General features: G+C 36.3%; 3 protein-coding genes and 1 long non-coding RNA gene across 10 annotated transcripts; 2 read left to right on the top strand and 2 right to left on the bottom strand.

Moving 5' to 3' along the window:
- Nucleotides 1-46,237: 46,237 nt before the first annotated feature.
- On the top strand, nt 46,238-53,223 carry LOC134848786 (ubiquinone biosynthesis O-methyltransferase-like). The gene is made up of 2 exons (XM_063866297.1): nt 46,238-46,593; nt 52,533-53,223. Exons 1-2 carry the CDS (start codon nt 46,307-46,309, stop codon nt 53,221-53,223), a joined length of 978 nt encoding a protein of 325 aa, XP_063722367.1. The 5' UTR covers nt 46,238-46,306.
- A 4,270-nt stretch (nt 53,224-57,493) lies between these two features.
- Nucleotides 57,494-66,652, bottom strand: LOC134848307 (type-1 angiotensin II receptor A-like). The gene is made up of 7 exons (XM_063865702.1): nt 66,330-66,652; nt 65,649-65,858; nt 64,091-64,199; nt 62,005-62,177; nt 60,978-61,121; nt 58,434-58,628; nt 57,494-57,775 (listed from the first exon to the last, which is right to left on the bottom strand). Exons 1-7 carry the CDS (start codon nt 66,348-66,350, stop codon nt 57,635-57,637), a joined length of 993 nt encoding a protein of 330 aa, XP_063721772.1. The 5' UTR covers nt 66,351-66,652; the 3' UTR covers nt 57,494-57,634.
- Nucleotides 66,653-72,473: 5,821 nt separating this feature from the next.
- On the top strand, nt 72,474-101,765 carry LOC134848212 (uncharacterized). 6 transcript variants are annotated; one of them, XM_063865588.1, is made up of 2 exons: nt 72,474-72,711; nt 100,303-101,765. In XM_063865588.1, the coding sequence occupies exon 2, from the start codon at nt 100,342-100,344 to the stop codon at nt 101,680-101,682; it is 1,341 nt and encodes a 446-aa protein (XP_063721658.1). In that variant the 5' UTR covers nt 72,474-72,711; nt 100,303-100,341; the 3' UTR covers nt 101,683-101,765. The 6 variants fall into 6 exon arrangements, with proteins under 6 accessions (XP_063721658.1, XP_063721659.1, XP_063721662.1 ...); XM_063865589.1 differs by having other exon boundaries at nt 100,300-101,765; XM_063865592.1 differs by lacking the exon at nt 72,474-72,711 and adding an exon at nt 81,278-81,295 and having other exon boundaries at nt 100,300-101,765.
- An 8,416-nt stretch (nt 101,766-110,181) lies between these two features.
- On the bottom strand, nt 110,182-128,264 carry LOC134848199 (uncharacterized). 2 transcript variants are annotated; one of them, XR_010162906.1, is made up of 3 exons: nt 128,210-128,264; nt 111,551-111,938; nt 110,182-111,334 (listed from the first exon to the last, which is right to left on the bottom strand). It is a non-coding gene; the product is annotated as an uncharacterized LOC134848199 (long non-coding RNA). The 2 variants fall into 2 exon arrangements; XR_010162905.1 differs by lacking the exon at nt 128,210-128,264 and adding an exon at nt 115,503-115,822.
- Nucleotides 128,265-144,179: the final 15,915 nt, after the last annotated feature.

Below are 144,179 nucleotides of genomic sequence, written 5' to 3'. Positions count from 1 at the left end.
CTCCGTTCGAATTCGTACATGTCAATTCCAATCGCTTTCTAATGTTTGTCCAGTTTCCACTTGAATTTGTCGTCATCACTGTTCATCAGCAGTATCCCTTTGCTTGAATATACAAGGGGAGAGATCCCTTGCCTGGTGGGGCTAAATTTAGGTTACATACATACACCCACTTTTCAGCACAGCATATCGCTATTTTCTCGGAAGCTTTCTTCACATCGATGGATACCCGTTTCAGTCCGCTTCTTTTTGTTTGTAAGTAAGTAATATTTGATGCCAATTGTTCAAATGCTTCTCTAAATTAACTTTTTTTCATCTGATGGCAAAACATGCAACTCCTTGCCGGTTAAATTAAGAAAATTTGACATGACTACTTCGACGTTCAAGAAAAGCTTGAAAAAGTTCTACCCAAGTGAAATGCAATCTAAACATGTGTACGCAAATTAATACTGGTCGTGAATTCTGGGTGCCGGACATCAAGCCGACGTGACTTCAAACCGGATCGTAAAGTTACGGTCTTCAAGCCGAACATTTTCTCAAGAGTCATAAAACACGATTAAATTGAAGACTTATTTGAAGAATTTCATTTCATGATCCATTTTTTGGCTTTATTATAAAATTTAATTCGCTAATTGATGTTTAGTAAAGTTAACAACTAAAAAATTGTTGAAGGCGTGAAGGCGTTCTCATGCTTATAAATTATTCATTTCAAAATCCGGGTGACGTAAATAACGGATGCCATTCCTAAGGGGTGCATTGTCATAAATAACTCTCCGACTAATGGGAAAAAAGTGTATTGAGGTGTCTGTCAAGTTTAAATTTTGGCCTGAATTCCCTTCGGCTTAGATCACGTCGGCTTGTTGTTTTGGGCTCCAGTGCTAAATGAAAAAATATCTGAGCTGGAAAAAATTTCGGAGGTTATTGATAAGCTGGAGGCACATTATGGGTTTTGCCTCCTGAAAGACTGCTTTAGCATGCCGAAACTCCCTTTTTAGCGTAGTCTTTGTTTTAAGCAAAATGATTTGAGTGAAAAAATACGATCAAATTTTGAGACATTCTTTATGCAAGGTAACAAATGTAAAAGTGAATGATAGCCAAATTTTGCAAGCAGTTCTGCCGGCCGCCCAAGGCTTTACCAGCTTTTTTAGCTTCAGCGGTAGGAGCGTAAGCTGCTTTTTGTGAAATTTTGGTTTGGAGCACGAGGATGGAACATATAATGATGCATAAGAATTTTGGTTAGATTCAGCAAAAATAGAGGTAACTCCGAAAAATGAAATCCAAATAAAAACTGGACGGAACCCATTTTTGATCAAAAAAATTTCTCAAAGGATTTTGAAACTAGAACCTACTGAAGTAAAAAGGTTCAAGGTTTGTCAGTATAAGTTTTGATGACAATGGTTACATACCGTGTAAAAATCTAAGGTTGAAATTGTCGAATCAGCAGCTCAGAATTGCAATTGGACTCCTCTTAGGTTCAAAAACAAGAAACGGAAGGTGGATGGCATGGCCTATCTTGTCTGAAAACTCAGGAAGATTCTCCAGGCTTTTCAATTTGAAAGCCCTTTTAAAGCAAAGTCTCACCTCCAATCATGTTCCTATTATTTAAGAGCCACGACACCTCCACAGGACAGATCAGAAGCGACCAGACGATTTGACGGAGATAATGAGTGGGCAAATGAACGTGGTAAAGACGTATTTGAACACCAGGTACAGGCTGTCGGATCTCCTAAGGGCTCAACGAAATGAGAGAATGACGAGCAGTCTGAAAAGATGGATCGAGAATGGAGCACCTGACAAGGGAGACTTGGAAGAAGACAGCTACAAGATCTTGAAGCAATTCTACCTGAAGCGAAAAAACTTGTTGTACCTGAATAAGGACGGGATCGTAGCCTGTAAACGGAAAGAGGAGGAAAAGGTCCTTTATAAATTTAATTCAATAGTGTTACCACAGTTGTAGCAGACCGAACTGCTCTTTCGTTCACATGATCAGATGGGCTATCAAGGAGTGGACAAAGTGTATAACAGGATACAGAAACGATTCGAATGGCCGGGATTGAAGAAGGCTTGTGAGAAGTGGATCGCCGCATGCCTGTCATGTCAGCAGGCGAAGGATCCCAGGAAACTAAGGTTCCCCCTACAGTCAATAGTGTCGTCAGGTTTCAACGAAGTGGTGCAAATTGATCATCAGAAAATCTGCATGACAGCAACGGGCTATAATCAGGTGCTGGTAATGATCGGACAATGGCAAAGCATTCGTGGGTGATCTCACGAAGGAGTTAATGAAAAGGTCGCAGGTAGCGCAGGCCCACTCGATCACTTATCACCTAGTCCAGATGCAAAATCGCACACTGGTATCCATGCTGAGAGTCTATTGCTCGCGTTACATGGATGACTGGGACAAGCACTTGCCGCAAGTGATGGGTGCTTACAACAGCACGGAGTATTCCACCACGGGAATAAATCCGCACATGATGCTAACGGGTCACGAAAAAGCGCTCCCGTTGACGTTTTTCTACCCTGAATATGAGGGGAAGAGGGCAGCCCCTCAAACGTACGTGCGGGATGTTATTAGAAGACAGGAGGACCTCAATGACTTATGCAGGAGGAACACGCAACAGGCGCAAATCAGACAAAAAAGGAGGTTTGACAAAAGGACAGCCGATGCGAAAAACTACTCAGTTGGCGACTACGTCTGGGTGTTCCAGGAAGTGGTTCCACCAAAAGGAACCAAAAAATTATTAAAGAAATGGCGTGGTCCATTTCAGATAACAGACGTGCACCAAGGGGGTCGTTTTTATTGACTGAGCACTGGAAGAGCAGCTCATTACGAAAATATTAAACCACACAACGCCTCGTCAGAGGACTGGTGTATCCCAGTAGACATGCAAGAGGGAGACTATTTGATAGTGGATCCTGCTTGTGAAGTGAATGAAAGGTGGTGGACGATTGCGACCTACCACTGGATCTGGAGTTGACCGAGCGAGTAGAGGTGGACGAAAAAACTCTACCTTATGCCGAGGAAGACTGGGACTGCCCGGAACAAATTGAAATTGACAAAGGAATACAGCCTGACTTTCCTCTCACCATGGAAACACGCCAGAGCAAGAGAGCAAAAAACAAGAAGAAATACAATCCGTAAGTGATATGATGGACTCGCTGGTAGGACTGGACGAAGTGGCGGTGCTAGAAGAAATCGACTTGGTGAAAGACATGGATCAGGATTGGATCGACGATCGATCAGAACCAGAAGTGGAGTTCGAACCCGAAGCGGAACAGACTCATGAGCAAGAACTAACGAACTTGCACGTGCTCGAATGGCTCCATGATCTGCCGACAGATCCAAAAGAGACGATCCTGACGATTCAGGAAGTCGATAAAGACGGCATCAAATACATCAGTCGTGACAATACCGAGTCCAACTGGGTCGCCCCAGATGTTCCTCTACGTGTTCCACAATCCAACCTCGATCTCCTAGACTTTGGGCGATCGACGGGGACGTCGATGAATATTTTTGTCCGGGGAGTGGGGGTAGGACTCACCCACACCAAAAATCTGATAATAAAAAAATTGAAATCGGCAAGAGAAACTGGAGAACTAGAGACAGAGGGCGAGAATGCTAAAAAACCACCTTTTGGACGAATTTTTGAATCGTATTTTGACCTACCGAACCATTATTCAAACAATATTGTCATAACGGAAAGCGATTTCATACTTACAGAACGCACGTGCGCCATAGCGATAACCGCGGACGTAAGCTTCAAAACAGCACTAGCGGCTGATTTCAAAAGAGAGAGTAAGAACATCGAGTTTTTATGGAAACAGAGGCCTGGTGTGGAAGGGATGATAGCGCTGCCCCCTGTTGCATCACAGATACCAGGGAAATATTTGTGTTTCCTGGTTACCAAGGCCACTGCTAGGCAACACGTAGATCCAAAGAGCTTGGTATTGGCCTTGACTCGACTTAGGGATTTTTTGGTTGAGAGAGGAGTGACATCTCTCTCGTTACCAGTATATGATTCTAATAGGGGAAAGCTACATCCGAAAGAGTTGTACGCACTTGTGCATGTGATATTTTCAGAAACTGACATAGAGGTTTACTTACATAAAAAATACTATCTGAGCATATGCTAGGAATTGCGTTTGGCGATAAGTGGTTTTTATTAGGTTACTTGATAAGAATTAGTGTCAAGTTTTAGATTAGGTTAGGTTTTAGGTACAATGTTAGGGATTAGGTTTTTATGTGATAATATAGATGTATGATGTTTATGTGTTTATGTGTTATGTTTTTGTTATGATATGTTTTATGTTTCGTGTCATAAAAGACCTAGAGTACTCCAGGTCCTCAAGGTGACAGCGCTCATTGTGCTACCCTGACGCAGATACAGGTGGACGATCCACCTTGGTGCTAAATTTTTAAATCAGAATTGAGAAGAGAATTTCAATGAAGAGTTTTAAAGAAGTTGAATGATGTTTAATCCAAAAATGATGGTTCTAAGTCGCGACTTGTTTTTTAGATCTTGATTGATCAGAAATTGTTTATGGAATCCATTGAATCGAACGAACCAGGAAGAAATTACTCGACAGCAAGAATCAACACGATAAGAAATGGGTGACACGAACGAACTTATGGACTTCCTCTCAGCGAGTCTAGGAGCGACTCTAGACGAGATCTATCAGCGGCTGATCGATTGTGATTTTACACGAGAAGACCCGGGGCTGGCGATGTTTGTGGTCGCGCTCCTCAATGCATTAGGACGAGAGGGTCGAGGGAATCGCCCTACAGAAGTCGTGTTGATGTTGGCCTTCGGTGAGTCCGGGACCGCCGAGAGAGGTCGAAATCGACTGATGAGATGGCGGCGTGGAGAAATGTCTGGCCACGACCTGGCTCGTGAGCCATGACTAGGTGAACAGAGGGACCACCGGCTAGGTGAGATGCCCTTACCCTTCCAACCTGCGCAGCCACTCATCGGAGCGAAGAGACAACGTGATGGGCCAGGCCCGTCACATGCGGTCGACTCTCCAACAGCTGCTCCTCCTCCGAAGACGGTGAGGGTGAGTGAAATAGAGATCCGGACGTCGGAGACGATTGAGACACTGGAGAAGAAGGAGAGAGATCAGAGCTAGCTGTGTGCCAAACTCCAGGAGTATAGGACGATAGCTCGAGAAAGAGACGAATGGAAGAAGAAATATGAGGATCTGCAGGTGGCCTACAAGGAGGATGAAATAAAGCACCTGAAGGAGCTGTGTATGGCAAAGGTGAGCCAAGTGTCACAGGAAGTTCTGGCGACAATGAAATCCTCGGAGGGATCCAGCGACACCTGCCCCAGGACAAGACTACAGGAGCTGTGTGCATCGAAAGGGCCCGAGGCTTTGGATTTACGTGCATCGAGAGGGCCCGAGGCTCCTCAGCAGACACAACCGTCTGCTTCCAGTCAGAGGAACACGATACCGGACCCTTCTGACACCTACCTCGCTCCTCAGTTCCAAGAATCGTTCAACCAAGTGGCCAGAGCAACAATGGATGAGATCAACCGAACCACTGGGCGGACATTGGGTAGGATCGTTCCTTCCCAACGTCGTGATCATTCATCCAATAGCTCGGAGCGAGCACCCCACACGGTAGTGACCTCGGGGACTCCGCATGGCAGAACCTATCAAAAGTCCCGCGTGGTAGACATTAGGAAGAATCTGATGACACGTCACCAGTTCACGCAAGTAGCTGCGGAGCATCCTCGAGCCTGCCTGAATGACATGAGCTGGAACCCCGCTACGGGCGACCAGGTAATTCCCCCAGGGAGTCGCCACTTGATCATAGGAGACAGTTTGGTGAGGGATCTGAATGAGATCTTCGTCTTTGGTCAGACTACCACTCTGTCCTTTGGAGGAGCCTCGGTGGCTCAGGTCATCAAGATGATGGAATTCCAGAGCGAGGATCACCTGGATACGCTGGTGATAATGCTGGGAACCAACGACGTCTCGAGAGCCCCAGTGACTCCCGAGAGCAAGTGGGAGCCTCTGTTGGTATGCCTCCTGAATGAACTGAAGGAGAAGTACAGGTCCAGGTTCGTGGTGCTGTGCACGATACCACAAAACCCGCTGGTGGGCACCACAGTGGCAGATTTCATGAATGGCAACGTGACACGGTGGAACGAAATGATCCGTAATCTGGTGAGAAACAACCCTGGCGAGTTGCGATTTCTGGATCTCGAAAACATGCTGCGCATGATTGATCACATCGCGCTTACCAGAGATGGAATACATTTCAACACCCAACGAGGGAGACACTGGGTGAATGATGTATTTCAGACGCAGTTGAGGGAAGTGGAGCAGGAGTCGAGGGCGACCAGTTCTCTGGCTCGGACCAGCTCGACCGGAGGAAGTAGAATAAGGGCAAGCGTGCCCGAATCCCTCGTCAACCGCCTAGGGCCCTTGGCAATGGAGACGGCTGCAGCCACACCCATCGCTCCGAGCTCAAACGTAAGAGAGAGGCTAGGGACTGCTCCTCCTCCCAGAACACAACGGCATGAAAGCCGACTCGGGAGATCAGTGGTTCAGAACAGGAATAACTCCCAGACCGTGTATAGGAGGAACGATCCGCCCGCCACGGCAAACCCTGCTTCAGCAGCAGGACCGTCTACGAGCGCCGTGCCAGCGGAGGGAGTTGAACCAGGCAGCGTGCTGCTTTGGAACCGATCAGACCCTAGTCATTGGGGACAGTACAAGACGGACATGTCCACGAAGTTGAACATGAATACCCTGACGTGTCGGGAGGACGCAATGAAAATGATTGGCGGAGAAAGTCCCACAGTGTCGCGACTATATCGGATACCGGGCGTGGATTGGCTGCTAGCAGAGCAGAAGCAGTTCAGCTCTACGACTACGCTCCGGCGCGCAGACTTGAATGGGTTGCCTCAGGACAATACCTTTGGACCTTTGAATACCCGGTCTCTTACGGACGTCCAACAGAGAGCCCGGGAACTGACGCCACCTGCTCGCAAGGGCAAGTTTCAGGCAGAGAACAAGCCCAATAACAAGCATCACAAGATGTACAGGCAATTTGCTAAACCACCCGGTCAGATGCCTGGAGAGTACTCGAGGGACTACCCCCGAACGACCACGGTGGATGGAGATGACAAGAGATATGGGAAACTGAAGGCCCCAATAGGCGACGGCCTGTTTGCAGCTTATGATCCCTTAGATATGAAAGCTGCCAAGTATCTGATTGTGGCCAGTTCCGATTATCTCTATACGCCCCCTTCTCTCTTTTGGCCCGACGTGATTTTCTTGACGGCGCCTAAATTGGACTGGGGACAGGCAATAGGCATGATGATAAGTGTACGAAGGGCGGTCAGCCTGGAGCCGCAGGTGATAGTGGTTGCAGGCTCAAATGATCATCTACAAAGCAGGGGCTTGTTGACACGTCTGACGGATGGGTCGATCCCAAGCAACGACGTCATAGGGGAGGCGATAATGACATTGCTCTCGGCGATGGCTGAGGTAGAAGCAGCAGCAAAACAACGTTTCACCCAAAATGTGGTGAAGGTGGTCTTTGTGTTGTCACCAGGGTACGCTGCATTGCCAGAACCCCTTCAGTTTGTGTACACAATGGTCACAACGATAGCAGAGGGGAGGTTCAACGTGATAATTCCTGCCCCGAACAGAGTAGTAGACCCAGACAATTACTACCCGTCCCGATCTGAGCTTCCCGCCGTTTGGGCTGACATTTCCAATACCATACAGGGGCTCAAAGATTGTAGCACAACTCGGTTGGTGCTAGATGAGGTTATGGGGTTGGAGCTGTCCAACTTTGCCAGATTGCTGAAGTTAAGACCAGGGGTGGATGACGATCATCTGTTAGTACAACAGATGGCTGATGATCTCTGGTTCAGACAGATGGATCATGCCGAGAATGAGCAGGGCAGGACAGTCAGGAATAACATGACATCAGCGGAAGAAGATCTCATGGCAATGGCTTTGCGCACGAAGCCGCACAATAACGTATGGTTGTACTTGTCACCAAGGCTCATACATAACAATAGAGGATCTGGCACCACCTGGCGAGGAGTCCGTAGAAATCCTGGTGAACGATGAATTGTTTTATCACGCAGGAGACATGACCGTACCGGCTCGGCCGGACTCGGGAATAGACTCACGACAAGGCCCTTCAGGACCCAAGCCAAAACCTGATGCAGGTGATGATGAATTGATGGATCAGGATGATAACGATAATGACATCGAGGGAAAGACGGGAAAACCGGGTGAGACGGATCTAGGAGCGTTGGAGAGAGACTTGCTAGAATACCGGTTGAGTGAAGACGACGATGGGGAAGTCGATGGGAGTCTATTGCTAATGACGCCATCGTCTTTCATGTCCCCTACAAAAGAGGCGTTGGCCGACTTATCCCCGATGGACCCAATAAGCCAGGCGAGAGAATGCCGAAGCAGGGATCCGCAAAGATTGCTCCATGAGTCACCGAGGAGGAGAAAAATCGAAGAATCAATGAGGGTATCCTTCCTGAGTACGCTGCAGGAAGAGGAATGGGAGAGATATCAAAGTGAGTTAGAAGGCAAGACAGGGGCAACCTTGAACCGAGTGAATTTCATGGAAAGATCATGGGACGTGATACGACGATATGGGACGCAGTCCATAATGAAGGTGGGATTGAACCAACCCATCATGCGTGAGGTCCTGGAGAAAATAGTGAACTCCATGGAGTCGGATGTTCTGACCGAGTCAGTAACAGAAGACAGTGCCGATGATCAGCAAGTCGCAAAGAAACTACCTGTCAGACGAGCCAGGAAGGGACTGAAGCGACTAAAAGGGAAGACAGGAAGTCGAGCCGTGAACCCGAGAGTGGTGAAGTCGAGAGCCAGCGCAGTGGTGGCCTCTTTAACGAGTGGAGGTCGTTCAGGCGAGAGCGGGCAAGGAGATGGTGCAACACTGACAGGGGGAGAAAAAGAGAATCTGATACCCCCTATGCTCTTGGCAGGTCTGACCACGACAGCCGTGAGATCAAAGAAAACAGCACGAACCCTGGCAGACACTAAATTAGAGATGGAGATCATCAGTCAATGTGGATCTGGAGGACTTGAAGATTACAGGCCCTCACGGACCAACATGGCAAAGTTGAAACTGGAAGGACAACTAGACGTGGTCGAGTACATTCGAGTCACTGTGCCGGAATCGGTCCACATGGGAGATCCATCAGGGGGTTATGTGGAGATGTTGAAAGCGAGAAACTCCGCGAGAGGGCACCTGATGGCTTGGAGCGAGAAGCGAGCCATGCAGGAATATCTGAAAGAGCTTACGGAGAATTCAAACTTCAATCGGAAAGAATACGGCACGGTAATGTCCTCTGAAGCGAACGAAATCGGATTGGAAAAACTACTAGAAATTTCTTGGAGGGCGGCCCTCCAGAGATACTTCGACGAGACGATGCATGCACCTGCGACGGTGGCAGCGTACCTGGCTCATCCTTGCATGAGAACTGATCTGCAAGTACGGTTGGCTTGGTGCTTGATGGGCATCAAGAAGGCGGAATATGAAGCCCGTAATGATTCGAAATCACGGGAACAGGAGCTGGAGTTGATGGAAGCTCTGCGAGCGTTGATGTTGAAAGACGATTCTGCGATAGCATGGGCTAAGCGTAAGGATGCCCTTTGCTTTGTCCGGTTCGTGGTGGATCGTATCCCCACTCCTGTTTTGGGAGAATGTATAAAGATCATTCGGCAAAAGGGAGTTGATTGCGAAAGGAACTTCCTTAGGGCACTCCTGGAACTATATCAGGATATGCCGTTGACTGTACCAAATAAGGAGTCGAATGACATGGAGAGCTATCGCAAGTTGGAAGAAGTGAGAAGATATTCCAACAAAGAATTGAAAGTGAGCCGGGAGTTGATTGAAGCAGTCAAGGGACAAAAAGACTTTGCAACACTAGGGAAACTGAAGTCGTTCCAATATGTGTCGGGCATACCGGGGATGGCGTATAATCCCTTCGTGAATGAAGAAGCCAGTGAAGCGTACTTCGACTATGAGCAAGTCATAGTACTCAATTTCTGGGTTGAACGGATTAAAGAAACTGCAATGCTGATGGTGGAACAACCCAAGCTGGGAATTATCTTGGAAGAACGAGTGGTCGAACCCTCGGTTCCCGAGCTAAAGGGGCAAGTGAGTTTTGATTGCGGTTCTTGGGACGGTCCCTTGAAAACCAGTCTAGTAACGATGTGGGAACTCATGAAGCCTTCTTGGTGTCCTCATCCTAACGCCGGTTTAATCTGGGACATGACGGCGGATATCACGTTAGACCGGGATGATGACGCGAGTTTACATGATCTGGCCATGATACACCATCTGCTGGCCATGAGGTTGATGAAGCGGAAGAGCAACCCATCCACGGAGCTTACCGAGGAAGGTCCATCGAGCAATTGGTTGAAGCAAGGCACATGCTTGGCTCAACATAGTGGGATGGAAGGACATGTTTATAACTTGGGGCACTGCCTGATTACGCTGAGCGAGCAGCATCGACAACTGGCACGATTGTACGGAAGATTTAGCATGTCGGATAAGAGTGGCATGGAGTTGGTCGCGGACTGTCATGGGGTGACGGATGTAAACTTGATCACAGCCTTGGGATTTTGTAGCATGACGAGTTCGATAGAATCGCTTGAGCGCCTGGAGCGTGCCCTTTAGCTAGTGACGTCCCTCAGCGTGGGAGTGTTCCCTGGTGTATTGCAGACAGAGCAGAAGATCGGAGGCTGGCGAGAAGCTCTGGAGAACGAAATGAATCTGAAAGATAGTGAGGCCTATCATAAACCTACTGGTTCAAAATATCTGGTGGGTTCAAGCTCTGCACCATACTGCAGTAGTAGGTATCCTACACACATGGTGGTGATGGATGCGAGGACACAGCAGGTGTTGATTGACCAACTTTTCTCTGTGCCAAAGTGCGTGAGGTTGGCCAGAATGTCGGAGAGGTCATATGATTTGTTGGCGAAGATCTTTCGGGCAGTCCCGAAGAGATCTGAAGGCGAGCTGCAAGACGTAGTGGGTGAAGAGTTCCTGAGATTGAACGAAGGTAATATGAGTGAATTCCAGAAGCAGAAAGCGAGTGGAGCGTTACCCACTGAATTCCTCACCATAGAAGAGAAAGACGACTTACACAGAACTCTGATGGAGGTGGAACCGTTGCTGGGAGCCTCAGGGTATCGGACCCGAAGGAACATAGTGAGAACCCATGGGGAATATCCTTGCCACTGCTTGGCGCAGATGTTGTGGTACCCCAAACGCGGGAATCTGATGCTAGTATGGGACGTGGAGGAGTTGTACTCTACGGGGTTGCCCGATCAGAATCAACAGGTGTCAATCGTGGTGGTTAGTGCCATGCTGGCAGTGAGATGGTTGGAGGCTAACGCGGACACAAGTGAACAGGAGACGGCCGTGCCGACTCCTGAGCAGGTGAGCAACGTGAAGATGAGTCGTTAATTGGATCTTTTCAGAACCACCTGCAAGGTTCTGAGAATACCCAAAGCCATTGAAAGAATATGGTCAAGGCAAACATTGATGCCTTGGTTCCGTGCAGTGATGACATCGTGGGTGTATGAACGCGCGAAGCGTCATATGTCGAGGAACACGGAAGTCTATCAATCTTTCCAGCTAGATATAGGACCAGGAGCCTATAAGAGAGCATTCCTGACGCACAGAAACGCGGTCACCACGGCGGTGAAGCGAGTAGCTGGAGCGCCTTGTGTAACTGAAGATGAGAAGAAAGAGGTCTTAAGAGCTGACCTAGAACGAAATGTGAGCCTGTGTCTTCACAACAGCTTTTGCAGGAACCGGGAGCAAAAGGTGAATGTGGACTTGCTACCTTGTTGCAAACCGAGGCTGTTGGAACAGGAGAGTTGGGGCACGGCCCGCAACTCCATGGACATGCTGGAGAAATTCCTGGAAGACAGCGAAGCTGAAGATCAGGATGGAGAAGCGATGGAGTGAAGATGATGAACGAAGAGAACAAGTGAAGACGTGAGCAAGAAGAGAAGAGAAGGAGAAAAAACTTGATTGTCTTTGTGTGTTAAAACTTGAACCAATCAACCAAGTTTTGATTATTGAACTTGTTAAACTTTTTGTTTTGATTTAGTTTGGTCAAACCAAACTTTGAAAATTGTTACAATTGTTGAAATTGTTGAAAGAGAATTTTAGTTGTACTATTTATGTATATATATATAGAACATAGGTGAGTATATTTACCTATTTAAACAAGACTGAAGTTTTTAACCTGTGTAAGACACAATTTCACTGTGTGGTGACATATTAAGATTGAGTAAACTCGCTCGAGAAGGGTGATTAATTCAATAACTTTCCTAGCCACAGAATTTCTTAGTTTTATTATTGATTATACTTGATGAGTGATGTTAAGTTAATTTTAACGGGTGCGTGGCCGTGCCACGTCCCACTTTGTAATCACAAAGAGCGAAAAAAAGTTTTATGGCAAGATGACGTAAGTAGTCAGAAAAGAAATTTTATCTAGGACACTCCTCATGGTGCAATTTTTTGTGAAAATGTTGAAAGGCAGTGAGATGTAGTACGATGCCATTTGTGAACACGTAGTGAGTTGAGGTGGAGTAGATAAATTTCATTTTCTTATGCGATTTGTAAGATTGATTACAGAGAACTGGAACACTACTTGACGATAACCCGGTGTTATGCGATCAATAGGGACATTGATGGGGACTTGTCCGGGCAGTATGTGCCACTCTGCCAGATGGCGCAGCGCAACCTTCCGGCGATACGAAGAAAAACGAATAAAGGCCTTATTAACGAAAAAGTATTGTGAAGGAGGGTAGGAATATTCTAGAATTTTTATTTTTAAAATTTCGATTGGAGAGTGGATATTTCTCAGAAATACTAAAAAGACGGCCATTTTGACGAAAAACGACGAAAAAACAGAACAACGACAAATATTGTGGAAAAAGGTCGCACAAGAGACGAAAAACACGAAGCCTCTTATCCTGGCAATAACACACGATAAGACTCTTAGCAGAGGATATTAGTGGAGAAGGAAGCTTCAGTAGGGAAAGAATATTCCACGGAACCCTCCCGTGCCACAAATTGGAAGGGATAAGAGCGTTATCTCAGGAAGATTACGGGAGCGGAGGCTTGGTCCCCCAGAGATTGTTTTATGTGAAGGGACTATATATAACTGACTTTGTAGCTACTTGGATGTCGTAAAACTCTGAATTAACACCGGTATAATTTGATATTTTAGAATATGAGTAGCTAGAAAGAGGAAAGGGTCAATCCATCTCCAATGGATTTAATATAGAACTGTCACACAAAAACATGTTAAAATAGGTTGTTCGAGCCGTGTTTTTAATGGCAATCACGTAGTCTGAGGATCCGAGACTCAGCTATGTGGTTGTGTTTGCATGTAAACGAAAGCTGATCAAAAGTCGTTTGACTGATGGCCTAAACAGACAAGAAAATCAACTGGCAAGGTTGAGACGGTGAAAAACGAGTAGGATTAAGGTAACTGACGCCTGCCAGTCGTTAATAGGTACTTTTTCTACGCTCCGTCGCTCATCGTACAAAGACTTCCAACTCTTCTTGGCCTTCGAACCCGGTTGTTCTTCACTCGGGCTTATACTCGACATCATCGCGTTGTTGCTCTGCTTGGCCAGAGATGAGTGGGTATTAGCCGAGTGTGAATATTCTCTCCTCCACCTATGACTCTTGGTCTCCGATTTGGACATCCCCTTGAATAACACTTCCTCTCGCGGCTCGACCTCGGAACGCTCCGAGGTCTCCTCCGTCCTCTCAACTTCCTCCCGCTCGAGGTCCTCACTCGGCTCAAAGTCGGGTCGAATGAGCGTCCGTTCTCCTTCGTCAAAGGGGTCCACAAGCGTGTCGACCGCGGGTCCAGCCTCGGCGCTCCGCCCTTGATCGCCATCGAGGTTTTTCTCGCTCCTTAGTTTCATTTTGCTCACTGAAAGATCAGGTTGACCTTCAGTCGATTCGGTTTCGGCAAACACGTCGGAGGCGCTGCTAAACGAGGACTGGCTACGCCTAGTTTTAAATTTTCGCGTGCTGCCCATGCTCAGCCTGGGAATCTTAGTAGTCGATCCTAACGAGTCCCTGCGCTGCATGCTCTGTGACAAAAAACAATATTCGTATGATTTAATGGCGATGCACACGTACCGCGATTAAGTTCAAGTTAAATTACTTAACGCTGCCTCTTCGATCTCGTAAGTATCAAGAATGTCTCTTAGGTTTCTCAATGACAATCTTAGTGACTGAGCTCGAGTTACACACGCAGGGCCTGCTCAGTATTGATATAATGCTAACTCAACCCTGTTGTATAGTATAACAGTAACACAAAATTTTCACAAGATATAATCAACACACAAAACACAATGGATAATCAGATAAGAATATCCTACAGGTGACAACGACCTTTTGTCAGTATCAATTTATCGCCACACAATTTATCAAGTCACTGCTTTATTAAAATTAAACAATCTTTGATAAAAAGCAGTGATGATTCAGGGACAGATCAATAAAACTTACTCTTAAAGAAAAAGACTTCCCTCAATCGGAACGATCCGAAAGAACAAAGCCCAGGACACAGTCTTCTCAAGTGGGTGTGTATTTGCCTAATACACCCACCGAGGTCTTCTTTTAGGTGCCCTGCGATTGCCCGAGCTGTCCTATTAAGTAGCTCAAGGCAAACTCTGATCGAAAATTTCTATAGTCTGAGAAAAAGCTCTCCCACACCCGGACTGCTCCAAGTGCACGAGAGTAGGGAACAACTTTTCTTCTCAAGTGAGTGTGTATTTGCCTAATACACCCACCAAGGTCTTCCTTTATTTGTTCCCGGATTGCCCGAACTTTCCTATAAAGTAGCTCAAGGCAACCACACAACCAAAATCACAATCAAACAAAAAAAAAATTTTCTTCGGGTACTTGTGATACACCCGATCTAGAATCCAAAGTTGATCACGAATTTCCGGGTCAAAATGGGCTCTTATGATCCTAATAAGCACGTCTAATATCCTAATATGATCTTAATTAAATGGATATTTTCCGTTTCCCAAATTGCCACAGAAGGTTTCCTCAAGTTTCTAACAAGGAAGGTTGTTTAGAAGGTTTAAGACACTCCGGAGGGTTACTTCGGAGGGTTGTTAAGACCCTTAGTCTATTTCGGAGGATTACTTCGGAAGGTACCTTAATCACCCAAGTTACTTCGGAGGGTCCCCTTAAATTTACTAAGGAGGGTCAATAAGATGCTTAATATGCTCCGGAGGGTTACTTCGGAGGGTACCTCCAAAATTTTCAAATTTCTGAGCCCCACTTACAAGGGCCTTCAATTAACTTCAGGAAGCGTCAAAACAAGCTAAATTCTCTATGGGGGGCTGTTTTAACTTCTTTGGATGATCTCGTGGAAGTTTTCCACTAAGGAGGGTTGCTAAGGGCTTTAGCTGACTCCGGAGGGTTACCTCGGAGGGTTCCCCAAAAATCAAGAAAAAAAAGTTATGTTACCGCAATAAAGTCTCCAAAAGCGGTCCACCTGACTTAAAACTAGGTTGGCTGACACGGTCAACCTTCCCAGTTGGATAAAAGGTGTTTTGATAAAATTTCCTGCCGCTCGGAGGGTTACCTGTAATTTCGAGCCTCCGAACCAACAAATTCTAAAAAAAATTTTCTTTTCCGTAATTATCAACCCAAAAACGGTTGCGGTCCGGTAAGGTGGTCCAAAACTTCGACTTATGGTACCAAAATTATCGCGATCGGTTGTCTAGTTTTTGAGAAATTGCCAAAAACGTGTTTGTCCAAATGGCCTTTTTTCACCACCTATATAGGTTCTGAGAAACTTTTTCCGCAATTCCTATTGAAAGTGCCTAAAAATAATTGAAACGAGCGTAGTAGCCCTGTACAGCACTGGAATTATGCAAAAAACCGGACCAAAATTGGTTTGGAGACAAAAATTTGGCCAATAACTAGCAAATTTGGGCCCTCCGATTCCTTCCTTTTCCAATCCTTAAGTCGTTAGCTCTATCCACGGAGCTAATCAGAGGGTTGCTCAAGAAATTTTCTGGCAGCCGAGCACGTTATGCTAGCACGCTCCTAACACAAAAAATTTTATTACTCTTACTCTAAAAACTCAAAAACTCGATCCCCAAAACAGATTGACAAATTTCAGAAAATTATCAAAAATTTGATCGAAAAATTTTGGTTTTTTCCAACTTTTACTGTCTTTGCTCACGCGGTTTCTCTAGTTAGGGGGATCGAACTACGTAGCTACTCCCTATATAAAAGCTTTTTGCTGTTCGGAAAAGCTCGGATATCCAAAAATTTGGGGGTCTATAGTTTGGTCGAAAATCGATAATTATGGACAAAATTTGGGTGTTTCTCGGGTCTAATTAGGAGATAAGTAATATGTGTTAAGGATAATAACCTATTAGTAGTCGTTAATAAATAGTGCTATACCCTCCCTTGCTCCAAAATACCCGAATTAAGACCCTTAACTTGGAAATTTGTAATCGATGGAGGGTACATTCGGACCGCGCCAATCGTGCCCCCCACAACTTAAGTTTTGATGAAATAGTACCCGAAAGATACCAAAATTGTTTCAACGATACCCAACAGTCGTTTCTGATGTTGTCCCCGATGTCCTTGTTGAGTGTGGAACACGTCGGTCAGCTTGCCACTCTACCCTCCGGCCACCGGCAAAATCACTATTAAAGTGCTTAAATACTCAAGTTACACTCAAGGGAGGGTATCCAACCCTTCACCAAAACACACAATCTTTCTATCAGAAACGATATAAATCAATCTGAAACAACAACAAATAGGAAGGTCAGATCACATCTCGTCCGGAAATAACATATAAACTGTCACTTTACATTTTTTACTGTTTTTGGTCTTTTTTGGATTTTTTACTGTTTTTGGTATTTTTTTTTTCAAATAAATTATTTTTTGGCTTTTTCTTGGTTATACACTATTTTTGTTTGGTTTTACGCTTTGTCTTTAATTGTTTTTGGTCCCGGGACCTTGGGACAAGCGGGCTCATGACTTCCCACCTAACCCTCCGGCCCCCGGAATTTTCGGTGATAACTAAGTTAAAAAGCTAAATAGTACTGGACGGAGGGTACGCACCTTCCCCCTAGTACAATAACGGTCATTAAGGCCTCTAACTCGGGCATACGCCCGGAGCGGAGGGTTCGTCGCTGAAACGCTTGCTGATTATGATGGTCTTATGCCTTTGACAGGCCCACCCAGGAGCGCCATAAAAACGTCTATGTAACATTTGCCATAAAACTACACAGCGACGGAGCGTAGAAAAAGTACCTATTAACGACTGGCAGGCGTCAGTTACCTTAATCCTACTCGTTTTTCACCGTCTCAACCTTGCCAGTTGATTTTCTTGTCTGTTTAGGCCATCAGTCAAACGACTTTTGATCAGCTTTCGTTTACATGCGAACACAACCACATAGCTGAGTCTCGGATCCTCAGACTACGTGATTGCCATTAAAAACACGGCTCGAACAACCTATTTTAACATGTTTTTGTGTGACAGTTCTATATTAAATCCATTGGAGATGGATTGACCCTTTCCTCTTTCTAGCTACTCATATTCTAAAATATCAAATTATACCGGTGTTAATTCAGAGTTTTACGACATCCAAGTAGCTACAAAGTCAGTTATATATAGTCCCTTCACATAAAACAATCTCTGGGGGACCAAGCCTCCGCTCCCGTAATCTTCCTGAGATAACGCTCTTATCCCTTCCAATTTGTGGCACGGGAGGGTTCCGTGGAATATTCTTTCCCTAGTGAAGCTTCCTTCTCCACTAATATCCTCTGCTAAGAGTCTTATCGTGTGTTGTTGCCAGGATAAGAGGCTTCGTGTTTTTCGTCTCTTGTGCGACCTTTTTCCACAATATTTGTCGTTGTTCTGTTTTTTCGTCGTTTTTCGTCAAAATGGCCGTCTTTTTTGTATTTCTGAGAAATATCCAATCTCCAATCGAAATTTTAAAAATAAAAATTCTAGAGTATTCCTACTCTCCTTCACATTACTTTTTCGTTAATAAGGCCTTTGTTCGTTTTTCTTTGTGTCGCCGGAAGGTTGCGCTGTGCCATCTGGCAGAGTGGCACATACTCCCCGGACAAGTCCCCATCAATGTCCCTATTGATCGCATAACACCGGGTTATCGTCAATTAGTGTTCCAGTTCTCTGTAATCAATCTTACAAAACGCATAAGAAAATGAAATTTATCTACTCCACCTCAACTCACTACGTGTTCACAAATGGCATCGTACTACATCTCACTGCCTTTCAACATTTTCACAAAAAATTGCACCATGAGGAGTGTCCTAGATAAAATTTCTTTTCTGACTACTTACGTCATCTTGCCATAAAACTTCTTTTCGCTCTTTGTGATTACAAAGTGGGACGTGGTACGGCCACGCACCCGTTAAAATTAACTTAACATCACTCACCAAGTATAATCAATAATAAAACTAAGATATTCTGTGGCTAGGAAAGTTATTGAGTTACTCACCCTTCTCGAGCGAGTTTACTCAATCTTACCATGTCACCACACAGTGTACATGTTTTTTTTCACTCTTAAATTCATAATTTTACAAACAAACGAAGCAGAGCTTCGCATCACTCTTGATCAAAGCAACATGACGCTTAGTAAGTAGCAAACAAGACTTCGCGCGAAGAAAAAATGGGAAAAGGATCTAACAATAAGATAAAGGAAAGTTTTCATGGTTAAATTTCTTTAGTTTAAAGAGATGCTTGAGAAATTGATCTTGAGCATTCTCAAATAAAGAGCCAGAGATAAATTGATCTTTATATATTTTTAAAAAACTAAATTACAAAAGAGGCCCTTCCGTTTAGTTACGGTAAGTGCACAAGCTGGATAGGGCCATACCAGCGTTATGAAATGCGTATATATCAGCAAACTGTATCAATTTATCAATGAAGCCATAAATCAGCATTAAATGCATCGTCGTAACGTTAATATATCTTAGTTGTCCTTCCTCTACAATAGCGCTAATGGAGTTGTCAATAAATTGAACTTTGCGCAGCGATCTGCACCCCCTTACACATAGTATAGAGCTCCTCAGGAGCGCAAAGCTTATTTTAGTGCTTAAGTAATTTGTCTTATGTTCTTATATAATTGAACGTTCGTTACTCTCAGAACACATACGGTTAAAAAAACCACAAAAAAAACAACCGACAGCCAATAAGCTGACAATCAACAGAACTAAACTATTTATATTGTGCTTTAAAAGATTGCCTCAAACAAGTGCTCTACATGAGTGATTTTCCAGTAATGAATGCCAGACAAAACTCGTGAACTAAACCAACAGAGTTGCAGTCGACAATAATTCAACAGAAAATTTGACTAGCACACTAAAATATTAAACAGCCGCTAAGTTAAATATTATTTTTTCTGTGTTGAGAAAATGTGATAGTGTCGAAAAAGAACTTAACGTACCACTATTTTTGTAATGTTGTTTCAATTTGACTGAAACAGATTTTTTTTTGCAAAAGCCTGTCACAGGAGACAACTGAACGTTAAATTTGCATCGGATTAATTTCTAACTGGTGATAACAACACATCAAATCTAATTGCAAGGAACAGTGTGAATTTAAAGCTAATTGTAAGGACATCAACACTTGACATCTTCTGTTATCATTATCACTTCCATATCTAGAAAATTCCAAGGATTTTGTCGGAATACGTGATGAACGGACTCCTGACTGTTACCTCGATTACTATGATAGTTTTGACCTTCTGATTACGTTTAAAAAAAAATGCAAGAAAAAATAAATTTTATGCGCAATAATTCTTGCTTTTCGACTGATGAAGCGAAAAAAGTTGAAAAATTTCAAAATAAATTTGTACTAACTTAAAATTATAGTCTACGTATAACATGGCTAAAATTAAAAAACTGACATGTCAGAATCAAAAACGTTCCCAAATTGAAATTTTATAGCGAACAAAAAACTAAAAATTCTCAGAAATTTACAGGAAAAAGTTATTCATGATTACGTAATTATATTATGTAATTACAGTTGTTCAAGTTTGATTGGTTAAAAAGTTTTAGAGCCTTTTTAGACCCGTTTCTCATTTTTCAGACCTTTGATCGTTTTGTAAATATTGTAAAAAAATTTTAATCCTGATGATGCACAGAATGTGCGAAAACGTTTGAATTAACACTTTAAATTTCTTATAGCCATTTTTGTTATATTCTAACCCTTTTTAGCGATAAACTATAAGCAAACTGTTGTATTGTTTTAAGGAAAACAGTCATTAGTTCAAAAAATATATATTTTTTCTCTATTTGTACAGAATTTTATTACCACTTTTTTGTTCATAATGTCAGTAGTGTTTGAGTTAAAATGGCGATGATTGTAGCTGCCAGCTCCCTTAATCACAGCCTGAAAAAAATTGAGCAGGAGGAACGGAGAGAGACGATGCGGAAGCTCTACGCAGTCCCCGGCCTTTCTTTGAACCCCAATACCCTGAACAGGGGGAAGGATTTACGAGTGTTTTTGGAACTGCAACCTCTGGCCATTAAGCAGATTATTATCTGGCACGACGTGCTGAACAACAGCATATCCTCACATCGCACGAACAACTATATGCCCTGCCCACTTGACGAACTACTAGCGTATTTACAATCAAAGCGAAGACAAATTAGTGGCATTGTCTACTGCAGGAGAAGGGGCACTCCCGATATTTTTGAGGATCTGCGGAAGACAGAGATAATCGTCATAAAAACAACTGGTAGCCTTATCACTAGAAGGAAGAGACAGAATCCTGCGGTCCTCAGAGAGTATCTTCAACTGCACCAGTCAAGTGAATTGGAATTGAAGTCACTACGTGTGGTGCTGTCCCATCGAGACCACCTGCCAGGCATTTTCTCAAGGATACGGGACCAGACCAAGAAACCATCGCAGGGACGCCGCAGGGCAAAGTCGCGGAGAGCGGAGGTGGTGGCTGGCGACCTCCAGCCGGAACCGAACGACCAATAAGGGGTAAGATTTTGTTGTGGCTGTTTTTTCTATGCTGAGTGCCACATGAGTTTAAGTGCTCGTGACCTGCAAAGAACAGATGACCGCAATTTTGCTGCCACCACCACTCCTTAGAATGATCCTGAAAACAAAACTCACTTGGAAACTTGTATTAGATTATTTAAAACATTTTAATAACTTTAATAGCAGTTTCCAGAGAATTAAATTTCTGAGAAAATGTCTCGATAACGACATTATACCAGACTTTTGCGTGCCTGATAACGGTGTTCTTTTTCGGATCAAGCGGTGTACAGCTTCCAACTGAGACTCTTGGGATCTGAGCTAAGCCAAACAAATGCGGATAGGGCCAAGGCATCGGGTAATCTAGTAAAAGCAAGAGAGGTAGTGAGAAGGTGTATAGATGAGAAGTTGTGGCCTTCGGTAATATTACATCTGAACCGGCAAGCAAGGTGTAGTGTCAAAAGCCTGACAAGCCGACACAAGAGAAAGCTTGAAAAATTTCCGGAAAGACAGGATAGACCATTATAAAACTTGGATGAAAGGGCAGTTAGAATTTTAGATGCAGTGATTTTGCCGCTTTGGGTGCGGGAAGTCTTAAGTTTTGGACCAAAACATCCGGTAAGAGACAAATTCATTGAAATTCACTTCCTTGCTGACATTGATTGTTTTTTGTCTGAACTGAAGTTAAATAGAATACCCGGAGAAAAAATATGTGAGATTGAAGCAGCTGCAAAGAGATATGCTAAGAATGTGAAACAGACCCCCTCTGACAAAGGTATTGAAAAAGCCAGCAAGTATTTGAAGGAGAACAGTCTTCTGGCAGTGCCATTTAATAAGGGGGTGGTTTTTGTGTAATGAAAAAGGAGACATATGAGAAAAAACTGAAAGACTTATTACAGGCAGAACAATTTAGTGAGAGGAAGAATCTGACAGACAGTGTGATTATGAAAATTGAAAAAGACATAAACAAAGATTTACTGGCCATGAAAAAGAAGGACGAGATTAGCGAAGGGATGTATAATAGGTTGAGATCAACGGGAGCGCAGCCGGCTAGACTGTATGGATTAGCAAAAGTACACAAACAAGGCACACCACTTCGTCCCGTCCTTTTCTTACCTGGTAGCTCATATTACAATCTAAATAAAACATTGGCAAAGTACTTCGATGAAATATAGGAGGCAAACATAGAAACGAACACTCAAATGGCCAGGGAGATCTTGGAGAAAACCGAGTTGGACTCTGAAGATACTATAATCTCCCTTGATGTAAAGAGTTTGTACACTAATGTCTCGCTCAAGTAAGCAGTTGAAATAGCCCCGAGGAGATTATATGAGCAGGTCAGCCCTCCGGAAAAATCTCGCAAGACTATGAAAAAACTACTGAATTTGGCAGTGAGTAAGGTACACTTCAAATGCAATGGTTTGTGGTATGTCCAAAAAGACAGTTTAGCAATGGGCGCCTCCCTTGCAGTAAAAATGGCTAATTTGTGGCTCAAAGAATACGAACCTGCATTAAAGAAAGAAGTACCAAAATTGACTGTGCTAAGTGAGGGTAACAAGGAAGTGTGCCCTAGATGTCAAAAAAAGGTGACATATCGGACAAAATGAGTAGAATGCGAAGCTTGTTTGAATTGGTACCACTTAGAGTTGGGTAACATTTTGTAATCCGAATTTGCAGACATGAAACAGTATGGTATTGCATGACTTGCAAAAAACAACAGCAAGCAGATCGGACTGTGAATGGTGTTAAAGTTTTTCTAAGATATGTGGACGACATAGTTAGAACGACCAAGGGCGATCCTGGGGTAGTTCTCGAGGCTGCCAATAAGTAGCATCCAAACTTGCAGTTCAACATAGAAGAACTCGATAGTAACGGTAATTTGGCCTTTTTGGACTTAAATGTCAACGTGGATTCAGTAAAAAAGGTCACATGTGGTTGGTACCAAAAACCCACTGATACCGGCACCATTCTAAATTTGAGAGGCTGCGCACCTTTGCAGTACAAAAGAAACGTTATTGAAGGGACGGTTCATAGGGTTTTCAGAAGTACCTCATCATGGGAGTATTTTGACCAGGCATTGGAAAAAAAATCGGAAACAATGGATTGAAAATCAATTTCCAAAAAATTGGTCTGACAGGGTAGTGTTTGAAAGTTTTATTAAGATCATTGAGGGAAAGAAAAATTTAGAGGTGAAAGCATCAGAACCGAGAAATGATAATTGGTTGAAAGACTCACCACCCCTTCTTACAATGCAATATCGAGGCAATCCATCTCAACTGTTAGCTGCAAAGGTTCGGCTAATATCCGGGGCACAAATAATTTTTACAACAAGAAAATTGAAAACATGCTTGCCATCCCTCAAAACTTCCTTTGCTCGTGAACTGAGATCCAAAGTGGTGTACAAGCTTACGTGTAGTGGATGTAACTCCACCTATGTCGGTCAGACAGTCCGACATTTAGCCACGAGGATCAATGAACACCGCAAAGGGGACTCCCCACTAGGACAACACTTGTTAGAATGTAATAAGGAGGTAGGCGGTACTGCTGAGCTGAAGTCAGAGATTATTGACCAAACAGCCAACACTCATAAGCTACTGACACTAGAGGCTTTGCATATTTGGAGGGAGAGGCCGAAGATCAACACACGCGATGAATTCAGGAGCCGGTAATTAACACTAAAATTATAGTCGATGTATAACATGGCTAAAAGTTAAAAAACTGACAAACAGAATCAAAAATGTTCCCAAATCGACGTTTTATAACCAGAAAGAACAAAAAATATAAAATCTCAGAAATTTACAGGAAAAGGTTATTCATGATTACGTAATTATATTATGTAATTACAGTTGTTAAAATTTGATTGGTTAAAAAGTTTTAGAGCCTTTTTAGACACGTTTCTCATTTTTCAGATCCTTGATCATTTTGTAAATATTGTAAAAAAAGTTTTAATCCTGATGATGCACAGAATGTGCGAAAACGTTTGAATTAACATTTTAAATTTTTTTTTAATTTTGTACTATTTTTTAAATAATTTTTTGATAAAAATGCTTTAAATGACTCGAAAAAAAAATAAAACTCAATTAATTTCACAGATGACTTTCAGAAAAATAGAAAAAAGCTGAATAATCAAACTCAAAAAAAAGTTCTTGCTACGGAAACTCAGCCGAAAACAAACCGTTGAAATGGCGGACGAATTCACGAAAAGGCAGACAAGTTCCAATTTGAAACAAAACCTGACTTGATTTGAACCCATAGCTTTTGTCGTTCCACGCTTATGTGCTACCTCTTATGTGTTAGCTCGAGTTGTTGATTGAATTTGAATTTGTTTTCATAGACGAAATAAAAAGCTTAAAAAATATTTTAAAAAATTTGAAAAAATTCAAATCTGGATCAGTTTTTCAGATTTTTTAACTGTACAACGGTGGCTTTAAAAAAGGGAACTATAGGTTTTTGAAACATCTCTGGTTAGAGATCAATCGTTTAGCAACCAACAAATTTTACAGACTGAAAATTTAAGGAAGTTAAGCCGACAGAAAAAAGCCGAACGGTTTCTACCATATCTTTTCTTACAAAATAAAAAACTCCTAACTTAACACCAGGCAAAAACAATAAGCAGGCTCATTATTTTGCAATGGGAATGACGTACTTTTGTTATCTTTTGACCATTCTATGAACAAGTTTTTTCTTCTAAAAGTGACTTCTAAAATTTCAATTTAAGTTTATTTACTCTTAAGCTTTAAAAAAAAAGATTCTCAAATTTTTTGTCTGGAAACTTCTGTGTCAAAATTTCGATTTATATATGTACGTTTTAACTAAAACACCAAAAATATTTTGGGACTAAATGTTCAGTGTTAACGCCCTGCTCCTAAATTCGTTGCGCGTGTTCAAGCCCAAATTCTTTTTCCTGATGCCTATTGCCTCTAGTGTTAACAGTTTTGTTTGGTTGTTCAACCTATCTATAATTTTTCAACTAGCACCTGTGCCATTTCCTGTAAGACTGCATTGCTGAACAGGATTTACCAGTTCCCGCCGTTTTTTTTTGTTTTAGAGTAAGCTCGTATTCTTTCAGCCATAGTTGGCAAGAAAAACAGCGAGGGAAGATCCCATTGCTAGACCATCAACTTGCACATACCATGAATCATTACACTTGAAATATACTTTGCTGACCGCCATATTCAACAACTTTTTCATGGTTGCTCTTTGATTTTCAGGAGGAGACAACTGGCTGTACAGCTTCTGTAAGGCAATTTCAATTACTTCCTTCAGGAGAACATTAATGTATAAACTTTTCACATCAAGAGATATTACGGTTTCATCCTGATCTAGAGCAATGTTTTCAATCATTTCTCTGGCATATTTAGTATTTGTTTCTATATTGGCTCCATCGATATTGTTTAAAAAATTTGCAAACGTTTTGTTAACACTCTCATACAAGCTACCCGGAAGTGATAGCACTGGTCGTAGGGGTGTCTCAGCCTTGTGTACCTTTGCTAAGCCGTACGAATGGGCAGATTTCCCCCCTGTTGACCTCATCTTTGAAAAAATTTGATCAGTTATCTCGTCTCTTTTGTTCATGGCAAGTAATTCTTTGTGCAGTTTCTTCTCAATTTTCAGTATCAGCTCATCACTGGTTGCCCTTTTTTTCAAAAAATGAGCAGATTGCGACAAAAACTTCAGTTTTATTTCATACGTTTGTTTCCTTATTATGCAAAAAACCAACCCCCTCTCAAAAGGCACTGCCAGCATCCCATTATTTTTGAGTTGTTTCCTCGTTTTTTCAACGGCTTTGTCTTCTTTGGTTTCCATTACAATTTTTGCTTGTGCCTTTACCGCGGCTTCTATTTTACAAGAAGTTTCATCAAATGTTTTTTTTTGGTTTTTCAATTGTGAGGGCAAAAATTGCTGATATCAGCCAAAATTTGCGCTTCGGTAAATTTCTCTCTAATTGAATGCTTCGTAATCATTGACAGCAATTCATATACCCATCCAATTCAACGTTATCATGCACTTTAACTGATTCCTCATTTCTCACCCCAGGAGGTTTATCTTGTCTCTCAGACAGTTTCTTTAATTTTTTTCTCTGGTTTTTTGTTGTTGTCTTTAAGCGTGCCTCAACTTGACGCCTCACAAAACGGAAAACTGATGCCCACCACTGTTCGTCAGTTTTTTTTGCACCAGCGATCGTTGTTTCACTATAATCTCCTCATACTTTTTCCTGTCCTCATTTGTCTTTTATTTTTCAGTCTTTAGTGGTTTTTATTGAAAACTATGCACAGCTTCGTCCAAAAAAACCATTCTCGGCTACCCTAAACTTCAAAAAATCCAATATTGGGTTCATTGCGTCGCCAATCCGTGTTATTTCAATAGTCAGATTTGACTATTAGTGTACATGGATTCCGAATTCAAATGATATTACATGCACATGCCATGGATTCCGCGTTCAAATACCCGCATGGCGGCACAAACAGGCATATACGCAAAATCCCGGAATCCGGGACAATCAATTAAACCACCGAAAATTGGCAAAATCCCGGAATCCATGGTATAGCGAACAATTACTTGAATTCGGAATCCAAGGACATGGTCCCGGAATCCGAGCCATTTTTACTCAACCACTAAACAAATAGTTGCTAAACAAATAGTTGATAAATTCAATACACTATAACCATGGAATCCAAGACGTTGGAATCCAGTGAGAAAAATGGCATGGAATCCAAGACTTTTATATTTTTGAATTAATCTGGCAGAAGTTTACAGTTTTTAAGCAATTTTATTCCATCTTTTTTGTTTAGTTTGTCCTACAAGTTATTATAACTGCAACTATAATATACGTGCTAAAATACTGTATTCCGATGAAAAAAGTTGTGGGTACAATCGTTTGATCAAACTTAGTTATAACTACTAACTAATTAGTTACTAAGTAATTAGTAATTTCGAGCGTGCCGAAATACTGTACATGTACTTCGATGAAAAAAGTTGTGGGTGCAAATGTTTGAACTACTACTAGTAGTAACTACACGTATGTAACATACAGGATGTTGAACATAAAATATATGGAACTTCCATTGAATGGGTGTAACACAACTTGAAAAGTTTCTAAGGTAAAAAAGCTTCAACATTTAAAGTTTACTCTATATTATGTAACAGAGTTATATGGCATTTTTCAATGGAATTCAAAAAACTGTATTGGTTGAAAACTTTATGACTTTTTAAAACTTTAAACTATAACGTTTGAATCAAAAAAGAAATTTTTTTGAAAAGGAAATTTTTGAAAGTTTTGGAAACTTGTCGTCAACGTTTTCAAGAAACGCAAGATTACCTCTTCCGAAGGTAGGGAAAACAACATCACAAATGCCAACCCATTCTTGCGTATCACATCTGTGGGCCAGAAGCGTTTGTGCTTCCAATGAAAGAAAGTTTCCAGTGCCTTTATAACTAATGCCACTGGAATCAGAAAGCGGCTTTTGTTGTCGCTTGCTTTTCTCTTTCTGCAGCATGGCGATTTGGGACATGACTTTCTTTAGGTCGTGATGAGTTTCCCATTTGTTTCGCTGGAAAAAATCCGACACACGCGTCTCCGATACAACAAAGTTTGGATACTGTTTCACAAAAGCTTGTGCTCTAATTGTCTGTCTAATGTATCTTTGTTGATCTTGTCTACATCGCACAGCTTTTTCAACATCTTTGTAGGTGTGATTGACAATCTGGAAAAACGTGAGCGTATTGTTTCATACATCCAATTGATAAATTGTGATACTGTATAAAAAAACTGTGAAGTACAAATCAGCTGAAACAGTCGAAAATTTCCGAAAGTTTCCGAGTCGAAACATTTTTTAAATTAAAAAAATTCTTGGAAAATCAAAGTAGTACCTTGTGAATTTCCTGCGTTTTGTGTTTCACCAGTTGAAAGGCAGGATCTTTTGACAAAGGCATGAATTTTGCCACTTGACGATCGAGCAATGTCTTGGGTCGCTTAGCTGGCTGCATTTGAGCAGAAATCTAAACAGATCCTTCTAGAACGAATTCCCCGTTGTGTTCAAATCATATTAGGAAGTTCAACTTCCACAGACTTATAAGTTAAAAGTTTAAACGTACCATGTCAGAAACTGTGGCGGCAATTCTATTCACACGAAACTTGGTGTTTCCACTGGAGTTCACAAAAAAGTTCTGTTTTGACTTGGATTGGTTGCTCAGGGAAAGATCGGGTGAAAGAAATCTTTTCTTCCGGGACACTCTGAGGTAAGAAATGTGGTCGAACTTCAGTGTGATAAAGTTTCAAACCCTGTACGAGCCATCGCGGCAAAATGTGATTCGAACGTTCAGTAGACACTAAACAAACAGTTTCACAATTTTGAAAAAAAGTTATACGGAAGAAATTCAAGATGACTCACTTTCACTTGGTTCAATTGAAACCGTTATACAAGTATCGTCCTCATCTGACAATACCACAAACGCTTGTGCAACTGCATGAACAGACATGCAGCTTATGGTTTTTTCTAGCATTGATGGCACGACATAACAGTATAAGAAGGCTGTCACAAGTTGAAATAACGAAACACGTTGTTTATGGGTTAAAAAACCCGATTCTTGGAAAGCATCCAAGTGCTCTTTAACAAGTGTTTTGATTTCTTGCCTCTCGCAATGTTCATTTTGGTCGTCTTTGGACAAAGCAGCTTCAAGTTGTTCTTGAACGCGTGCAAGTTTTGCAGCTATCTAAACTCAAAACAAAAACTTTTAGTTGAACTACAAAAGTGAACAAAAACATTAGCTGAAAGTTTCCAACTCTTCACGGTTTGAGCAGCAAAAGGAATCTTACCTCGGTTTGCGAGTCATTGTTCGTTGGAATAACTAGTTTTGCCATATTCTCAGATGAAGAATCAGTCGGAGGCTCTGTACTTGAACTGCCAGCCTGAGTGGCAGTCGCCGACTGCGGCGTGAACAGAGGTATTTCCCATGACAAAGTTGTTGATGAATGCTGGTTTGAAGGAGTTGATTCTGAAGATTGAGAAAAAAAACGACTGAGTTCTGTTCCATTGGCAGTGTAATCATCATGATGATCAGTGGGCTGGCTGGCAATTTGATTTCTATGAAAAAACGCGGGATCAAAGTGTGGGTACACCACTGGCATTGGGCTAATGAAGTTTGAATACCCTTCACTTCGAGAAGACACTTGCTGCGGAGTCTCCAATGTGTGGTAAGTATTGTCATTATGATTAACATCTGTAATAATTGTACAAGGTTCAGCATAGGGCATAGGTCGGATGGGGGTTCCTAAAGGAACTTCCACAGATGGGTGCTGTGCAAAATTTTGGTCGAAACTCCGAGATGTACTACATCTGTTAGTAACAGACTGTTGACTAGATGGAGGTTCATTATGATCTCTATGGAAAACGAAACTTGGAATGAAATATGAAGTGACTAGAAAGGATTGCAGAATCGAAGGTTGTCACTAACAACTTACTAATAATAGTATTTTTCAATAATTGAAGTTCAATTGATGTTCAGTTGGTACTCAAATTGGTTGTGATAATATGCCATATTATACTATATTATATTATACAGTGTATAATTGACTCTTAATTGCTGAATTACTGCAATAATATAAGATAGTATAATATGGCATATTATCACAACCAATTTGAGTACCAATTGAACACCAATTGAACTTCAATTATCGTTTCAATAGTCGTTTTATGCGGTTAAACATAAAGGTTTAAATTGGTTGTTAAAAAATATACTCATCATGACAATTACTCATCATGAGTACAATGATTGTACTAAATATTATTCATTTAGATAAAATCGCTCATACAAGATGCTTCCATCATTGTTCAAGGAAAAAGAAGAAGTGCAAGTTCTTGATGAAGTGACGTACATTTGGGAAGCCGCTAGAATACTGGGTTTCATTAGTAACTGGGGTGTGAGTGTCAAATGGACTGAATGGAAGGGTCCACCCGTACAGATAACAATTCCAGAAGACCTTCGCGACAATCGGAGGATGAAACATTGGAAAATAAGAAAGACAATCAAAGCTGTTGAAGAGCCAGATAGGGCTAAAAGAAGAAACAAAAAAGATCCACTTCTGTTCAACCCAAGACGCTTAACTCGCAATACAGATGTTTTTTTCTGTGCTGCTTGTGAAACAGATTGCGTTGACAAATGCATTCTGATGACAGGGGTTGTACTGTACAACGATCCTTTCAAACGGGAATGTACATTGAGAATTTTGGACTCGGAGCACGATGAAAACCCCCGAGAAGAACCAGAGGCTAACATATTGGTTGTAAAATACAATCAATTTCGAAATCAAGGGCTCTGTGAAGATACGCTTACATCTGAGGTACTTATTCGCTTTGAAAAACATCTTTCAAAACATCACTCGGAAAGAAGTTCAACTTCAAAAGAAGTTTTTTTGAATAGCTGAAATTGAAAAACATATTTTAACTTCATTCATAATCTGTTTGAAATCGTGAATTGTTTCAGACATCTTTTTGTGGCACGGCTACTTTAGTTTTGGAGCCATGTGAGGTTCAGGATCATCAACGTAATCCTACAAAAAGAGCTAAAAAAGACGAAAAAGAAATTGACATGCTGACACTTCTCGAAGCCACAGAAGACATAGTGCCTTTGACCTTTGTCCCTTGTTCCAAAGGTGTCCTCAAGGTTTGTTAACAAAATAATTACAAGCATTGGAAGTGTGTGCCGCAATTTTTTCAGATGTCATAAAGTTAGGAATATATGTCTCAGCGCCCGATCAAAATATTTTGTATAAAAATTCAATTCTTTGTTTCTCAGGTTGGATCAACTGCTTTCTATGGAGGGGAAAATTGCAGAGTAGACAGCTTGGAGTTTGAAGGAAGGACAAAAAAGGCCTTTGCACAGTTGACATGCTTAAATAACGAGGACATTTCTATAAGGATGCCTGCACTCTTGGTTCAGCTAGCTTGTGAAGACTACCTCAAGGTAAAGTTTTTTTAATGAAACATTCCGAATTTTTATTGTCCCCGATTCCATGAAATTTAACAATGCTTACGACTGAGAAATAAAACTAGGAATTCATGTTCAAACCTTTAGCCATAAGGCCCGGAATCCAGTGTCAAATGACAAAACATTGCCAATTTTTATCACCGGCTAAGGCCTACAATTTTCATTTGAAACATTCCGAATTTGTCACGTCCCGAATTCCATGGAATTTAACAATGCTTACGACTGAGAAACGAACTAGGAATTCATGTTCAAACCCTTAGCCATAAGGCCCGGAATCCAGTGTCAAATGACAAAAAAGTGCCAAATTTTATCACAGGCTAATGCCTACAATTTTTTTTATCGTTTTCAAAAACTGAAGTACTTTGTTCAAAATTACAGGATTTTGGCACGTGAAAACAGGCTAATGCCTAAAATTTTTATCGTTTTCAAAAACTCAAATACTTTTATTCAAAAGTACAGGATTTTGGCACGTGACTAATTTTGTAACATTTCAGCATGAAACGTGTGACTTCAATGCAATTGAACATCCAATCAATTTATCGTATGCGGTGTTTTCCGCCTTGAAACGTGCTGTTGGACTGGCTAGGGACAAAAACTCCATCACTTTCAATCTTGGACCCGTGACCAAACTAACAAGACAAATAATGGGTTTTTCGACAGAATCCCAAAAGGAAGTGGTCAAATTTAGTGCAGCAATATCCGAAGGAATTCGAGGCTGCCACAAATCTTGGGATTCTGTGTTGGGTAGCAGGTGGGATGTATTGCCCGCACAAAAAGACAATGGTCATGATACACTTATAAAGTATTTGAGGATTACAGAACACCGTGAATTCACAAGTTTCAACTTACGATGCAACGTTCAAACGTGCACAGGCCAGTACGCAAGTGAAGAAGACTACCGGACTCTTTTTTCACACAACTTAGAACAGTCAAAACCCCATTATTTTTATTAGTTCAACTAGTTCAAAGTTTCAGTGTTTTCGCGTGAATGTGATCAATTAAAGTTTCATAATCTTCAAACCTTGACAATGTAACTTTTTTCAAATCCGAAAATTGGCAATCAATTTTTTCTCTCTATTAAATGAAAAGAAAACAAATTGTTTGCAAACACTTCAATTGGAAATGTTTCTCATGAGGCTCATAGTAAGAGCTTTAAGCTATGTTTTTTTGACAGTGTCAGTACAAGCAGTACTGAAAAAAAATTACAGTATAATCATAATCATCATCATAACGTCATTCAATGACGTAAGTTATAAATTATCATCATAAAGTCACTTTGATGGTCACTCAAAGTGATAACTGCGCGCCGCGAAGGAGTTGAAAAGGCGTATTTACACAGAATTTGGAAGAAAGTGGACTCCACATCGAATGTTATTGTTTCATGTTCGAATAATCGAGAGAAAAATAACACGTTAAATGCGGTCGCTAGGGAGCAGAAGATTTTTTTGAGCAATATTCAGTGGTTGGCATAAACGGCTGTCAGGTTGAAGGATTTGCCTTTAACTTTTTGTTTGGACTTGGGGCTGGACTGACTAGGACACAATCATGTTGCCTCATCATCATCATGAGTTCGATTCGCTTTTCCAAAAGTTCAACTTTAGAGAAGTTGTTACCCAGGTTCGAAGAGTTTCCAGTTGCAAGTAATTTATCCTGGAAAACAATACTGGATGACATCAAAAAATATATTCAACTTTATACTATAAATTGTGTGAAAAATATTCAATATTTCAACTTGAGCATAATTTGTACGTACGTTGCCTTTTACTAGGGAAACATGTTGTGCAAACGATGAGTCGTGTTTTTTCAGAATTTGAAACACGTCAAAAATTGCCGCGAGATCATCGACATTTGCGTCGGATCCATCTCTGTAAACAAATTCAAAAATTTCAAAAAAAATAGATTTTGTCATATTATTCCAATTATTGATTTTGAGGTTACATTATTATAAACTTCAACCACAGATTTTCACAGTTGACTCTTTAACATGATGTTAAACTTTCAAAGATGTTAAACGACTCACTGTACTCGAGACACAATATGAGTAAGCGCAAGGAACGAGAAAGAAGGGTAGCATTCAGTGAACTTTGTTTTCTGAACGCGTTCTGTCTTGAAGGTATCAGCGGCCAGACGAAGATGATTCTTGAAAATGAAGTTAACTCCATAGGCGACAGAAACGCCTGTCGTCTCCACCATATGAATCATATTCGCTGGCATGATTAAACCTTGTCGCGCTTTCAGCGTGATAGCTTGGCACCCTCCCATATTCAAGCCTTCGTGGGAACCGAAGAAAAATTTCCTTCGGGGCTGCTGCAGGAACTGGTTGAAGAGATCCTGGTTGATGCTCGTCGGGGCTATCAAGAACAACGTCTTACATCCTTTCAGTAGAATATAGAGGACTGATGTGCTGGAAAAATCTTGGTGGAACATTGTCACAGCGCCATCTTGAGAAATGAGAAGAAAGTTGGACTCTTTATTGGGCCGATATGCTGCGGGCAAACTTTTTGAATGAATGTGTCCCAGCGAGGTACTCGATAGGCATGACGGTTGTGTAAATTTTGTGATTTTTTGATGTGCGGCATCAGCGTCAGTAATGTTGTAAAACATGGGAGGTGTTTTTCTGAACAACTGATCCACCTCTTTTCCATCAATTGTCCTTGTTTGTTCCTGGAATGGTTCAATACTATAACTTAGTAAGAAATTAGAAATTGAATTGAAAAAATTTCGGAAAATCATCCAGAGACATTTCAGCCTCAACTTTCAGTGAATGAATGAATGACGGTCATGATAAAAATTTTATACTGGCAACCTTTGTTGGCAAATTTTTTGAAAAGAAAGCGTACTAAAGCGTTAGTAGTACTAACCCTGAAATTCGAGTCGTACGAGCGAAGGGTTAATGGTTTTTTGTAACCTTATAATAGAAGCTTCACGACGTTTGGGTTGTCGGGGAGTGATTGTGACACTTTTGACGTGAAGCCGTTGAATCGAAAGGCGTCAGGAACAAAAACAGCATATTCTGAGTTCAAAAACTCTGCTTCCTGAAGGGCACTTTCGATATGTCGCGCTTCAACTGTCCTTACCAACGATTTCGCGATTTTTACCTGTGAACATAATTTTTTTCTGTGTGAAACACTTTTCATTTTTTACGAAAATGAAGAAAACTCACGCAGGATAACACTCCTCGTAAATCTTGGATAGTCGTGAAGCTCTCCAGTTGCCTCAAATGCAATATGCGTGAGTCTCTCGGCAAGACTATCTTTACAGAAGGCCAGATAGAAGCGGCCTTAGAATCCACTCTAGTCTGTTTTGCTTGCTGAAAAAAGGAAGTAAGTGGGTAGTTTGTCCGGGTGAGTCAAACCCATTTGAAAAAACCCAAAGAACCAGCGTTGTGACTTCATTTAAAAAAATTAACTCCATTCTTCATTCAAGAAATATCATATTTCTATTTCTATCATAAATAATGATTATTTTCACTAAACGTGCCAAAATCCTGTACTTTTGAACAAATTTTTTCGAGCTTTTGAGAACGATAAAAAAGTTGTAGGTTGTGACTTCATTTAAAAAAATTAACTCCATTCTTCATTCAAGAAATATCATATTTCTATTTCTATCATAAATAATGATTATTTTCACTAAACGTGCCAAAATCCTGTACTTTTGAACAAATTTTTTCGAGCTTTTGAGAACGATAAAAAAGTTGTAGGCATTGGCCTGTGATAAAAATTGGCAATGTTTTGTCATTTGACACTGGATTCCGGGCCTTATGGCTAAGGGTTTGAACATGAATTCCGAGATCAATTTTTTGCATAGTTGACAGCATTCGAAAGTGCCATGGATTCCGGGCCTAATGAATATCTCTCCGGAATCCATGGCACTTTCGAATGCTGTCAACTAGGCAAGGAATTGATCTCGGAATTCATGTTCAAACCTTTAGCCATGAGCCCCGGAATCCAGTGTCAAATGACAAAACATTGCCAATTTTTATAACAGGCCAATGCCTACAACTTTTTTATCGTTCTCAAAAGCTCGAAAAAATTTGTTCAAAATTACTGGATTTTGGCACGTTTAGTGAGAATAATTTTTCTTGAATGAAGAATGGAGTTCATTTTTTCACAGTTCACAGGCCTACAATTTTTTTATCGTTCTCAAAAGCTCGAAAAATTTTGTGAATTTTTCGAGATTAATGATTAACAATGTTACCTTGTTTGCAGTTGAACTTTTCTGTTCTTCTGTATCAAGAAGATTCAAGTTGAACTTAAAGACATCCCCAACTTCAGAGTCAACTTCAGCTGTTTCAAACAGTTCTTCCTCTTCAAGAGGAAGCTTTTCCTGTGCAGTTCCCGGACTTTTCGTAGAACTCGTTGAAGGTTCTTCTTCCTCTTCCAGTGGAAGTTCAGCATTTTCTTGGTTCACTGAACAAGATGTTGTTGGCAACATTTGTGCTGTTCCTGCCTGTGGAGAACTCGTTGAAGGTTCTTCTTCCTCTTCCAGTGGAAGTTCAGCATTTTCTTGGTTCACTGAACAGGATGTTGTTGGCAACATTTGTGCTGTTCCTGCCAGTGGAGAACTCGTTGATTTTTTTTGGCTTGTTGAAGTTGACTGGGCAAATAAAACACCTGGGAGTCAACTGCGTCCATGTCTAAACACAACTTGCCTATATTGACTATGACTTCCGAAGTTTGTCCAAAATCTTACATAACAAAAAAAATTGGTTGAAAATCATGTTCAACCTTCAAGTTGCAATTGATTATTTTATTATTTTATTTTATTTCAGTCACTAAAATAGCGGTTATTTTTTATTGCAAAATTATTTTTTTCAGTTGGCCAAAAGCAACCCAGGGCCTGAGGGCTAACAAAACCTTACCAAACCGAAACTCTTCGTCTTCAAACTGCTTACTTCGACGTCTATCGGCCAGGGAAAACGCTTTTTTGCAGCTTTTCCATGTTCTCACGACTGCATCAAAGTTTGTTCGTGTTGGCGCCAGAAAATTTGCTTCGACTCCTCGTACACGATTGCTCCTGATTTTGTTCCAGCAGTAGGAACTCAATGCATGTTCAGCAACTGCATAGATGTCCGCGAACCAAGAAGATTCGGGCACACCGCAAAACATGCATCGGAGCATGCTCTCCCGTTTGACCTGCTTAGCTCGGCAAACGTTTAGTCTTCTGTGGCGGTTGAGCGTGCCGGTAGAGTGAAAGACTTTACGACATTCTAAAAAAGTTATAGTTTATCACTGATATATCATGGGATGATGGAAGCAAAATTCTAATATGTGAATGATTATTGATTAATAACATGATGTAATTTAATGACAGTACTGGCTTCTGGAAAAACCAATAAAAGTTTTGTTGATTACCAGGTTACATGCATGCCATTTTCCTGTAAATATCGGTTGTTCTAATATGGTTGATTTCAGTGATTCGTCACGAATTCGTGAATTACGAATTCATTCACGACAATGATTCGTGACGGTCACGAAACGGTTTCAGTAATTTAGTATAACTCGGTCATACGGGCCGTATCATGACAATGATTGTCACACTTGACGGTCAATATTTCAGTATTTAAATAATTTATTTTTCTTTATAATGCAATCTAGAGGTTTTTGTCAATCAAAAAATCAATCAAATGAACTTTAAATTCACTCAAAAACACAAAGTGTATTTTGTTTAAGACCAATCATAACTGTAGTTCAACTGAATGATGGTTTAACCATTCTAATTTACACTTAATTATTATAATTACTTACCATTGCAGGTTTTGTCAGTTTCTCTTCTCTGACGATTTGGCATTTCTTACTGAAAATAAGAAATTTAACTTGTAACAATCGTTGAATTTAAATTCAACTTTGAAAGTTTGAAGGTGGATTATAATCTTCGCTGCGATAAACGAATAAATGAAAAATAATTGAAACAATGTTATCAATAACTTTTCGCCGACAAGAAAGTTACGAGAAAAGACACGAGAAAGTTATATACTATTCCTGCCGTTTCAAAGCTCATGTGACTAACTAAACGTGTGTGTGAATAACAATGCACTGCCACGTGTTTCAGAGAAACTTTCTCAGAGAAACGGATTTATTGCTATGGTAACAGAGAAAGCATTGGACAAGTGTGCTAAATTACTGTAAACTACTGATTTTGATATAGGCCGTTTTTTTGCAATAATTTATTTTGTGTAATCTCAAAAAAGTTAGGTGCCGAAATCCGAGGACTGAATTCTTTTTTGGCCCGGAATCCGGGACAAAGCCTTTTTAACAGTTACCAACTAGTAGCACTGTACTACTAGTACATCATGTAGCAATTACATAAACTTATATATATATATATATATATATATATATATATATATATATATATAATTTATATATATATATATCATACTTGAAGTAACTTACATGGACTTGAAGTCCACTGTAGACTGGACTGAGTATATAATATATTATATGATTAATATGAATACTATTATACTAGAATATTATACTAATATTACTAATATATACTAATATTGATACTATAACTATTATACTATCATAGTATGATATATATTAATATGTATATGATGTAATTAATCTTTATTGATGGACAAAACTAGGAAGGACAAAACTAAATTGCACGTCACTGGCAACTTTTGAAAACGGTTTTAGTGGAAATTAAGATAATAACAAAATTGAAAGACAAATGAAAATTTTATAAAGCGGATTCTTCGCATTTGGATTTTCTTGGATTTTCTAGTGAACTAATGGCCGAAACATTTTCTTCAGTTTTTTTGCCTCCACATTGATCCATTAACAATGGGCGGACATCATTGACGTTTATCTTTCTGAAACTTGATCCTGGCTGTAAAATATAGTTTTCAGGATCAAGAACACAATCAGATTTGATTGTATCAAAAATAAATTGAGCTTTGAGGAACTGAAAATCGCCTCCAGCAAAAAGCTCACAAATTAAAGCTGCCTGTGATTTTTTTCGTATTCCTTTCGAGTTTCTTCGCTCTCCATTTTCACTGTTACAATCAGAAGTTCCACTTTCACTTTGAATCTTTTTCTTTTTTGTTTGGCCCTTTCTAAGCGTCGTGTAGAATTCATCAACTTCTTCCGTTGTCATAGTTCCAATTGAAAGATCGGTTTCGTCCCTCAAAACTATGTAACAATGCGGGGTTTTGGAGTGTGAATATAAGAGAGTCTCTGCTGTGTCTTTTCGGTAAACAGAACCCCCATGTTCCTTGATCCACTTTTCCATCATAAGTTGGGCTGTTAGACGAGGCACGTGTCTGTTTCCTCCATCAACTGCAGGGGTTCCAGCAAACGAGCCCAGTACGTAAAATCTCATCCCAGTTAACATCTTATTCTTCGCACGCACTTCTCCGACAGCAATACGAGGATTCGGTACTGCGTCGATGCATATTTCCAGATAAGTTTGTCCTAATGACACGTTGAAAACACTCGTAAGATTCGCTAAAACGCCAGGCACTTCTTTTTCTGCTTTAGTACGTTGAAGGAGCTTGCAAAAAGAGAAAAAACTTTCAAGAAAAAGTGGATCATGATTACACATTTTTCCGCCTCCACGCATTGTTCTTGTATGAAAATCTTTGCTGGCGTGATGGTTAGATTTTTCTAGACCTTCGCAAATGTGGTTCCACGGGGACACCACGAAGTTTCCTTCAACAATTTGCGGAATAGTCACCAGCTTGAGTTTGTATGGCGTCAGTCCGTGTTCTGCGAATAATAGTAAAGAAGTTTGATAGTAGGTTTCCGCCCAAAAATTGAAATCAATTACGTTAAAACTCTCCTTAGAACTTCTCAAGATAGTAATACAACGGTTCAAGCTTTTTCTCAAAAGTTCGCTTGCATCCAGAGTCGTTATAGAAAGTTTTCCTTTCGCTTTAGGGTCCTCTTTCGTGAACAAAATTGGATGCAATACTTTGAGGACATCAATGGAATTTGCGACGGTTTTATCTGAGGTACCGCTAACTATTTCATCGCACCACACTCCATCATATAGGTCGGTTATTGTTCCAAACTTGGCATCCTAAATTGTAACATTGTAAATTGTAACATTGTAAAATTGAAATTATAAGGATACATTAAAATGGTAATTTAGCATACCTTCAACTCCTCTTTGTCCGCGATAACAGTTAAGGCACCACTTCCAGATAACGATACCGCTCCAACAGTTCCAAATTGTTGCGCATTTTTCGCAGTTCTTGTAAATTGGAAGACGGGTCTCTTGGCATCACGACTTGACAAATTCTGTTCAAAGCGGTGAAGAAACTCCATTTCGAACGGACTTTTGTCGTTGATAATTTTTTGAGCCATTTTTCTCAGGTCACTTTCAACGCATCGAGTGAGCATGTGCGTGGCATCTGGGCAAATGCATCTCACGTCATTAAGGAAAACTTTCAGGAATATTCGTGCGAAATGGAATCTTTACATCCGTTCTTCGACCAGTTATTTTGTCGCAAAGGGAAGGTAGAAAACGTTCGTCTTCTACATAAAGTGCCATCTTAGAAGGGTAATCTGTAGACAGGTCGTTTCCGGAGCCCAGTATTAGTCGATGGAGAAACGGGGTATCTCCACTGTACGTCAATTTTGCTCCCAAATTTTTCAACTGATTTGTTTGCTGGAATAACCACCCTGACTCTTGACATCCGACAACACTCGGTCCCAAGTTCAACTCCATCGCAAACCTTGAGTCTTTTCCTCGATAAAATAAAAAATCATTTTAGTCTCAAATTGAGAAAAAAACTTGTGAAGAAATGATTTTAAAATGATTTTAGAAAAAGGAGTACCTGCGAAGCAGAAGACGCTCGTAGCAGATTGGGCGCTAATATCTTCAGAAAGTAGTCTAAAAGCCATTCTCGTAACTTCTGTGCCACCAATTTCACAACCGTCACCCCAAATATCGACTTTAACGTTGTTGATGTTTTCTGTTTTAAACAATAGAAAAACAGCTAGTTGTATACATGCAACCAAGTCCGTTCTGAATCCAGAGAAGGACTTCTGTGGTTTGCACAAGGCCAAAAAATGATTTACAAGGCTTGCAGTTGATCGTTGGACATTTCTCATTGAGGGTACTAAATTATGTCCGAGGCCAATCAGTTGTAGTCTATTCCGGATAATGTTGATCACTTCTTCTGTGTTTCCAGTTTTACAAGCGATGCCCAAGCAAAACTCAAAATCCTTCGTTGTACCTCTTTTAGAAAATAGTTCCATCGCCAAAACTCGTAAGACATTTGTGTCATTCTTTCTATACCCAGAATACGTCTTTTTACGGCTGAATGCGGATTGTCGAATCAATTTAACAAATGTGCTTATTTGAATTTTTTTTGTCGTATCAGTTTCAGCACTTGTCCCCATAGTTGTTGGGAGTTGTCAGCTGTTATAGACATCAATTTTGATCGTTTCATTATCCTGGAAACGTGTCTTGACTCTTCCAATGTTTGAGGTAGGTTTGATTGAGTGCCGCACTGTTCAAATGAAAATGAAGTTTCGGTTGCTTTGAGCGCTTTATAAGGATCAACTTCGTCAGGTATGAACATTGGACCGAAGAAACACTTTACTAGCTCCTTCCGAGTCTTGGTCCAAGGCATTTCTCTTGAACCACGAAGAATTACGAGTTGCATTACGCGAGCCTAAACAGTGTAGTGTTATCCCAATTGGATATAAATTTTATTGAAAGTTGAATTTTAATTGAACGTAAAGATGAACGTAATTGAACGTAATTGAAGTTGAATTAATCAACGTAAAGAATGTTTGGTGACTGAAAACGATAAATTTGTGAAGAGTTACTTACTGCTAAAATTGTAGCTTTTTTTGATTGTCCCCGCACAGATATCTGACGAAGAACATCAGAAACGATCCACTTATCCGTTCCTGCGAGCATCTCTTCGAGAATCTTTGATAACTTGTCGTACTTTTTTTGGATAAACTTTTCGGCAATTGCATCCAGAATGTTACAGTCAACAAACTGACGGTTAATGTCCGAGTCGGCGCCAGAAATTAAAAATTTATTCCATAATTCCATTGTTCAAGTTGACAATTGTGAGTAACTTTTGTTGAATCTTTCGATGAAGGACTTTTTTCAAAACAATGTTGAATTGAATTTATGCAATGGTGATTTAAAGTAACTATCATAGTTACTATATGATATAGTGTGAATCTTGACACTGAGTTGTGCGCACGCGCGTGCAAACTTTTTCTGACAACAAGTTACTAACTTATCCTATTATGAGACTCAAGCTTAAGTGTTGAATAGTTTATGAGACTCAAGTTTTAGTGTTGAATAATCATGAGTAGTATTCATATTCAACTCACAGGCAGTTTTTCTGAACTTCAAATGTTGAACATCAAATGAAACTAGTTAAACTAAAATAATTATAAAATTTGCTAGAATGCTGAAATCCTGTAAATGACAAATGGTCCCCATTGTCACGTTACGGTAACGGTTACAATTACCTGTTTTAAAAAAATGCATGCCGAAATCCTGTACATTTTAAATGTTCTAGAAGAATGAATATTGTTGTTCTACAACATGAACATCAAATACATGTAAAACTAGTGAAACTAAACTAATTGAAAAATCTGTATAACAGTATACAGTATAGAGTATATAGTATACAGTATAGAGTGATACAGTTGAACTGTATAGAGTATACAATAGTTTTTTAACCCCATTGTCACGTTACGGTAACGGTTACAATTACCTGTTTTAAAAAAGTCATGCCGAAATCCTGTACATTTTAAATGTTCTAGAAGAATGAATATTGTTGTTCTACAACATGAACATCAAATACATGTAAAACTAGTGAAACTAAACTAATTGAAAAATCTGTATATACAGTATACAGTATAGAGTATATAGTATACAGTATAGAGTGATACAGTTGAACTGTATAGAGTATACAATAGTTTTTTAACCTCTTTTTTTTCGAAAGAAATCACTTAAGTCACTAAAAGATTTCTTTTGTTAATCATGGTATCATTAACAGAAAGAAGTCACTTAAGTCACTAAAAGATTTCTTTTGTTAATCATGGTATCATTAACAGTTGTGTTAATCATGGAATCCATGGCAAAACACTAAACATTTCTAATTTTGTGTATTGATAATTGTTGTAAAATGTCATGGAATCCGGTCCATTGGTAAAGTCCCGGATTCCAGAACACGCAGAAGCCAAAAGCCCAGGAATCCATGGTAAAACCGTTTTTTAATGCGTTTTAATATGGTATCGGATTCCATGGTTTTTGTAATGGATTCCGGGATTGGCCACAAAATCGGTGGTTTTAGCTGTCCCGGAATCCATGACAAAAGCTGGTCACATACAAACTGGTTTGAATTAGGAATCCACGGAATCTAAAATTATCAAAGAAAATGCGTGTGTTCCGGAATCCGGGACACACGATTTGTAGCTTTTTGGCACCGATTCCGCAAAAACCAAATAACACGGATTGGCGACGTAATGTTGTTTTTCAGACACTTTCTCAGAAACTTCAGTCGTTGTTCAATTACTTGAACATTTTTTAATGAACCATATAGTGTTACACAATTTTCCAATTTTTTATTGTTATTCAAGTTTATCTGAGCCAAACAGCAAGCAAAAGTACTGTGGTGATTGTTTTGCAGGTCACGAGTAATAAAACTCACAAGGCAAAAAGCAGAGCAAATCACACTCTCATCGCCCCTGTTTTTAAGCGCAGACTCTTCCTCTGCCTGCAGCTTCTGCTCACCTCTTGCTTTTCGATTCCTCGTTGTCTGCGATTGTCTCTGTTGTTTTCCCCTGATATTGCCAATCAGTTCTGCCAGTCTTTCTTTGTTCAGCTCCACTTCAGCTCCAATTGAGCAGTTCCTTGCAGCTCCTCTAAGTGGTTCTGTTTGCTCTTGGAGATTAGCTTTTTGTTGCAGGAATAATGAGCACTCCAGTGCCGAGCAGCTGATAAAACAAATCGAGCGTTCCTTCTATTCTGCAATAGACGATCGCCAGTATCTGCCGCTTCTTCGACAAATAGTTTGCCAGCTCCTCGACACAAGCTGGGCGATAGTTTCTGGTTCTGTGGCTGTTAATGGTGTTGCTCACCGAGTCGTGCCACACAGCTATTTTTTTCCTTCAATTGACTGTCTTCCATTAATCCTTGAAGTTTCTTTCCTTGTTTCAGCTAGTTGTTTTTGAAGAACACGCCGGGAATTGCTGTAACAAGGCTCTCATATTGCTCTCTTATTGCTTTTTCCATTTACCCCCAGTTTGCCTTAATCATTACAGCTATAGGATGGTGGTGTAAAAATTTTGAACAAGCAACTCGTTCGCCTTGGTAGAGTCATGAGAATCGGTGTGCACCACCTCAAAATTGTCTTCACCGAACCACCAACCAACTTTCGATATATCAAATGCCATTCAAAAACTTGAACGAATCAAAGCTGCAGGGGTTTCACGATATACCCCAGTTTGCCTTAATCAACTACAGCTAAGGGTTGGTGGTGTAGAAATTTTGAACAAGCCAACCGTTCGCCTTATTAAAGTCATGAGATCCCGAATGCTGTTCTAAAATTTGAAAATGGAGTCACTTGGCAAAAACTTCCACACGGGAGCGGAAGTCATGGCGCAAAATAGTCAGAGATGAAAATGAAACTCAAGCTAAGCCGCCCAAACTTACAATCAAGGCTTGCGAGAGTGAGTTGTTCAATCGATGCAAAAACCTGGTCCAAAACAGGAAGCAGTGGAGAGCTTTGCGTCATGAAATCACTGCGGCGGGCAATGGGCAGCATTGCCCCAAATAGCCCTACGTGGACCTGAACCTGAATTGAACTTGATGAATCAATTGACATTTCCATAGATTCTTAACGATTATGTTCATAATTAGTTTTGGTTATCTTAACCTGTTATTCTCTTTTCAATTAATTTGATCAACAAAATGTATTATTAGCCAAAAAACTTTCTCAAACTAAGCTAGGAGTTTTTCAAGCTAGAAAAATAAAAATAACCTCGAAGTTTTTTTTCATCAAGAAATCATTATTTGGTCGATAAACGATTAAGCAAAATCAAGGACACTTCAATTAAAACGACAAGTTCCACAAGATTCGTTGCCTTAAAAAGACGTGTTTCGAGTTTGGTCGACAACAGGCAATCTTCGATAAGTTCCTGAGTGTTTTCCAGCCGTTCATACCTTTTTTCGATTTCTACCCAATAGTCTGGAGGTCTATAAAAAGTTTTTCAGTACATTTTTTTACAAGAAAAGATCAGATGATGATCGAGATGACGAAAACCTTCTTCCGCATTGAAATTGTAAGTGAGAACATCTTCAAATTGTTTGAATATCTTTTTGATGCTGGCTAGCTGTGAAATTATTGTTTGTATGAGGTGGGGGTGAGTGAGTGTGGTTGAAAAAGTGTGTGTGATTGAGTGTGAATAAGGAAAAGTTTGTGTGAGTAAGTTTGTGTTTGTGTGTGTGGTGTGTGTGTGTGTGTGTGTGTGTGTGTGTGTGTGTGTGTGTGTGTGTGGTGTGGTGTGGTGTATGTGCGTGTGTGTGTGAGTGTAGAGAGTGGAAAGTGTGTGTGAATAGGAGTGTGTGTGTGTGTGTGTGTGTGTGTGTGTTTGTGTGTGTGTGTGAGTTTGTTGGAGAGTGTGTGTGACTGCGTGAGTGTGGATTACTTTGGTGAAAGTGAGTATGCGTGTGTGTGTGTGTGCTTGTGTGTGAGTAGCTGTGTGTGCGCGTAAGTTTGTGAGATTAAAGGTGAGTTTGTGTGAGTAAGTGTGAGTGTGTGTGAGTGTGTTTGAGTGGGATTCTGTGTGAGTATGTGTAACTGTATGTGAGAGTAAATGTGAGTGTGTATGTGTGTGTGAGTATGTTTGAGTAAAGTTGGGTGTGTGTGAGTAAGTGCGTGTGAGTATCTTTGAGTAAACTTGAGTGTGTGTGAGTAAGTGCGTGTGAGTTTGCGTGAGTGTGCGTGTGACTGTGGCGAGTGTGGGTATGTGCGTGTGGAGATCTGTGATTAAGTGTGAGTGTGTATGTGGGTAGTTGAGTATGTACGTGTGGTATGTGCGTGTGGAGATCTGTGAGTATGTGCATGTGTGTATGTGCGTGTGGAGATCTGTGATTAAGTGTGAGTGTAAGGGTAAGTTAGTATATGAGAGCAAAGGTGAGTGTGGGCGGGTAATTGTGTGATTGTGCGTGAGTGTGTGTGTGACTCTGTCTGAGTGTTAGTGTGCGTGAGCTTGTGTGACTGTGTGTGTGTGTGTGTGTGTGTGTTTGTGTGTGTTTGTGTGTGTTGTCAGTGTGAGATTGTGTAAGTTATATGTATAATATCTTAAATCAAGAAGTTTTGATCAGAATCATCAAAAAGTGAGTTTAACAATACAAGTATAGATCGAAGGAAAAATTATACAGTCATTTTGCAGGAAAACAGTCGAATCAACCTGAAATTTTTGGTTCTCAACAACTTAAATGGAAAGCTAACATTTCTATTTTTTTTGCATTGCAAGCAGTGGCGTGCGCAAAAAAATTTTTAGGGAGGGGCGGTTTTTCGAAAAAAATTGAAAGTTTGTCTATATGTTTTCAGGTCGACAAATTACACTTTCCGAGCTTTTCCAAAACACTATAAGGACTCTATAATGTCTTAAGAAAATTTTCAATGGACAGACAAAAATGGATCTCGTAAATGAACCAAAGGGAACCCTTTGGATAAGTTTGGCAACCAGAATAAAAAGGTGGCGAAAGCTTTCTCCCCTAGGAACGCCCCACAAATCCTCCCCTCCCCCCCCCCCCCCCCTAAATCCTCCCCTGTTGTAATTCAATGTTTTTTATTGCAACCTTGCATTAGCTATGATTTTATTTGTCGAGAGGCAACCTTGGCCAGTTTATAAAAATTACGTTTGGTAAGTGTTGCCTTGTGTTATCCTGTGCTTCACAGCGTTCCGCTGTAATGAAATACAAGGTCCTGTTTTTTTGAGCTTTTAAACACATTTCATGCTGAAGAATCTTCACGTAGTGTTTAAACGAAGTCGAACTCAGTCGATTGGAAATCAAGTTTGCTCAATTCATTTTGTTCTGGTTCGCTGATTGATTTTTAGTCTCAACTGGGCACTGCAGATGTTTAGGTTAGGATCGAACTAAAGTGCGCCGAGAAAGTTCAAAAAACGAACTAGCAAACTTTATTTAACTAAGCACCTCAACTCGGCCAAGATTTGGCACAAATTCATTTATCTCTCAGAGTTTAAGTAATCACACACATCGATACGAATTGCTAGTTATTAATAAAACTGTCATACATAGATTGTAGTACTACAATGATTCAATCGATTTCTAATTCTGATGACAAAGAGTACAAAACTCATTCGAATCTCTATAATAAATTTCGACCTTCTTACCCCAGCCGAATCATTGAAAAAATCATCTCACTTATTTCGCCCGAGCAACGAAAGTGGGCTCTGGATGTCGGTTGTGGCACTGGACTTTTGACCAGGCAACTGGCGCCACACTTTGAGCATGTTTTGGGAATTGACAGCAGTGAAAAACAGGTCAAGGTTGCAGAGCAATCTTCCGAAACTGATTCTTTGAATATTACGTATATGAGGTAAATGATCAAAAAAGCAATGAGCTAAAAACTGTTTTTGCCTCCAAAAACACTGCATCAGCTGAAAAATGATGGTAATAATAATAAAAGTGTGCAAATACCACTGGTAATCTAATCTAACTAACGACTAAAATACGACTAAAATAAGGTATTGAATTAAAACTGACCGATGTCTTAAAAGAACAACTAGTGTCACGAAGTCCACTGGACTTCGAAGAGTAAACCTTGACTGGTACATAATTAACACATAGAGGTCACGGTTAAAACATAACTAAAACACTAAATCACAACATTCCCCACTGCACGAAAAATTTTACAACTGCTCTTTCCCTGTGTAGCCAATATCACACATATACTCCATTCTCCCCTCACTCCATGAGGGCCAACGTTAAAACAAAAAGTATCAGCGCTTAGAACCAATGAAATTTACAGAGATATTACCAATTAACATGGAGATAATTTTGTGGTAAAATTTTCAGGCTATCTACAAGATGAAACAGATATATACAACGACTATACAAATGAAGAAATGTTATGCACAATTGGGGTTATGTGACATATAAACAAATTGAACAGGCTAAGCTACATAGGTAACTAAAATAAAATGTGTTCAACTGCGAACTAATGTACAAAAATTGCTAAAATTAAGAATTCGAAAAAAAGTGAAATGAGTAAGGAGTAACCAATGGTAAAATCAACTCTATCGAGTTTAACTAAGTAGGGGGTTATAGGTTTTTAAATGGTGGCATTAATTTAGTCGTGGAATCTGTCCGCCTCCTTTCTCCTTTCTGTATCTATAACTGAAGATATGTCGCTCCCCTCATCGTCTTGAATATCAAGTCATCTTTCTACAAATGGTGATGATAAAACTGCGATCTTTGGTGTTATAGAAGACGGAGTTAAGGTAGATCCTTGAGTTGCTTGGGCCACCAATGTCCTCTAGTGGGGTCAAATAGTCCGAAGAGGATATTGAGGACTATGTTGTCTGAAGGCTTTTCGATCCTGAAAACGTTATCAGGGGTTCCTCGTCTGAGTCTACAATTTCCGAAGGGGTTTTACTAGCGGGACCTCTGTATTCTTTTCAGTTGAGCTCTCAGTCCTTACGGGGTTGTCGCTTGTGGCCGCTGGTGATGTGCAGGTGGACTGTGGAGTAGATTCGCTTGCTAGTGTTCGTCCTGACTGATGTAAAGCACTATCGCTACAAAAGGTTTGAGAGTTAAATACAAATTCCGAGTCGGTACCCAAATAGTCGTCTATAACATTGTCGCAATGGTCTAAGTGTAATGAAGAATCTAGCTCCGAATAAGTGAATTTTGAACCTTTGAAGCTTGGTATTTTTGTTCTTCTCCTTTTTGTGGCTTTTGCTCCCGATGGTGTCTGCCTTCTCGATGGGCCAGTTTCATTCGAGTCCCTCCACTTCGATGGCGAATTTTTCTTTCGTTTTCCTGCTAAATCATAAAAATTAACTCTCGAACTCGGAACTGAAGAGAATTTACTAGGAGCCGATGATTGCAGTTTTTTAAAGGCTAGATCCGATTTTCTGAGTACATGCTCATTATCGAGTGTAACCGTATGTGTAGTGTCCGATAACGTTTTTCCACCAAGAGGTTTAAGGTACGGTTTGCCTTCCCGTCTTAAAAGATAAAATCCGACATAAAAGATAAAATCGGAGAAGTTGAAGTGTTATTCACTATCTTGGCTGACGGAAATTTTGAGAAGCGATCAATACACAGCAACAAATATTGCGAATTACCACAGTTGTTGTCCAATAGACCTGCAAAGTCTAGGTCTATTTCTTCGTTTGGTTCAGAAAAGGTCGATAATTTCTCAGTGTTGTTTTTGCCCAAAATTACTTCAAGATTCTTAACCTCCTTTATACAATGGATGCAGTTATTCCCGTGGTAATGAATCTCTCTATACAAGTGCGGCCACCAAATGTTTTCTGCTAGAGACTTCATGTCAAACTGTCCTGGGTGGGTTTTCTGGAGTAGCGACATGAATTATGATCTTAGAGCTGCTGGCACTATAAACTTGTTATCATTAAATAACAATCCTTGCTTTACGTGAAAGTCTCGTTGAAAGGTCTGCAGGTAAGCTCCAAATCTGTCCAATGGTCTGCCCTCTTCTACTGCCTTCTTCACGTCCTTCAGTATTTTGTCCTCGTCTGTCATTAGTTGGAATAATTTGTTCGAGCAATGTTTTCTAAAGGCTAGTGGCGTGGCTGGTATTTTTAGGTCTCTTTTATATTTTGCAAGTAAATTTTTGTATATTTAAGTCATTGTGTCGTTATCAAAATTTAGAGTAATTCCTTTCATTTCTGCCCGAAGGGAAATTTTTAAAGATTTCACTGAAGATAGGATTTCTAGAATTGAGTTTTTGATTTCTTTATTTGTGAACGGGTCAAATGATAATAAAGAATGTGATAAGAAAAAAAAGTAAGTTTTGTCGGAAAGTTAAAAATAATTAAAATCGAATTTTGAAAGGTTTAGTGGAGTACAACTGCTTATGCAAGACTCTGAACGCGAGTGATTGGAATTACAAATTAGAATTGTGTCAGTGAATTATTATAATCCGAGTTAGTAACACTATTTACATCCACTGGGTCGTACAATTCGTTCTTTAATCAATTTTTGTTTTTAAATTCACTATTTACAAAAAGGTTTTCAACAATCTTTTTCACTGTTGCCACTAAGAATTCGTTATCATAGTGTGAGGTTGGGAGAACTATTCCTGAAGGTAATCTCGACAATAAATCTGCGAATCCCATTTCTTTTTCCGGGATGTGTCTGATCTTGAAGTTAAAAGGTAAAAGTCGATTTACCCGACGGGTCAGTCTGCTGTGCATAGTTTTGTTAATAAGATTGCGTTTGATGCCCATAACAACGCCTTGTTGTCCGTTACGATCTCAAACTCAGCGCCATACAAGTAATTTTTAAAATGCCCAGGAGCCCAGACCACTCCCAAAAGTTTTAATTCATTCGTCGAGTATTTCATATCATGAATATTTAAAAATCGTGAAGCGAATGCTTTGGTTAACCAAGTTTTCCCGTCCCATTGTTCCAATGTGGCTCCCAGACCAGTCGGTGAAGCGTCTGTTTGTAGTCTTTATGACTTTTTTATAACAAAATGGTTGTTCTCTATAATATTTTTAATCTGCTTCTTTAATTCTTCGGAGGCTTTCGTGTGATCGTCATTCCATTGGTAAACTGATTTTTGTGTACTAACAGTGGACGTCACGGAGAACTTAGAGTTTACAGGTTTGGGACGAACTTCATTTATTGGTTTACCGAGCCAAAGGTTGACCTTAATTGAGAGATGTTTTTGGGGTTTGGGAGACTTTTTATCGAGTCCGACTTTCCCACCAATGGTTTCACCCCCGTGTGTGATATCTTGAATCCCAGCCATTCTATGTCTTTTTGGGGAAAAAGCTTATTTCTCACATTTTACTGCCATGTTTTTGCTATCCAAGATGTTTAAAATCTTAAAAGTATCGCTTTGTGTTCTTTTAATGATCCTTTTGAGGCTATTAAAATATCATCGATATAACAGTTGGTAAACGTAATATCTTTTAATAGCAAATCCATTACCCTTTGGAATTCGTTAGGCATATCGCCTAGCCTGTAGAATCCCGTTAAGAATCGATACGTCCGGTGGTTTCTGGTAGTTACTAATGAACTAATAAAGCAGTCTTCATCACAGTTGCTTAGTTTCACTATACGTCCCTCTTTTTCCATTCTGTTTAAATCCGTTTTTACACTTTCTAGTAAATGAGGGGGAACTCTTCTGCCTTTAGTTTGAATGGGTTTGAATGGGGTCTGAAAATGGGTATTTCTGTCCAATGGTATTTGCCCTATTCTGTCAAATAGACCTTTTAGTATATGGTACAAGTTTAGGGTTGTATCCGAATAATTGTTTAACTTACACGAATCTGGCAGGGTTACGTTGTTAACTGGTAGTAGCGGTTGTTTTGATCGATTTCAATTCCAATTCTAGATAAATTATCGTTCCCTAAATTTTTCCTCTCGTGACCATTGGTGATGAAAAATAGAATTTCTTCCGAGGTCCATCCATTGGATTGTATTCTAACTGTAAGTTTCCCGATGAGATTAATTGTGTCATTCGTAAAACCGCAATATAATTCACGATTTTTCTTATCAACTGGGTGGATCTTCAATCGTGGGTTTCTCAATTTAAGTTCGTGTAGGACGTTTTGCTTTAGGAAATTTACTGTGCTCGCCAAATCCACTGGAATGTTCAGGTTAACTATTGCGTCTTCTCCCAATCCAATGTTGACCAATTTCTTAGTTTCCAGACCGTCGGTATCGTAGATGGTTTTGATGTTCAGAACAGAATAATCGTCGTTGCTGCTAATCCCCTCTTCTGTCCACGCATTAATCACACAACAAAAGTTTACATCAATTCTCTCTTGTGGGTTTTCTGGGGAGTATGAACAATTCCGGTTGTTTACATTATTTACAGCGGGCCTTCTTCCTTTAGATTTACATAGTATTCCAAAGTATCCTTTATATTTAGAGATGTTACAAATTATTTCCTTCGCCGGGCACAAATTCAAATGACCCTTGGTAAACGCATTCCCACATTTCATACAGGTATTAGATTTTTCTATGTTCGAACTTGGTTCTTTTTTTTATACAGTAATAAAATTTTTGTACACTCTGCCGCTGCTGCCCATGAATAACCTTGTCAAATTCGTTAACTTATGGTGATTGTGGTAACCTTACTCGTAGTTGATGGCTTGGTTGAATGCGTCCGCTGGATTAAGTGTTTCCGAGAGTAATCTACGTTGTAAGTCACAGTTTTTCTTGTTAAAAATAAAAACATCCCTTATCCACTCCTGTTCGGCGTTGATTCCAATTTCACATGATCTTGATAAATCAGACAATGCATCCCAAAATTGTTCGTACGATTCCCTGTCCTTCTGTTTTCTGCTTAGCAGTTTGAGGCGTTCGAACGTAATGTTTGTGGGTTTGATAAAAGCTGTTTCCAGTAGGTCGAAAAATTCTTTGAAGGAGATTGCTAGGATTTTAACCCTTGGGTGTTTCTGAGCAAAAACTCTCTTTCCTTCAGCTCCTAGGGCCAGATAATATAGATCTTACTTTTTTGTCGGCCTCGTATCTCCTCATACCTCCGAATTTTCTCTTCTCCTCTGCAAGTCGTTTGTCTTCTGCGTGTTCGTAGACTCGCATGGTTTCTTTATTTCTGGCCTCCCTGGCTTTCCCTTGTGGTTCATTTTATGACTCCTGGGCGGCTTCTAAGATAGAGATCGTGGTTTCCATTTCCAATGGTTCTTTTAGATTATCTTTATCTAAATTTTCCTTTGCGAAGATAGCCAGATGAAAGTGGTCTATCTAGTTGGTCCGTTGGGTCGGTGATTCCACAGTGTGGTTTGGCCAAAAGGCGGGAATTCCCCGCAGATTCGAATCAGTTGACTGCGCCATAATAAAAGTGTGCAAATACCACTGGTAATCTAATCTAACTAAAGTAGGTTAAAACGACCAAAATATGAACAACTAGTGACGCGAATCCGCTGGACTTCGAACAGTAAACATTGACTGGTACATAATTAACACGTAGAGGTCAAGGTTAAAACATAATCAAAGTACTAAATCACATTAATTGAATGGAATAACCAAAATAAATTGTTGACTGGGCAACTTGTGGCATCCGGACTTCGCATATTATGTGAACTCATGGGTTTAGTTTAATAAAAATAGCTGTTGAAAAATGTGGATGAATTAATAATCATAGTAAATATATTTTTTCCTTGACACTATGTAGAAATTAAAGTGATCACTTACACCGAGGATTTAATACACAGAAACATTGCCGAGTTTTGAACACAAAAGCTCCAAACAGATCATTTTTTAGTTTTATGACTCATACATGTCCGGAAAGTAATCATCTAGATTTTGTTTCAGAGCAGATTCCGATGATCTGGAAGACATTCTAAACCAATTATCGATTCAAAAGAATGACGTTTCTCTGGTCACAGTTGCTGAAGCCTTTCACTGGCTTGACACTGAAAAGTTTCTCAACAACTTTCAAAATATTTTGTCTCGAAAATGTCACCTGGCTTTGATTGGATATCCCAGACCTTTCGTCTTGACACCTTCTCATCTGAGCGACGAATATTTTCAGATTTCAAATCCTGAATTAATTGAAAGAGGGCTCTCTGAATTCGATGACCAGGTTTCGAAATTAGTCGATAAATTTTACAACTTGGTTAGAAATTATGCAGGATTTGACTGGTCTATTTTGGATTCAGAGTATCAATGCTATGAAACTCAATTTCAGAAAAAGTTTTTACGTGTAACGACCGAAAAGATGGCCCAAATCGTACCGGTGAATTTGTTTGAGTTTTATCAAAATACTCAAACCAGTTCTGCGTACAACCGATATTGCATAGCCGAGAAAAAGTCAAAAGGCGAGAACTTCACAGATGAGCTTTTAGTGTTGATATCCGAAGTCCTTAAGCTGAAGAAGCTTGAACATTTGGGAGAAATTAGTCACACATGTGAATTTTCAGATACTGAAATTGTAAATATGAAATCTGTCTGTTTCAATTTATACTACAATATATTTGTATGGTATCTATCGAACTGTGAATAATTAAAAACTTTCAACTTAAAAAAATTATTTAATTTTCAGGTTGCGTCTATAATTGTTTATCAATTTGCCCTCATACTCTTTGGCTGAAAACTATCACAAAATTATGGCTGTTATCGAAAACTATTTAAGCTTTAATTAAAACTTACACTTTGAAATCACTTTATCCATAATTAAACTTTTGATAGAACTGTCTAGCACATTTTTTGATCTCTCAAATTGTCGCATACGCTCAAAAAGAGTTTTGTTGATTATGTAATCCTTGAAGCATGACAGGTTCAAATTTTTTGACTAATTTGATTTGTTATTCAGCCTTATGAAAACTCATCAACGAGCTATTATTGTTTCTGTAAGAAAATTTCTGTAAGAAAAACTTAATTTGATATCGACACACAAAATTTTGAAGATTAAACAAAAATGACTGTAGCTTTGTCTTTTATCAAATACGTTTTATCCAGTACAGTCACTTTCTCAGAATTCATTTCTCTAATGTTTTCTCTAACGAATTCATTTCACTAACGATTTGCTAACGTTTTTCAACAACTAATTCTCGACCAGTTTTTCCGACTTTAAGAACGAAAGTAACGGAATATTTGTGCTCGGGTGGGTTTTTTTCTTCAGACAAAGTTCGACTTTTTAACTAGCCATTTTTGACAAAATTTATTAATTATTGTTCAAAAGGTATTGTTGACCTGAGCTTAAATTTGAAAAGATATTTCGCCTGTGATCAATTTTCCTAAAGTTTGGGACCTAGAGATTGCCATTTTGGCCAAATTGGGACAATTGACGAGCGATTCATTTCGCGCTATTAACATGTAAGCGGAGATTTAATGCGTCTTAAAAATCGTTCCAAATTGGTTGAAGGAAATTTATTTGTCATAATTTATTTGTTACTAGGAGCGGAATCTACCACTTTGTACTTTATATGGTCTGTGAGGGGATGATTTTCACAAAAAAAAATACTTTTTTAAAAAAAAAGCAGTAATAACATTTATTAACAGTAATAACATTTAACTTTTTCATCATTTTACTGCTCCATAGACCTTAAAAGGCAGTCCGAACATTCAGGGCTTCGCCTTGCTACGAGCAGTTTTGTTCAATTTTAAAATGATAAAGAAATATGAGGCAGATAAATTACCCTTTCTACAAGAGTGCTTTCAATATTTTGAAAGCTGAATTTTACATTCGAATTCATTTCTGTTTTTATTTCAATTGAAAAAAAATGTTTTCCACAAGCTGCTCTAAAACAACAAAAATTAATGCGTTTAAGAAATCAAGTTGCTGATTTTTCATGTTTTTTTATTTCGAAGTTTTAATAGTTGGTTTTAATTTGTAACGTGGTTTATTGTTAATTGCTTATATGAAAATATCAAATTTGAGATAGAGAAAAATGATACGCTTCTTTTTGACGCATAGTTTGAAAAGCAAGAAAGCAATTTAACCAGAGGTTCTTGGTTGGTAGTCAAATTACACTTTCTAAAGTTAATTTGATCTGCGACAAGAAAAAAATTAGCAAAAATCTGAACTGAAGCAAAACGTACGTCAGTGTGATAGTGATCAACAGTTACTTTAGGAAGAGTTGCTCATCGCAAAACGATACTTTCCGGGGCTTACTCAACACTCTGAAATCTAAACGTTCCCTCGGTGATAAACAGTATTTATAAGGAAAAAAACCCAAATGCTATTCATAAGATCAATAGTTTTGGCGCAATTTTGTACAGCGAATGTAAGAAAATGATGAAAATGTTTGAAAAATTTATTAACGTTGGACAAAACTGGGATTATAGTTTCGTTTCAAATCCAGTATTAGCACAACAATAATGACTGAAAAAAAAGCCTTAAGAATGTATATTGTGTAAAATAGGTAAGTAAAAAAGTTTAATGATATCGATTAATGTGAATAAAAATCCATTTGGAATTTCTCAAAAAGACGTACCAAAAATTAAATAGATATTCAAACAAGAAGGATCATGATATTTTTTTTTCGGGTTTTATTATGAGACAATTTTAGATCAATTAGAATTCATCCCATTGAACTTTTATCATTTTGATTTGATCTAAACGGCTTCTCTCTGGTTTTGATATGAAATTAGCTCTAATCCAGATGAAACTAGGTCAAACAAACTTACAATTTATTTCATCTGAATGAGTTTTTGATACCTAACTCAACCTTAAATCGTTTTTGTTAGCGCGGGTAACGCAACAGCTGCTGACTGCGCTACTCTACATAACAAAAAGAGTTTTTTTTGGACGTTTCAGCAAATAGTTTCATCATAAAAATCATGCTAATATTTAAAAGCTGGCTGATGTATTTTTATTTACCTCTAAAAAAGCTGCTTAATTTTTCCTTTAAAGGGTCCCGTGCCTTTTTGAAAAAAAGTACCCTGAAAACCATTCGAAAGTGTTCCTTTGTAATCTTATCGCAAACATTATTAACACAAGTCTGCTCGTTTTAATGCGAACCCCTCAAAGTTTCGGTTGCTTTTAAAGGCCTATGACAAATGGCTTGCCTTGGAAGTTTATTGAAAAACTCACAAAAAATCAATGTTTCCAAAAAATGTAGATATTCATTTCTTAAAAGCATCCCTCCGCGCTTTGTAAAGTACACAGTGATTTTTTTTGCACTTGAAAAACATCAAATGGATCAGCATGCCTCAACTCAAATAGCAAGCCTCAACGCTGTTGAGGCATGCGTTGAGTGAATCTCCGCTGTCGATCTAGTAGCACGAAATATATCTTTCGTAAATCATTCCAATCGGATCAAATTGGCAATCTTATCAACCCATGTTTTTAGAAAGCGGTCACAGATGAAATATATTGTTAAGGTCGTGTTCAAGACTAACATACTTTTCGAATTATTTAAATGCGTCAAAGTTTTTATCCCACTCTTTATACTCAACTTTTGCAGATTATTTAATCTGAGTATTTTCGGGTTTTCTCGACAATAGAACAATTGAGAAATTCAAAATTATTTTTATTCTTTTCATTTGACTTTACGTGTCGAGTTTAGCCTAAAAATTTCGAAAACAACTATTAACCATAATTTCAAATTTCTCTGAAGAAGATTTCGATCATATGTTTATCTGCCTAACAAAATTGCGCCTAGAACGTTAATAATAAATTACTTTTGAAATAAATTAGCCTATTTCTTCTTTTAATTACTAAAGAAACACGTAATTTTTCATAATTGGGAAATAATTCCCTCAAATTCAATAGTTTGCGGTACAAATTCTCCTGTAATAACTTTTGCTCCTAGTAGCTCTGATGCAGATGTTTCTTGAGTCAAAATTTTGCTCTAGTTTTGAAACAATTAAAAGAAAATATTAGTTGAATTAAATTTTTTTTGAGAGTTTGATGAGATTTAATAGCAAGCGAATATCCTTCCAAATCTGTTAAATTCATTTTTTAGACAATAAAAACGATTTGTATTTCTAACGCAAAAATGGAGTGTGTCAATCCTAAATCGGCTTGCAAAAATCATCCCGAGCAACAAAATTGGGTCATTTTCTTCGAAATTTGGAGCAAAAGGAACTCTATCGTTCTGATGGCAAAAAATGAATTGATATTGATCAATTTTACTAATACTGGGAGAAAAAAAAATTGGAATCATTTTCAAAGAAAGGATAGATATTGATTTTTCTGCACGCATGGATTTGGGCAATAACTACAAACTAGCACCGACCTCGTCTTATTAAAGGATTTTTGATACGATTGATTTACTTCAAATTGATAGGACTTAACTTTTTTTTGCGTTTTGGCTGAGTATACAGAAGGTGTATGATGATAATTTGGGGGATCATATAGTTCAATACAACGGAAACAGATGCCATAACTGATGACAAATATTCATAATTTTTTGAATATCTTCACAATTTATCTTGCAAGCTGTTTAATTTGCCATTTTAACATGCACTCTCATTAGCGTTAGCCATTGGTGGAGGTTAAACAAATCGTAACAATAATCTGAAAATAGTTTGAGCTGAGAAAAATCCATGGAGAATCTTTTGCTCTGTATAACCTTCATCCAGGAGTAATTTTAGTAATTTTATTGACTCAACAATGTTTCAAATTTTTCAGCTTTTAATCTGAATTCATGTTATCTGCTGTAGTTTGCTTTCTTGGGTCTATTATGTTACACGGCCCAAATGATCAAACTTGTCAATTAGGCTTGTTTGTGAGAATTTTTTTGCTTCGATTCTAATTTCAACCAACCAGATTCGAGCTTCATCATCAAACTTTGACTACAGCAAAAAAAAATAGTTTTTAGGCCGTAAAACAGAAGAGAACCGCTTACTATTAGAAAAATCAGCATGCTAACTCATCATTTGCAAGACATGCAAGACTGTGCTTATTTTGTGCTAGATAGTTTCCATCAGATATTCTGGATGTGGATTCTCTCCGACTGGAGCAGCGGTTACTTTGCAGTGACTGCAGCTGCTGGCTTCTGTGTCTGTCGCTTCCGACCAATCATGGTCAGGAACTGGGTGCGGAAATGTTGACTGGACAACACATAGAGAAAGAAGTTCATCGAGTTGTTCGACACAGCTGGCAACTCCTGCAAAAGAGTTTCTTTACTTTCTGACAACATTAAAATAGATAAAATAGTTAATGAAAATTGAAGATGAAGGGAGAGGGAGAAGGGGTAGTCGAAAGGAGGTAAAAAGAATCCATGGTATAAATTAGAAGCAAAGTGTTTATATTCAATAAAATTTGGACCCAAAAAACCGAAGACAACAGAAAAATTTTGCAACCATATGAATCCTCAAAAAATATGGAAAAATATGGCAACCAGAAGAAAGTGAGGACATTTTCAGGATCGGAGGGGTTTGGACCCCTTCACCCCTCTCAACGAAAATCTCAACTTCGCTTCGCCCGTGATCAACGCTTCTGACTTACAATCCTCCCTCTATCCCCCTATCCCCCACCTCAATACCAATACGCTTCTGGTTTAAAATAATTTGGCATAAAATGTGCTAAAACGGCTCTTTTTCTTCATCCCACACCTGTAAAATTTTACAAATAAAAAGTTTTTTCACATTTTTCGATTGTTATGAAAATTGGCATACTATGATTAGGAAAAATAAGGTCATGACAAACAAATTTGGTCTGCATAATTAACCTTGTAAAACTACTCGTAAAATCATAAATTGGATGCTCGTGTGAGGTGTTCTAATTTAGGTTTTTGTTACAATCTATGCCCAATCTACGCTGACCTTGAAGAAGTTGACGAAGTCTCTGATAGCGAACTTCTCCGGCGTGTCCACATTCATGACTGTGGTGGCGAACACTGCGATACTCACTCCCGCATTCGTGATCATGAATGCAATTGAGACAGTCAGCAGCTGCATCGTTATCTCCCTCTCCTTCTTCTGCTGCAAAGAGGACCCACCACCTCCGTCCTTCTTATTCTAGAACATTCAGATAGTTCTAGAACATTCAAACTCACTTATTCGGAGTCACAGTTCTTTGAGTTGCTTCGGGGAGACGCCTGAGATTTGTAGATCACTCTGGTCTGGAAACAACCAGATTCGGTCGCTCTGGCGTGGTCTTGGCAAATTTGACAAAATGTTTAAAAATATATATGGTCAAACCACAAGACGGTATGCGATTCGGAGTGCTAGCGGACTAAATCGCCCAGGATAAAATCCCACCGGGTAAAATAGACCTAATGTGCAGGGGAGTTAGTAGTTGAAAACATAAAACATTTTAATTTACGACACATCAAGTCAGGGACGCGGCTCACTTTTGGTTTCTTGTAAGTACGGCTCGTAAATTAGTCTTTTCCCTCGTTGATTGATTAACTTGGTAGTGAATGGGTTGATCAGTGACTCAAACTCTACGAAAAATAATTCTCCCAAAAAATCAGCAAAATTGCAGCGCCTTTACATCAGATAGCAAGAAAAACCGATTAGTGCTAAATAACATGAACGAAAAATATGCCTATTTTAAGCCATTTTTGATTGCAGTTGTGAATTTTCAGGACATAAATTATCTGAGAAACTTTCTTTTGCGTAAAAATAAACTTATGCAAAATAAACTAACTTTTGCATTTAATTTCTCTTCTCAATTAATTTTGTCTATGCGGTTTTTTGCAATTCTCTACAGAAATTTGCGAAACGTCGGAACAGACAAAAATCAATTAAATGGGAAATCTGCCAATTTTGAACAAAACTTCATGCAATCAATATGGAATCACTAATTTTCAAGCTACCTTGAGACATAAATTCTGTCTTAGAATAAGCGTTTGCTTGAGAAAATTTCCTGAAATAGGATATTGTTCTTTTTATCCGAACTTTTAAGTCAATGGATGAAATCTTAAGTTTTTAAAATGATTTTAACCCTTGTGACTTTTTAATGGCCTTCAAATTAAAACCGCGTTTCTTCAAAACGCATTGGAATCAGCCAAAAGCTCATTGTATAGTTAATGCTAAATTTTTGCAAATCAAATATTGGCGACCTTGGGCAATTGAATCGATTAAAGTTATGGTTTTTTAATTAATTTTTGGGCACTGTTTTTATGTGAAGCATTCAGTGATAAACTGAAATCCAATGTCAAATGAGCAGTTTTGGGTTAATTAACTTTGGTCAGATTCGTTGACCGAAAAATATATTGCCAAACAATCTTATATAATAAATGAATGACAGAAAATTGATGTCATGTTTTAGCTGCCATAAAACGTAATGGCTTTAGAGCAATCACTGAGCACAACGTTTCAGAAAGGCAAGAAGGTCCTGAACCTTGAGTGTTCTAGAATTTTCAGTCAAACTCAATTTGACGCTCAAGATTTTTTAAAATTCTCCAGATCTGTTAACGCTCCAGATGTTTAAAAAGTCTTGGGAATTTTAGAAATATTTGTTAACGTGATTCACATTCAAGGCCACACAATACCTGTCCACACAATGTCCTAAATTTTGCGTGCACTGATTCATTTCAATATGAAACAAACATACTAAAAACAGCCTCTTTGCCTATAAAAATTAAACTTGCCCTAAGAAGCATTTGAATTATTTCATTTCTCATCGTTTGAATAACTTGTTCAAAATAACCTTAACTTTCTGCAGACAGATTTGCTTTTGAAATGATTTGAAACATTGCAAAGTTTTATTGGTTAAATAGTTTGCTCAAAATATATATTTTTTTGCAAATTGAATCGTTTACAAAAACATTTCAAAAAATTTTCGACTGATTAGCTTGCATAAAGTAACTTGAACATTCCGAAAACCAATTTGCTCTTGAAAATAACATGAATAATTCAAAATTTCATCGGTTGAATAGCTTGCTCGAAATAACTTGATTTTGTGTGACCGATTTATTCTTTGAAATAACTTGAAATGATTCAAAGGTTTTTTGATTGAAAACTTTGCGTAAAAATAATTTGACTTTTTGCAAACTGACTTGCTTAATGAAAGAACTTCAAAGATAACTTGAAATATTTCAAAGTTTAATCATTTGAAACTCTTGCTTTAATTACTTAAACTTTTTGGGAAACACTGTTTATGAAATGGCATGAAAACTTTCAAGTTTTCATTGCTTGAAACGTTTCCTTCAAAAACTTAAAATTTTACAAACAGACGTGCTCTAGGAAATGATTTGAATTAATTCAAAAATTCATTTGCTGAAAATTATGCTGAAAAAAATTATTGTGAACCGATTCAATCTATAAACTAACTTGAAAAAACTCAATTTTTCATCGTCTGAATGGCTAGTTTGTTATTAAACTTAAAACCATTGGGCTTTTGCAAATGACTATCTGTACCTGTCTGAGTTTGTATATGATGAGTGAGTTTGAGATGAGGATGGTGGCGAATGGGATGGACAACATGAAGAGAAACATGGCCAGGTTGGCGAACAACACCATCTGCTCCTCCGAGAAGTAGTCGAAGTTGAAGATCTCACAAACCTGCAGACAAACATCACGCACAAAAGGTACGTCAGCAAATTGTTCTTTTTATGTTTTTTAGAACATCTTTTTCAAGATTTTACTGAATTTTCATCATAAACTTCAGACAGGTTCCATAAAAGTTTGGTTCCATAGAGCGGGAGGAATTATATTCGCATCTATTGCTCTATTTATTCGGATCCATCGAATACAGCGTCAAAAATGCTGTATTTTATACACAACTATGTCAAATAACCTGCCAGTATTTTCAGCTTTTTCGAAAAATAAGGCGGGAAGCACTTTTAATGCCAAAATGTATTGAAATGCATTGAACAAGCCATTCTCAAAGTCAAACAAAATTTTCTTGTCTGAGTGTTTTTTTTGCAACATGATATTAAAAAATGCAGTTGATTTACCAACTATACCTACAAGAATTGAATGAAACTGATTTACAAAATTAGTTCTTGACGTTCTTTCAGCTAACCAAAAATTGGAGTTTTCTAAAATTCTGATTGTACCAGATTCAGCTTATTAATTGCTGCCAAATTGAATGGCCTAGAATAATCTTGCCAAATGGCTTAGAATAATGAGCATCTTTAATAAGGTTTTTTCTAGAAAAAAAATGATTTTTTTTTCGGTCAGAAAAACAAGTTAGATATAAAACTGGTTAGTGATTGATTGAACTGATGCTGCTGCTTCTGCAACCAATGATGTGCTAATTTTGCTGAGGTCTATCATCTTTGATAAATAGCGGGGTAAAAATGTTGGGATTAACAATGAAGGTGCAAAAAGATATGTCACTCTACTTTAGAAATGACAAATACGACATCAGCTATACTTAAGGTCCTCTCTATGTGGTGTGTGTGTTTAGGGGGGGGGGGCTATTAACTTGGCTTTCCTGTACCTGTCCATTGATATCGAATAGGAATAGGGTGGGCCAGCAGACTCCGGCGGCGAATGCCTCAGCCAGGAGGGAGAGAGTGATTGCAATTATGGGCTTGCTCTTCTCCCTGTACATCACAGGCAGCCACAGAGCAGTCAGTCTGTCGAGCGTGAACATGGTCAACACGTAGTTGCCTTGGCAAAACACACCAACAATTACAGATTGTTCTAGAATGTTCTCTTGGCTCATCTAGAAAATTCTCTTGGATCTTTTTGGCTCTTCTACGAAGTTGTTTATGGAAAAAATATGCTTGTTACATTGCACGAAATTAGGCCATGTGAGAAAAAAATACAATATAAACAAGGATAGGTGATTGCTGTTAAAGTAACCCAGAATTTTCTGACTCTGTTAATCTGATCATAGGAATCTATTCAAAAATTCATTTTTTTTCTCAAAACTTTCAATGTTTTTTCTGCATTTTTAAAGTGTCTCTCAATTTCTAGTCGAAAACTCAGCTTGAAAAATTTTGTCTAATTAAACTTGAAAAGTTGAATAATTTTCATACCAGTTATTTGATCCTTCGGCGACTTTTCTGAAACTCTTTTAGAAACCGAATTTTGACCAATAGGGCTTTAACGTGATTTATTTGAGGCACGCAAATTATGTACTGAAAAAAGAAAAAGCGGTTTCTTTCAACTCCTCGAAAGCGGTTGGACTTGGACAAAAAGCAGGCAGGGGAAGGAAAGCATCAGAAAGAAAAGCTATTTTATCTGCCTGCCGAAAAAATTACTCAAAAAATTTGAAAAAAACTCTAATGTTTGTATAAGATGATGTTCAAAAAAAGCTTAACAAACATTGCGAACAAAAACCGAGCTGCAAATAAGGTTACAAAATTTGGGTCCACCCCTGTTGAGCTGAAAACAAAATTGTTTTCATGAAAATTTTTTGAGCTGTTAACATTTTTATGACCCATCCGCACTGAACTCAAAAAATCAAAAAAACATTGCCTCAAATATACGCAATATAAGTTGACTAGGTCGATATAAATTGAGCAGAAACTTTTTAATCGAAAAAAAATATGCATATTACAGACACTTTTATTATACAATAAGCTGTTTAGTTCAAAATATAACCCATGCTTAGATATAAGCCATAAAAACATGCCAAATAATATGGGCATTTCCATTTACATAAAACAATTACAACCTAAGCTAAATAATTGTAAAGTTGAAAAAATTGAGCATTTTAGCCGTCATGAAATTAAAGTTGAAAAAATTGAGCATTTTAGCTGTCATGAAATTTATTATTTTTTTTAAATTGATCATTCTGTGAACAAAGATCTTCGCTTGAAAAATCTAGTACCAAGTTTGGCAATGCTAGAGCAGAAGGTGATATGCTACAATAGGTGGTAATTTTGAGTATAGTGCATGTATTGAATCTGAGAACTATAATGCATAATAAAGTCATTTCAGTTTCAATCAATTGTACTGTTAGTAAAATAATCTTTGTTAGAAATTACTCTGACAAATGAAATGCTATTCAAAAACTCAAAACTTACTCTTCTTTTCCCAAAAATTTTGACTTTTGAAATAAATTATGAATAATGTGCGAAGTATAGCAAAAAGCGATTCAGCTAATGAAATTGAAAATACCGCTTATTGTAATATATCACGGAGCAGAGTAATCTGGAATGATCTCAGAATTTTTCAGAACTACAGAATATTCAGATTTCGTATCGTTATCAATACCATGAAAAATGCTGAAAGTTTAAAAATTCGGCAAGCTAGACAATTTTAGAAAATTAAGCCGGTAAAAAAAATTAATTGAACACACACACAGTCTTTCTCAAAGTTTTCGCGATTCCAAACATCTGATATTTTGAAGAAGTCTCCAAGACAATTTTGATGGTTTTTGCAGCTCATGAAATATGTCTTAATATTTTTTTGACGCATTGACCACTCTCAATTTGATAGTGTTAAAAAAATAAAATGTGGTAAAACAATTGAACGTTAAGTGAAGAAAATATCAACAACTTAATTTTGTTACACAGATCGAAGCAAAACGTTTAGTCAAATGAATAACAGCAATCAGAGTAATGGATGGTAACCTCCGATGGTGGTGGTCCAGGAGTACCACGCTATGCCCTTGCACACATATCTGTTCACAGTCCTCACGTCCAGACCAAATATAGGCAGACCCATCTCCAGAATTCCGTCCTAAACAAAGACATCACACAGAAAAAAAAACTTTGACATCACACAGAAAAAAAAACTCCGGACAGAAAAAAACTTCGTCCCCAGAAGAACTCATAGATGAAATGATGAAAATCTGCCGTACTTATACTCAAATTTCAAAAAATATCGTAACATTATTTCCTAATTTTCTACTTTGGCAGAGTTTCGACATTTTTTCAGCCTGGGTCGAGGTCCACTTATAGTCCACTAATAGTTAGACTTACTTCGGCCAAAAAATGGTATGTTCGAGGGTGCTGTCCAAAATTGAGTAAATTTTGACATGTGGACAAACTATCTGTGTTTTGATTTTCTCGACACAAGTCAGCTAGGTTTCGACCTGATCAACTAAACCTGGGTAACTCTCAATTGAAATGCTTTGTTTGAGATAGAAATGTTTTTTTTTATTGCTCGGCCGGATAAAAACAAGTATCAGGGCTATAACTCAACAAGTTTTCCGGGCTATCTTCCTGTTCCGACCGCAAAATGGACGGGAATTTTGTTTACAGATGTAACATATTCCAGAAAACACAAATCAACAATAAATGGAGCTGAGTGATGCATCATGAAGCTCTCCGATGAATTCCACCTATGCTTTGACGTTTTGGCCTTCTTGAAAATCGAGAATTTTTTTTTGAAATTTTTTCTTGAAAATCAAGACAAAAGTTCGACAAAACTTTCAAAAATTTTGTCGACCTTTTTTAGGTCGACCTAATTGATCACTCCCAGAATACTATAAAGATTCTATTTTGACTAAAATTTTTTCGCCGCATGCATATTGTTCAAAAAACGTTTCAAAATTATCATAAATTGGCGCCAAAGGCACCTTTAATTTTTTTTAGTGTTGATCAACCTAAAATGGATGGCCATAAGGGGGACCCTTTGGTTGGTCGAGGTCGAATCTCTGAGAAGAGTCCGTCAAAATCTTTGAGGAGTCCCTGATTTAACGGGAAAGGCGCGCGGGGGGGGGGGGGGTTAGGCTTGCGGACGCTTCGCTTTTCTCAGGGGTCTCAGCTTTGGTACTATTTTAAGACCCATTTTTGGCTGGCTAACCCTAAAATTTTTCTAAAGTCGCTTACGCTTTGATCTTGATAAAGTAAATTAAATCGGTTGAGGTCAATTGGGAAGCACAGTGGAAGTGTGCGATTGCTGAGAAAAGAGGCCGGAGTGATTGAACTATTTAATTCAGTGACTGTACACTGTGCCTGGATCACGCAGCACTGGCACACTCTACAGCTAACTGGCGACCTTTTTAAGGCAGAGTCTAAGTGGGTTTGTCAAACCGCCTCTGCCTATCCTCGCTGTAAAATAAGATTCAAATTATTTTGTCGTTTGTTATGCTTGAATGTATTTTCTGTTGATGAAAATTGTATAATCTATGTTAGCGGAACTAATTCTTCTTCTTTTGGTAGTTTGGTGTTTGTTACAGTTTACCTGGAACACAGCGGCGGTGTCTGCAACAGCCAGACACTTGATGTATGTAGTTCCGGATGTCTTCGAGTCCAATCTGGAGGCAGTCATGTAAGCCAGCACATTTCCAGTGATGCCTATGATGGCAATGGCAAAGGTGACTGCACGTACCACTATGATGCCTGTGTAGTATCCTCCGTGCAGCTCCTCCGCCAGCGCTGCCAGATCTTCTTCCTAAATTAATAAAAAAGAAATTTGATTAAAAAAATGAAGTTGACAGAAAAGAGGGTAAAAGTTAACATTCTCTCCCACCAGACCAGAACCGAATCTAAAATTTTTTGAGGGGATTTTCTTGAGTTTGATTTGGTCAAAACTTTCTATCGATAGAACCGAATTTTTTTATCGAGAAGCTTTGCGGATTTTCAAAGAAGGGTCATTTTTATTGCTCCAAATGATTATCGGGTCAATGCTCGAAAGATAAAAAGAGTTACATATTTTTTCGGACTTATAGACTTGCCCGACTTAGAGAATTTTTGTGAGCGAAATTATGAAAACATTATTCACGCGTTTTGAACCTCTAGTCCAAAAACTTGATGATAATTCCATTTTTGATCGGGGAAGGTATAAATTTCCCCTCTGTAACCCCCACGCCCCTCTACGCCCACATATGCAAAATATACAAAGATCTGAAAACTTAAATCTTACCTCAACTGTCGTCGTATTCATTTCCCGATCTCAGCTTGTTTCGTTTTTTTTTTAAATTGGTTTTTCTGTCTTTTCTTTTCAACTCGTCAATGGGTTGCAAATTGTGGAATGAACAAATATTTTACATTTAGCTTGAAAATTCATCTAATTAAAGCGTTAAAATAACAATCGGTTCACAGTTATTCAACGAGTGTAGCGGACTACTATACTCGGTTAATGGCCCCAACAAAATTGCTCGTTCAAAACCATCTACCTAATTTGTTTAAATGACACCAATTTAACACCCCAAGGCGCTTTAACTCTCGTAATTAATGGCATCCCTTTCTGTTAATAAACTTTTAAAAATTTCAAAAAGGCTCATCGAGTAAAATGTGGGAAATTTAAATAAAAAGGTTTTTTATAGCTGAAATTAGTATAAGCAGTGATGCGAAACAAAAGATAGTTTCAGGTAAAAGATCTCCTCTTCTAGAGACAAGACTACTCGTATCAGCACAAAGCCTTGAATGTTTCGACTGCCAATTAACGTCTACGGAGTAGTGTTTGCATTCAAAAATTGACAATTTAAAAAAAAAAATCAAGAAACCAAAAGTCTCCAAAACACGCAAAATGTGTCCGTGGAATCCGGACGCGTGAAAGCACAAATAAGCTTAGTTATAAAACCGAGCGTCGTAATGAAGCAAAAGCTGACAAAAGCTGACAAAGAATTTTCCTAACGCCAAATGATCCGTTTCAAGCAAAAATTCTGCTTTGAAGACATATTTTTGGAAACAAATTAGCCCAAAAATATTGTTCCGGGTACTTATATACAACCTACACCCTCAAAATTCACCCCTGAACTGCTCAATTTGGTTGTGCAAATTTTTTTTGGAAAGAATTTTAAAAAGGTGATATAGGTCGGACAAAGGTTTTCCCCAAATTCTATTTCACCCAGAAAGTCTATTCCGCCTAAAAGGTCTATTCCACCCAGAAGGTCTATTCCGCCCAGAGTCAAAATTATGGAAAACTGATGTAACGATAACAAAAACTGAGACTGTTTCTCTCTTCATCTTTGAACCAACTTCATAGACCCGTTTTAAGGGTAGTATTTAGGTTTTAAAACCCACAAAAAATTCCTTAAAAGAAGCGCTTGCAATTTTAGAAACAAATTTTGCTCTCACGCGTGAACAGTTAAAAATCCAAATTAAAGAAATATATCATCAGAAATTGTGCTCATATTGCAAAAAGAGTGGCTTCAATTGCTCAAGTCTTTGTGAAATGAGAGATGATTCATAAACTTGTTTCAAAAATACCATGTCACTTAAGACGAATCTCAAAGAGAAAGTTTAAAGAGCGAGTTTAAAGAGCGAGTTAACAGAGCAAAAAATGAAACCGAATTAGAAAACAAGGCTGATCAGAGTAATGTGAAGGTGAGTAAAACTAGTTTTCTTTAAAAATGAAATTGATTAGTTTTTGAAGGAGAAAACTTGCATTTTGATTGAAGTACGTGCTGATCAAAAATTCATTAGGGTCTGTTAATTTTACCAAAACCCCTAAATTGTTTTAAATTTGTTTCTTCTATTTTAAATTTTTAATCAAATTGTGCGAAACGCGCTACTTCAATTCAAAAATAAATTAGCTATTGTAATTGAATGGGAAAGATGGAGGTTTTGTAAATTGATTATTTTTTTAGTTTGAAGCTATATTCCAATTATTAAATTCTTAGAGTCCCCAAAATTGGTTACCTTGCGCTAGATTTATGCAATGGGCTGAAAAGAGAGGATATTTTAGATATTTTAAGTCAAAACAGAATTTTTCAATGTCCAGAATTATCATGGAATTTACTGAAAGATGTTTTTTTGCTGTCTTACGATGTTAGATCCAAATTTTAATTATATAAACAAGCAAAATAACACCCCCATCCAGATAGATCAACAAAAAATCGTCCATGCCAGAGCTTATTTGGGGTTATATTTGCTAAGAGCTGCATATAAAATGCTCGATTAAAATTGGCTGAATCTTTCATGTCAGCACCAAAATTAAAATACTCTCCTGTAAAGATATTTGTGGAAAGGGTGTCAGTAATGTCAGGTCATTTGATTTTTGTTATATTTATATCTTTTGAATTAGTAGCTGAAAAAAAGAAGCCATACCAAAAAGATTTTCGGTTAAGCAAAGCAATTACATCAATTTGAAGTTTAATTTTAATTTTAAATTGCGAAGTGTTAAAAAACTGCAGTAAAGCCAAACCCTAAAACACAAATGACACAAATGTGCTCAAACCCAAAAACACCCAAAAATACAAATGTGCTCAAACCCAAAAACACCCGAAAACACAAATGTGCTCAAACCCAAAAACACCCAAAAACACAAATGTGCTCAAACCCAAAAACACCCAAAAACACAAATGTGCTCAAACCCAAAAACACCCAAAAACACAAATGTGCTCAAACCCAAAAACACCCAAAAACACAAATGTGCTCAAACCCAAAAACACCCAAAAACACAAATGTGCTCAAACCCAAAACACAAATGTGCTCTTTGCATGCGCTAATAGCTACAAAATTGATAAAGCACTGTGTTTTGGATAAATTTATGACTGATTTCAAATTAAAAAATGCGCTGCAAACTTAGTGTTTGCACTAATAGTCAACAAAATTAGTAAAAATCTTTTTGAGTGCAAACAATATGAAAAACTCTACATTTCATTTAAAGTCATTTTCAAATTTTAGCGCTTCATAAATCATGCACTTCATGAAAAAACTTGAACAAGTCAACCAATAAATTTCAAAAATAAATCCACGGTCGGGATGTAGGCCATGATGAATTTTTAAGATCGTACTTTTTTAGTTTTGTTTTGAAGCCATGATCTTCATTGTTTTGAGACCCATCTTCAAACAATTTTTTTCCAGTTTCGATTGATAGCTTTGTTGAATTGAAAAAATTTCTCGGTCCGACAAAGAAAACAGTCAAATCAGTTTATACGACACAAAAATTTACACAATCTTGGGAACTTACACAAAAAATTGGACAACAAAACTGATAATAAGAATCCTGGGCATAGATTGGAGCAGTTACTTTTCCCAACTAATGGCCGGAACATTTGTTTTGTTGGCTTATTTCGATCTTCAGCCGTCTTTTGACGTCGAAAGAAAAAACTCTTTCAATTTTTTGGACTGTCATTTTTCGGCAGTATAAAAAACAATTCTAACTCATCGTTTTCCCTTAGATTCAATTTGAAACCATCAATTCAAATTCTTTAAATTGTTTAGAAAAGACCAGCAAAAAATAATTTTAATATGCTGATTAATTAGGTCCACAACATGCGATTTCTCAAACTTTGGCCTGACTAGGTAATTTTAATTTGTTTTTTTTCTTCTAGTTTTTGTCACAACATCAAATGAATATCTTTAAATGTAGCAGAGAAAAGGACAAAAAGTGATGAAATTTTTTTCAATTATTCGCTGAACTCAAACAGACGCAGTTTCATTGTCCAGTGATTCTAGTTGTTTCACAAGTTTGAAGACTCAATCAAATGACTTCATTGTTAATAAAAAAACATGTGAATCTAAATTACAGTAAAAATTCAAAAAACAAAAAACTTGAAAAAACATAAGGACTGAATTTGTGTTTTAGTTTATATCGTTTGCAAAGTATTTATACGTTTTTTAACTCTTTTCCAGGGGGCTATTCTCATGCGCGAAGGAACGAATGAGCGAAAAAACTCATGAGCGGAAGATCGTACACAAATTTAGCCGAAAGTCAATTTCTATAAAGAAGCAATTGCCATTCAATTTAAATAAATTAAATGAAGCAATATTTTTCATTACGAAGCCCTTGAATTATAAATCTTTTCCAATTTTGCGACGGTCAATGACAATTTGAAAATTTTGCACATTTCTGCCGTTTTTATATTCGGCCAATATCAATACTGCAGTCCCTGGAAACGTTTACTTTCTTTCCAAATTTTAGATTGCTGAAATCTGATTGGCTGATTTGTATTTTCGCAGATTCGGTCCTTCGCGCATGAAGGATTCCACCCTTTTCCAGCACCAAACTCAGTAAGTTTCGGGATGCGTGAAAATATATTGTTTCAAAAAACGGTTAAAAGAATTGACATAACTCATAAAAAAATTTGTGAACGGTTGTGAAAGCCAGCAATATTAAATTGGAGGTTTTTCTTGAAAAACCACCAAAACTGCCTGAAGTATAAAAAACCGCGAAAACGGTAAAGCTCTGCTGCTCAATAGAAAAGGTTATTTATTATTTTTGAGCGATGTTTAGATATGTTCAACAAATAAAAATTCGATTCTCGATTAGTGTTTCACAAAGTTTATTTTGAACCAAGAATTCGTTAGAGGAAAGTGTTTGCTGTTTTTTGGCAGAATCTTGTTAATAATTTTTGATGTGAATTTTTTCATCAAATGGATTTTAAAAGAAAAAATTATAAGATATGATACCACATATACTTGTGTAGAAATATGTAGCACGAAAGGGATTTGAATATGCTCATCAAAACAGATAGCAAAGAACATTAGCAGATGACAATGACAAAAAAAATTGACCATAATAAAGAAAATATTTTGTTTGCTCTTATTGATTTAAAATCTGGGAAAAAAGATAACAATCCAAAGGACCAAAACTTTTAAATTTTGATATCGCGGAAAAGCTAATGAAGGTACATTTAAGTGAAAATTTTGTTTCGTCAGTTTCGTTCATGATCAGTCCAAAAGATGCATTCTTCTAAAACCTCAAATTAGTTTCCACGAAAAGTCGCCCTGCGTTTTTTTTCTTTGACGATTTTGTTTTTGTTTTAGTTTCGAGCTAGACTAGCAATTAACATCAGCCCTCCATCAACAAAATTACTCTTTTCAAACACTATCTCTAATTTTTCTTATGGGTTGTGTTTTATTTGTGATTTGACAAAAGAATCTAATGGAAAGCCTGAAAATTGGGCATGATCGATAGTCATAGCAATTTAGGCTTTTTCGACAACAATTTGTTTAAATTTTTGAATTGCGCTTGAAAAAAGTTTGAAAGATTCGTTTTTTTAATATAAACTAAACTTACCTGCAGACAATGTTATTTGCCAATTGCAGTGGTCAGATTAACAAGAGTAGTTGGCTTACTTGCAAGTGGTTCATCTCAAAAAAATTCTCATCACAGTAATTAAAAATGAAATTATCAATTTTTTTAACGTTGTCATTTTTTAAATTGTTTTATTTGTCATGCGATAAAAAGTTTCGATAGAAAGCCTTAATAATCGGCATACTTGTTAGTCATAGACTATGATCATCAAGTAAGCTATTTTAAAGGCTTCCTATCAAATCTTTTCATGGCGAATAAAACAAAGAAAAAAAACTCGTACAACGTCAAAAAAATTGATTATTTATTTTTTAATTACTGTAAATATCTGTGATAAACCAGTTGCAGGTAAACCGACTACTCTTGTTATTCTGACCACTGAAATTGAGGAGTAACATTGTCTTCATGTGCGTTTATTTTGAACATGAAAAAACAATACTTTTGAATTTTTTCGAATGTCATAAAAAACTTTGGAAAAAAGTAGTCGAAAATGCCTAAATTGCTATGACTCATAGTAATTTAGTCATTTTTGGCAGTTTTTTTCAAATTTTTTGATGATTTTCGAAAAAGTTCGAAAGTATCGTTTTTTAATGTTCGAAATAAACGCACATGAAGACAATGTTTATCCCCAATTTCAGTTGTCGGAATAGCAAGAGTAGTTGGAGTAATTTTTGTGTGTGTGTGTGTGTGTGGGGGGGGGGGGGGTGGGGGTTAGGGTGCATTTGTGTAAAAATTATGCAACTATAAAACCTCAAATCAATTTCAACCAAAAGCCGCCTTGCTGTTTTTTATTTGACGATAAACAGAATCTCCCGCGGTGTCAAACATTGAAGATGAACCTTGGCGGAAACTGACATTTCAAAGGGGAACTTAACTTGATTAAATCCTCCGTATGTGCGTCCGGGGTTATAAATAACCTCTTGGGCTAAACTGATAAAGGCTCTTTTGTGCTAGAGGGCTAGTATCTTTTCATGTTTGAACATCAACCCGCACCTTCGGGCCAATTGTGGTGAGGTTTCTAATCAAATATCCCACCATTGATCGTTCCCATTCCATTTCTCCCTCTTCCATCAAATATCACCCCCTTTCCCAGGATGTTTTTAATTCAAATGCCTGCCGCGATCTAATTCAATTAGTTGTGTTATACTGATTGAAGCGCTTCTGTACCACCCGACAATCATTTTAAAAACTCTAAAGAAACGTCTTCTTACTGCCACTTTTGGGCGCATTCATTTGAAACATTTAAAATAATCATCATAACGAGCAATTTGTAATAATTTGAACACAACATCACAGAGCCTCTCGAAAAAAAACATAACAGGTAAGATTTTGTTTCCCAATTTTTCTTTAGTTCTTTTTATTTTGCCCGGACCCGCTGAAACATAGTTCTAAGGTAGCTTACTTAGAATACTTGCACGTGGGTTGAAAGTGTTCATCTTCAGATTCTAAAAGTTTCTAAATGTTTGAACCGAATTGACCCTAATAGTCGGTCAACTCAATCCAAAATGGTTATTTCTCTAACGGATTCGACCACAGGAAAAAAAGGTTCAGTTCGATTATGTGCGAGCCCCGAGCTGTGAATAAAACGACCTAAACATTTATAGCTTGATGTGACTTGCTTAACCCAAGTTTCGACTGACTCATTGAAGTTATGTTTAAAAATAGTTTAAAATGACCGTAATGAGTTATGACCTATTGGTTATACTCATAGAGTAATTTCAGATAAGGATAAGGTATACCGTCTGCTCGTCAGCGTCTGATCTTATTTTCGGCCGGATAGATTCGTGCAACTTCTTAGTCTAATACCGATCTTAAGCTTAGTTTTATATCTCCTAGTCTCAATAGATCTAGTGTATACTGGTTTATGCGAGTTAGCTCTTGGAGTTTATCCAGAAGAAGAACAACTGTATTCAAAGTTTTATTGAAATCGTTCTGGTGCTGAAACTACAAGTAGTTTCAGCACTTACAAATAAGTCTCAGTGTTAGAGATGGATTATGATTGGTTAGTTAGTAATATTTTATAGTGATAATTTATCAATAATATAATTGGTTTATAAATACTAGTTCAGAACTGGTTCCTGTAATCTGGTCTGCCTAGTGGTCTGTAAACCCACAAATATCTTAGACGGTGTTCCGATTTTTAAAAAAATAGGGGCGAACTACAACAGCTTCAGTTGCATGCAAATTCACTCGCGTCCAAGTTTAGGCGTAAATAATTGATTGTAACGGATTATTATAATGATTTTTTGACAATTATTATTGATTATAATTACCAAAATTAGATTTTTAAAGGATTTATGATCGATTATAATCGTGAAATTTTTCAAGAGATCATAATATTGTGTAATCTGTTAAAATTGCTTTTAGTTCCAGCAGAAATTCCTTTGAATGAATTATAATCGTGATATTTTCCAAGAGATTATAATCTCTTATAATCGATTACAACGTGATTTTTTCCAAGATATTTTAATCTCTTTAGAGCCCATTACAATTGATTATCGATCATACAGAAAACCCCTGATACTCCATTATAAGGCCTTCAATTATAATCCATTGTATGGTCATCAAAAAAAAAAATGAGTATGAATTACAAATATTAATAATCATTAAATAGTTTTAAATGAACCATCAACAAATCCTAAAAACCAGACGGTTGTTCAGTAGAATGTAGTTCTCAACTGTAGTTCCGTTTCACCTCCCCGTCACAGTTTAATGAAGAAAATTTTTGTTTTTTCGTACTGAAAGCAAGAGGTTATAAACGATTTTTAATCGATTTTAATAGATGTTTTTTCAACAATTTCAGTGAGACGGCAACTAAAATGACAGCATAATCGATTATTAACTCTTGACACTGGGTGCGGGTAGGTACAAAAAAACATCTTATAAATTTGAGTCCAAATCACAATGATACCATTTCTGTCTTGGTTGGAGCTGCATTCAACTCAAAAATTTTCCAAAATTGTATCCTAATGTCAAGCATAATGTTTCGAAATTTCAAATATAGACAGTTATATTATCGATTTGATTGGTCTTTTAGCTCTACTGTGGCGAAACAAAAATTGTATGCCGCTGAAATGCAAATATGACTGTTTGCATTATCTATGGGCTATATTCACGCCCTCTAAGAAATCGGGCTGTTTTTAGTTTGTTTTGCAAAAATTTCTGTGGCAGAAAATGCTGCTTTTCCTTACCGCAAATCATTATTATTGTTTCTGCGTGTCTTTTTTAGTGTTACGAGCTCAAGATTGGAGAAATTCTGAATCGTTTTTATCTATTTCGGATACTGTTTGGCTGAGCTTGTGTTGGGTTTAAGTTTCATTCTCATATGTGACTAGGAGTTTTCTAAATTCTGTGTATGTTCATTTTCAGGTTGTGTTTTGAAATTTTTAGAGATGATACCCTTCTGAATCGTTATTGAGCTACACAAGAGGCTTAATTTGACAAAAATTTTATTAGCAATTGAATCGATAGTTCTGGCGTTTTTTTTTCATTCAATAAAAAACATTGAAGTTGATCGGTTTTGGGGAAAAAACTAAGGCGTTTTTTGCAAATTGAGTTCCACCATTTTAATTCTACTGGAGTTCTAAGTTAAATTTGTGTTGGTAATTTTTCTATGAAGCCAACCCAGTTTGTGAAAATTTGTTTTCTGTTTTTTTTTCATTTTATCAGGATAATTTAAATCAGCACTCGATGTAAGATATCATTTTTTATGAAACTTGAAACTTAGCTCTTAAATTTTTGAGAGCATAAAACTTGTGTTCTAAAGTTTTATTCTGGAAAATTTGAAATTTAATAGAAGAGCAGTCAGAACATAGAAGGTCTCTCCTTTATCTACAAGCAATACTTTTTTCGTCATGTTTGAAGTTTATGCTTGATTTTGTTTTGAATTGATTTGGCTTTGTGTTTGGCTAATTTTCAACAAAAAAAATCCAAAACGTAACAAGCTGTAACCTTGTTACATACCAAATCTGTTTTTTGAATGAAAAAATCATTGTTTGGTTCTGGTATGAGTTTTATCAAACAAAATTGACTAGTTTTGTCGCAAGTTAAATTGAAAAGAAAATAATCATATTAAAGTTGTTGTAAAGAGAAGGAAAATTTCTCTATAATGTCACGGCACTTACATCGGGTCTACATTTTGAACTGAAATTAGGTTTTTTTCTGATTAATTAAGATTAAGCAATCAAATTTAAGGTCAGACATTTCAGTATACATTTCAACTTTTTTTAAAGTATGCACTTTGAAAGTTTGAAAATAGTAATTTGGTTTTTATGTCAATTTGTTTGGTTTTAGTTTATTTTCTTTTTTAAAGGGTTTTTGACTATTTTAATAACTTTTTCATGAGTTTTTACTCTGAAGAATATTTCAATCTATCGACTCGGCCCGAACAAAAAATGTGCCAGTATCAGAAAATTTATGAAAACCCACTTTGCTGAGGTTTTAAACAAAACTAACCAAAATTACCTGCACTTATAATGTTTCATCTTTATCGAACAAAACAAGCGCTTATTTTTGAACTCACTGGCGATGCTCAACAGTTTATTGCAAACATATTTTAATTTTAGTTTTCCCAATCATTTACTTTTGATAATACTTTTAAAAATCAATCATTTCATTTAATTGCAGTGTCCTTGTTTTGGTCGCCCATATTGTAAGAAGTTGAAATGAACCCAAAAATTTGACAGGAAAGTTTACTCAATGTGACCAACCATAGACTGTTTTAGTGGAAAAAATTTGTAAAGCTAATGCTCGACCAGAGTCGCTGGAATCACACAAAGATGAAGGAGTTGCGAGAAAACAATGCATTACAAATGACAGGTAGCCAAAACTGACATCCCTTGAGTAAAACGCTTGTATTAGATTAAACAAAACAATTATCTGGACTGACAAAAAATATTTCTCATACAACTTCACACAATAAAAAAAATGCTATCATTTCATACTGTTGCATGGACTCAGAAATTAGTTTGAAAAGAGCAAAATAAATTTTTTTAATATTATGAAAATTTTCACACTCTAAAATAAAAATTATGACTTTTTCATCGTGTTTTCATCCCCAAAATGTATGAAAAATGCATGAGCTTGTACGATTGCATGCTAAATGTTTTTTTCATCTTTTTTTTCATGATCAGAAAGCTTCTGAATTGCTGAGTATCAAAAAGTTTGTGGTAAAAGTCTTTAGAATATGTTTTAATTTTTGTATGAAAGTTTTATGATGAGCATTTTTTCCATAAATGTGGCAAATGAAAAAGTATGATGAGCATTTTACTTCAATGGATGTCAACCCAGGTAGATTAATTGCATCAGCTAAACGCTATCGTTCTGTTTTTCTAAAAATAACTATTTTTTTAGTCATCCAATTGGGAGGCCTAACCTAAAGATTAATTATTCAATTTGAGAAGAGCTCATATAACCAGCACCCATTAAGCTATGATTTATATGAAAGCTCACATGTTTGCCAGGTCTTTCAGTCTCAATTAAGTTTGGATCTCTTTTCGTTTCTTGAATTGAACTTTGAAAACATGGGCATTTTTTGTACTTAGATTTTTTCAGATTGTAAACTTTCTGCAAGATACGGTTTTTTGACGGTCTAGAACATTAGTTTATGACGTACTTTATGCTTTGTGATCATATATAAAAGTTAATTGTCATTATCAACTTAAAATAGTATTTCATCTTAATGAAACTCATCCAAAATTTTCCAGTTGATTAATGAAATTGTGTTGGGTCCCGTTTACAGCAGCATAAGAGCTACAAAAAAGTATATTTAAACTCAAAGTTTATTGTTGCTTAAAACTGAAAACCTTAAGAAAGACCCTACATACTCTTGTTGCATTTGAATAAAATTTTGTTTTTTCTTATCATAGCTTTTAATGATTGAAAGCTGATTTTGTAAAATTACACAACAGTCTTCAAAATAAAAAAGGGAATTGACTTGAAAACATTTTTTTCTGATTGTTCTTCCGGTAAGCATTGATTGTATTTTGAGCATACCCTAAGCGGTGCGTAACCAAACATAGATGTGTTTGATATACTTTCTCCAAACATTGGCATATCAATATCCGTTATCGTTTGTACTTTGGTATACTTTAGCTAGGAGCTGCACGCAATTATTGTTCGACTTTCGTAGCGAAAGTAACGGAATATTTTTGCTCGGGGTGGTTTTTTTTCTTCAGTCAAATTTCAACTTTTTAAGTAGCCATTTTTCTATCATTCAAAAGGTATTGTTGTCCTGAGCTAAAATTTGAAAAGATATTTCACATCTGATTTTTTTTCGCAAAGTTATGGGGATTTAAAATTTGCCATTTTTGCCAATTTGGGACTTTTAGCGCGCGATATATTTTGCGCTATAAATGCGTTAGCGTTGCGTTTGAGTACTGGTTATGAGCTATGACTTTCAGCGTCGATTTATAAAACGAGCATCTTGGCGCGGGAACTGATGCATTGTTTTGAACATATTGTGGGAAAAAGCTTGTGTTTGGGCATGTATTGATTTTTTCATGCAATTCAAAATTAACAAGACTGCTCGTGTTAATTTGCCAGCAAAGCCCTGAATGATCCGACTGCGCTTGTACTGGTTTGAGCTTGATAATATCCAATTTTGATAATATCCTTGATAATATCCAAAAATTCAAACATAAATTTTTCAACATTTTGAACTGATACAATTTTGTTTCAATCTGGTTGATTAGAATAAGCCAATCGAATTTCAGCACTATCTCAAAAAATTTTGCTCACATTTTTAAGTCGTCTTATAATTAAGGCGAATTGGCCACAAATATAGATTGCCAAGTAACCTATTCAATTTGATTTCAATCAAGCAGCAGAGTTATACCTAGATCAGAAAAAAATACAGAAAACAGCTCCGGGAATAAATGACTACTTTCACATCAGCTCAAAGTGCGGCCTGGTTAGTTATCGGCTCTAAAGTTAAGTGATAGAACTAAAAGCCAATCAGCAACCAGTTGGACCAGTGATTTATGTTCTCTGAGTTTATACATTGAATAATACAAAATCGGAAAATAAAAATTTTTTAGCCGATATTATCAAAATTTTAATTGTTCAATTTGAGTCATGTATGAACTTATTATGACTTATTAGCTTATTGCCTCACATTATATTGGATGTATATTGGATAATATTATATTATATTGTATTGCGGGATCATTTGCCACGTATTAAATTTAAAACGAGCTGTTCAGACAGACTAGTGGTAAGATATTATAATGGTGTGCATCGACAGTCACGCTAGTGGTGTACCACACGAGCCAAAAAAGCCAAAAATTGTCTGAATGAAAAAACCACCCTAAGCATATACTCATTTTCTTCGAAGGTCGCAACAGTTAAAAAAAAAAGCAGATGAAGTCGAGCCTTTTCAATCGTGATGTTATCAAAATACTCCAATTTTTTTTGTTGCGAGCAATGCTCATGTGAACATTTTTGCTTCCTAGTTCAATTGAGAGCCTTCATTTAATTGTTTGTATAAAATATACGAATAAAAAAATTAGGATATGCGAACAAAAAAGCTTTCAAAAATTAGTCAAATAAAATTAAACTTTTCAAGCGTCAAATTAAGACAAATTAGCTGTTCAGACAGACTAGTGGTGCACAAAAACGGTTTTTTCGAGGTATCCTTTTGAAGTTTTGGGGGTCGAAACCCCCCTCCCCCATCAGGGATTCGACCCCCATCCCGACTCAAAGGGTCCCCGTTTCGTACTTTTTAAGAAGTCCATTTTTGGCCGACCGACCCTAAATTTTTTATAAGGGCATCTTTGGCGCCAAAACATTCTAACTTGAAGGGGGAGCGGGCGCCAGAAAAAACTCAACTTTCTGCTCAATATTTCCAAAAAGTGCACAAAAACGGTTTTTTGAGGCTTTTTTCCAATTTTTGCCTGCGGCGCATAAAATTTGGCCAAAACAGCGTCTTTTAAATGCTATGAGAGAGCTCGGAAAATCCATTTTGTCGACCTAAAAAAAAAGGTCGTCAAAATTTTCGAAAACTTTTTGAAAATCCGTCCCTTCTCGAGAAAGATCCGCCCCTGCATGCTAATTATGCATTGTACCCGGGTTGATCAAAACTTCTTATCATACAATTTCCATATATGAGAAACTTCTTGTCATACAATTTCATACAATTCCATACGTACAGAAAATTGTATGAAAATTCTATGATAAGCATTTTTCCATATATGAAAATTGTATGATAGGTGTTTTCCCATAAACCAAAAATTTTAATTTTTTCTTTCAAAATTTGGTTTCTGAAAAATTTTCGGTTGTAGTTGCAACCGAACACAAGTGACATAGACCTTGGTCACTCATAACACCAAAGGTTGGACGGTCTTGCATTTACAATGCATAGAAAACGACCTGTCTTGGGCTGTCTTTCACAATTGATATAACAAAAGTATCAAACTTTTATTTTTTGGCAAAATTTATTAATGATGATTATATTAAATTTTTGAATTTTCAAATTATCAGACATTGATCAAGGCCTACATTAACACCTTATACAAAATAAAAAGGAATTTTCGGCATTTTTGAAAAAAAAATTAAGTGAAAAGAAAGTAAAAGCCAATTTTATCGTATCCAGGAGTACGTTATGCACACAAAATATTAAATTTTGCATGCAAAAATTTTTTTTTCGATAAATGTTTGTTTGCGTACGAAAATCGATTTGCGGTTGAAAAAAAAACAAAAAAATTTTTGGGCCAAATTTTCAAAATTAGTTGAAAAAATTTTTGTGTCGCCATCAAAAAAATGCCAGTCATACAATTTCCATATATGGGAATTGTATGATAAGCATTTTTTTCAAAAAACGAAAACCTCAGTTTTTTTATCACCAGATTGTTTTATTAGAATCAAACAGCCACAGAAAAGAGTTTATACCAGCTTTCAACCATTTTTAGAAATTGTATGAAAATTGTATGACAAGCATTTTCCCACACACTTGATGTATGAAATTGTATGATAAGCATTTTCGGTATATGGAGGTCAACCCGGGTAATTGGCTTGCTTTTGATTCATTTCGTTTTTTTCTTCGTTTGTAGCTAAATTAGGGCCCGTTTTTTTTCAAATATAAGTATTAATGGCAGACATGGGAATTATCTTTGTGTAATGTTACGTTTGAAGACTTAGCCGTGAACTCTTTTTATCTTGAAGCATCCGTTAAAATTCAGACCTAAATTGAATAAGCCCCTTTTTATCTTTTTATCTAGGAGCCAAAGTATGAACTTCAATTTGGATTTAATGGTTTTCAACTACAATGTTCCATCCAATTTATGTAAATTTAAGATACACTTTAGAATTTCAATGTGGCGTTTAATCATCATATAATCGAATTTGTTTTCCACAATAGGAATAAAAATACTATTCCTCTGGTATATACCAAAAAGAAGTTCTCTTGAACACATACTTACGGAACAGCAAAAAAAATCAGTTGATAAATTTTACAATTTTCTTCCTTTTTCAAACTTCATCTACCGACATAAAGTTAAGAGGGTAAACTTTCTCATATCTTCTTCAGTCAGAGAATGAATAAAACAACAGCCAGTATTCACAATTGACGCTAAGTTGAGTTTAATCCTTACTTCGAAATGTGTTCATCGTCCTGATAATAATTAGTGTTTTGTCATTTTCGACATAGATCCTAAATTGAATTGCAAATCTTCTGGTTTTACAGCCGTAGTAAGCCAGGTTTTACTGCCGGCTTTGTAATAAAAACAAGAGTGTTATTTGTTTTCTCTAACAAAAGACCAAAAATGTCAAATTTTGATTTCTGATTCAGCATTATTGTCAACCTTTATTGAAAAAGCTTCTATTCGAGCTGAGGTTTCTTTTTTTAGTAAATTTAAAATATTTAATTGAAATTTTTCAAAAATGGCCTCGATAAAACTCAAATGATGAAGGTAAGTCAGTCATTTTTAATAATCACTAACATTACGAGGTCAAGCTAAATTTTATTAAATGCAAGCTGATTCCGCAACAGGCCAAAATCATATTTGTCGCGGAATCCGCAACATTGATAAATTTCTCTGATTTGTTGCTGATTCGCTGCTATTTTGGATTCCACTGTATTGCCCAAAATTGCTCCAAAAGCAGTTTATTTTACGGAATCTGCAACAAAATCTTAAGGTTTACATAATTATACAGGTCAAAAAATTTTACATGGTAATTTTCTTCAGCACGCATGATAGTCGATCCCAGCTAAAGTTACAAACGGTTGAACTGCAGTTTAAATTTCAGGATTTCGGATAGAAGCTATGGTTTAGCTGCCGATATCTATAAGTTTTAGAACCTCGGATGAAATGATCACTATCTATACAGGATATCGGATGAAGTGATTAGTTATAATCTGATTCCGAAATTACATAATCGATTTTTACCTGCAGTGCACAGTTGCCTTATACAATTTCCAACGCTAACCTTGAAAATGATTTTTACTTATAGGATGCGTTTCTCAAATATGATCCCAAAAACATTAACTGAAACCATTAACAAAAACCTTTAGTTAACCATTAATTAGCCAGGGTCGAGGTGCTCGACTTATGTTTCGACTTTGAAAGTCGAGCCAGTGCAGTTTTGCGACTGAAATTCCGCGGTCGAGAACCAATTTTAAGTCAATTACAAAGTCAAAACATACCCGATTTTGGTCGAGAAAGTCAGAACATAGGTCAAGCACAATCGAAACATAGGTCGAGCAAAACCTGATTTTTTTCAAAACTTAAATTTTTTTAGGGGATTTAAATTAAATTTAAATTCAAAATTGAGCAAAAAAATCTGTTCCGTCAGAAATGTGCAACCCGCGACAATCAATTGAGGAGATTTGCTCAACATAAAACTTAAAATTTTAGAGGGACTCTTTTAAGTTTTGGAAATCTAAGGGTCCTGCGGCAAGAAAAAGTAAACTACCAAACATTCCTCAACTATCAGTTTTCACATCAACAGTTTCAGACCAGATTGGTAAGAAAAATAGAAGCAAAACTGGGAGATTTAAAAATTAAAAAAAAAAACGTTTTCGACGGAGGAATATTGCATTTTACAGGTTTTTATAGTTTATTTTCAAATCAAGCATCGTCACAAAAAAATCAACTGAAAAGCACAAATTATAATGTTTTGTCAATTTACTCGTGATATATGATAGTCACGAACGTGGAGAAAGTCGAAACATATGTCGAACACAGTCAAATGCAACCCATTTTGGTGTTACTACGATAGGGCTGATGAAAAATTTTCAAAGTAGTTTCACAGATTATCGATGAGACCGTTTTTTAGCAGTTGATCAACGCATGATTCATCATCCGGAAGCAAACGTATAGAGATTTGTTTTCCTTAAAACAATTGGTTAGCGGTTAAGCAACTTATGTGTTACTCTTAAGTTTATTGATCCACTTATTTTTGTGGTAATAACTGAGAATTTACTAAGAATTGTCTGTTGGGTTGTTTTGTCCTGTTCAGCAGTACTGTTGACTTGTAGGTTGACAGACTTCGTGTTCTTCAAAAATTCTATCTCCAGGCAAAAAAAATCTAACTGTATCTGATTTAAGTGAAGATTTCAGGCAAGTTGATATGAATGCACATCTTGAATTTTCTTCCATCTTTGACACTTTGATGCCTTCAGATCGTGACACATTAGGTATAATTTTATTTTCCAAAAAAATTTCAAGCGCCGTTGATTAAAAACATTTCTGGTTATTTGCTATCCACCCGTTTGATCTGATCTTGATAAAAGTTTTTCTTATTACATTATTAGTGCTCCAAATCCCTGACAGACGCTTGCTTTGGTCAACCGGTTCAACCATTAAAAACTAATCACAGATTTTTATCGCAGATGGCTCTTTGTGTCGAGAAACTCAAAACATCAGTCGAGAAAGTCGAAAGATAAGTCGAGAAAGTCGAAACATAGGTCGAGTAAAGTCAAAGCATAGGTCGAGCACAGTCGAAACATAAGTCGAGCGCAGTCAAAACATACGCAATTTCGATTGAAAAAGTCAAACATAAATTGCAATCCTCGACTTGAGTAGCGGGATGTTTCAAAAAGAGGATTTTTTAAAGTTTTTTTTTTGGTTTTTTGTTTCGAAATTATCCACAATTTCTCCGACGCAATATTTAGTTGGGATTCTTTTAGGGTCTTCCATCTGATGGGTTTCCTCAACGAGGGCTTCCTCCTGATAGTTTTCGGGGCTTCATCCTGATACAAAGAAAAGTGCTGTTCTGGCTTTCGAAGAAAATTTTGGATTTTTTTTGTTGGTCGCAAAGTCGAGACAGTCCAAAAATACCAAGTTTTTTGTCGAGAAAATTGAAACATGTCTATGCAAGGTCGATTAAATAAATCTATGCATATCGAACTTTGGTCGAGAAAGTCGAAACATATGTGAACTGAGTCGAACAAGTCGAACACTTTTTTGTTGTCGAGAAAGTCGAAACAAACCAAAATTTGCCCGAGAAAGTCAAGACATACCAAAATTTGGTCGAAAGGGTCGAATCATACCAATTTTTGGTCGAGAAAGTCGAAACATAAGTCAAGCATCTCGACCCGGGAAAGTTTAGATAGTAGATTCCTCTGATAGTGGCTAGGTTCGGACTTTTAAATTCAGCATCTAGATAAGAGTGCTGGCTCTAGCTATTATTTAAAAACGCACGATTTTAGTTCAATGTAAGGTACAAAATTGCAAATCTGTTTACAGTTACTTTTGCGGCATCTGCATGTACTCCTTAACTTGTACCCGGAATCCACGAAGATCTACAGATTAGCCTCTTAAAGAAAAACGCCGTTAGAGAATGAAAGAAAAAACAGAATGGACAATGGTAATAGTTTCTAAGAACATTTTTAAATTTGTTTTATTTTTGCTTTCAATTTAAGGTCGATCAAATTGATTTTCTGAGCAGTCTCAAATCTCTAAAAAAAATTATAAATATCTTTTTTTTAAGATTTCTAACCCTGTAGGCAAAATTGGTACAAAAAAGACCACAGATAATTTTTTAGTACACTTTTTTGGCTGTTACGACAAAAAATGGTGGTTTTTTGGCGCGCTGTTCCAAAGCTTAGTGTAGATTTTGCGCCAAATCGCTTGTAGAAAAGTCGGAATTTGATGTACTTTAACGTATATTGTAATTTTATAAAAATGCTTGATCAAAGGGTCAATTGGAGTAGTGACAAGTTACCTTGTTTCTAAACTTCTAAGCAAAAATTCAACTAAACATTTTGTAAAAGAGTTGCGTTTTTTCTTTTTTTCTCTGTCGTCTCTTCATATTGGCTTAGAGAAATTATATTTTTGTGGTTATAAAAATCATAAAAAAGCACATCACTTTTCAAAATTTACCCTTTTCCACCATTATTGTATATTCTTTATTGAACCTGGTTTTTCTACAAGTTGGTAAGCCCAAAAGTTTCCCAAAAGTTGATGAAATTATTTGTGTTTTTTCTCATGGGGTTATTCTTTCTCCTTGATTACACCAGAAGAAGAAATTTCAAATTTGAATTTGTAACAAAGTTAGCGGAAACAAAGCTAAATTAAAAATTTGTAAGATTGCTATAGCTCAGAGTTTGTTTTTATTTTTTGTTGCAGCTTAATTTGTAAAATTTATCTTCAAAAATTCAACAAAATACTATTAGCTTGTTGACGTTGTGATCACGGAACACTCAAGCCCATAACAACCGACTCAGATTTTACAAGTGAGTATTACGAAATCGATTAAGCTGGACAAAAAGTTATCAAAATAGTAAAACTCAAATTTTAAAAATATAGCAAAACATCGCTGCCCACAACAAAAAAATCTGTAATTTCCCAATTCAAAGTTGATCAATTCGCATGGTCCTGACGTAGAGCTTTGCTTTAGCAAAATATTTTGAGTTTTCAATTTTGGACTTGAATTTCAATAAAAAAGTTGTTTCAGATTATAATCCAATTCTCAAGGTTTTTTTTGACGAAATCAAAATCCCTGAATATGCTTTTTTGAAATCAAACAAAATTATTCTTCTTGTCACGGTAAACTCGAGTGAATTACACAAAAATATATTTATTAAAATGTTAGTTAAATATGCAAATATGCGAATGAGGAAATGTGCAGTCTAAACATGAAATTTGGTCCAGCACAGTCAAAACACAAGTCGAGCGCGGTCGAAAGATAGCTCAAATACGGTCAAAAAATACTTCTAGCACGGTCGAAACATACCACGAGCACAATCGTCTTGCGGTGCGACGAAGTAAAAATTAAATTTTATTTATCAACCAATTTTCTAATTTTTGAAAACCACATTATACATAAAATAAAAAAATAATTTAATCGAACAAAAAGATTATGTACATAATACGTTTTAAAATGCAATTATTTCTAATAATTTCGATCTGATTGAAAAACCATCCTCTCGGTCAAAGCATATCTCGTTTGGGTCGAGCCAAATCAAACCATTTTTTTGGAATCGAAAAAGACCAAGTGTTTTTTTTCGGTCGAGATTATCGAAACTATCTGTCCTTAGTCTAGACGGTCTAGACGGTCAAGATGGTTATGGTCGAGACGGTCGAAGAATAAAATGACCGCATCGACCCCGGAAACTAAAGTAGCAGCTAACGATTATCAGGTCACATTGCGAAAATCAAATTTTTTTTTGTCATTCAATTAGCGAAAACTTTTCTAGAGGTCGAGAACGAGAAAATGAACGTGATTCTTGTACTTTCTTTTTCTCTATTCGTATAATTGTTTGTTCATTAGCAGGAGTAAAAAGCTGGCAATTAAATTGATTTATTTTAACACGTGCCTAGCGAGAAACACTTCTAATTTAAAGCATGAAGAATCAAAACCCTTCCTCTGGTGTCGAGCCAAAATCCAATTAATTCTAATAATTTTGATCTGATTAAAAAAACCATCCTCTCGGTCGAAGCATATCTCGTTTGGTTCGAGCCAAATCAAACCATTTTTTTGGAATCGAAAATGACCAAACGTTTTTTTTCGGCCAAAGATTATCAAAGATTATCTCGTTTGGTTGAGCACTGAGCTGACTTCAGGTTTTTCGTCCTCGAAATTGTTTACTTCAAATGTTTGTCGAGAAATGATTAAATTCTTCACAGATAACGCATATCATTAATTTAGATATTCTATGTAAAAACTCACCCAGTTTAGAAGCTTTCAGTGGGTACGTGAGGTAAAAATTACTAAAACGACGTGGGCAATTTGAATGCAAGATGCACACGAGGAGTTTGAAAATTTTGCCATCTTGGTAAAAGTCCTTCGATTTTGATTGTTAATTTTTACCTTCGTATATAAAATTGACTCCAATAATGAATTTTGCTTTAAATGAAAGCACCAAAAAACGTCGTTTTTTTGTTATCACAATATTTTGAAGAAGAATAGCCCATTGCCATGAAAGTAGCACAAAATACATCTGTCCATGGGATTTGATATGACAAAAAACTACTATCAAAATATAATTACTTGAAAAATAATGGAAAAAAAAAATAGTGAAAAGTGTTGTCTGAAAAAATAATAGTCTGAAAAAAGAAAAAAACTCGGATCAGCTTTTCTAGGAATTGAGCGGACAGCTATTTTTTTTGGAAAAAATTCTGATTCATGAGTGAAAAGCTTGACATCAAAACTGCACTTGACCTAATAGAAATACTTTTGAGGTAATCAACAATAAGTATGTTATAACGTTGCTAAAATGTTCGCTACATATTTTTTATTCACGTTGCATTATTAAACAATTGAGTTACATTTAGAAAAAAAATTTTAATAAACATTATCTAGCAAAAAATCTTAGCAACAAAAATGTGTGCAATCAAGCCAATCTGGCGCGCAACAACTCCAGGATTTGGCTCACGACATCTCCCGAATCGGTCAATCTGGCGCGGTAACATCTCCGGTTACCTTTTAAGGCGTAGCGCGTGCGGCGAATTAAGCAGGCTCAGAAATGATACCAAATTAGTCTTAAAATTATAAAAACGAGAAATGTATCAGTTTGTTTTTAACCGTATATTCATTTTTTCAAAATAAATCGTTTCATTCTAAAAAAATTTGGGCAGTTGTTAAGAAACTTGAAAAAGTAACCAAATATGTATTGACAAATAGTGAAACAAACGACCATTGAATACGGTTAGTTGTGCCCAGTTAGGAAATACCTGCTTCTGAATGCACCAAAAGGTGGTATAAGTTTTCAAATCTAGAGCATCTCTGGATCTACTTAACAATCTCCACCCCTTTCAAGATCAGTCGACCAATCAGAATGCAGCAAAATTAGAATTCGCAATAGAAAGCTCAGTGCTAATTTACTGTATTTATTTTTATGGGTGGAGATTCTCAAGTAGGTACCATAGGGGGTGGGGGGATTGTTAAGTAGATCCGCCTCTTTCCTTTAGTTAAGAGGATCGAGATGACCTAATCAATAGTCGTCTGAAGCTACTGAACATCAATTTGTAGAAAAAGTAAGTGCATTTTTTCGTCCTATTCTCAATTTACGATATTTTAAATGCTCTTTCCTTTTTGTGTGTGACTCCCTGTCATTTCCTTTAACCCATCCGAGGGAGTAACAAAATTAGTGGGCCTTTTTGTTTGCAAAATAATGGCGCGGAAAATGGGTTAGATTGCCTTTCTGTCCCTTTACTCCTCCCTCTCCTCCTCTTTTCTAAGTTTTTATCATTCCATTCTTTTCACGTCTCATTTAGCACAATTTTTGGAAAGCTTTTCCTAGTTTTTTTTATTAAAGACTTCAGAAAATTAAGTTCACTAATCATATGGTTCACTTAATCATAAGGTTATTAAGGTTGGTTGGCTTTCTTCTAATAGAACACAAATCGAACAATCAAGTAGAATCGTGTAGTAAGTAAGCTAGCATGGTAAGTTTTTCTTTTGAGACTAGATGTATAGATCGTTGCACTTTTGTTATGTGCCCTATTCTATGCTCTTCGCTTCAATCGATACGATAGATGATGAATCCTCCCTATATAAATTTATTTGCACCTATTACCCATTTAACCCTCATAGCATTTAGTCACGTGCATTCCCCAACTCCAACCCACTATTATGGTGGCGAACACTTTCATGTATGCTTAAATAAACCAAAAAATAATCATAATCGGCATTATATTCATTTTGCGGTTTTTCACTTGAAGTATTTCATGATGTTTATTGGACGCGTCTCTTCAACTAATCCCATCCCCCTTATTCCAAAAGAGGGAATTTTGTTACGAACGATGCATTTAACCCGCAAAATAGTTCTTTATAGGGGCTGATATATTTCACCAAATACCATGCGTGGATATATAATATAAGAGATTCTGTTTTTTTTGCTGCTATTTTTGAGTTCTACTTTTTGCTTCTGAGGTTTGAACAAGTACTTATTTCACGTTCATTATCAGCATTCTTCCATCTGAATAAACTTCCTCTTCAATTTTGATCAAATTTCACGAATGAATTAACTCGATATTTTTGACGTGTTGTTTTTTTACGCGCTATTTCCGTCATTTTCTCCTCTCTTATTTCCCCAATTTATGTAGATGCACGTATAAGTTGGCTTATTTCTTCACTTTGACAGCCGCGGCTGAAAACATGAGACCTTGTTGGACGGATTTAAATGGAAAGCCACCGCTTGCCGATTAAAGGAAAAATTCATTTTACTTCACATATTTACATTACACTATAAAATGTCCGTATGTGTTCATTTTTAAAGATGCGTGCCTCAATAGACATTAAAACGTAACTAATTTCCCTCAAATTGATACTTGGAGCAAAAAAAAATCAGCTTTGTTCACATAAGGCGGCTTTATTGAAAATAAAATGCGCAATTCTATGCGTCAGCTTAAAAGGCACAAAGATATTAAAACATTATTTATATATAAATTCTATAGAAAATATTTTATGTGTCTGTTGTTACTGTTGTGAGCGCATTTGTCACATTTTTCGACGCGTTCTATCAATCTTTATTAGTTGGTTATTGATTGTTATTGAATTTCTGCGTTTTTTTATTGGCACTGCATTTTGCTATTTTAACTTTCTTCTAATTGTCTGTCATCCGAGAATTCATCATTATCTCAATTCTTCGAAACGAGTAATTTTTTCCTGGCTTCTATCTTAGGCGGCGCCAATGAACATATTTTTTTTACAAAAAAATGATTTTATTGATTTGATTTTTGACATACTTGTCTATTGGAAAGAATTGATAGAGTCAAACAAACAAAGTCATCTCTAATTTTTTATTCGTATGAGTTTCGAGCTCAATCAAATTCAACGCGCCGCGCGCTGAAAGGTAAGTTATACATAGGTTTCTTTCATTTTGGTTCTTAGGATGAAATAAAGACTATCGGTCTAATTTGCTCATGACTTAGAAGTGCTAAAGAGAATCTTGAGCAAAGTATTTGAGATCAGGAGTTTTTAGGTCGACCAAATTGATTTTCTGAGCTCTCCCAAAGTGCTACAAAGACCTTGTTTTGGCCAAAACTTCTGCAGCGCAGGCAAAATTTTGAAAAACAGGCCAAAAATTTAGGCACTTTTTGGAAAATTTTGACCATAAAAATCCCCGCACAAAATTATTATAGAAATACTTTAGGGCCCGTTACAAAAAATAGATATCTCAAAATAGTAGATTGGGGGGACCCTTTGGGTCGGCATGTGGTCGAATCCTTGAGGAAAAGGTGTCCGCCTTCTGCACCCCTCTAAATCCGCCGATGGATCATGATATTTTTAACTCCAACAATCCATTACCAGTAGTGTACCAAAGAAGGCTGTTTTTCTAAATAGATATGTTATATAGATTACCTAGCCAATTTTTTTTTTCTGTACAGAAAAGATCTATTTCTTTTTTAGTTTGTAAATAAACAACTTCTGGAAACAAATAATTAGAAATCAGTTCACTGCTCAACCGCAACGAGATAAACTTGCTTCGATTATACACAATAATAGCCGTATAAGTACAATGCAAATTAACACATGTTTTCAACAAGTGTTGCTTTGCATTAGATGTTTTAACAAGTGCCTGCGAGTCCCACTAGCAGACTTTTTTCTAGCTAGAAATAGCCTAGATTTTAGCTAATTTTTGATCAAAAATAGGATGAGAAATGAAGAATTTTAAGAGAATCCCTGCTTCAATTAAAATTTTTGCAAAGAGTTTCTGACCAGAAAATTAGATTAGATATAAAGTATTCCAGGTCACAAATAAAGAATTTTCTAGGGACGGAGTCTCTTATTGGAGCCTTTAATCTAAGTTTTTGGCACAGCTACACTAGTAGGCAAAATTGCGCGTCATTTCGGGTTTTTACTCTCTAAAATGCCTGTTTTTAAAGATAATTTTGGTGAACATTTACTTTCTTATCTTAAAGAATCCAAGAAAAATTAAGAATTTTATAATTTTAAGGAAAAAAAATAGGCTTTAAGAATGTTACAAGAAAGGGATATCAAAAGTTCTCACCACTCGTGGAGTACACAAATGGTAACTCATAGGCCATAATCAACAGTTTGTTGAAATAATCAGTAAATTTTAACTTATTAGGGGGAGTCTTTCGTTGATATCTAGAAAATTTGTGATTACATATCTGAGCCCCACATACAACACGTCCGAAGCTATATAAAATTCGTCAAAGTTTAATTTAAATTGTCTCCAAAATCAATTCGCGCCGATAATTACGTATAGTTAAGATTTTTATAGAAAACTTTCAAAATTTTTGTTCGAAATGTGTTTTTTATAACCAAAAGCTGGAATTGTTGTATGCATAAAATTGGAAAAAAAATTTTTTTCCAAAATTGATTTTTTCTGTAATTACGGTATATAATCTGATTCAAAATTTTTGTGGTATTATTGGAAGTTTTGTAATCGTTTTGAGAACAATATGCTTTCTGAGGATTTTTCCTTTGTGAAAACTGCAAGATAGCGAAGTTTCCCTGAATTTCTTATAGGAAGTTCTTACATAGTGGAAAATGCGACTCCAAAATTTTGACTGCGGTTTTAGAGGCATATCAAAATACTGAAGAGCAATTTTCCTGCAAATTCAAGATTAAACCGGTGAAAAAACGCAGTTTTGCTTATCAATTTTTGTTTTGTTTATATCTGTAACAAAGCCACATAGAAACGCTACGCTCGCTTACTTTCCTAAGGATTATAAACCAACGGACTTTGTATTTTTTCTGCAACCTTTGAATCGTGTTGCACATACGATCGTTGAATCAAAAACTAGTGAGCAAAATTAAACGCAAATTCAGGTTTTTTTTGCTCTAAAAGTCTATTTTAAGGACCATGTTGGACAAAATTTACTTCCAATTCTAACAAAATGTTACAATGACCGACAGTAAATGATTTAAACTACTCTCTCTGAAAAGATCAGTTTTCAGCTTGAAGAACTTCGGCATCTGAAACTGCCAGTTTTCATCATCCACACCAAGTTTATAAATCGCGTAAAATTGTAAGAAAAAGCTGAGTTTAGTAAAGTTGCCACACTGAATATTTCATTTTTCCTTTTCTGGCTGATAATGTTTCACGTCGCTTGAACATTTTTTTATTCCGCTTATTTGAGAAAGAATTCACTACGATGAAAAACTTAGTGCAGATAGTGAAAACTGGCATTTTCAGACCCGGAAAAAAACACGTACGTCTTTAAGAACAACCTTTGGTAATTCCATAGATGGCAGCTCTGATCATTTTATCTTGATAAATGTAAAAGTTTCGTTCAATAACAAAGTTGTCCAAAATCATCCTTGAAAACAGTCACTAGAGAGAAAAACATTAATTTGCGCTTAATTTTGTCCACCAGCACTAGTGGACAAAATGAACGGCAATTTCAAGGTTTTACTCTTCAAAAATGTCTGCTTTCAATGTCCATTTTGGACTACATTACTTTCGAAATTCGAAATTTTTTTAAGACCAAGATCAAATGATCAAAGCTACCCTCTACAAAACTATCAATATTTGGTTTCAATGACATATTTATGCGATTCGGGTCTGAAAAGGCCAGTTTTCATCATCTACACTAAATTTTGCATCCTAGCGAACTCTTTATCGAATAAGCGGATTGAGAAAATTGCGACGTGAAACATTCTCAGCGATAAAATGGAAACAATCAGCGTGAAAATTTTACTAAACTCGGAAGTGTCTGATATTTCACGCGAAGTAAGGAACTTGATGCAGATGAGGAAAATTGGCATTTGCAGACCAGGATATTATTGGTTAGTCATTGAAATCAATATTGATAGTTTCATAGAGGGTAGCTCTTATCATTTGCTCTTGGTCTATGCAAGAAAGTTTCTGATTTTGAAATACATTTTGTCCAAAAAGGACATTCAAAGCAGGCATTTTAGACTGTAAAATCCTCAATTAGCGCTTAATTTTGTCCACTTAAATATATTCCAGCATTTATCATTAGACTTCAGAGTCAATGCTCTGTTTTGTTGCTGGATTTCAGATTCTGTCTGTGAATTCTTTTTATTAATTTTCAGAGCTTTTCATTAGATTCTACAGACACATGGAATTGATTTTGCTCAAAATTTTGTCCAATATCAAATTATTCAAATATATAATCCCCCTAAGTTTTCAATACCTCCTACTTTTTTTGTTTTATTTCTTTTCTCAAGCGTTTAAGAGACGTTGTTATAGATTTTAAGATAGTTGGAAAACTCCTCATTCAAATCCTTCATGATTAATCATATTCTTTCCTTTCTAATAATAAATATATGTATTCAAGACAACTTATTAGGCATTTAAATTATGTGCAAAAATACTCCCCGCATCCTTACTTGAGCTTTTAGGGCAACTTTATCGGCGATTGAGATATTTGATTGCGCATTGAAGTGATTGTTAAGCATTCGTCAACGGACGATGCAGACTGGGATTAACCGCTAGCTTTACAACAGTGCGTATATCAAAAAGTAATGTGGGACCGGAAAAATTACAAAAAAATAATAATTTCAAATTTAATTTCAAATTAAAACAACTAAATAAAAGACGAGCACCGATACCCTTTATTCCTCTCCCCTATGCGTCGTAAGCAATTATGTACATAAATCCCTAATGTACATTGGGAAAACTCAGGGTTTGGGATAATTATCTTCCTATACTCGTTTTTAAATACCTTCTTCAAATAACCAGTTCGAAGTAAGTTTTATTTGAGGCCGAAGAAAAAACAACAAATTAAAAAAGGTGAGCTCCTACAAAATTTTATCTTTCAAATGGATTGAGATCGGCGCTATCAGTTCTGTGGATGCATTAGATGATGGCAGATGACAGCCAGGGGGAACAATGAGGACTTGCGGTTGAGAACGTTTATTCTCTAAGAGAATAGGGGGTTGTCTCGATCATATTGTACAAATTCGCCCCGTTTTTAATGGTCCTACCTAGCCCCGAACTGCTGTTTAAGTTCCGCTTTCTTTCAATTCTTGTTAATCAATCAAGTTTTTACGCCATCTCGTTTTGTAGGTGTTACGATCAGTAAGGTAAAAATTAGCAGTTATCCAATGGTGTTCTTCTAAACGATTCCAGTTTGTGTTTGTAACTCCTGTAAATAGATATCGTTTGGCAACAATTTATTATTATTATGTTAGAAGTTATGGTCTGAAAATGGCATAACAATAGCAAAATTGAGAATGGTATTGACTGGCGTGAGATGTATGCTGCATGTCTGTGGATCAGTTGTACAATTGTACAAATCATCAGTAAGCAGTTTATAAACCTATCAGCTAATGGAGACTGAGAAGAGATGTTGCTGCGTAGAAAGTTTTTTTTCCGATATACTACTTACGAACTTTTTATTACTAGTGTACACAAACTAGCAAGACTGCTCGTATCAGAGAGAAGCCCTGAATGTTCCGACTGCATTTTGATTTCTATGGAATAGTTAAACTATTTGATGAAATTTTCAAAAAGAAAAATGAAAAAAATTGCTAGTTAAAAGTCGAAAAGTGTCTGGAGAATAAAAACACCCCGAGCACAAGTATCGAAAATAGTCAGACGAAGGTAGTCGGAACAATAAAAGCAAAGAAGTAGGTGGTGGATCAAGCGTTTTTGGTTGGACATACTAGTAACAACAACAGAGCATGGTCGCGCTTTGGAAGCTCTGCTTAATGTTTAGCATGGTTTTCATCTCTAAATTTTCAAATTCGTTACAACTGACTAACCGAAAGCGCCAAAAACACTAGTAGGGCTAAATTAAAATTAAAATGGCTCATTAATTTTTGAAATTTCAAAAAATTATATTGATTTTTTCTATTCTAAACTTAGTTCTTATAATTGGACGCCACGGTAACCCTTGAAAACATAGTAATTATAAATCAGTATAAAACATGACAAATTTTGAATAGTTACAAGTATCGTTTGGCACCATCGAAAATAAAAAGCAGAAAAATTGTCATTTTTATGTCTAGATATGTAAAGGTAGAAATTGATGGGCAAACTTTAAATAATCTTTGAGTTTTTATAACTGAAAAACCAACTCAGGACCAAATCAGTGTTTTGCCATTTTTTCATCTTCTCCCATTTTGTTACAGTTACTAAGATGTTTATTCAGTGCCATTTAGGTGAATTGCTAAATTGTAAGGAGCGCTCAAATAGGGAAGGAATGTTATCAAGTCCGCCATATAACCCCAAATTTTAACGTTTATGATTATAACAGCTTAAAACTGAAACTAAATTTTGGTTTTAGTTTTAAGGTTTGTCCAATGATTTAGCAGACAGTGGCTGAAGCCTTCTTTCTAAACCCCGCATCGAAAATATCTGCTGCCAAATTTTATTTTCATTACATTTGTGGAATCCAATGTTAAATTCTGCAATCTGGTGACAATTTTTGGACTCCAGCAACTTTAATGGACTTTGCTTCAACGACCAAAAGGCAATTATAGCTGGGTGTGAGACCAACAAATATTTTGTCAGAATTTTCTGCACGTAAAATTTGTCTTTATAATCTAGTAAAGAAAACGTAAGTGCATATAAAAGATGCGTCGGTGAATTCCAGAAGCAGGCAAGCACAAAATGGTGCTCTCTTATAACACTTATTGTGACAAGATACAGCTTTTTAAGAATTTTGAACGCTGTGAGTACTCTGATATAGGTCTTGGTGATTTTTTTTATTTATTAGTTCAGACAAAAGTCTTAGAATTTGTTCACGCTCAATTTTTCCCGCGGTTTGTTTGACTTTAGATTTTGTTTTAATTTCCGTTCATGTTTTTTGTTAAAAAGAAGGCAATCTCCGTTATCATACAGCAAAAATGTAGAAGTCATGAAAACGTGATGGAAGTCATCAAAACGTGTCTAATTAGAAATTTAATTTAGTTGACAGATTACTCAGTGAAAAAAAATGAACTGATTTATCCAGTTTCTCAAAACGGTTTTTTTTTTCAAAATTGGTCATACATAAATTGTTTGGGAGAGCTGTAAGGGCATATTCTTTAAATAATGCAAGTTGAAGATGTTTCAAAAAATTAAGTCAATTTTTTCTGTTGTTCTGCGTTCATTACTTTTTTGCAACTGTAAATTCGCTTTGTTTTTTGATTCTCAAAATGTTTGCAAAAGTTTGACTACTTGATTTTAGAAACAAATTTTAAATTTTAGTTGGTAAAGAAAAACAATTTCAGTTATCTTCGGAAAAGTTTTTCAGGCTTTTTGAAAATATACTGGAAAAAAGTAGCGCAACCACATATTTGGGATCAGTTTTGAATATGCTGAATTTCTAAAATTTCTCATATGACTCGACTTTTTGTAACACAAAACAGTAATTTTTGATGATAAAAATATTTGTTTGAACAAACAAAACCGCATTTTTCAATTTATTTTGATCGGTAGCTTCCAAAAAAGTTGCAAAATAGATAAATTCGGCAGTCATAGTCAAATAGGCCGATTAAAAAACAGTGTCTGTTGGAAAATTACTAGAAAAACGATGCCGAAAATGTTTGAAACTTTTGATTCCCAAATTGGCATTAAAAAATTTCAAAACCAATTTTCGTCTAGTAAAACCAAGTTTTCGCGGCTTAAATCAAGCCTAAGTAAGCTCTTGCAAGCCTGCAAACCTTATGTTTACAAAATGTACTATCTCGACGTTATACTGCAAATAAAAAACTTCAAACCGGTTTTTTTGACACCGCGAAAAAACGTTCAGAATTTTTAGTGTCGTTCTAATTGCGACTGAAAGGGCATTAATATGATTTATAACTCACCCCATTTTGATGATTGTTTGTGATTCCTGATTTTGCATGGAAAAAAAACTAAAACGCGGCCGCATACATGTTTTAAAATTGGTCGGAACAAAAATACTGCTAGTATGATGACAAAATCCTGGTTTGTCAGTTACAGCCTTGAATGATGCACTTTAGTGTCTACCAATTAGTTTGAATTGACAAAAAAATGTTACTGAAGAGTTTTTTATTCAAATTTTTGAAGATCCCTCATTAGCTATTTAAATTATAGTGAAGAATTTAGCTCCTCCAGACACTATGATAAACTGCAAACTATGGTAATTGGCGTTTATGAAGGTTTTTTGTAAACCAATCAGCTCCCCTCATTTCTGTTTGGAACAATTTTTGTGCGAGATCTAGTCGCCGCTCACGTGTTTATAGATTAAAATACATTGCTCAAAAATAATCTCAGATGAACAAAATTGAAACCTACAAAATAAATGTTTTTTTTAATATGTTTTTTTAGTATTGAGCTCTGGACTAAATTCAGATGATATAATAATTGCCCGTCAAAAAAGTTTGGTTAAAAACTCGGAATTTGCCTGAAGCAGAAAAGGATACAACAAGAAAAATTTTTTTGTCTTTCCTCAAAAGTCGGAACAATATGACAAGCTAGTTGGACATTTATATTTCTAATACAACTAAAAGTTCTACACTTAATTGGCTGTCAAAGCTTAAAGTATTTAAGTTATCTGTTTCAAAAACTGCTCGTGACTAATTAATGGAAGTCGGAAAATTCAGGATTTTATCCCGATATACCAGCAGTCTTTGTTTTGAATAATAACGTTATTTTAATAATCTGGAAAGAAACTGGTGCTCGTAGACACTAGGACCAGCCAAAGTTTTCAAACGGAGTGTATCTTTCGCGATAAGCAAACATAGGTTTAATTGCTCTCAATTGTTTTTTGTTTCGACTTTCGAAGACAGTGAGGAATATATATGCTCGGGGTGGTTTTGCATTATTCAGACCACTCTTACAAAGTTGAGCTCACTAGTGGGGCCGATCTCTTTATCTGCATAGATGAAAGAGATCGGCCCCACCGCTATCACTATAAAGACCCTAGATTGAAAATCTCAGAGCCATCTGAGTGTGCTCACCGCTATTGTAATCTACAATGAGTATGACAGAAACTGTTTGTTTTACTATCCGTCACTGCAAAATCGTTTCAAGTTGAGTTGAGGGAGCTAATTGGTTTAATTAACTCCGTACGCGACTCAAATTGCACCACTTTGTTTTTGATATTATCAGCCTAAAGTTCATAGCTTTGCCAATATTTAATTTCCCAAAAACTATCCGAGACCAATTAAAGGGCAATCGAATATTCAGGGCTTTGCCCTGATACGAGCAGTCTTGTTTTTATACGTATCCATGAAAGATAGTCAAAATGATTGGAAACTGAATGTTTCACCTATTAAAATCTTGAATTTGCATTTTTTACCCCAAATATCTATTAAATAATTTCTTTTGCAATGTGGCTGTCTAATATTTTACACTGCGTGTCTAGACAATGCAAGCTAAAATCTTTGTTTATGCCATAATTTTTCTTAGATTTTTTAAGTCAAAGAAAACCTTTCTTAGATTTTGAGTTTTTTTATTGGTTTGAGTCGGATTTTTTTATGCACGGAATAATGGTTCGATTCATTTATATGACTTAAATCAAGCTAATTGGTCGTATTTTTAGGTGGAATCCCTCATATGCGAAGGACCGAAAGCACAAAAATAAAAATCAGCCAATCAGATTTCAGTAATTTAAAATTTGGAAAGAAAACGTGAAATTCTGAAAGAAAGTAAACATTTCCATCAGAAGCAGATTTAGGGGGGGGGGGGGGGAGGGCTAAACGTTTCTTACTTTCAGGGGTTCGACCCCTGTCGACCCTAAAGGTCCCCCTTTGTACCATTTGGAGATATCAATTTTTGGATGACTGGCCTTAAAAGTTTTGGGTGACTGGCCTTCGGCGACAATATATACTAATTTTGAGGGCTGAGCGCACGCCAAAAAAGCGCAGTTTTTTGGTCGCATTTTTTCAAAACGCCTTTTTTGGCCTGTTTTTGAAAAAATTACCTGCGGTGCAGAAAATATGGTCAATCTAGGGTCTTTATAATGATAAGCGAAAGCTCAAAAAATCAAATTGGTCGACCTAAAAGAAAGTTTCGAAATTTTTTGAAAATCCGCCCACCCCCCTCGAGAAAAACCTAGATCTCTGCCTCAGCTCCGAACCACCCAAAAGATTCCCCATCCTCATGATTCTTTTTCAAGTTTGGCGTTCGACTAATTTTCTTTTCTGTCTTTCGCCCACGAATTTTTTCACCCTTTCGGTCCTTCGCGCTTGAGAATAGCCCCCTTATAACGGCTTAAATTGTAATATTTATTATTCATCAAACCTAATATTACTTAATAGTTCACCAAACTTTTTTCTAAAATTGATTTGAAACCAATTTAAGGGCAGTCTTTTTGTTTTATTAACGCGTAGCGTAAGTGGAAAAAAACAACAGTTCAGAAATTGTTCTTAATTGCATTGCGTATAGCCATTCATCCGAATAGTGCGTTGCTAGTTATAAAACAGTTGCTAGCTTTTGGCAACAGTAATAGGTTTAGCGGGAATTCCCCCTCGTCGACGAATGGACCTCGCACCACCCAAAGGGTCCATCCTGTGATCCTTCGGTTTTAACTTATTGCATCCGTTTTTGATCGATCAAAAGCTTAAATCTTTGTAGAGGCGCCTTTATTGCCAATGCACAATGTTTGAAAGAGAGAAGACACGCGCTCGAAACTTTTTGTTATGAACAAAATTTGATTAAAAAAACACCCTGGAATTCAAATTGGGTTGGTTACTTTAAAATTTGCTTTTCCACACTTTTGTTTGACAAATTGTGGTTTTTATCAGGAGCGGATTTAGGGGGGGGGGGGGCGGACGCCCCCCCTCTTCAGGGATTCGACCCCCTGCCGACCCAAAGGGTCCCCCCTTTTTACTATTTTGAGATATCCATATTTAGTAATGGACCCTAAAAATTTTCTAAAGGCGCTTTCGGCGCCAATATATGCTGCTTTATGAGGGGAGCGCGCGCCAAAAAAACGCAATTGTTTTGCTCAAAATTTTCTAAAAAGTGTCTAAAAACGCCTTTTTTGGCCTGCTTTTCAAAATTTTGCCTGCGGCGCAGAAAATTGTACCAAAACAGGGTCTTTTTAATGCTTTGGGAGAGCTCGGAAAATCAATTCGGTCGACCTAAAAAAAAGGTCGACAAAATTTTCGAGAAAATCCTAGATCCGCCCCTGGAGAAAATCCTAGATCCGGCCCTGGTTTTTATAGTGTTTTAGATAACTTTGATGAAAAAGTATAAGAAATAGTTGACAAATTACAAACCTCCATATGGGGAAAGAATTTTCTAACATTTTTTAAAATACATACTTTAAAAATAACCAAATTAGCAATTTTCCGTCAAAAATTATTTCAGTTGGTCAAATTGGATTAGCAGTTTCAAGTTTTTGTTCAGTGTACCTGCTGTTACTTATTCATTTATAGTGTCTTGTAAATAAGTGCTTTTATTCCATCATGCGCACTCAAACTCTTTACTTGGTTTGACATGGTTCAAATAAACTACTGATGGTACAATTTGTTGGTACAACATACGCGCAACTAAGCTGAACAGTGAACAACGCATTGTTAAACCGCGTTGGTCAGTTTTAAACACAAACTCAACATTGTATACTCTTTTTACAATTCAACTATTTGCGTTTTAAATGGCAATCAATGGTAATTTTTGTTTACATGTTAGCAGGTGTCCTAGATCCAATCAGTTTCGACCGAATATCGTGGCATGACCGGCAAAAAATTAGACAGCGAAACTGACAAGAAGGTTAACAATCAAAGTTATATTCAGGAATCCACATTTTACAGAAACATGGGAAGAATTTTTCAACTTCCAGCTGTGAAATGCCTTCTATTCTTGTGGATTGCTTCATCTCTGACCTATTTGTTTTTGTTTACTTCCCTTCTGGGTGACTCATCCTCTGATGATATTGCACACCTGGATAGAAGTGGCGAGAAAAACGATTATCCTGTTCAGCCTACATTTAATTCTTTCTCTGGAACTGTGAATTTATCAAAAACTTTACCAGAAGTTTGGAGTTGTGATACTTTTGATAAGGAAATTACAGAGCAAAAACGGTCGCTGCAGTTTGCAGGAAAAAGCAAAGCAAAGAGTACAAGTTACTGTCTATTAATGATGGAATCGTTCCCGAAATGTATCGGATTTGTGCAAAATCCCGACAACGAATCGCATTTACTTCCGAACCCATTTCTAAAATACAACGACAAACTTAGTTTTGAAAATAATGCGGTTAAATATCGATCCTCACATATTTACTTTGTCCACATAATGAAATCAAGTGGAACTTCGATCGAAGGAATTTTGAGAAAATTGACCAGAAGATCTGCAGCTCCTGTCACTTACGAACCGATTTTGAGCTATTATTGCTCAAGCATGCTGTATTTTTACCAAAAAGCAGTCAAAAGTCCTCGAACAAGATACATATCATTGGACAAGCGCTCATATGGATTGCATAAGATGGTTCCATCACCAGGCTATTACATCACAGTCTTACGCAATCCGGTTGACAGATTTGTCTCCATGTATTACTATATCAAACAAGGTCGCTACCCAGGCTTGCTCGAAGATCAGTTATTTTCGGACATTTTCAGTAGTAAAGATTTAGAAGATTTTGTGGAATCAACGAAAAATAAACAGATACCATTTTTTGATGATCACTCTATTAGGATGTTGCACTTTGACAGGTATCCGGATGTTTTCTCGACCTTTTCTGGAGGTCCTGACACTTACATACAAGGTACGACCGAAATAATTAAAATCAACCAATCACATTACGAAGAAGCTTTAAGAAACTTGCGCAATTGTGCGTTTGTCGGTTTAACCGAACACTTCGACGAAAGTCAGCAAATGTTGGAAACACTTCTCGGTTTAGAATCCTTGAAAACTGTAGAAATGAATGTGAACAAAAATTACGACAAGAAAGGAATAAGTGAAAAAATACGAGCTCTCATTGAGCCGAGAGTAGTTTATGACACTAAATTATACGAAGAAGCCAAAAGTATATTCAAAAAGCAATACAATAATTATCTCAAGTTTTATGGGAAATAATTTTTACATTATTAGCTGTTGATTTTTAAAATTTATTTCATTTTGTGTATATATTTGTGACCCCAATTTAAAACTTAATACAACCGTTTTTGAGTTGACTGTAAGGTTTTTGATGAGCAAGAGCCCCAAGTGAGCAATCTCCTTACCTAAAAATCAAGTGAACAATCTCACCCCTAAAAACCAAGTAAACAATCTTCCCTCTTAAATCCAAGTAAACAATCTTCCCCTAAAAACTAAGTAAACAATCTCTCTCCCTAAAAACCAAGTGAAAAATCTCCCCTCTAAAAACCAAGTAAACAATCTCCCTTCCCTTTAAAAACCAAGTGAAGAATCTACCCCCTAAAAACCAAGTAAACAATCTTCCCTCTTAAATCCAAGTGAACAATCTCCCCCTAAAAACAAAGTGAACAATCTCTCTCCCTAAAAACCAAGTAAACAATCTCCCCCCTAAAAACCAAGTGAACAATCTCACCCCTAAAAAACCAAGTAAACAATCTCCCCCCTAAAAACCAAGTGAACAATCTCGCCCCTAAAAACTAACTAAACAATCTTCCCTCTTAAATCCAAGTAAACAATCTCCCCCTAAAAACTAAGTGAAAAATCTTTCTGCCTAAAAACCAAGAACAATCTCCCCTCTAAAAACCAAGTTAACAATCTCCCGACCCTTTAAAAACCAAGTGAAGAATCTACCCCCTAAAAACCCAGTAAACAATCTTCCCTCTTAAATCCAAGTGAACAATCTCCCCCGAAAAACTAAGTGAACAATCTCTCTCCCTAAAAACCAAGTGAACAATCTCCCCTCTAAAAACCAAGTAAACAATCTCCCGGCCATCTAAAAACTAAGTGAAGAATCTATCCCCTAAACACCACGTGAACAATCTCCCATTTAAAAACCAAGTGAGCAACCTGCCCCTATTTTTAAATGGCAATTTCTAGCAAAAGTACTTGCATGCACTGATCGGCTGAAAAAAAGCACCTCCCTATTATGGTAAACGAGGAGTAGGACAGAGGATAAAGCATTTGTCTGGATATACAAGTAACTAGAACTGATAGCAAGGTCGCGCTTTGAAAATTCTGCTAAATTGTCAGCATGGTTTTTATCTTTAGATTCGTTACCACTCACTAACCACAGGCGCCAGTAACACTAAGAGTCATAGATTTGAAATAGTTATGCCCATAAATTGTTGGAAATTCATAAAAAATTAGCTGATTTTCTCTTTTCTAATTTTGATTCTCACAGTTTTTTATTTCTAAAATTTATTTCATTTTGTGTATATACTTGTGACCCCAATTTAAAACTTAATACAACCGTTTTTGAGTTGACTGTAAGGTTTTTGATGAGCAAGAGCCCCAAGTGAGCAATCTCTTTACCTAAAAATCAAGTGAACAATCTCACCCCTAAAAACCCAGTAAACAATCTTCCCTCTTAAATCCAAGTGAACAATCTCCCCCGAAAAACTAAGTGAACAATCTCTCTCCCTAAAAACCAAGTGAACAATCTCCCCTCTAAAAACCAAGTAAACAATCTCCCGGCCATCTAAAAACTAAGTGAAGAATCTATCCCCTAAACACCACGTGAACAATCTCCCATTTAAAAACCAAGTGAGCAACCTGCCCCTATTTTTAAATGGCAACTTCTAGCAAAAGTACTTGCATGCACTGATTGGCTGAAAAAAAGCACCTCCCTATTATGATAAACGAGGAGTAGGACAGAGGATAAAGCATTTGTCTGGATATACAAGTAACTAGAACTGATAGCAAGGTCGCGCTTTGAAAATTCTGCTAAATTGTCAGCATGGTTTTTATCTTTAGATTCGTTACCACTCACTAACCACAGGCGCCAGTAACACTAAGAGTCATAGATTTGAAATAGTTATGCCCATAAATTGTTGGAAATTCATAAAAAATTAGCTGATTTTCTCTTTTCTAATTTTGATTCTCACAGTTTTTTATTTCTAAAATTTATTTCATTTTGTGTATATATTTGTGACCCCAATTTAAAACTTAATACAACCGTTTTTGAGTTGACTGTAAGGTTTTTGATGAGCAAGAGCCCCAAGTGAGAAATCTCCTTACCTAAAAATCAAGTGAACAATCTCACCCCTAAAAACCAAGTAAACAATCTTCCCTCTTAAATCCAAGTAAACAATCTTCCCCTAAAAACTAAGTAAACAATCTCTCTCCCTAAAAATTAAGTGAAAAATCTCCCCTCTAAAAACCAAGTAAACAATCTCCCGGCCCTTTAAAAACCAAGTGAAGAAAAAAAGCACCTCCCTATTATGATAAACGAGGAGTAGGACAGAGGATAAAGCATTTGTCTGGATATACAAGTAACTAGAACTGATAGCAAGGTCGCGCTTTGAAAATTCTGCTAAATTGTCAGCATGGTTTTTATCTTTAGATTCGTTACCACTCACTAACCACAGGCGCCAGTAACACTAAGAGTCATAGATTTGAAATAGTTATGCCCATAAATTGTTGGAAATTCATAAAAAATTAGCTGATTTTCTCTTTTCTAATTTTGATTCTCACAGTTGGAAAGCTATGGTAATCCTGATAAACTCAGTAATAATAAACCATAAAATATGGCGAAAATTGAGCGGCTACAATTACTAATTGGGACTTGAAGAAGACTGCTCGTATATCAGGGCAAAGCCCTGGGTATTCCGACTATCCCTTAATTCATATCAAACAGTTGTTGGAAAACGAAAATGTTGAAAATCTATAAACTTTGGACAAAATTAAAAAGACCGATCTGCTAGCCTCTTTTTTTGGAACGATTTTGTTGTGCGGAATAAATTGCCACGCATAAATTATTTGCGTTACGCTATCAGCAATGTGAATAAAATCCTCAAAGCGCGCAATATTTAGCCCAGAACATGGTCAGTTTGGCAATTTTCAAGCCCCCAGAACTTAACAAAAAAAATCAGAGACAAAAAAAATCTTTTTACATTTGATTTCAGGAACTCGATATCTTCAATGGGGTATGAAAAACTTTTGTTGAAAATAATTATTTCCATCGGTGAAAATTGACTGAATAAAAAAACCACACCGAGAATAAATATTCCGTTTTCTTCGAAAGTCGGAACAATTAATTAAAAACATGCTGCCTGAATTGTTTCATTGAATATAAAAAGCAAAAAAATTTCCGTTTCTTAATGCTAAATTTGCAAAAGTAAAAGCTGATAGGCAAGCTTTAAATGTTCTTCGATTTTATGTTTAAGACTGAAAAAACAACGCAGAACCAAAATCAGTGTTTTGCCTTTTCGCTTTCAAGCTGCCCCATTTTGTTTAGTACAGTGACTAAGATGTTAATTGCTTGTCGCCTTGTGTAGGGTTTTGAAAAATTGAACCATTAAAACAATCAGGTGATTTGCTAAATAGTCCAATTCGCTGAAGAAAGGAAGGAATGCTATTAACTTCGCCAGATTTTAAACGCAAACCTTAAAGTTTCCAATTATTACTATTTTTTTTCAGTAGATTTTTTCAATTTTTTTCACGGAAAAAAAATCGTATCTTTTGATCTAGTTTTCTCAAATTTTATTCTTGAAAATGGGTCAAAAATATTGTTCGTGAATTTCAAAGATCTTTATGAGCATATCTTTTTTCTTTAAATTTTGCAAGTTGAAGGTTCTTCAAAAATTAAGTAGCTTTTTTCTTGTCCTGGCGTTAATTAATTTTTCCAACTATAAATTAGCAATTTTTTTAATTTTCAAAATGTTAAGTTCATCTAATGAAAAAGGTAATTTCAAGTTATTTTCGGTGAAGGTTTTCACGCTATTTAGAATTAGGTATAAGAATGCTGACTTTCAAACCTTTTCCATGTGACGCAACACTTTGTGGCGCAAAATATTACTCTTTCAAGATATTAATAACTGTTTGAATGAACAAAACAGCAAATCAGTCTGATCTGTAAAATTCAAAAACCCTGCAAAAAAAAATTATTTTTGAATTTTACTAGCATATTATGTCAGTTAGTACTTCTAGTGCTTGGTAATTTTTAGTTTCCTTGTAAAAAGTTCCGTAACATTGTTAATGTATTGGTAATAGTTTTTTGCAGAAATTATGCCGAGTTTATATATTAGTACTTTATTAGTAATTATGCTGATTTTCCTTGTTTTTTATATTTTTTTTACTGATGCCTATTGTTCCAACGTTCAAATAAAAGAAGGAAATCTTACTGTTGGTGTTATTTTGTCCGACCAGTTTTGGCGATCAAAAGTTACGTTTCTAACAAAAAATTTTTAAACGCCTATAAAGATAATGACTCCTTTAACTCAAATAGTCGAAAAAAATGCGCATCTTGTCTCGTAATGTTTCAAAGGTCTGAAGTTTGCCAATCTGGTCGGCGGTGGACTAATTGTGGGTATTTTGAAGAATTGATCTAAGATGCTGATAGTTTAGCGCGTTATTAATGCGTGGCAATATAATTAGCAATCAATTTTGTTTTCTTCAAATTAAACCAAGACTGCTCGTTTGAGAACAAAATCTTGATTGTTCAGTTGAATCCTTGAATATTGCCCTTTAATGTCTGCCAAATAGCTTTAATGGAAAAGAAATTGTGAGAATTTTTTATTCAAGTTTTTAAAGATCGACAATTAGCAATTTAAATTACAGTGAAGTATTCAGCACCCACTGACGCTATGATAAAAAAAAACAAATTAAAGTAATTGGCATCTCTGAGCGTGTTTTTTAAAACTAACTACTTTGCCTCATAACAATTTGGAACAATTTTTGTGTGTAAGATAAAATCAGCGCTCACGCGTTTAGAGGTTGAAAAATATTGCTCATTAACTATTGAACGGTTATAAGGATTTGTTAGTTTAAATTTTGTTTATTTGGGATTATTCAACAAAAATGAAACTTACAAAACTTCATAACCGTAAAAAAAAATCACTGGTGAAAAAATGTTTATTAGAATTGAGCTCTGGACTATGTTCAGATGATATAAAAATGGCTGGTTTAATAGTCGGAATTTGTCTGAAGCTGAAAAACTACAAAGACAATTGTTCCCTCTCTTTTTTTTTTTAGAAAATCGGAACAATGTTGCAAGCTAATAGGCCCTACAACTTTCCTATGCAACTGAAATTTTACACCTAATTGACAGTCAAAAATTAGTATATTTAATTTTTCTGTTTCAAAAATTATTCATAACCAGATAAGGGAAATCGCAAATTTCAGGATTTTGCCCCGATATACCAAAAGTTCATATAGTGTCGTTATTTAAATTCTCCGGAAAGAAACTGGTGTTCATAGACAAAATGACCGGCCAGAGTTTCCATACAAAAAGTAACTTTCAGGTAGAGCAAACATAGGTTCAAATGGTCAGGTTCACATAACACAAATCTCCCACATAAAAAAATGAACAATCTCTCCCCCTTTAAATACTACGTAAAGTCCCCATCCCCCCACGAAAACCAAGTTAACAATCTCCTCTTCGCCCCAAAAAAGGTGAACAATCGTCTCCTAAAAACCAAGCCAGTAGCCCAGTAGCGGATTTATTCCGCCCCTCACACACTTTGCCTCTTAATTCATCTCTGACACAAAGTGCGCCACTTAATTTGTGAAAAGTTAAGAGTGCAGATGGTTAATTGTGCTGCGTGCGTCAAACGGAAACTGTACAAATAGTGGATCTTGTTAACTATGTTAACTATAAACCCCCCCCCCCCCCTCCTATGGTACCTTGTAACGAATACCCGCCCCCTAATGAAAGAATTGAACAGTTAAACATATACCAATTGAATTTTGTACATTGTCAACTATCCCCCCTATTGCAATAGGGGGGGGGGGGGGGAGGGGATAGTTAACAGGATCTTAAATAGTGTACAAGAAAGATATAAGATATTTAAAACATTTTTTTTTGTAATCAACAACGTGTCTTCAAAAACTGAGTCACAAAGCGATCAAAAAAGTTCATTTTTTTTGAACTGATCTTTTAGGTTTTTTGGTTTTTTAAGAAGTTTTCATTTTTTTTGAACAAACTAAATTTTTCACGGCTTTTTTAAATCAATTTTCTTCATACAAATTTTACCCGCTCGCCTTACTATGTCAAAATTTGACTTAGCGCGAAAATTTCAAACATGTTTTTCTCGACATAGTAAATTTGTTGAGAGTTTTTCAAGAAAGTTTGAATCGCGACTTGAAAATTTTTTGAAGATTTGTTTCACTCAATCGATTTTAACAATTGAAGATTTCTAGTTTTGCGTGAATTAAAAAGTAGCACATTCAGCGGTCAGACGAAGTTGTTCTCAACTTTCAGCGGTCAGAACATCACTGCAACAAGAATGGCACAGGGAAAAGGATAAAAAAAACTTGTCGGAATATGCTCGGTTATAGTGGTCCATGGTATAATCACCTGACATCGGAGAATATCAGAGAGACCACTCTATCTTTTTGTGTTTTCCAATTCATCCATATAGAATTCAAATAGATTTTTTCAAATCAAATTTTTCACGCAATTTTAATATAACAGTGGGCAAAATATTTTTCTGCTTTTTTATTCTATCTGTGACAGAGAAGCTGTAAGATCTACGGCTCATAAAACATCATTTGTCACTCGACCTAACTGCATGCTTTTTGTGGCTCTTGAGTTTGCTCAGAAACAAAAAAAATTAAAACAAACTAAAACACAAACAACGACAAAGATCGTCCCCTAATCCAATGATCGGAGCAAAAAACAAAATACGTGAAAAAAGAATAAAACAATTCAATAAATACGATAACCAAAAGTTTTTGAAATAATCAGAAAATAAAACAAAAAATTGTACTTGATAGTTTAATATCTGGGTAGATGATAAACAATTGTGCTCCAACACTCAATAAAAAGAGAAAATTTTTGAATATATTATAATAATAATTGTGCTTTTAGCAAAATTATAATTAATTATAAGCGCCAATTTTAGATGTTTAAACGATTTATAATCCATTATAATGACAACATTTTTAATGAAATCTTAATAAATTATAATCAATTATAATTGATTATAAATTGATTATAACCCCTGCTTATAAATACGATAACCAAAAGTTTTTGAAATAATCAGAAAATAAAACAAAAAATTGTACTTGATAGTTTAATATCTGGGTAGATGATAAACAATTGTGCTCCAACACTCAATAAAAAGAGAAAATTTTTGAATATATTATAATAATAATTGTGCTTTTAGCAAAATTATAATTAATTATAAGCGCCAATTTTAGATGTTTAAACGATTTATAATCCATTATAATGACAACATTTTTAATGAAATCTTAATAAATTATAATAAATTATAATTGATTATAAATTGATTATAACCCCTGCTTATAACAATAAGCAGGGGTTGATTTAGAAATTTATAGGGGGAGGGGGCGGATTTTCAAAAAAATGCCGAAAGTTTTGTCGACCTTTTTCTTAGGTTGACCAAATTAATTTTATGAGCACTCCTAACTCTCTATGAAGACATTATTTTGATCAAGAATCGCTTTTTTTGGCGCGCTCTCCCCTCTCAAGTTAGTATATATTGGCGACAAAGGCGCTTTTCGAAATATCTTAGGCTCCGTCACCAAAAATTGAGATCTCAAGATAGTTCAAAGGGGGAAACCCAGCCTTACCCCTAAAACCGCACCTGGCTATAAGTACAAAATTACAGTTTCTTTTAGCTCGGTAACCAACTGAAAAAGAAACAAAAACAAAACGAAACGATTATAATCGAAACATTTCAAAAAATAATCGATTATAATCGATAATAAACGATAACAATGGTTTTTATTGTTTCGAAAAATAAAACATCATTATCCATTTTTTATCGATAATAATCAATTCTTTTTGAAATTTATAGAGACTGACAATAAAAATCCATTATAATCTATTATTTTCTTTTTTTTTGCTGAGTGCGGGTTTCACTCTGTTGGGCTTACATGTGATGTTTTTCAAATCAATTGAATGTTTATCTTTATGAATAATCATAATTTAATGCGTCTCAAAGAATGCATTAAAATTAGCAAAGAGATAACACTGAGCTAAAAACCAGTGCAAAACAAGAGGCATAATCAAACACGTTTATCGAAATTTCTTGATTAAACAATTTCGAAGTGCAATTGGCTGAAACCAATTTAGTTCTCGTCGACAAAACCTACTGCGAAGATAGTGGTTTCCTGCTTTTTAAGTACTGTTTACAGCATTTAAAAGCTTGCTTAGGTGAAGATTCATCGCATTTTTAGCTCCTTAAAAAATCTAAAAAATGACTCTAAGTCAGGAATGAAACGTTTAAGTTTTGAGCCCTGCTTTCAACGTAAATTTTTTCAATGTTGCGCATCAAATTCAACTATGATCTCATCTAAAACTGCAGTCTACGTTCTAAACACTCGGAGTTGATTTTTTTAAAATCAATTTTGTATGACTTTTTTTTTAAATTAAGCGTCTGGCTGAAAAAATACTTCATAAAAAATTGAACTGAAGCGATCAAACGAAGTAATACAAATTTCACAAAAGATTCATTCATAATTCATAAAATCGTAATCAAAATTGATTGTCTCTAGCTATAAAGTAAACGCAAGTCGTCATAATGGCCATACCAGCTGGGATATCTTTCTGGATTGCATTTAAGAAACCAAGGAACTATCATAACCTCTGCGTAATTTGATTCACGTTTCACCAACTTCTGAACCTCTACAAAACGCGTACTCGGTACCATTTTCATAAATCCATCCAATTTCCTGACGATTAAATTAAGTACACTTTTAGAGTTGGTATTGATATCGTTGCTGCTAATTTTCTCAACTATTGATCTAATTTTTCCAAATGATTTGTCGGCTTCAGTTGCCGTTAAAGATTTGATAAGCAGATAGGGTATGTATGAGTAATGGGTTAGATGAGCCCCTCCAAGCAAATAGCCTCCAGAGTTTCCTCTTTGATATGTTGGATAACTTTGATGAAAGTTTTTCGCTTTTCCGAATTTCCAATAGGTCGGATTTCCTATTGTGTATGGATGTCCTATAACTGGAAAGTCAGAAGCAAATGCGTGTTTCAATTCACCAAATGCAAACCAACTTCCAATGTCAAAAACCGAAGATTTTAGCCGACAATAACGCAATCTATGTATGTTTAGTCGGTTCGTTATCTCGTCGGCATCGCCAAACCCAATTACGTCATCATCTGAAAGCAATAAAAGTCTGTCGGACCATTTTTTCAACTTTTCCCACCGTAGTTTTTCTTGCAATCTCTCTGATCCAAAAATTCCCTCTTCTGGTGTTGGCATAACAATATCAGCATCATCAAGAACGAAATGAATTACTTTGTCTCTGAATTTTTTGAAACGAGGTTGGAGTTGGACAAGCTCCCAAATTAGAGGTTTTTTGGTCTGTTGGTAGTGACTCTCAAGCGATTCGGTAATAATGAAGTAATCGATTACGTCATAAAGTTCATTCAAGTGGATTTCAAGGACATCCACATCATAGCCTAATTTGATTGCGTGAACAACTTTTCCAGGAAGCTCTTTCAACTCCCCTGTGAATATGTTTTGGGTTTTTGGAACGTGACACAGGTGTTTATTGACAGGAGGAAGGGGTTCGGGTTTGCAGGATTCGTTGATTGTAGCTGCGGGTTCTTTGATAGAAAATGGGATCAGAAAGTCGACGAACGATTGGGCCGACAAGTGTGTCCAGTCGAGACCTAAGATATTCAAAATAGAGCAAAGAGATTTATCTAGGGTTCTAATAATCATCTAATCGATTGTATAAATTCAAATTATAAAAATGAAAATGGAAAAATGCAAGTTTTATCGCTATACGTTTTAGGTGAATATGGGTTCGATTCAGAAAATTGACTCAAAAACAGATATTTCATATTGACAAAAATTATTGTTGGTTTAAAATTTATGATACAAACTTTTTAATTGATGCAAGAAGTCATCTTGTTTAATTTTTGTTCCAGTTTTTGACAAGTAGTCGCTTTCCTCTGCTTCAATATCCAACAACAGAATTTTGCCTTTCTCCCCCTGATAACTAATTTTCGGCACCTGATGATTTCTTGAATTCACAATAGGCTTCGAGAAGTAAATTATTGTTGTCAGGGAGAATGCGATTAGGAGCAGAAGTGTCGATTTGTTTGCGTGCAGCATCATCAGTGGTAATTTGAGGACTTTTTTCAAGAGATTAAAAGGTGTTTTTTCTTCTGACTGATGAATGTAATCCATGATGAAGCAAAATTTTTTACGTCCTTGTTTCCTGTTTGTTGAACAAAAAATGTAGTTGGAAACTGTTCACACGCAATAAACCTGAACAAAAAAAACTGTAAACACTGCTTCAGACTCTTCAAATATTTAAGCAAAACGCGTTACTTAAATAACAAGTAAGCAATGAAGTTTTAGGCACAATAGTTAAGCAAACTTTTACAAATACAGCTCAAGATTTGATATTTTCTGACATCGGTCTTTTGATGCTAGTTAGGGTGTTGATTTAACGACTGTTTGGATATTATTAACTTCATATGGTCTCTAGTCATGAATTACCACCGTTAAAAGACAATTTGAATGTTTTACATTATGAGCTATTTTGGACTTTGTAAAAATTTATCCCAATTTTACGGGATTAATGAATATGATTCAAACTTCGAATTTGCTTTTTCATATGGTTTTATTTGATACGATTTCGTGGTGCTTAATCCAAGAGCAATTGGCCCATTCGTCTTCGAAAAAGACTGATTAACACAAATTCTTTGTAATCCGAAAGATTAACAAAACTGACAGTGTCAGAGTAGTGTGCTGAAAATCTTGAGCCCTTTTGTGCTTTTCAGGAAGTTTTCGGCTCAAAGACGTGGAATAATTTTTGACAACCCTGAATATATTATGACTGACGGATGTTTCAATGAATAAAGAAGTGCCAGCAGCTGTTTGGTTTGGTTAATGAGCATTTGAGGTATCTCACCCTAAGCAAAAACTACAAAACCCAGCAAAGGCGTTATCATTCAAATTTGAGTTGATATGTAGGTAGTATGCAACCAATGAACCAATCGAGCTTTTTTATATGACTGTCGAGAATTTTTTTATATTTTTTTCTTTGGGCAATCATTGTCTCGAAGATTGCAAGTAACTAGGGCCGATGCTTCTCTAACTTTGAATATAAAATCCAAAAACTGTTCCCTTTAGAACCTCAAAAAATACGTAATAACATTTTTTTTTCACCTTTAGATCATATTTTGACTTATGATATGGTGAGTTTTGGTAATTCACATTTGTGGGAGAATCCGGCGTTTTATTTCATATAAATGGAACTAGTTTCAAGCAGTTATATACATACCTCAAGTACCTCGGATTGTTCTTTTGCTCTTTTGATCAGTTTGAATTTACTAGAACAATTTCATGTACAAAACTTACAACTTTCGGCGAAACACGTTATAGGTACCACTTTGAACACGCTGATGGCCTGAGCTAAAAATAAAAAAAATGACCGATATCATTTTGCGAAAAGTTAGGAGTAAAATTCCTGGTTGTTTTAAATTGTTTCATGCAGGGCGCTTAACTTTTTTTGCGTATTACGTCGAAAGCGTCAGCGGCAAATTAAACTGCCTAAGAGACGCAGCTGGCTCAAAGTATATCATTAATACGCGTATCAGGGCGAAATATGAATGTTCCAACTGCCCTTTAAAGCCTTAATTGAAAAATAGTGTTGGATAAAAATTTTATCCAAACTTTGAAAAATGATAAAATAGCAAAATTATAAATAAATTTGTTCCAAGTAGTGAAATAATCCAACAATATAGAGAACTTATCATTGATAGAGCACCAACTTGTGCAAACGCAGAAGATAATTCAACCTGTTGAAGCGCCGCTGAGAACTTTCTATTAAATACTGTCTTATATGTACCTGATTGTTTAATCTAAGTTATGTTCATACAGAAAAAAAAAGATAATAGATTTAAAGAGAAAAAAAAATAAATTTAAAAATTTTACAATTTCTTTATCTTTCATCTAAATGATATATTTTTACAGTAAAATTTACAATCTAAGAAAATTAGCAAAAAAAACAGTTTTCAGACTTTAGAATATTATTTGCTTTATTTCAATTAATACGATGTTTTTTTCTGGGTGTTCGCTACATCGTTCAATTACTTTAAGAAAAAACTAATCAAACTTTACTTTAAAAAAATTAAAACAATTTTTGAACCAAGATAGAGCCGTTTATGCATTAATAGCACAATTCATATCGCACGTTTGTTGTTGCAATTAGACTAATAAACTCGCGGTCTTAAACCGCGAAAATTTTACTGAAAGTTTTATGTAGTTAAACATATTGTTAGGTTTGTTCTTCTCTTGATTTTCGTAAGGTATCAGAAAATCTATTCAATTTTCCCCTCAAAATTACTATATTTTGGCCTCAAAAGAGCCTTTAGAAAAAGTTTTAAATTCCTTCAGCCGAAAAGTGGAGACCCATAATAGTACTCAAGGAGGGGACCTGTTAGGCCGGTAAATAATCGTTTTCCCGTGGAAAGGGCCGGGGTGGCCATCTCCCCTGAATCCACTGGCTGATTAAAATGCGAAACTTGCTTGAAAAATAAAAACCACACCGAGCTCAAACGTTGCACTAATTCTTAAGCAGTCGGAAGAAAAATCCAGAAGAACGAGAAACTAGTGCTAAAGACAATTAACTTGAATTAAAACTGAAGTTATTTATACAAAATGCAAATTTCCAGTAAAAACACTTTCCAGGAAAAACACAATTTTCCGAAAATCACTTACCTTTTGACTGGAAATTATTTGAAACTATTTGAAGGCTATTTATGTTTCAGTTTTATCAGAAGAGTTACTGTTTTTCTAACAATTAGTCAAAACATGAGCACACACAAATGTGGGACATTATGGATACATGAAAACCGCAAAAATGTAAGTTTGAAAGATTGATAAGGGAAGGTAAAAAATGTCAACATGAACTATGAAACTGAAAATATTTTTAAATAACTGTAAAAGAACTTGAATACAAGATGACGATTTTCTAAGCCAAAGTTGATCACACTTCATCAAAGCAACTTGCGTTAAGCCGACAGCATATGTCAAGCTTTGAACATACTCGACTGTTTGAAGTTTTCAGACTAATTTTAGAAAGATCCTAATCCTCTGTTGTAATCGATTATAATTTTTTTTCGATTGGACAAAATGTGAGATTATAGTTCACTTTTAATCAATAATAACTAACTATTTTTCAGTTTTAGAAAGACCATTAATAAAAATTCAATAAAATAAAAAATTTACTGCCGGCTCAGGTGAAAAATTTGTAGGCTCACACACTCCTCCTATAAACTTCAATTTTGTGGTATAAAGAATTGTTAAAAAGGCAAACTATGAAGAAAAAAATGTTTGTAATGAACTCATTAAGCAGGATGTCAATTTTTTTATTTGCATATGAAAACAGTTGCCTTTTCATGAAAAAAAGTTTGGAGGAAGAAAAAAAACAATTTTATCGAAAAAGTTTGAAATATACCATGAAGAAATGTTCAATTTCATGAGAAAAAAGTCCTATTAACACACTAGGTTGTTCTTAATTAAACATTCATGTACAATTCAACGGGAAAACTAGAAGCGTTGCCGAAATTGGAATTCAATGGATCTTAAATTTTCAAATGAATCTTGAGTTTTTAAACTCAAACTTCAAATTGCAATGGAAATTATTTAATTCTTCTGTTAGCCGCAAAACATTGAATTAATGATGAAATAAATTTGTTACAGAAAGTTCAACAATGCTATAAAAAGAAACAAACAAAACAAAAACATTTTAAAGGCTGCAAACTTAACTTTTTCTTGGATATTATATATAAGATTGATTATAGACTTTTATATGGTACTCACATTCAATTGAAAATCCACTTAAAATTGGATTTCGCTGCTGAAAATGGAAGAAAAATTGAAACGGACGGAAAAACGTTAGACGCGTCTGAAATATCTCCTGTTTTTTTAGCAAAAATGGATGCGTTTTTTATTTTACTGCAGAATATATTCTGCCTATCGTCTGCGCAATAGAAAATAAACACATCTCGGGGCTGAGAAGGAGAGTGAATTTATCTAACCAGGTAGAGCATAAACAGGCGGTGCGTTGAACAAAACCTCTGCCGAAGGCTAGTTTGTGCAAGCTGAAAAAATTATGGATGAAAATACTAAACAGAAATGTATCTCCGTCTAGAATATATATAAAATAAACAGGATATAATATACAGGTGATTTAATGTGAAAGTCTTTTTATAATGCAGAAATAATTGAACAATTTCCCTTTTTTGATTGATTGAAGTTTGAGGTTTTTGGGATCACAGGCATGTAACAATATGCAGGTGATTTAATGTGAAAGTCTCATTATATTGCAAAAATAATTGATCAATTTCCAGTTTTTCATTGATTGAAGTTTGAGATTTTTGGGATCAATCTTAACTAAAACGTGTTGAAAAAATAAAAAATTTCGCCAAAATGAAAGAGACGAGACTGTTAAAAAGGAGCGAATGCAGGACTTTAAAAACGGGACGATTTGATGTCGAAATTTTGAGAACTTGTATCAAATGCTTGTTTGGATTAACCCCTATTACAAAATCAGTTTGGGTGAGCCCTCATGCATTGCTAGCGAAGACCTCAAATTAAATTTTAACTAAAAAATTGTTTATCAGGTTATGTATGGCTGATTTTTTTACATAATTGCAATCACAGTGGATCAATAATATTTTTCTCGAGTGGATGGATTTTTGAAAAGGTTAGTATAGTAATTTCTCAAATTATTTGAAAAAAATATACAATAGTATTCACTCATTTACATATTTTGACTAGGTTTTAAACTTTTACCTAAAACATATGAAATAGAAATCTCGTTTCTACCAAAATCAATTTAAGAATTATGCTATCGAAAAGTAAAATTTAGAAAAAGTACATTAGGCTGTTTCTCAATTTTATCAAAAAAACTTTGACTTATCTTTCACAAACCTAAAATTTGCATTAAACAACACTCGTACTCTGAGTTTCATGCATTTTTTTATATTATGTAGCTTCTGATAGGAGGAGTGCATTTTCCTATAAATGAATCTTTGAAATCAGTTTTGAAGAGGAATGCATTTTCCTATAAATGAAGAATTGAAATCAGTTTTGGTTTTTGTTGACCTGAAATAATTTTTATGTGAATCACCTAGTGAAATATCTGCCAAAATGCTAACCCGCTGTTATAGATAAATCTCTTTTTTTTGTTAGTAGATTTCGCTCACATCCTGTTACATCACCCTTTAATACAAACTGTTTTAAAAATTTTAGATTCAAGCTTAGTCTCCATAGAGAGCGCTGGTATTTCTCCAAGCCTTCAATAACAGTTTTGTAAGCAGTGCGATCTTAAAATGCTTCCGATTCGAGTAGAATCCTAACCTAGTTGTTGTAAAATTGTTTAGTTGTTTCCATGTTTAATATTTCGAAATTTGAATTGCAACCACTAAAATAACTAAGACTAACAACCGAAAAATTTTGAACCTATTTATTAGTTCCAAGATTGTTAAAGCTAAGTGTATGCTTGTTTGTACTAAACATAAAACGTTTTTTCTGACCGCTTATTTTTTTTCAGTTCATTAGTGATGAACCAAAAATCTAGCGTTTTGCAATCGCATTTCCTGTTATGCCATCACCAAACAATGCCATCACCAAACAAACATTTTGTGGTTATTTGGTTTGGTTAAAAACTTTTGCTTAACTAGATCAGGAAAAAAGCTAGACTGATCTTTGTGGAATTCCACATGATAAAATTTTCCGATATGATTTATTATTGCAGAAAAACAGTTAGTTGTATTTCAGGTAATTACGTAAAAGCGACATATGGATTGGTATGCGTATTTCATGATATTAGCCTTTTGTAAATATTAGCTTGAAATTTTTCCAAACCCTTTTTTGAAGTCATTGAGACACTGTCTGTTTTTGTTTTTTGCTTAAGTTTTCCATTTTTCCACAAGACTAATGAATGATTGCAACCTACATCGTTGGATCCGAAATTCCTTCTTACGCCTGGTAAATTGGTTTTTTCCAGAAAAATATTAGTTTGTTTTGAATAAATGAAAAAATGCTGAAAATTGTCAGCAGTTATAGCGGTTGATATTTGGAGCAATCGGATTTTGACCTTTAACTCTTTATTTTCAAACAATAGAAAAACTAGCAAATTATCTTACAAGCGACAAAAATGTTTTCAGAGACAGACACTTTGATCAAAAAAGAGCAGTTAGCGTCAAAAAATTGCAGTTACAGTGTTCATGCATTTTAATAAATAAATCATAATCATAAAAAAAAACTGATAAATTGTCGTTTGAGTTCGAAAACTATTGAACCTTCCAATGACATTTGGTTGCATTAGCACTGTCATCCGGCATGGATAGATAAAACTCCATATAAAACTTAGAATGTATTTATATGTCATTTATGTTTTGATATTATAAAACATTAATGTGTACTGGTCGATTGACTTTGATAGCAAGGACGAGAATGGCGGCTAAAGAGAACTACGGTTCAGAACGTAAATAAAAGTTAACATTAACTAGTTGTTTCAATTTCTCTCTCTCGAGCTCGACATTATCTATCCATACGGATTCAAGGATTAGCAGTTCATACCTTAAGGACATAGCTGTATGACATGGCGGAGCCATCAGGATTTTCGAAGAAACCACTCAACATGAACCCATTCTAGGAACGAGCATCGGCCGAACCCCCATTAGAGTGGACAAAATGGGCGGCAATACTGGAAATGGCAGTATTCGCGAAAGACGTCATCGAAATTCGAAGTCTATTACGAACAAGACCACAATTATTAGAGCCATCTGAACCAGTAAACGAGGTCGAGATAACCGGCGAAACGGAAGCTCAAAGAGAAAACCGCGAGTTGCGTAATCAAGAAAAAAGAGTGGGCTGGGAAAACCACGTGATAAAAGCGCGGGAGAAAGGAGTTCTGTGTAGCTCAATCAGATGGGATGAAGCGGACGCAAAAATACGCAGCTATCTTTTCTTGTGTCTCGGCGCTGAAGGACAACGCCAAATACAACAAAAACGACCTAATTTACAACTGCGCACGGTATCTACGCAACAATTCATGACTGTTTTGGAGGATATATTCGTAATGACACTTATAAGAGCTTTTGAGAGGTATAATTTTATTTGTCAGCAACAAAAGAAAACTGAATTTTAGAACAACTTCATGCTGACCTAGTGGAACTAGCTTCACGGGCCGATTGCGGCGACCGAGAAAGTGAGTGGTTAAGGGATATGTTTACCGCCCACATGAACAACAAAAAAATTGCAGAGGAATTGCTAGCACAAACACGTACCCCACAGGAGGCATACGAATACGCAATTCGACGTGAAAAAGGAATAGAACACAGTCAAACAATGAAAACAAATCCGATCGCAGGTCAAAAGTGACCCAAAAACAAGAACCGATGCATTATGTTAAGACACGAGGCAGACAAAACCAACAGTACAACCAAAACAATCAGCGAGGTCGGGGCGGTTTTCGCGGCCGACCGTATCCACGTGGATCACAAAACACAAGGGGTCAGCAATATCAACAACAACGAAACACAAACAACAAACAGTGTTCAAGTGTGGAAATCAATATGGTCCGAACCATCTACAATCATGTCCAGCAAAAGACCAAATTTGCTCAAAGTTCGCGAAACGCAGACACTTTGCAAAAATTTGCCGTTCTACAAACGTAAATTACCGAGAAAATACACCTGAGGTACGGCAAGAGGAGACAGAAATAGAGAGCACGGAGACGGATACCGACCCGGTCGCGTCTGCTGAGTTCACCACAAACAATGGTTGGGAGAACTATCAAATAGACGAATTTTCCGTAATGGCAATATCGGAATCATTCGAAATAAAAAACACAAAAACACTATCGGAAGACGACTTAAATGGACAATTTGTTAAATTGAAGACGAATACAACAGAACTATTCGCCTTTGCCGACTCGGGCAGCCCGATGTATTTCCTAAACGAAAAAACCGCTCAACGAAAACAACAAAATGATCAAACGGCAGTGTTCAAAAATATCCCACCGGAAGATACAGACAGAAATTTAGCATGTTACAACGGTGAATCAATACATCCTAAAGGAAGGCTAATAGTTACTTTTGAGTCGGGAGGATGGAAAATACAAACAGCTCCGTTCATTATAGTGGACAACCACAAAGCAAATATAATAGGACGGAATCTATTACCAGGCATCAGCATTAAACTGATTCAGGAAAAACAAACTCACAGGGTACTCACGGTGCAACGAAGCGACAAATGAAACCACGAAAGTAAACAATGGGTCAAGAATAATTGCGTACGCATAGGAAAGTCAAAACACCACATAATGAAAACACAATTTAGTAAAGAATTTGAACCGGTACAACAAAAGGGTAGACGTCAACAAATACATCTGCAAGAAAGGTTCAAAGCGGAATTAAATAAGTTGATTGATCATAAACACATTATCAAACTCGATAAGTGTTCAGACAAACAATTTATCAGCCCAATAGTTATCACAGACAAAAAGGACCAAACGGTTAAACTGGCCCTCGATTCCAAAAAGATTAACAAATACTTACACAAAAACAAACATCAAATGCCCAACATAGATCTTCTTCTGGATGATATCGCACAAATGGTGAAATCAGACAAGTTAAACCAGTCTTTATTCACTACACTCGATTTACGATACGTGTATTCAAAAATCCAGTTGGATAAAACAACAAGAGAACAAAGCAACTTCAGCCTCCTTGGCGGAAACGCTACAGGAACATACCAATTCCAATCGTGATTTTACGACCTTACTAGTATGCTGGTAGAGTTTCAAAAATCAGTGGATATAACTCTCACAAACTGCAATAATACTTACGCATATCTGGACGATATTCTAACCGTAACAAAAGGAACAATAGAGACACATCGATAAAAACTCCAAACGGTGCTAACGAAACTTGACGAGGAGAATCTTGCAATTTCTTCTAAGTTCGCATTCAAGCAAGTTGAGTGGTTAGGTTTCACTATCAACAGTGAGGGAACCAAACCACCTATAAAGAAATTTGAGGTAATTGAAAAATTTTCGCCTCACAAAACGTTGAAACAACGTAAAAGCTTCATGGGTTCAATACACTATCTAACAAGATACATACCAAATTTAGCACAAGCAGCGGCAGCTCTGCGGCCGCTTTTAAAAAACACTGGAAAGAACAGACTTATAAATTGGTTACCAGAACATAACTTAGCTTTCAAAATGATTTTACAGCTGGTAGCAAAATAACACAAAATAAACAGTCCGACCAACATTTAGATACTCGCATCGTCTGTGATGCATCTAACACAGGTTTAGGAGTGGCATTAGAGCAGCACTCAGCAGAAGGTTGGTTGGCTATTGCATACGCGTCACGATTTTTAAACTCACTTGAGGAAAAATATTCAGTCAAAGAACTAGAATTATTAGGGGTCGTATGGGCAATTGAACACATCAAATACTACCTTTACGGCAAACATTTTACCGTCATCACCAGCCAGCGAACGATCAAAGACAAGTCAAAGCCGACTTACTCGCTGGATTGATAGATTAATACCTTTTAATTTTGATATTAAAGATCTCGCAGGGAGTAAAATGGGCTTAATAGACTATGTGTCACAAAATCTGGTTGAATTACCAATACCCCCAGTGATTACGATGAGGAAATCGTAGTTGCGGCAATTATTACATTCATAAACAACCTAGAATTGATTGACAATGTCATTCTAAATAAGTTGGCCAATCAAAACAAAGCACCATATGATCTGATCAAAAAGCGCGCGGAAAATAAGGGTTATTAGATGCTAGAACAAACGCTCAATTAACAACTAAACATTCCAGACAATCCGTCAGCGGTCAATTGCTACCCAAAACCAGAATTCAGTCCGACTCAAATTCTATTCAAAACCAGTCAACTCTCTCGCATTCAAAAAAATTCAACTGCGGTAAGACATTGATCACCGCGATCAAATTTAAAAGAATGAGCAGAAAAAACATGCGGATTCATTCCGGCAGAGTTGAAAACAAGCAAACCACGCTGTCGTACAGTTTCGGTTGACTGGAAAAACACATCCAATCGGGAAGAAAGTCTTCCCGATCGAGGTGGCACAAGCGAACACGAACCAAAGAAAAACAGATGAAGAAAACTTAATCATCGCTACATAACACTTCAACCGCGCTAGTGACCGACGCAAGAGAACTGATCACAAGACCTAAATATTCAAATTTTCCAAAAATTACTTTTGGAGGCAGCTCGACGTCAAAATCAAATGTGGTGGAAAGAAAAAGTTCAAAAACGGAGAAACTACAAACGGACACAGCCCGATCAACCACAGCCACACAAACAACGATCTACACAGAAATTGAAAACGAAATAACCAAGTCGACTACAGGTACACAAACAAACAGCAATACGGGAGACGATACTCTAGTGGAAACGGAAATATGGGTCAGCCGCGTGGACCCCAGCGTATGTTTGCAAGAGGAAACAATACCCAACTTGGAGCCCCTGACCATGACAACTTCGTCACAGCTAGAGGCCAGCCACAACAAAATAATGTATAACGTAGTGGTTTCAGTGGAGAAAGCCACCAAAACGGAAGAGGACACGCCGCTATTCCGTCGAAAACTCCAGCGAGGACTGGGAGATCCGTTCATTGCCGCAGCTACCAAGAAGGACTGAAACCTGCGTCCACTGATCAACTTTGTGAAAAAGCGGGACTGGGACATCATCAAAACCTCCATCTAGCACAACCGGGATCAGCAGCGATGTTGGACTTGAGTCAACATGTCTGGTTGTTCCCGCATATCCACCGTTCAATTGTGCAAATGGCACAAAACTGCAAACATTGCACAGAGCAAGGTAAAAATAAATTTAAAACCCATCTTAGGAAAGAAAAAGCTTTCATTCCAAATGGAACCGGTGGTCGAACCTAATGAGGAAGTTCAATTCGACTTCGCGGGGCCCCTCTCGGACGAATTGATTAGGGATGCATACTTTTTAGTTGCAATAGATAAGTGGTTCAAGTTCCCGACAGCAAAAGTTGTATCAAATACAACAGCAGATATTGCAATCAAGTTCATGCAAAGATACATCTCTAACAACGGGGTACCGAGAGGATTAAGCGCAAACATTCAGGGCAAAAGAATTCCAAATTTTCTGTCGGACAAATCATATAAAACTACTTTTTGCACCCGTAGATGATCACAGAGCCATAGCAGTTGCTGAAAAAATGATTCAAACGATTAAAGGTAGGTTAGCAGTAATGAAAATAGACAAATCAAATACATCATATAAGCTAGCTTCAGATGTCGCAGAAATAATAAAAACACTAAGAATCACACCACACGGTGTCACAAAAATTTCTCCTTTTGAGGCACATATGGATAGGAAACCAAATACCCCACTGTCGAACATGGCCACAAATAGCTCACCTAACAATCTAAACTGGGAGAAAGAACTGCATATTTAGATCGAAAGAATCTTACGAAGCCACTTCTGCCAGCAGAAGTTATGCATGACCTCGAGCGATGGTCGGAGGATGAAGTGCAAATCCGAAAGAAGGGATCACCACCTAAAGTCACACATAAATCACTACCAAGGACGCTCACAAACAGGCATTCACCAACACAGCCAGAAACAGGTGCATACTCAAAACCTACAGAACTAGATAAGAACAAACTTAACATAAGATATAAGGGAGTGCAACGAACAGTCGACAAAAATATCGAAAAACGAATAGAACAAGTGGCACAGAAAACTAACCGGTTAGCAACGAAAGTTGAAAACCCAAAAACAATTGAACAAAAATGCAAGACCATAAATGGAAAAATTCTAACCTACACACCACACACTGCTTGGGTACAAACTTTTGGCAAACAACCGAGGTTACCAAGAAATTGCGGAACAGCATTTGTTCCTAACCCGGTAATATACGGACCTTGCAGACCTTCTCGTTTAATCGACTATGTAGCTTATAAATCCGCACGGAGAACAGGACCATGCTTACGTTTTTTAGACATAATAGGTCCGCAAGCTCCACAACATCCCCTGTTCAAGGAGGACACCACAATGGGGCTACCAATTAAGCTACTAATTCAAGAGCAGTCAGCACAGAGCCAGAGCACAAGCAAGGTCAGTCCCACAAAAAGAAAAGCGACACGAAAACTGACTGGAAGAAAACCAGTAAGAAAATTACAAACGCCACGAGGGATGAGATAGATCAGATACCAAACAATAGCTCAGAAAAGGAAGATGATTCGTCGTCAACATTGGAGGAGACCACCTCACCATCACCAAAGCGACAAAATCAGAAGAATACACCACCTGCAACCGCAACAAGAAAGTTGACTAGAAACCGACAGGCGAGATTAGCGACAGTACTAGCTACTCCCATCCCTATCAGCTCAATACAGATCACGAGTGCAACCGGTATAAAACAGTTTGAAAATGATTCGCCACCAGAAAAATCGAAACAAGACTCGCCAAGCTCTGATTCAGGAAATGCGGTTTTCGGAAAAAGTATAAGGTTGGTGTGCAATTTATGCAGGCTATTAGCCCAAAACACAAACCAAGCACCACAAACAATGTGATAGATCTAACTTCACCAGCGGAAGCAGAAGACGAAACGATGCCAAATGACGACATATTTTGCGTAAACACGAAGGACATAGAGAAAAAGCAAGAACAAGCAGACAAACAACCGAATAATGAAGAAGAGCTCGGAACCATAGATGACAACATCGATAACAACACCACGGAAACAAGAGAAGAGAAATGAATAACCAGAACAAACAGTCCCACGGGGACTTAAGAACTCAATTAAAAACTTTCTCATTTTTCCCGGGGAGGGGGAATGTGATCCGGGTTGGATAGATAAAACTCCATATGAAACTTATTATGTATTTATATGTCATTTATGTTTTGATATGATATAATATTAAATGATGTGGTCGATTGACCTTGATAGCAAGGTTGAGAGCGGCGTCTAAAGAGAACTACCGTTCAGAACGTAAATAAACGTTAACATTAACTAGTTGTTTTAACTTCTCTCCACAACATCCCATGTTCAAGGAGGACACCACAACGGGGCTACCAATCAAGCTACTAATTCAAGAGCAGTCAGCACAGAGCCAGAGCACAAGCAAAGTCAGTCCCACAAAAAGAAAAGCGACACGAAAGCTGACTGGAAGAAAACCAGTAAGAAAATTACAAACGCCACGAGGGATGAGCCTCCAAACGGAGATAGATCAGATACCAAACAATAGCTCAGAAAAGGAAGATGATTCGTCGTCAACATTGGAGGAGACCACCTCACCATCACCAAAGCGACAAAATCAGAAGAATACACCACCTGCAACCGCGAAAAAACTCCAAAGTATAAGGCTGGTGTGCAATTTATACAGGCTATTAGCCCAAAACACAAACCAAGCACCACAAACAATGTGATAGATCTAATTTCACCAACGGAAGCAGAAGACGAAACGATGCCAAATGACGACATATTTTGCGTAAACACGAAGGACATAGGGAAAAAGCGAGAACACGCAAACAAACAACCGAATAATGAAGAAGAGCTCGGAACCATAGATGACAACATCGATAACAACACCACGGAAACAAGAGGAGAGAAATGAATAACCAGAACAAACAGTCCCACGGGGACTTGAAAACTTAATTCAAAACTTTATCATTTTTCCCGGGGAGGCGGAATGTGATCCGGCATGGATAGATAAAACTCCATATGAAACTTATTATGTATTTATATGTCATTTATGTTTTGATATTATATAATATTAAATGAGGTGGTCGATTGACCTTGATAGCAAGGACGAGAGCGGCGTCTAAAGAGAACTACCGTTCAGAACGTAAATAAACGTTATCCTTAACTAGTTGTTTTAACTTCTCTCCACAACATCCCATGTTCAAAGAGGACACCACAACGGGGCTACCAATCAAGCTACTAATTTAGGAGCAGTCAGCACAGAGTCAGAGCACAAGCAAAGTCAGTCGCACAAAAAGAAAAGCGACACGAAAGCTGACTGGAAGAAAACCAGTAAGAAAATTACAAACGCCACGAGGGATGAGCCTCCAAACGGAGATAGATCAGATACCAACCAAACAATAGCTCAGAAAAGGAAGATGATTCGTCGTCAACATTGGAGGAGACCACCTCACCATCACCAAAGCGACAAAATCAGAAGAATACACCACCTGCAACCGCAAAAAAACTCCAAAGTATAAGGCTGGTGTGCAATTTATACAGGCTATTAGCCCAAAACACAAACCAAGCACCACAAACAATGTGATAGATCTAACTTCACCAGCGGAAGCAGAAGACGAAACGATGCCAAATGACAACATATTTTGCGTAAACACGAAGGACATAGTGAAAAAGCAAGAACAAGCAGACAAACAACCGAATAATGACGAAAAGCTCGGAACCATAGATGACAACATCGATAACAACACCACGGAAACAAGAGGAGAGAAATGAATAACCAGAACAAACAGTCCCACGGGGACTTAAAAACTCAATTAAAAACTTTATCATTTTTCCCGGTGAGGGGGAATGTGATCCGGCATGGATAGATAAAACTCCATATGAAACTTATTATGTATTTATATGTCATTTATGTTTTGATATTATATAATATTAAATGAGGTGGTCAATTGACCTTGATAGCAAGGACGAGAGCGGCGTCTAAAGAGAACTACCGTTCAGAACGTAAATAAACGTTAACATTAACTAGTTGTTTTAACTTCTCTCTCTCAAGCTCGACATTATCTATCCATACGGATTCAAGGATTAGCAGTTCATACCTTAAGGACATAGCGGTATGACAAGCACTACGGTGTTAACACATTTTAACAATATTTCGTACTTACACTAGAATTTTTTTCTTGTTTCTTTCTCTATTTTTTTCGCTATTTTTTCTCCTTTGATAATAGTCGTTAAGTTGGTTTGCAGATGGATGTTTTTTAACTAGTTGTTTTGGACTTTTTTTGTTTAATATTTGTTGGACATTTTGTACCTTTTTCTGTTATAAGCTTGTTGCCCATTTCTTATCTGATTGCCAAAAAAGCACGTTTTTGTAATAAATTTATTGAATTGCTTTTATTTTGATGTTTGCTATAAGATCTCTAAACTTGTTTGGTTCATTTTTAGATTGTATGAAAAAACTTTTTTGGTATTAGCTTCATTCTAAAAAACTTGGTTTACTTCTGTTTTTAGTTGGTTTTGTTCTCAAACTATCGATTTATTACCTTTCGATTTATTTGCTTTTACACTACATATTCATGCATTCAAACGCTGGATTTATTTCAAAACGTTCGAAATTAGTTCTATTTGTCTGCAGCCATAGTCGCAAATATAATATGCAAAACGTTTATACCTTGCAAATATTTTGCCTAACTACAATTGATTGACCGAGTGATCCCAAAAAAAAAATCTTTTTTCCGAATTCTATCTGCACTGCAGTTTTCCTCGAAGAAGAAACAAACCAAAAAATTTAATCTTCGTTGAAAAATTCGAATCGAACGTTGCGTTTATCGGTGCGCAGCCTAAAAATGAAAACTTACATGATCTCTCAGGTTTTTAAAAAAATTTTGACCAAAATTTGCCTTTATTGGTACTCACTCCGCCCGAAAATATCTGCAACACAATTACCCCTTAAAAAAATAAAATGATGTCTTAGGCTTTTACAGTAATCTTGACCAAAATTTGCGTTTGTCGGTGCTCGCTTTCTCTGAAAGGTATCTGCCTAGAAATTACTCCTGAAAATAATGAAAAAAAAAACGTTTTCAGATTTTTGAGTAACTTTGATCAAACTTTTCGTGAATGGGTGAGCCCTTCCTCTGAAAGTTATCTTCACCGCAGTTACTCCCGAAAAAACTTAAAGTGAAAATAAAGCTTACGGAGTAATCTTGATCAAAATTTGCGTTTTTGGGTTGTCGTTCTCTCTGATAGGTATGTGCACAGCAATTACTCCTGAAAAAAATGAAAAATGACATTTGATGTTTTTTTGTAACATTTTGACCGAAATTTGCGTTTATTAGTGCGAACTGCGCCTCAAAATTTTGTTAGCCGCAATTATCTCCAATAAAATCCAAAATGACGTCTAAAGTTTTTTTTGTTTTAAATCTGCTTCGCAATTATTAAAAAAATCGAGCTGAGAAAGAGCATTGTTTGATTTAATAGAAATGCTGTTTCAGAGCCAAATTATACTTCAAGATGCGTCGATACGATCAAACCTTGTCGTGCATAGGTCGAAAGAATCAATGCATAGTTAGTGTTATGCATGATTCAACAAAGAAAAAAAACGCAAGCTTTCACCCGGGTTGAAAGCGGCACCGCTGATAATCGAACAGCAAGAGTTTCTTATCAATTGGAAAGCTCATGAGAGAAATCGTATATTTATTTGTTATTTTCTCAAAACTGTGTTTACGAACAGAGCTAAAACTTCAAAAACTCAATAATTCAATTATATAAGAAAACTCAAATTGGGTTCTCACCATAATTTGTTGAGGTTCTTGCGTTTAAAGGTGACCGTATGTATGGTAAAATAATGCGTACAATATTAGCCCAAATTGTTAATAACTGTTTTTATTATAATATTGTTATAATAAATATGACGTTTGCTGAGCAAATGCTATAGTTATTGGACATAGCACTTAAGCTATTGCAATTCAGGTTTACCAACAAAACAATTTCATGTGTTTTGTTTTCTAGTTCAGTAGGCGTTATGGTTGTCATCTCTAGAACTGGAGTGCTTTGTCATTTCCGAAGAGGTCTTCATAGACACATTCCCAATGAAACTGCCCCCCCCCCTCTCCCCGGTCAGGAAGAACATGATCAAGCAAAGGCACAAATTAAAATTTTAGGAAAGCTCATTTCATATACGTTGATCCCAACAAATAATTCGGACCAAGTGAACTATCCCCCCCCCCCCTAAATCAAAATAGGGGGAGAGAGTTCAATTGGTTATAGGTGTAATAAGTAATTTTCAGCCAATCAGATTTAAGCTTTTACATGCAGGTCTTACTGCTTGAATTTTTCATTTAATCTTAGGGGGGCCATTGTTCAAATGGGCCATTAATTCGTAAAAAACACAACTTTGATTTTTTTGCTTGAAATATATTAGGCTTCCTATAAATGCCAGATCAACTTTCAAAAGTGTTTTAAATATCAATGCTTCGACTCAACGTGAAAAATATCATGGAATAATTTGCTTTGAAAAATCCTCTTCTCGCAAACAATTTACTTCTTCTTGCAAGGAATTCTGATGCGGATTAATACCCCTTATAACGTAAAGTTGCAAGAGGCGAGCGGACAACAATTTATTCCAAATCGTCCAAACATGGCAATTTTCAAACTCTGATAACGTTCTGAAAAATGAGCATTGGATGAATATTTCGGTTTTTGAAAGTATTGCCCCCTATGATAGCTAATAACAAAATTCTACTCCGATAGTGATCTAATTCAATAGGTCAGTTTATGCGAGTTTTGCACCTTTTAACGAATTTTCACTTTTTTCAATCGCGAAGGGGAGATATTTTACTAGATCCGGTAACTTTAAAACTTTAAAGATCTGTTCGGTTAGTTCATTCATCAACCAGTTAGTTTGCAAATAATGATGACACTTACCCACAGACAAACACAAGTATAATAAATAACTGCAGCAATTATCTTGTGTTGAAAATATTGTTTATCGTTTTTTTTTCTACGGAAGTCTCAAATATGAATATGTGCTGTAAATTTCAATAGGTGTTTGAATTTTGATATCTCAAGTAAAAAAACAAAGCAAAAGAAGTATTTATTGAAAACAATTCAATTTGAAGCCAGGCAAGGCTAAAAAACCGATTAACTTTTTTCCAAAAAAGAAGTTACAGAAAATCAATGCTCAAAAGATGCTATTGCAAAAAAATTCAATCACAAGAAGGTATTTGTCAATCTATTAGCTACTCTTTGGTCTCAGATCTTTTGGTAAAAATGTCAAGTGTTTCAAAAAAATTTTAAAAAGGGGGTTAAGAAATTAAGATATTCTGTCAGAATTTCTAGAAAATCAAAATTTACTTGTCTTATCTCAAAAGATTTTGGGTGAATTTCAAGGGCAAAAATTTTCTGAAAATGAAAACAATTATCCAACAGGTAATTTTGGGTAATAATATGGATGATTGAAATTTTGGTTAAAATTGTCTTCTGAATAAAAAAAAACAGTTGATGTTCCGGCTTTTTTACGTCTTGTTCTCGATTTAATTTTTAAAAAAAAATGTTTTTTTGACTGGGACAAAATTTTGACAGATGTTTTGATACAGCTTGAATTATTTTGATGCTCTGATCTCAAGTTTTTGAAAAGTTGAGCATGTTGGCTATTTTGAAGAATAGCATGTTGGCTATTGTGGATTGCATTGAGTCAAAACAATTTAGTCCAACTTAATTGAGACAAACAATTTATCTGATAGTTGCAGAAGAAGACGTTTAGTTTATCAACTTTATCATTTATCGTTTCATAAATTATATCTGCATGCGAGGCACTTTTTCGTAAAAATGATTTTTGATCTTTTTTATGCGCGCAATGTTGATAATTTTTAATTTTCTGGTTCAAATCGGTGTAAGTGAAAAACGAATGCTTGTCACCATTGATTTCTTTTTTTTGGAGCCTTAAGTACACCAATACATACACCAACACATTTTCTTTATTTTGATGAATCAGTGTTAGAGTTTTTTCTCACTGACATTTGGAACTCGCAGTGTTTATAGTCTCTTGCACTAACTTACTGAAATCTTATGCCAAAAATTGCTACAAAAATTGAAAAAAGAATTTCATGGGGGAAAATTCTGATAGCATATTGATGATTTTTGTTAATTTTTTCAAAATAAACGGAAAGTTGCATTTATACTGTCACGGGACAAAAAACCTGCAACTGCTTTATTTCAACGGGCTAATGAACAACCTTTGGGTCTTTTTTTGTTCAACAAAAAATTGACAAAAGTTGGATGAAATTTTTTACAAGGAACTATATGGAGAAAAAAACCAGAAAAATAACTTCAAAGGCGCGAAAAAGCCAGAATGACATAACCTATTACAGAGGTGTTCTTGCTGTGGAAACATCATCGCAAACAACAGAAAGAATTAGAAGTGAGGAGCTCAAATTGCTTTTCGAAAATGATGATTTCGAATTGCTCTTTATCTGCAGAAGAACAGACGAAAAAAATTTTTGAGCTTAATGGTCCGGCTTCAAAAACACTAAAATTTTTGAGATTAATTTCGCATTGCTGACATCAAAAATTTCATAAAAATTTTTGTTTCATTCCAACAATTGTTCTTGAAAAATTACTGCTCCTATGAATTAGAAGGTTTTTAATAGGACAGGTTGTTGTCTTTAACTACTGTCCAACTTTGGCATGAGCGCCCAAATAGTTTTAACATATGCTTTGTCAAAACAGAAATATGTGTCTCGTTTTTTTACGCCGGACCAAGTACCTCTATAATTTTTGTTGTCTGGATTAGACTGCGAGACACAAAGAGTAATTCAACAGCATCACCTTCCAAAAGAAGCATTTTGAGCGCATGAAGTCAAATTCTTTGTGTTGTTTGCGCGCATGTTTTCACAGGAAGACCATCTCAGAAATTAGTTCAAGTTAGTAGTTTTTTTCGCGCCTTCAAAACTAAATTAATCATATTTTGATTCAGCTAGCCCCTTCCAAAAATTTTATTTAACACCATGTCTTACTTGTTGCAGAGCAAACGACAAAAACGTGAAGAAAAAACGTGACATTTATCACTGCTAGATTTAAACTTATTGTAAATGAGAAACTTTGAAGAAGACAAAAGTTTCAACTGAGATGTTAATTCGAAACACAATTACATTGCTGATTTAAATTATCCGAACAAAACGAACAAATTTGAATTTTCAAACATGTTTTTCTCAAATTGGGTTGAGATTAGACAAAAAGTAAAGAGAACAAAAGTTGCTTAGAGTTTCATCAGAATCAATATGGTGCAATTTTTCTCCGAAATCTTCGACCAAAATTTCACCCTAAAAATGGGTCATTTTGGCTTTTTTCAATTAATCAAGAATTATGCTGAAAATACTTTGTTAATTGATGAGGACTATATATCATAAGAAGCCCTTACGCAGCTCAACAAAGTTCTAGAGGGTTTAAATCTCCAAAAATATGCATAAGAAAGAAATATTTTTGCTTGTTAGTCAAGAAACGTAATTTTTGCTATTTAAAACCCAAAAACTTAGCTTAAAAACAAATTTTAAACAATTTAATCAAATTTTTGGAGGTTTAACCTTTCTAGAACTTTGATGGGCGTGTAAAGGGCTTCTCGTGATACGTCTTTCACATCGATTAACAAAGTAGTTTCAGCGTAAACTTGATTAACTGAGAAAAGCCAAAATGACCCATTTTTGGGGTAAAATTTCGGAGAAAAAATTGCACCATAATAATTCTGATGAAATTCTAATCTGCAACTTTTTTTCTCTTCACTTTTTGACTAATCTTAACCCAATTTGAGAAAAACGTGTTATTTCATTGTCTATATGATAAAGTGAAAGTTTTGGAAGGTTTCGCATTCCAAATTTCAAGTCAGACAACTGAAATTTTTGCTGGAATTTTGCTGGAAAATTTTGCTGGAATATTTTTGCTGGAGAATTTTGGGAGCAAAATAATTTTGAGCAGTTGATCTTTTTTTTACGAGACGACGTTTTTAAGCTTATCTTACAATCGTTTATATCCCGAAGCGATATCTTTTTTTTCGAAAATGACCCACACACATTTCGCCCTTCCCAAGTTTGGCGGCAATTTATGCCGATCGAACGTTTGGCCCCTGATAAATTCTCTTATTTCATCCACACATGTTTTGCCCTTAACTTTGTTGAACATTTCGCCACATTTCTTTTCACTCACATCAATTTACTCGCTTTCAAACTAATTAATCGCCGCTGTCTAAGTTTACGGTTTGAAGGGCGAAACACATGCGGCGAGACGTTTTACCCTGTTTGAGGTGTTTGACTTATGCTTCGACTGGATTCACATCAACATACGGCTGTTGTTTGATCAACAATACGAGGCCGAAACGGCCCTCCCGCACTCAGTAAAAAGAGAAAAGAATCGATTATATTATAGTTATAATCGTACTTTTAGCAAAATTATAATTAATTATTAGCGCCAATTTTAGGCGCTTAAACGATTTATAATCCATTATAATGATAAAATTTTTGGTGACATTTTAATAAATTATAATCAATTATAATTGATTATAATTTTTCCGAAAATCTCTTATAATCTCTTATAATCTATTACATTCTATTATAATAGATTATAATTCCTTTTTCTATCAAAATGTTGTTTCACAAAAAAATCAAATATAATGGATTATAATTTAGCTATTCTGCATGAAAACACAGTAAAAATTGGTAAGAAGTGTAAATCAGTAAGCCAGGGGCGTATCTAGGGTTTCGCGAAGGGGGTCTCTCAAACCCTACTAAAATTGATTAGATTCAAGCTCTCCCCAGGCATTAAAAAGACCCTGTTTTCGTCAAATCTATGCGCCGCAGGCAAAAATTTGAGAAAAAAACGAGACAAAAAAGGCATTGTAGTCACTTTTTGAAAACATTTGACCAAAAAATTGCTTTTTTCCGGCAAGCACCCCCCTCAAAATTAATATATTTTAGGCGCCGTTAAAAAATTTTAGAAAAAGTTTGGGAGGCAGGGGATCGAATCCCTGAGGAGGGGGGGGGGCGTTGGCCTCCCGACGCCCCCTTCCTAAGTCCGCTGTGGCTATAAGTACAAAATTACAGTTTCTTTTATTCGGTAACCAACTGAAAAGTACACTAAACAAAACTAAACTTGAGCGAAATGAAGCGATGACGTTTGTTGTATAATAATGGATTATAATCCATTATAATGTATTATAATTCAATGAAATTTGAGAGAAAATTTTCATAGAATAATCGATTATAATCGATTATAATGATTTTTTGTTTCGAAAAATAGTAACATTATAATCCATTTTTAATCGATTATAATCAATTCTTAGGGAATTTTATGGAGATTGACAATAAAAACCCATTATAATTTATTATTTTCTCTTTTTACTGAGTTCGGGCTTCGATCTGGTCGAAACATAATCGAATACTATTTTGATTCATAGTCGTACATAAATATTGGTCAAAACAGAGTCGAACGCAAAATCGAACACAAAAAAATAGTCGAAACATTGCCAGTTTGGTTCCAGGTCGTCAAAACATACCACGCTTGGGTCGAACACAGTCGAATTTTTGCGTCGCTCGAGTCGGTCGAAACGTAGCCATTTTTAGTTGAGTCGGTCAAAACAGCCTATTTTAGTCAGTCGAGTCGGTTGAAACATAGCTATTTTTGGTCGAGCCACTCGAAAAATAACTCTAACACCTCAACCCGGACAATAACTTCAGAGGGGCAAAATGTGTGCAAACCTTTTCTTACCCAGGAAAGTAGCAAGCAGAATATTGAAAAACAAATACAAGAAAATATATATTTTAGATGAAATTTGGCAATTCAAAACAGGAAAAGAGAAGTGACACAATTTGAAGGGATTGAAAGTATGACAACTGTCATTTGGTGCAATGCAAATGGGAAAGTAACAGCACTTGGGCTGATTTTTTAGGAGACGAGAATATATTATATGCATCTAATTAGATCTAGGTTATCATCCAATCACAAAATCACTCTAATCAGGTGCATAAATTGGTGCAAGATGAAATACGTGTCAATGCTGTCATAAGAAACTGCTTCGGATCTGATTTATTTACAGCTAATTTCAAACATTTAATTATTAAACTACTGAGAATTTTAAAAGAAAAAATATTCCAATATTTGGGATTATTTTTTTGCGTTACGAAGTCTAAAACGCACACAAGTTGATTAAAAAACTTGTCTTGTATTTTCGAAATCTCATTTTTTTATTCACTGTAATTTGATTATTAGATTCTAGGTAGGTAGTATGGGGGGATAATTAGCCACATACCAACCTAACATTGCTTTCCAATTCCAGCTCAAAAAATTACCAATAAAATATTGTGCGAGAATTCCAATTCAAGATTGCCAACAGATGAAGCAATTCTGACAGATCTCATCATCAATATTGAGTTGACCATGTTATTACACCGTGGGCTAATTTATAACTTTCCAATTGTTTTGGTCAAAATCTTTCAAAAACTATTTTTCTACTTATTTTTCAATCTAATTTTGTCAGGTTTCAAAAAATTTCTATTCTTGTCTGCCTTTTAGTTCGATCGAACTGATAAATTTTTTACGCTCTACCAACTGGTAAAAATCTCAACTGAATCAAAAAATACTACCATTTAAAAAAATGTCAAATGCTGCTATTGGCCGATTTTAAAAAATTTAATTATTTTTTCAAAATTGAAGCTTTTTTAATAACTGGAAAGCAACAAAAATTCTACATTTCAATTATTATCTGCGCTCGAGACTTTGTTAATGCTTTTCATAATCAAAGTAAATCTCTCCCCCACAAAATATACAATAGATAGGGTCAGTTTTAGAAGTAATTCTAAAATCTCGAAAATAGTCATCAAGCTGCCTCCTAGAAACAGACCCAAAAGACCGCCAAATCCACTTGCAATCGAAAACAGTTCGTATTTGGCGCGAATAGTTGTTCTTTCCACGACAAATGAATCCATTTTGATAGTTAAGTCAGCCCAATTTCTACGTGAATAGGCTTCTGAAATGTTAGGATTGGTGATATTAAGCAAGGCTGCGTAGTATTTGAGACTGGCTGCATTTGGAAATTGAGTAAACGTTTTCCAGATGCTGAATTTTGTGAAGCTGCATTGAGGTGCACATTTTTCTTGACACATCTCTAAAATAAAAGTTTCGATGAAAAATAAATCACAGCTGATTTTTTGATTACTAAAATGTTTAATTATAACAATTGAAAACATAACTCAATTAGATATTTTGAAATTAAGATATTTTTTCTATAGATTAAAAAAATTGATATCGATAAAGAAAAAATTAGTGAGCAAAATGATTCCGTATTTGTTCTCAGTTTTTTCGGGTTTGAAAGTTTCTGCTATAAAACCCAAAAGTAAACTTTGGTTAAAAAAAATGGTGTGAACTAAGAATTAGAAATGTCTGAAATTGTGATTTTCACAATTATTAAATGATTTGTTCAAAATTCATTTAGTTCAAAATTTTATGATACGTCTATTTTAGAAAATATATTTTTAATTTAGGGATCTTACTGAGAACTTGGACTTTGTAGAATGGACAGAGTATGTAGTTGGTGGCTGAACACATGGACACTTCGTCCAAGAAGTAGGAGGGATCAGTGACACAACCACACAGTCTATACTCTTCATCAGCCACACACTCCCCCACACACATCAGGTGCGAGTAGCCCTCATTGTCATACTTCAGAATACTGCAGAATAACAGTATGAAATAGATGGGCCAGTTTCAATATAGAAAAAAGCACACAAACAATTACAAGGCCAAACTGAAAATTTTTGAATAGTTTGCGGATTCCGCACCAAAGCTGGTAAAAATCCGGAAGACAATTTTTTAAATCTGCTGGCCGTTGCGGAATCCAGAAACAGCTCCAAATGCTAGCACAACCAGCAAAATTGGACAAATCAACAACGAAAATTCCGAAAACCAGAAATTTTTCCGGAATCGATAAACAAATAAAAATTCCTGTTTGAATATGAACACGCGACAAGAAAGCGTTGATATCTGTTGACATTGAATCCGCATTTTGATAAGGGAATCCGCTTTTTGATAAGAGAATTCGCATTTTGATGAGGGAATCCGACTTTTGATGAATTAATCCGCATTTTTATGGGGAAATCCGCATTTTGATAAAGTAATCCGCATTTTGACAAGGGAATCCGCATTTTGATAAGAGAATACACATTTTATGAGGAAATCCGCATTTTGACAAAGGAATCCGGATTTTGATAAGAAAATACACATTTTCATGAGGAAATCCGCATTTTGACAAAGGAATCCGGATTTTGATAAAGGAAATTCGCATTTTGATAAGGGAATCCGCATTTTGATAAAGGAATCCGCATTTTGATAAAGGAATCCGCATTTTGATAAGGGAATATTCATTTTGATAAGGGAATTCGCATTTTGTCCGGCGAATCATTATTTTTTTAGCGAACTCCAGTATATTTATAAGACAATTTTAATTGCACTTTCAAAAAAACCGAGTACCGTTTTTGTTAAATTATTTGGAGCGCTAAACAAATTGAATTAAATCTTTTTAGATTTCTAGAGAACTATAAAACCAAGTTTTGTGCCTTAAAATGTATATTTAGACAAGTTGTTGGTGTGAGAGTTACAAACTAAAATTTCAGAGCCATGAATAAGCTCGAAATTTTTTGTAAACCACTCACAAAAAAGCTAGACGGGCTTTTATAAAAGAAACAAATCAAAAGTTTCTACAAAAGAGGCTCATACAAGTGATAAAACACTTGTCAAGCAAAGCTCATTAATATATATTAGCCGTTCTTAGAACAATTAGTTTGATTTTGAGTTTTGAACGCTTCTGCGATGCTTATGGCTATCAAACTTTGTTGCTTAAAAAAGAAGCAAAAAACAGTAATTGAAATGCTCAACTCGTGTAACTTGAATAACCATCAATTGATTATTCTTTTTTGTACCAAAAAATATTTTTCAATTTTTGTACAAAACTGAAACATTGAGTCTCCCACTACAAAATTTTAGCGCAAGACTGAAAAAAAAATCATTTCTTTTACGCAGCATTTCGATTTTGTACGCTTGATGTGGTTTTGTCTATGCCCTCTTGACTTTCAAAACTTTATATTCACGATGTCTATGCTATTTTTTTGAACCAAAGTTCCATTTTAAGTCATCCTGAGGTCAAGTTCATTTCGTCCCGCTTATTCAAAAACGTTCAAATATGAGTATTGAGGCTCGCTCGCTATCAATAACAAATGTTTTTTTTCGGTTTTTGTGTTTGTTTATAATGTCATCAGTAGAGAACTCTTTTTCCAAAAATTGAACTAGAAAACCTAATATAATCATTGGCTATGTCCTGATATTTCATGTTCTGTTATGCCTTGAAAATTATTTGCAGAAACAATTTTTTTTTCATCTGAAAATGTAGTCGATCTTTTTTCAATATTGAAAACTAAATGTTTGGGATATAATGAAGGCCTTTGTAATTTATTTTTTTATTATGCAAATTTATTGCAGGGTGTTTTTGAAAAAAAACACAGCTAAATTTGGCCCTGAAGCATAGATACTGGGAAAGAAAATTTCTGTACAAATAGTTATCACAGAAGTCTATGGTATCAAAAAAAGCAAGACATTTTTTAAACCAGTTTTCTAGATATTAAAAAGTTTTTGTCATATTTGTTCACTTTTTTGTTTATTTATGCCCTTAATTGTGCTTAAGTTGACATTAACTGTCAAAGATGGCCTATGATCAACCGATTGCGCCAATTGAGTAACCAGTGAGATAATGTTGCAACATTTTTGATTTCCAAGATTTGTGGTTTTCAACATTTGTGAGACAAGATTTGTGAGACAAGATTTGTGATTTTGTTTGTTGGCGCTTAGTAACTCATTTTAGTTGTCTCAATCATGGGCTTTTTTGGTCCTACCCTCTCTTTCCTTCCTCGACACAGCCGCTCAGTCCACTTTCATCAGAGTACTGTCTGACAGACAGTCCCACGGAATAACTCCTTCCAGGGGCTATATCGAGAGAGTAGGACTTGTCTTGGGTTGTGAACACAGTCTGAGATGGGTCATAGACATAGACTTGGATGCTATGGCCACCACCAACGTCCATGAAACCGATGCCCCCGTCAAGCTGAAAATCTGAAACGAAGTCGTCGTAGTTATTGGAATTTTACTGTGTTAAATTTTTAACTTCTTTTTTGATTTTGATGAGGAAACACTACAAGGATTTTCATAGTCAAAAAAAGGTTAAGAGCTGTTTTTAGTAATCAAACCTATGCCAAAACCCTAGCTGTACCAGAAGTCACTTTTTTCAAATCACATCACGTTTTATGGAGAAACGATTCCCAAAATTTTCATAAACCGAATAGCATGACACAACATGTTTAGTAAAATAACAAACCTAGTTTTTCTTCCCAACATATATTCGACTATATTGACTTTTTCTGAATTTTTTGATGAAACTTGCATTATTTTTTCAATTTTACCTCATTTCCTGATTTTTGCAGTTGCTAAGTTCTACTTCTCATAATTTCTTACTTTTCACAGAATAATTAAATTTTAAAATGTTCTTTTTCAATTTGGCAGCTTAACACTTTATTCAATTGTTTTTTTTTATACCATCGCTCACTTTTACTATCGTGATTCGCCACTTACCCCCTCCCGTTCAAGTAAAAGAGTGAGGTTCATTGATTGAACAGCGGTGGGGGTAATTTAATGGTTGAAGGGGGAATGATTGAACGTAGAGGTTTTTCTGTACCAAGGAGCAAGGACAAAGACTGAATTTTGAGTTCCACAGTTTTGTCAGTGGGTTCAAACTCGTGGCAGTAGAAGTTTCTCGTCCTCCTCAGGGTCCACAATTGGCTATCCAGACAGTTTTTGCCCCTCCACAGACAAAATTTGACCTGTTCAGCCAGCAAGAAAAAAGAAATTTTTGACATTGGAATTTTGAAGCAGCCATATTCTTTTATGTTAGATTGATTTCGCTACGGAAGTAAAATAAATCTTCAGCCATTTGAAACAAATTCAGACAAAAATCTGTTTTAAGCTGATATGTTGAGGCTAGCGTTGGAAAAGTCTCTTTTTTACAGACCAGTTTATAATAATGAAAAAAGCAAAATTGACAAAAAAAACATGGAAAACTTTTTCCATATCTAATTATCTATTAGTTTTTTTTGCACCTGTTCTTCTAGACTGGCAGTCATCCCTTTGTAGATAGCTTCCACGTCATAGATATCAGTTGAGAATCCGCTGGAGTAAGAAGCTTCATAATATGTCATGAAGTTTTCCAGCAGAGTTGGTCTGAATTCTGGAACAATTTGGAAAACAATGAAAACTGCTGATGAAAAGGATCTTTGAAACGATGGAAGCAACAAAAAGCTGACCTTAACAAATTTTCTAAGTTGTTAGAAAGCGTCATTTGGTCTGAAGTACCCAAAACCTTTCAGTAAATTATATCAAAAGTAGTAACCAAACTTGCTATAAGATTAATTCGGCATCAAACTAAAACGCTAATAATCAGAGAGATTAATAACCGCATCCATTTTCAAGCGTTAATAATCGATTATATTACGGTTTCAGTACCAGTCTTACTAAAACTGAGAAACGATCGAATTTAATCAATTAATAATCGGTTATAATCTCTCTTTTTGAAATCAAATTATAATTAACTCTAAACCATTATAGTCCATGATAATTGAATATTTATTCGTCTATTTTTGATACAATTAAAATTGATTACAACTGATTATAATCCATTATTTTTATTCAAATTTCTAGTTCATTAGTTTTGCACAAAAAACCCAGAATATTCTATTATAATTGATTATACTTCCTTTTGTTTGTCCATTTTTTCTTCGAAGTTGCATCTAAATTGCTTAAATTTAATGCTTTTTGTAGACGTTGATTCCTATGAAAAATGAGAAAACTAATTTTAAAAATTTCCAATTAGTTTAAATTTATAAGTTTTTTTCATTTCTTCCCCATTAGAGTTGTTTTGTGATCCATATTTTAAGCTTTTTTAAACACCAAAATATCAGCAAATTGAATTAGTTTCATGAGTGATTCGGAAGACTTATTTTTCATCTACCACGGGAACCTTTCAACTCAAATGAAAGGATCTCAATGAGACTTTTATTTCGTGGTGAAACTTTGTGTTCAGATGAACCGAAGTGTTCAAGAGATCTCTCTTTTAGAGATTTTTTCATTGACACAAAAATACTAACCCATAAGAAATAATTCTAATGTAGTTTTGAATTGACAAAATTTCGGCAAAATATGAGATTATAATTGATTATAATTGTTTATAATTGACTTTAAGGGTTTTTTTGTAAGAAAAATATTACGATTATAATCAATTATAAATCCTCTAAACACCTAATTTTGGTAATTTTAATCAATTATAATTGTTAAAAAAGCATTATAATATTCCGTTATAATTGATTACTTGGATGCGGGTATGTCGCTCAACACGTACGTTGTGATTGGTAAAAAAAATAATTTACTGTTCCGACTTTGCGAAAAGCTTAAGCTTAGGTTTTTTTCATTCAACTTTTGACTTTTCGACTAGGCGTTTTTGATAAAAATTTTTTGAAAACAGAGTTTGGAATTTATTAATTTGGCCGATTTGTCTTAATAGACGAGCGATATATTTTGTTCTTATAGCAACGTAAGCGGCGGATTAATGCGTTATAAGTCGATGCAAGTCAATTTGGGACTTAGTTTTAGGATAAAAGACGCTAAATACATGCTTTTGTAGTTTACATTAGCGTGTTGAATAGGAATGAAGTGCCGAAAAAATGATAAAACCATGTCAACTGGTCTCGGTTGCATTTTGAACTTTTTTGACAAGATTTTACCTGAAATCTATCTTTAACAAAGAATCAACAGAAATAAATTCCATTTGATTTTAAAAAGAGAGATTATAACCGATTATTAAATTACGAGTTTAATATTTTTCATAGATTTCACATCATGTTGCCACATAAGCTGATTGCGAGCCTGGGACCGAATAAAACCTAAACGTTCAAATCTGATTTTAAATACAATTAAACAAATTGAGCTGTTTAAAAATAGCTCAAAATTTTGAAATATATTGATAAAAAATGCTGATTTGAGCGTTTTTGGGAAGTTTTTATAAAAAATGTTGTTTTTTTCCCATTATAGTTACTTTAGAACAGTAAAATTTATGTAGCCTTCCCCTCACGCTGCTTTTCTACTATATGAAGGGCTTTAATTTCCTGCAGCGCTATAAGGAAAAGGAGCCATAACTTCAACATCAGAAAGAGTTATTTTTGAATTATTATGTTATCCAGCTGATATGTAGATCGAAATATAAGCTAAAGGACTGCTCGTATATCAGGTACAAGCCCTGATTGCTCCGACTGCCTCTTAATCCATATCGAATAGTTTCTAGGAAGAGAAACTTATGAAAATCTTTATGATCAAAGATCAAAATTGAGTCGTGCCAAATTAGAACGACCGATACGCCTCAATTTAATTTGAATCAATTTTGTTGTGCGGGATAATTCGCCCTGCATATTTTTTTTTGCTACCAGCTCACCATTTTGAACAAACTTTTCAAAGCGCGCAAAATTTAGCGAAAACAGGCTGAATAAAAAGCCACCCCAAACATAAATTTTCCGTTTTCTTCGAACTTCGGAACAATCATTTCCGGTATTATTTGTACGTGGAAATGCACGACAGAAAGACATATTAGATATCTAGAAGACTGCTCGTATCAGGGCAAAGCCCTGAATGTTCCGATTGTCCATAAACTGCTCTCGAATAATTTTTGGTTAATGAAATTTTGAAAAACTATGCATTTTAAGCTGAATATTAGGAATCGTGTCTGGAATTAATAAGACCAGTTAGCCTGCTTCAATTGAATTTGAAACAAGTTTGTGGTGTAGGTTAATTCGCCACGCGCAAATATTGCGCTATAAGCTTTCAGCACCGAAGTATCACAGCGCTCTTTTTGTCATGTTAGTGTATTATTGAGCGTTTCACCACATTATTTAAGACAGGATAGTCTAGTGATGAGCGCGCCCGTTCTGGGACCACTAAGATTCTTGGAAATATTTTTGAGAGTTAGTCTGATTTAGACAAAACTACCCTGAGCATATATATTCCTTACTTTCTTCGAAAGCCGGAACAAAAACTGATTTTTTTCTGAATCTACCATGATTATCTCTGCACGGCCCACCAGGGATATGCAAGAGGGTTGAATTTAGTTTATCTGGAAAACTTTTGCATGAGTCTAATCGTTTGCTATCCGAAACCTCGTTAACTGTTAAGATTAGAGAGGGCGTTATTACAGCATACATATTTATGCTTACAAGTATATCACAAAAAAAAATTTTCTCACTGCCGATAATTTTCCTTTTTTCAGATCAAATGACAAAAAAAGCTTCAAATAATATGAAGAAATCCTACATTTTCTATAATGGGATTGATGCTTTAAATGCGTTAAGAATGAAACCACGCACACGCCACCCAACTTTTTTGACGCATTTAAAATTTAACCCCTTTTTAAAATCCGGACGAAACAGAAACCAAAAAATCAACTTGTGACTGCCTAAAAATATCAACTTGTAACTGCCTACAACCTAGAAGTTGGACGAATGCTGGATCGGTTTTGTTCAAATTGTACTGGTATTGTGTCTCCAAAACTGAATATTTGTCAATCATTGCAGACAAATTGTCTTTTGCTGCTATTCTCACTGGTTCGTACAAATCGTTAACGGCCATTTGATTCAGCTGTACATTGAGCGGGCCCACATTCCCGAACATGCTGGTAAGTTCTAGAATTTTCTGATAACTAGGATTCAAATTGCAGATAACGATGTTAGGAAAACTGAGACTATGCTTACGCTCATAAACCAAATCAATAGTTGTCGGTCTGACAAAAATAATTTGATAAAGAAGCTTGAATTGGAAAAATAAGCAAAATGAAGCAAAAGTAAACAAAAGAAAGGTCACAATTCGACGAGCTCGATGTGATCTTGATCGAGTTACCGTGAAAGCTTGTTCGACGAAGTGCATTGACGCATGTCGAGCCCATGTATTGACAACTTCCATTGCCTTCTCGTCAAAATTCGGTATTTTAGAAATCTAATCAAATTTTTATCGAAATTATTTGAGGTATTTCAAGAAAAAATGTCAAGGTGAAACAGATGGTGTGCTAAATTTTTTTCTTATAATGTCTGGTTACGTCAGAATGGTATTATAGTTTCATATATAATTCCTAAAAGCGTCAAAACTGAACTATTGATTGGTAATAAAAACTGAAGTGTTTCAAAGCAATTTGAATTCCTCGTGAATAAACCATAAACACGAAGGCACCAGGATACTAATTTCTCTTTTGATTTTTGAAAATTAACTCAAAAAACTTATTTTGAGCATCACACTGCTTTTTGACATTTTGGAAGCAGTTGTTTTTTACACCATAATGAATTTTCATCCAGCTGTTTGTCAATTTTATGCTAGTATTTACGTCTCTGGTTGTCTGGAAACGCCCTAAAATGATCAAAGTCTACTCTAAGCTGCAATGACTTTCTCTAGAGTTTTATTTTTCAGAACAGCTGATTTTTCCTTATTTTATTTGCTGATAGATGTGCCTCCTCCCACCAAAGAGCGTTCTTTCGAAATAATTGAGGCTAAACGACTGATTTTATGAAAACAATTGATGACTTTTTGTTCCAAATTCAGATTATATAACAATGTTTTGATTTTCTTTAATACTCAATAAAAAATTTTTTG

Source organism: Symsagittifera roscoffensis, chromosome 6, assembly GCF_963678635.1.
Source record: "Symsagittifera roscoffensis chromosome 6, txSymRosc1.1, whole genome shotgun sequence".
Classification (NCBI taxonomy): domain Eukaryota; kingdom Metazoa; phylum Xenacoelomorpha; order Acoela; family Convolutidae; genus Symsagittifera; species Symsagittifera roscoffensis.
This window is presented reverse-complemented; position numbering and strand designations above follow the sequence as displayed.

Bases quoted from the DNA above. Each gene is read 5' to 3' on its own strand.
- LOC134848307 (XM_063865702.1), bottom strand. From the start codon at position 66,350: ATGAATACGACGACAGTTGAG. The intron at 65,859-66,329 runs GTAAGATTTAAG...TTATTAATTTAG, and splicing joins TGAATACGACGACAGTTGAG to GAAGAAGATCTGGCAGCGCT. The intron at 61,122-62,004 runs GTACAGGAAAGC...GTTTGTCTGCAG, and splicing joins TATTCGATATCAATGGACAG to GTTTGTGAGATCTTCAACTT.
- LOC134848786 (XM_063866297.1), top strand. From the start codon at position 46,307: ATGATTCAATCGATTTCTAATTCTGATGACAAAGAGTACAAAACTCAT. The intron at 46,594-52,532 runs GTAAATGATCAA...ATTTTGTTTCAG, and splicing joins TTGAATATTACGTATATGAG to AGCAGATTCCGATGATCTGG.
- LOC134848212 (XM_063865588.1), top strand. From the start codon at position 100,342: ATGACCGGCAAAAAATTAGACAGCGAAACTGACAAGAAGGTTAACAAT.